The following is a 140,651-nucleotide window of genomic DNA, read 5'->3' on the forward strand; positions in this document are numbered from 1 at the left end:
CTCTATGAAGTGGTGTATAAATGTGCAGCCTGGAAGACAAAAGCACCCCTCAAGAATTTCATCCAGACCACATCCCTCCAAAACCACCAACCGGGCACAGGCTGGGCCATGAGCAATCACAGCACAAGGGTATAATTTAATGGCAGGAAAAACCAAGCCAGTGGCCCAACAACAGGGAGCTGGCCTGGCCCTCATAGTTGGGCCTTGGTGGGCTCCAACCTCACAGCTCACTGTGACCACCTCTGGGCCCGCTGCAAAAATGACCAGCACCCCATCCTCCGAGCACTACTGCTTCCCTACCAAGCACAGCTGTAGGGCCACACCCTCGATATAAAAAAAAGCTTCTCAATCATAGCATTACCCCTGCTTCCGGAGAGCACACACTCAGAGCAAACCCCCACTTCCTTAACTCCTCTCCCAATTCCTCAGCACCTGCCCAAGTCCTGTGAGTCCCTCCTAACCAGGCTGTGTGCCGCAGCAAGCACAATGAACCCCACTTTATTGCCTGGGGCATGTCTCTGATGGATGGGCCTCAACAGGGTCATTGAGGAATGCTGATACAAGGAGTAATGACCAAGTACTACTGGCCAGCGCCCCAGAGGGAGCAGGTGACTCGGTTAACTAGTCAGCAACCCGCCAGCCCAACATTCTGTCCATCACAGCAACCTTATATGATGGATAGTAAAGTTGTTCCCATCTTACAGATGAGAAGATCAAGGCTCAGAGGATTCAGAACTAGTCCACGTTGCTGAGTGTCAACACCAGGTCTGAGATCCGAGTTGCTTGCTGGGCATGAGTCCCCCGATCTGCTGTGCTGAGCACCTTTGCAGGGAAGGATGCACTTACACTCGTGCCACTGTGAGCAGACGCCCAATGAGCATCGTCCCAGGGCTACTCCAAAGGTTCGTGTCTAGCTAGGCGAGATCTTAGACGGAACACAGATGGACTTCTAACAGTTACGCATTTATTTCCATGTATAATAGGAAAAAAAACAGAACTAGCACATCAACAGTGACTGCATGGATATACTGTTTAGCACAAGACTAAAGCTGGGAGCAAAAAAAAAAAAAAAGTATGTTGATGTTTAAAGAGAATATTCAGGAAACGAGAGGATGTGAGGTCTTTGATGATCCCCGTTGTGGCCCTGGAGTCTGGGACCCCCTCCTCCCAGCTTCAGGCAAGAAGCTGTGCTCTGCTCTGAAGCCCTCAGGGGCTCTCCAGACAAGCTCTCGGAGCTGGGGGCCCGGGGCAGCCTCCTAGGAGCCTGTGGTGCATCAAGACCCCAGGGAGCAAAGCACGTCTTCATCTGTTCATGTTCTACAAAATGCCTCAGGTTACAAAGCAACAGAAGTGATTTTCCTCAAAAGGGAAGATGGATCTTCTAGGTGTGGCCTTGAAGAGGCAGTGGTCACAGGGCAGCCTGTGGGAGGGTCCAAGTGGGACCTGGGGAGATAACCAAGGGGCTGAAGGGGCACCCCCCCTGCCCAGCACTGTCCTGAAGGAGGGTAGGTTTGTGTGTGTGTGTGTGGGGGGGTGCACAGCCTCCATCAAGGCTGCAGGAGGAACACCCAGAGCACCTGCACCCTGTTCCCCTGCAAACAACAGGCACCCGGTCAATGTCAGCTGACTGGCACACAGGAGCACCAGGCGGCAGGGTGGAGCATGGCCAACGTCCTTGGGTGTGGGCACATGTCACCCTTTCCTCCTGCCCCCATCCTAGGTTCACAGCCGGCCCTGGGCCCCATGTCCCCCGGGTGAGAAGGCCACGGCCATGCACTACCATTCTTGTCCATTTATGAACAAATGGGAGACATTTTCTATTAAGATACAAGCACCCCCAACAAAAACAAAATCCAAAGAATGTTTCCCATCATTTAAATTTTTTAAAAAGCGGTTTTTAAGGAACCTTGGAGTTTTACTCAAATGGCTCAGTCCTGCAAGCCAGGGCTGATCTCAGCACCTTATGGGACAGCTAAAGTGTCATTGCTAGGGACCCAGGGTGCCACCCGAAACTCGCCCCAACTCACTCCTGGAAATGGGGGGTCAAGGCCAGCACACAAGAGCGACCAGAGGCTCAGACATGAGCACCCAGGTGTGATGCTCATGGTATAGCAATGCCCCGTGCCCAGAGGATGGAAGGAAGAGGCGACAGTCTGAGGGGCACCGTCTACAGCCACCCATCGCTGAGCTGGGAGGAGGCTGGGGCTGGGGTGGCTCAGCCCTGCACCCCAGACGGGATGGGCTGGTCCCTGTAGTGGCTCGGAAGGGAACTGTGCAAGAGCAGGCCAGGATGGGAAACTGAGTCAGGGAAGGGGCCCCGACCGGGGCGAGCGGTGGGTGCTCTCAGCAGCACCCCGCAGCGCTCCGCTTCACGTGGCACGGCTTACAGAAGAGACGGTCGTTCAGCGGGTAGCAGCCTTGGTCCGTGGGCTCCACGGACAGGAGGATCCTGCAGTCCTGTGGGGACAAGAGGCATGCGGGTGGACCCAGGCCCGAGGCAGCACGGAGCCTCCCCAGGGAGGGGCTCAGCCAGCATCTGCCGAGGAGATGAACTGAGTGAACAGACTCCCTGAGGGTGAGGAAGGCGGCGGCTCCTCCTTCCTGTGCCCCCAGCACACCTGGGCCAGGTCCCCATCAGGGAAGACAAGGCAGGCGGCGCTTCCCCCCACGCAGGGCTGTGAGTGATGAGCAGCATCAGTTGAGGGGACAGCTGAGGACACTGGGAGACGTCCCTTGAGGGGCTACGGAAAGAGCTAGAAGAGGCTTAGCCACCACCCAGCAGCCCCTAGGATGTAACCTCTGCGAGGCAGTAACCCTACTTCCTGCTGGATCCCGCCCAGCCCAGAGCCTGGTGCCCCGCGGGCTCACAGTAAGTAGCTGCTGAGTGAATAACGAAACCAGCCCCGGCCTTCACCGCACGGGTGGGGAAACTGAGGCCCAGGGAGGGGTGGGGCTGGCCCCAGGTCCCAGACTCAGGGTCCAGAGGCTTTCCATCGCTCCACCTCCTGCACAGCTTCAGCACTGGCACACACTTTAAAACCCCAATTTTTCAAATCACCGAAGGATGTCAGACCAGGAAGATGGGGGTTGGAGCCCCGCCTGCTCAGTCCACCCGGCTCGTAAGCCCCGGCCCCATCTGAGCTGCACCAGGGCACATGCTGGGGAGGAATGGGGACGATGAATGCCCGCGGCCTCGGTTCGGGGCGTGGCTGGCATCCCCTGGAAGCTGCATTCATCAGTCGGTCCCCACAGAGACAACTTTGGGCACATGGGTGCCCTTCGGACCCAGCAAGGCCAGCAGAGGGCGCCCTCGTGCGTCTCTTTTCTGCAACTGCACCTGGAGTCTCTCAAGGACTATTCAATGCCGGGCGGGAGCCCTGTTACTCCCGTCTGCCGCTTGTCTGGCACTCTGAGAGCATCCGCGCCAAACACGCAGTCCCCAAGGGGCACATGTGACCTCTTCTAAATTAGAATCAAGTGAGGAAACATCTCCACTATGACCGAGTCACACGGCCTGGGAAGGAGCTTTGGGTGGCAGACAGCTGGCTAGACCTGGTCCGGGCGAACAAGGATTGGAACCCCTTTTCTCAGCCTCAGTTTCCCCATCTTAAATGGAGACAACTCCCATCTCGCAACATCGTCATAGTTGATTAAATGAGGCGACGTCCACGAAAACATTTTATAAAGTAAAAAAACACGATCCAGGTACAAAAGTATCGTCCCCTCCCAGCAGTGGAAGTAAGTAACGGGGACCATATTGAACAGGGCTGACGAGAGGAGCGTGGACGGCACCTCGAAACCCGTTTCCCTTCCTGGAGAAGCAGCACCCCGATCAGCTCCAGGCCGCCGTGGTCTGAGCCTTCCCACCTGGAGCGTAGCTGCTGGAGTCCCAACTGACGTTCTGCAGCAGCAGCCCGGGACGCCGGCAGCCCTGGCCACGCTGACCAAGGGCATGCAGGGAGGGGTGTTTGCTCACTGACCGGGCCCAGGGAGATGCGAATCAGCCCTGGACCTTAGGAGGGCTGTGGGGGTGATAACAGCGCTCGACTTTCCTCATCCTTCTTTCAAGATGCGTTATCAGTCGGACTTTGGACTCTAAGCAGCAAAGACAACATGATTATGCAGCGATCTGTCAACTTCCGGACCAAGCTCCCTTGTCACACTCCGTGAACAAAGCCTCTTGGTCCCATTATCTGCATGAACGAGAATTACTCACTAGCTGATTAAGAGGTTTGCCCTGGGAGCTCCCACTTAGGTGACACCCATAAAAGCTGCTACCATTTCGCCATCACCGGAGAAGACAGACACCTCAGTGGCATGGAGGTGACCGTGGAAGGAAGGGGGGACTTTTAGAGCCTCCCCAACAGGACTGACTATTATAATTTGCAGGGCCCGGGGGGGGGGGGGGGATGAAAACTCACACTCCTGCTCAAACATGAAGCCTGTCATGGATGGTAACAGCAGAGCTTCAACGTGTCTGAGTGTGGGGGCCCATGCGACTCCCTGGGCATGTCTCGCTGGGGCGACGGCACTAGCTTCCAGCCAGCCTTCCGTCTCAGCCTCATCCCTGCCTGCAGCCCGAGGCCCAGGCTCCTTAGCCTGGAACATGGGGTCCTTTCCTTCTCCCTGACCACACCCTCCCACACGCAGCACTCCAGACACAGCCCGGAACTTCCACTTGCTCCGACCCTTCAGGCTTGCTCACGCCAAAGTGGGTTTTTACAGGCCTTGCCTCTTTCTGGAGGTCCTTTCCCCTCTCTGAATACCTGACAAACTCTTATCCCGCAAGACCCGCAGTCAGCATCACTTCCTCTACCACCACCCTGGTTAGACGCCACCGCTGCCTTTTTAGTCCCCATGCTTATTGATTTGTTTATTTATGTGTTTTTAATTAATTTTTTAAAAATACATTTTTATTGATTTCAGAGAGGAAGGGAGAGGGAGAGAGAGAAACATCAATGATGAGAATCATTGATTGGCTGTCACCTGCACACCCCCTACTGGGGATCAAGCCTGCAACCCAGGCATGTGCCCTGACCAGAATCAAACCTGGGACCCTTCAGTCCGCAGGCCGAAGCTCTATCCACTGAGCCAAACCAGCTAGGGAAGTCTCAACGCTGATTTAAACGTGCTCTTTCCCAGCACCCCGAAGGGACATCTGTGGCGTGAGTCTGCCCTGCATCCCTTTCTCCTTCCTTCCTACAGTTGCATCAACTCCTGTTTTATATGGTTCTGCCTCTGGCCCCACAGCCCCTGGCCAGTGATTGTGTCAGGGGCAGAACTAGAATATTAGGGACTCGCTATAATTGTAAGAAATATACACCATGCTCTGGTATCCATGATTATTCTGATTAGAGGAAGCACGTTCTCACTTGGCTGAGAGTTGTGCGCCCTGGGACATGGGGGCTCACATCAGAATGCAGTCCATCCTCCTTTCCCGAGAACCGCCTCTCATTATGGAAAGATTTACAACCTCGTGGCTGAGACAATCTAGTCCCGGAGGCGCCCGCCCTTTGCAGCCCCTATTGCCTGTATTCCTGTTTCTGAGGTGCCCGGAGGCACCCGCCCTCTGTGACCCGCCAGCCCACGTTGCCTGACACCTGTAACCATTACACCTTGCCTACTTCCCATGCCTGTAATTCTTACTCTCCCACGTAATCCTTGTCCTGCCCTGTATCAGCAGCTGGCTCACGGGGGGTTGCAGAGCAGATGTTTGTGGATGACCCTCTGCTCCCCCGAGCTGCCGGCAGTATTGGAATAAACGCTCATATATGCTTCAACCCTGTCTCTGCTTAATTGGCTCAAGTAGTGGCAGGCAGCCTGGAACCCCTGAATGTCCAGTTACAATTGGTCCAGAATAGGCATGTGACCCACACTGAGCCAATCAGAGGCCTTCTTGGGACTGAATGGGATCCCGGATGTGGTTTCTAAGTTAGAAGGACATAAACCTGGCCCATGCACTGCATCTGCGTCCTTACAGAGGATGCCAGCCCACAGGAAGAGAAGATGAAGCAAACACATAAAAAAGGGCAGAGAAATGGAGGGAGAGAGAGCGCGCCCTAACGATATCATTAATGATGTCACCATGAGCCTCCCCATGGTTCCCTTTCTTTCTTTCTAAAGTTTTTCGCTGATTTTTAGGGAGAGAAGTAGGGAGGAGAGAAACATCAATCATGAGAGAGAATCATCAATTGATCAGCTGCCTCCTGTACAACCCCTAGTGGGGATCAAGCCCACAACCCGGGCACGTGCCCTGACCAGGAATTGAACCTATGATCTCTCGGTTCACGGGTCAAAGCTCAACCACTGAGCCAAACCAGCTAGGGCTTATTTCCATTCTTATTTATTTTTGCTATTGGGCAGGGGGCCGAGCCCGACCCTGACCTGCCCCAGCCCAGGGGCCGGGCGGTGGCGAACAGAACCCACAGCGTCATTAAATCACCGCTCTACTCACCTCGCACCTGTAGCAATTTTCATGGAAGTTTCTTCCCATGCACTCGATTTTAAAGGCATCCTTCCCGTCTCGGGGGATGATGGGATTCTCACAGATGCTGCACACAGGGGCGAATTTCCTAGAGGGAAAGGAACCCACGCTGGGGAGGCGCTCCCGCCAACCACAGAAATTAGCTGTCAGAACGAGGGCTGGCTCTCAGTCAGCTCCCAGTGCTATTTCAGACCTGTTGCTATGTGACTGCACCTGGAGTACAACCGCAAAGGCCTATTTCTTCCTGGCAGGAGCGGCGGAGAGACGTGTGTAATTAGACCCGGCTTCCCAGGGTATAATTAGCTGGAGGCAAGGAAGTGACTAGGGAATGTCAGCGTTTGAGAAAGCAGAGACTTCTCACGTGAGTTGGGGGGGTGGGCCAGGGCCCATTTCATTGGTCTTGTATTATAGGACACTACTTTTTCTTCTCTTCTTTCTTTTTTTTTAAAAAATGTCATTATTGATTTCAGAGAGAAGAAGGGAGAGGGAGAGATAGAAACATCAATGATGAGAATCACTGATCGGCTGCCTCCTGCACGCCCTCTACTGGGATGGAGCCCGCAGGCCCGGCATGTGCCCTGACCGGGGATCGAGCCCTGACCTCCTGGTTTATAGGTCGACACTCAACCGCTGAGCCAGCCCCTGGGGCTCGCTGCTGCTTCTTAAGGCTCCAGCTCCGAGGGAGGCACTGTGATCTGGAGGTTGAGGGCAAGGCCCCAGATTCAGGCTGACAGGCGTTTGTTGCAGCTTCCATACCCACCGGCTGGGAGGCCCTGGGCACTTACCTGCTGCGTGCCTCAGTTTCCACATTTGGTAACATGGAAACCTGAATAGTACCTGCCCTATAGGAAGTGATGTATCTGTGCTTCGTGGCCTGATTCAAACGGAGCTTTCTGTTCTTAATTTATACTATATTAGTTTTGAGGATGAAATAGCCTAACCCGAGGGCAGTGCCCGGCACAGTGTAGGCGCTCACAAAGCCAGCTGCAGCCCTGGCTGGTGTGGCACAGTGGATAGAGTGTCGGCCTGCGGACTGAAGGGTCCCGGGTTCGATTCTGGTCAGGGGCATGTGCCCGGGTTGTGGGCTCGATCCCTAGTGGGGGGCGTGCAGGAGGCAGCTGATCGATGATTCTCTCTCATCAATGATGTTTCTCTCTTTCCCTCTCCCTTCATCTCTGAAATCAATAAAAGTATATTTAAAAACAAAGGTAGCTGCAATCAGGCACCTGGCCAGGTAGAGGGTGTGGACCAGGCAGACCCGGTTCCTGCAGGAAAGCTTGGACCCAGGACTCAGGCTCAGTTCTGCGCTTCTGCCCGAGTCCCACCTGTCCTCCCTGCCCCACCCAGAGCCCAGAGCCCAGAGCCCCCTCGTACCGATAGAAGTCGTCCAGGCAGTACACCTCGCTCTGGCTGTCCAGGGCGAAGTTCTCATCCCCGATGCACCGGGCACACATCACACACGTGAAGCAGGTTGGGTGGAAGGCCCGGCCCAGAGCCCTGATGATGTGTTCTCGGACCACCTCGCCGCACTTGCCACACTTCTCCAGGGTGTCCTGGGACAGAGGGCCCATGCCTCAGAGCCATCCCACACATGTGCCCACGCCTTGCCACAAGGGGCTTCACACCAACTCCGAGGCTGACCCAGGCCAGGGGTACAGGAGAGGAGCTCGAATCCATGCAAGTGACCTATAACTACGGCCCACTATTCCCTAAATGGATCTACAAACCTCCACTATTCCCTAAAATGGATCATGCCTGGGCTTACAGTAAGGAATCCTGCTACGAAGCGATGGCTGCAAGTTTTGTTACTAGGAAATGCTGAGGCCAGGGTCCACGAGGGCCCGCAGAAGAAACTTCTCTTCAATCTCAGAGTCAGGAAAAGGAAGGCCGAGAGAAACTGGTGTGCTTTTTTTCCCTTATGGACGATAAACCTTGAAACTCTTCCCCTTTTCCCTTTGGCCACTCGGAAGCTCAGGGTCAAATGCCATGCTCCACTTTTAGGACCAACGAACTGCAGGGGTCTTTTATGCATATATGCAGATTACCAGGTGCTGCCAATTCAGGAGGACAAGGTGAGGCCTCCGCACATCCAGGTGATGCGTCTGTGAGTGGGGTGCACACCACACTGTAACCACCACACCCCCTCGCAGGGTCAGCAATTCCAATACCTTGGCACCCAAACTAGCGCTCCCAGACTGTATTCGGTGCCCGGAGGTGACACCGACTCCCCTTTAAGTCATGCAGCAGCACCTCATGGCTCTCGGTAAGAGCGGCCAGACCACAGGCGGGCCCCAGAACTGGATGGGCCTGGGTAGGACCCCAGCTCCACCGCCGTCTGGAGCGTGACCTGGTGTGAGAGGTGAGTGACAGCCCCCAAGACACCCAGGTCCTCGCCCCGGAACCTGTGACTACCTCAAACGGCAATGTGACTGAGTTCAGGCCCCTGCGAGGGGGAGAGCACCCAGCGTTATCCAGGTGGACCCCAAATGCCATCGTAAGTGTCCCCTGAGAGGGAGCCAGAGGGAGGCTTGACACAGGAAGTATGATATTGAAGCAAGACGCTACCCTGCTGACTTTGAAAGTGGACCAAGGAACCCAGGAATGCGAGGAATGCCGAGTTAGACGCTGCAAAGGGCCAGGAAACGGATTCTCCCCTAGAGACTGGGGCATGGGGGTAGAGCTCAACACTGATTTTTGACTCAGTAAAACTGATTTTGGACTTCTGATCTCCGGAACTGTAAGAGGGTAAGGGTGTGCTGTTTGCCACCAAGTTTGTGGTGATGTTATATTAGTCACAGGAAACTAATATACCTTGGCTGAGCTCCTCCCCCCTCTCTGAGCCTCAGCTTCCTCATCTGTGAAATGGGTCAGTAGTGCCTACCTCCCAGGGTTGTTGTGAAGGAAATAATATAACGTCTCCCAAGCGCCCAGCTCAGTGCCTGGCACCCAGGGAGCTGCTGCGGGGCGGGGGGTGGGGGGGCGGTACCTGGTAGCAGGGTTCGCAGAGGGGCCTCCCGTCCTTCTGGTAGAAGCTCTGCCCGGCCAGCTGGCGGCGGCAGGTGCGGCACGTGAAGCACTGGGCGTGGTACTGCCTCTTCATGGCTTCCACGGCCAGCTCTCGGGGGGACACAGTCTTGTGGCAGAAGGCACAGACGTCTGGGGTGGAAGGGACACAGGCCATGACCTGCCCAGCCTGGGAGCGCTGTACCCGTCACCACCCACACGTGCCCAGAGTGCCAGGTCTCTGCCTCGAACCCCGGGGGTCCTGGTGTGACCTTGTTCCTGGGGAGGGTCATGAGGATCAATAGAGAGCAAGGCGAATGGCCTTTGGAAAGAGACGCAGTGTCAGGGCACCTGGGTTCTCATCGGCAAAAACGTGAAAGTGGGGGGAGGCCTCCCTCAGGACACCTCACACCCGGATCATCCCAAATGTGTGGAAGATGTGGAAAGTGAAACCCGGGGACACTAGGAGAAACCAGAGGAGATTTAGTTCAGAACCCTGGAGTGGCGAAGGCCTTCTGGTGCGTGGTAAGCACCTGAATGCTGTTTATACAGTGGGGCCTTGACTTACGAGAGTCCCGACTAACGAGTTTTTCAAGATACGAGCCGTCTCTCGGCCAATTTTTTGCTTTGAGTTGCGAGCTAAAATTCGGGTTACGAGCCAGCGTCAGATACCCCACCGCTAGTTGGCGCAGCGAACGTCACAGTGGATGCCACAACATCAGCCCAGCATCACCTGTCTCACTCGTTCACTTTTGATTTGACATCCGAGTAATCTGAGTTACGAGCTCCGTCACGGAACGCATTAAACTCGTAAGTCAAGGCCCCACCGTAAAGTGAGTAACACCCGGCGTTGGAGAGGCTGCGGGCAAGCAGTCACGCAGACCTGCCGGCAGGAGTGTAGATCGGGCCGATCGTGAAAGGCAATTTGGCAAAAATATCGGAGTTACAAATGCACCCCCCTCTGGCCACCGCACTTTCTCTCCCAGGAATTTATTTCACAAACTTGCACACAGGCCAAACGACCCACGTGCAAGATAATTCATCTCGGCCTCATTTTTTACAGCAAGAAGCCACCTCGGCGCCTGTTCACAGGCGACTGGTTCAGTGCACACGGCAGGGCCACGCTGAGGAATATTATGCAGCCGAGAAAAAGGACAAGGAGCCACTTTACGTTCTGATGTGGAATGAGCTCAAAGATGCCCGAAGGAAAGAAAGTGCAGAACAGCGTGGAGTTTGCTCCTATTTGTGGAAAAATGAAGGGGGCGGGGGGTGGATACATATTTGTGTTTGCTTACATACACATAAAACATCTGGAAGAATATACAGATGTTAACAACAGAGGCTGTCGGGAAGGAAACGGTGATGCGGGGATGGGGCAGCGGGAAGAGCACGCTGTGAACCCTATGTTGTACGAGGTGAGGGTCTTCTGGACTCAAAAAAATTAAATAGTGAGAAAAATTCAAGGTATTTTTGCTATCAGAGCAAATCTGGTGGCCAATTGTAAGTGGGTTTTAGTGCTACAGGAGAAACAGTTCAGGCAATAAAAAGAAAAGTTGACGTACAACTATCAGGCCCGCACTGAACCGTGAGCTGGAGAAGACACCGGTGGTCCCTGCTGTCCTAGTTCCCACATGGAAGCCCAGGCCAGCCCCCCGAGGGCTCCCCCTACCCCCCCCAGCCCTGTGCCCTTACCTGTGGACGCCTCTCTCTCCGGGAAGCCAACAGGCTCCTCTGGGGGAGGCGGCAGCTCCTCCTCTGCAGGCCTGAGTCGACTGGGCCCAGGCTGGGATGGAGGCCCCTCTGCCAGGGACTGTGGGGACACAGGGGTGGGGGGTAGGAGAGAAGTCATCAGGGGGGGACCCCACGCACCCGCCCTCGCAGTTCCGCTCCTGATCTGGTGGCTCCAGGCACCACGAGCCCAGGGACAGAGGAGGAAGCCGAGGCCCAGAGGAGCGAGTGGCCCAGCTCAGGTCACGCAGCAGGAAGGCCACAGGGGCGGCTGGAGCCCAGGGCCCCCAGCTCCTTGTCTGGGTTCCCCGGACCCGTAAAGCCACTTCCTTCTCCTTCTAAGGAAGCTCCTGGAATCAGGATTTTCCTTGGCCCGGAGCCCCTCCCATTTTGACAGTGGCCTCTGTTAAAGGCAGAGGATGAAAAATGGTTTCACATGGAACAGAGTGCGGAACCTCAAGGGAAGGCGGGGAGGGTGGGTGGGAGGGAGGCAGTCAACCAAAGGCCTTGTGTGCATTTATGCATAACCCATGACACAGACAGTAGGGTGCTGAAGGCCTGGGATGGGTTCTGGGTGGTCCCCAGAGGGATGGGGGCGGGTTGGAGGGGGCCAATGGGCGGGGGGGAGGGACGTATGTAATACTGTCAACAATAAAGAATTATAAAAAAATAAAAATGGGCTTCAGCCCAGCCAAGTGGGCCTCAGCAGTGAGCATCCACCCAGGAACCAGGAGGTCACCGGTTCGATTCCCGGTTGGGGCATATGCCTAGGTTATAGGCTGTCCCCAGTGGGGGGTGTGCAGGAGGCAGCCGATCAATGATTATCACTCATCATTGATGTTTCTCTCTCTCTCTAAAAATCCCACTAGATGATACAGCTCAAAAGAAAGGCAAGACCCCATGTAACACATTCATTCTCCCTTCCTCTCTGAAATTAAAAAAATACACACACACACACACACACATATTTTTAAAATGGGCTTCATATGTAGCATAAGGGATGTGGGTTAGACCCAGGGGAACGTCTTCTCAGAGCTGAAGGGGCCTGATGGGGAAAAGGGGGGCACAATCACTTTTACAGCCTCAAAGAGCTTCAAAGAGGGGCTGTCCTCTAACAGGAGAACGGACCGAACAATCTCCAGGCTTAAAATCCCTAAAGGCCCAGGAAACTCAGACCCTCCCTCCCCTGGCCCATGGGGCTCCGCCAGGGTCAGGGGTCGCATACCTGTGCTGGTGGTGGCGGTGGGGGCAGGTGTAGCTGCTCTAAGTCAGAAATGAGCGCGGCCCCCACGGGGGCTGGGAGCTCGTCCTCAGGAGGCAGGTATGCTGGTGGGGGCGGCGGAGGAGGGAGGAGGTCCAGGTCCGGGAGTGCGTCCTCGCCATCCCGGGAAGGAGGCGCAAGAGAACGGCCTGCAAGCGGAAGCAGGGGTTATGCAGCGTGGTGGCCGAGGGCTCAGGCCCAGGGGCACCCAGACCTGGGGTCCATCTGACTCTGCCACTGGCCTGATGCGATGTGTCCTCAGGCAGAAGCCTTGGTCTCTCCGGGTCTCAGCTTTCTCGGCAGGAAAATGGGTATCGGTTGCCGAGGGTTGTTATGAACACGATGAGATGATGCAGGCAAGGGCCTGGCATGTGGCACAGGCTCAGAGAACAGCAGCTGTCAAAGCAGCCTCCCCCACAACCTGGGTGCTAGTGTGCCCCGAATCCCTGCTAGAAGGCCTTGTGGGGATACAAGCAACACCAACCCCGAAGGCTGTGGTTCTCAAAGACTAGCTCCCGGACCAGCAGCACCTGAGACAGCGAGACTCGCACCCACACCACAGCTCCCACCACAGCTTAGAGGAAAAGGGCCACAGAGAGTGTTTACACTTGTCCTGTCCTATGACGTTGCCTCCAGCCCACACCGAGATGGGCTGGGACACCCAGGACAGAGAAAGGAATGTGAACTGCCTCATAATCACCTTTATGATCACACGCTGAAATGACAGTCTTTATATACTGGGTTGCATAATGTATTATGAAAAGTAATATCACTTAATTCTTTTACTTTTTTTCAATGTGGATCCTAGAAAAATTTAAATTACATACGATGCTTACGTTTGTGGTTCACTATAGATAGATAGATAGATAGATAGATAGATAGATAGATATAGATAGATATTTTATTGATTTCACAGAGGAAGGGAGAGGGAGAGATGGAAACATGATGAGAATTATTGATCAGCTGCCTCCTGCACGCCCCACACTGGGGATTGAACCCACAACTGGGGCATGTGCCCTGACCGGGAATCAAACCGTGACCTCTAGATTCACAGGTTGAAGCTCATCTCCTGAGCCACACCGGCCGGGCACATGTTGTATTTATTGGGCAGCTTTTTTTTAAAATATATTTTATTGATTTTTTACAGAGAAGAAGGGAGAGGGACAGAGTTAGAAACATCGATGAGAGAGATCGATCAGCTGCCTCCTGCACACCCCCCACTGGGGATGTGCCCTCAACCAGGGTATATGCCCTTGACCGGAATCGAACCCGGGACCCTTGAGTCCGCAGGCCGACGCTCTATCCACTGAGCCAAACCAGTTCGGCTATTGGACAGCTTTTGTACAGACCTTGTTGGATCCTGATTCAAAGCATGAATCATCTCATTTTATTCTCATTTCGCAGATGAGGAAAAGCTAAAAATCCCGCTAGATGATACAGCTCAAGAGAAAGGCAAGACCCCGTGTAACGCATTCATTCCACTACAACCCAACAGCTAAAGGGCATTTTTATGACAATTCAGGGCAAATTAGTTATGGATTGTGTACTAGATAATCACAAGGCATTCCTGCTGATTTTGTTTGGCCTCGTGGTTATGTTAAAAAAAAAAGCCCAAATTTAGAGATGTATCCTGAAGAACGGGGGCTGAAATGACCTGATAACTGGAGTTTCCTTTAAAATACTTCAGAAAAGGAAAGAAAGGGATAGATATGACAAAAGTGGCGAAGTCTTAGCAATTGTTGCAACAGGATGTGGAGTACACGGGGTTCCTTGTGTTGCTCTCTCTACTTCTGTGTGTCTGAAAGTCTCATTAAGCACACACACACACCCCTATCCAACAGCAAACACGCAGACACACGGGACAGGCGTGACATCGAGGGTGTGGTCCTCAGTCCATGCGCACAGTCCTCCGGGCTCCTGGCAGGGAGGGGGGAGGGGGCTGGCCAGTCACAGAGCGCCTGTCTCAGCCCCAGGCCCTCCCTGTCCAGCCATCCCTGAAGAGGGGACGGGGCCAGAAGCTGTGGTGGGGGGCTGCCGGACATGCCCATGAAAATCCTGTCACTGCCCCACAGTGTCCCAGCCCTGACCCGTGTGGCTCAGTCGGCTGGAGCATCATCTCATACACCAAAAAGTGGCGGGTTCAATTCCCGGTCAGGGCACATGCCCAGGTTGCTGTTTAATCCCCAGTCAGGGTGCAAACGCAACCGATCCATCTCTCTCTCTCTCTCTCTCACTCTGTCTGTCTTTAAAAAAAAAAAAAAAGTGGCCCTGACCAGTTTGGCTCAGTAGCTAGAGCAGCCGTGGGCAAACTACGGCCCGCGGGCCGGGAAATGAATAAAACTAAAAAAAAAAAAAGACCGTACCCTTTTATGTAATGATGTTTACTTTGAATTTATATTAGTTCACACAAACACTCCATCCATGCTTTTGTCCGGCCCTCCGGTCCAGTTGAAGAACCCATTATGGCCCTCGAGTCAAAAAGTTTGCCCACCCCTGAGCTAGAGCGTCGGCCTGTGGACTGAAGAGTCCCAGGTTCGATTCCGGTCAAGGGCATGTACCTTGGTTGTGGGCACATCCCCAGTAGGGAGTGTGGAGGCAGCTGATCGATGTTTCTCTCTCATGGATGTTTCTAACTCTCTATCCCTTTCCCTTCCTCTCTGTAAAAAATCAATAAAATATATTTATAAAAAAAAAAAAGTGGTCCTAGCTGGTTTGGTCCCGGGTTCGATTCTGGTCAAGGGCACATGCCTGGGTTGTGGCTTGATCCCCAATGGGGGATGTGCAGGAAGCAGCCGATCAATGATTCTCTCATCATTGATGTTTTTTTCTTTCTCTCTCTCCTCCTTCCTCTCTGAAATAAAATTATATATATATATATATATATATATATATATATATATATATATATATACATATTAAAAAGTGTCCTGGGAGAAGGGACACAGAGGCACTCTGCCCACCTCCTGTCTCGGAGGCACAAGGAAAGCCAGCCACAGCAAGGCAGGGCCTCCCTGTGCCCAGCCCAAGACACTCATGGAAAAGAGGGAACGTGCCCAGGGCCCTGCCCATAAAGACCTGGGCTTGGTCCAGGCTCTGCTAATTCACAGGCTCCTCCCCGGGCTTCAGGATTCCCGTCCATTGGATGCAGATCATGAAGCCCTCTCCTTTGTCCCAAGGGCTGAGGGGACTGTACAGATGGGAAGCTTGTTCCAGCCCTGTGAGCACCCCACTACAGACTCAGGGGGGCCTGTTCAACTGCAGGGGGCTGGGCGTCCCCCCGGAGCTCCTGACCCAGCAGGTGAGGGGTCCGTTCCCCGAATTTACATCCTCTGCAAAGCTCCCCAGGCTGCGGGTTCAAAGGTCACACACTGAGAACTGCTCTGCTGGCCCCGCATCTCACCTGCTCCATGCCTTCGGACCAGACCATAGTTCTCAAAGTGTGGTCCCTGACCGGAGTGCCAGCATTGCCAGGAAACGCGGAAGAAATGTGAATTCTTGGGCCCCACCGCAGACCTGCTGAATCAGACACCCAGGTGGGGCCCAGGCCCGGGCCGGGCGGCTGTTGTTTGAACAGGCCCCCAGGGATGCTGAGGTGGCTGAAGTGTGAGAACCTCCAGGGGACCTGACGTGAGTCAGGAGACCCAGCAGGAATGCTGCAGCCCCTCCCAGGACCTGCCTTAGGTTCTAATCTAGACAATAGGCCGAAAGGTGGACAGGTCCTGGCCGGGGCAGGAATGAGGAGAAGGCCCCAGGCCCAGGGCAGGCGTGCAGGAAGGGGGCCAGAGAGCGGGAGGGGCAGCAGCCTTTTAAAGAGAAGCCAAGAGAGAAACCGACTTAGGAATAAGACACTGGTGGGGCCGACCTAGAGCGGAGAGGGGAGGAGGGGGAAAGGGTGGGGCTTCTGTCAGGATGAAAGGGTTCCAGAAATGCGGGCGGATTCCTGCGGGGACACCAGATGACAGCCTGCGGTGGAGGTGGCTTAGAGCAGCGGGCAGGGCCCCAGGGCCGCTTTGGTGTCCGGTAGTCAGACCCGACTCATGACCACGCTGCTCACTTAGAACTTACCTCACGTCTGCCAGGCTGAACCCCAAGGTCGCCCAACCAGCAAACAAGGTGGCTGAGCAGTCCCTGGGAATCCCCTTCCCCGCTAGCCACCCCCCCCACCCCCCCCCACCCCGCTTCCTGAGGAAGGTCTGGTTTTGTTGTCACACTCCCGGGATCTTCTGCCTACAATTCCCATAACCCATGGGAATGTCCAGGAAAATTTGGCATCTACTAGTAAGTGGTATTTCTGTCTTTCTTTTTCTTAATTCTCACCCCAGGATATTTTTCCACTGGTTTTTAGAGAGAGTGGAAGGGAGGGGAAGAGACAGAGAGAAACACTGATGTGAGAGAGACACATCGAGCGGTTGTTTCCCACACGTGCCCTGACCAGGGCTGGGGATCGAGCCTGCAACCGAGGTTGGTGCCCTTGACTGGAATCAAACCCAGGACCCTTCAGTCTGCAGGCCAATGCTCTATAAATGATATTTCCTGAGCTCCCTCTCCTACCCATAAGGGATATATTTTTTTCCCATTGGATCACGTGTCCTGATGTGTGAATCTGGGTCACCAAGGTCCTGGCTCTGCTATTTGGAGAAGCAGCTGAACAAGGCTGTGTGGTTAGGATGTGTGGTTGGGATGGAAAGATCAAGGCAGGAGGTTGCATCCTAATGAAGACGCATGCTACATGAATGTCCACGTTCTCCCATGTGTGTGCTCGTGTGGCCCCTTCTCTGGCCCCTTTCTGGCCTCCTGTACCAGTAATCGGCATTTCCTATTGGTCTCTGCGTGGTTTCCATGGTGATGGCTGCCCAGGGCTGCCCTAGGCTAGCAGGATGCCTGACTAGGCACCGGGGGATCCTGAGGGGTTCAGCTGCCACCCTGGAACATGAAAATGACATCTTGTTCCAGCTGGTGCCCTGACAGCGAAGGAGCCGCCCCCCTGCCTTGGGTCCCTGGCTTATCATCCTTCATCGCCGCTACCAGGGCCACCTCAGGTTTGGGCAAAAAAACAGTCATTTACCAAGTATCCGTTCTGCAATGGACGCGTCACATACATGACCACATTTTCATTTTCCAGAGGACACAAGCGAGGAGACAGCTTGTCTAGATCACGCAGCGAGAGAACAGCAGAGCCCCAGAGAGAACATTGCCACCTTTCAGGTCTTCTGCCTGCCAAACCCATCCCTACCCCAGGGCCTTTGCACTTGCTGTTCCCACTGTCCTTCAAGCTCTCCTGTCCCCCTCCCCCTTCCCCCCAGCTCCACCCTGTCATTCAGGCCTTAGCTAAATACCACCTCCTTGGAGACTCCATTCTGACCACCCCATAGAAAGTTACACTTCCTTACCTCTTCACCGTGTTTTATTCCTTTATAGCACTTGCGTTTTTATTATCTGTTTTCCCCACTAGGACAGAAAAAGTCTCATGCAACCTGACAACTTTGTCTCTTTATTCATGTCCCCAAGTGTCTGGCCCAGAAAAGTAACAACAGCTAACACTTTTTTAATATTTGACACTTTCTATGTGACAGGTGCTGGGCTAAACATATGAATCAACTTATCTAATCCTCACAACAAACCTTTGAGGAAGGTACCGTCACATCCCCATTTTAAGCGGAGGGGCCAGGATTCAAACCCAGGCAGATGGGCTTCAGAGTCTGCCTGGCACATAGTAGGTGTTCGATGAATGAATAAATGAATGATCCATCTCAGAGCCCGCCCTCTCCCCCACCCCGGTGCACCTCTGACCAGGTCTCCCGCCCAGGCCTCACCTCCAGCCCAGGCCTCACTGTCTTACCTCCGTTGGGCAGCTGAGAGGGGGCAGCTGGCCCCGTGGCTGCAGCCCTGCCAGGCGGTGTCCAGGGGCTGGGCCTCCCCGCCGAGCCAGCTCCAGGTGCCTTCGTGGGGACAGCAGATTCCCAGGGGCGGCCAGGCCGGGCCTCGCAAGCTGCCCGCCTCACTTCCTCAGCCACAGCCTCATCCCGACGCGGGGGTGCCAGGGTGATAAAGACGGACGAGGCGACCCGCTTCTCAGGCTGTGAGGCCATTGCCTCGCTCCGGGGGGCTGGGGGGCGGAGTGGAACGCGGGCTCAGGGCACAGGGTACACTCCTCCTGGACACAGACCCCTCCCGGGGCATGGAGCCTTCCTCCTCCTACAAGATGGCGCGGCCACCCCACCGGCCACCGCACCAGAGAGCCCAGCCCAGCTAAGGAAGGGGCTGGGATGTCCTTGGGGGCGGGCAGGTGTTCACCAGGTGACTTGGCTACAGGGTGGGACCCAATAGTCCTGACTGCCCCTCCCCCAACCTACACACCTGGGAGGGCAAAGGGCAACCCTGCCCTGCTCACCTCCCGGTGATTAATTTTCCTCCGGAAAAGTGAGGAAGGAGCAGCTCCTCCAGCTCCCACCCAGCAAGCTGACTGCCCTCCCAGCCCAGGCCACACCCCCAGTTCCCTCCCTCACCCGGGTCCGATTCCTGGAAGCGCTGAAGTCCCCAAGGGTCAGGCCAGCTCCTCGGTGGGAGGGAGACAGCCTGACCCGCTCAGGGCATCGGGGCAGCGGGGACAGAACCATCAGGCCGAGACCGACTCTGTGCCGTAAGCGCTTGCTGCCCATTAACTCATCAATCCCCCAACGCTGCTGGGGGAGAGGCACTGCTGCGACCCCCACCTTCCACCAAGAGGTGAAGAAAGTCACTTGTTCAGGGACATGCAGCAGCAGCAGAACCTGGATTTGAACCCAGAGCCCAAGTTCTTGGCCACTTGGCTCTGCTGCCCTCTCTGGCCCAACCCACAGGCCAGCATCCTCTTCCCCACCATCAGCCTCCATATTCAATCAACGCTGATTCTATTGCTGGAATCATAGCACCCTGTCCCATTTCCAAAGCTGCGGGTGCCCCGGTGGGCTCCAATGCTGCCTCCTACCCGCTCCCTGGAGTAACCTTTCTAGAGTGTGAGGTTGTTTCTCCTCGACTCAAAAGCCTTCCACGGCTCCCGACCACCTTGAAGATCAAGTCCCCAATTCCCCTGGCCTCAACCTCTTTTTGACCACCTGGACCTCTCACCCTTCCTCGACTCTTTCTCCCTCACCTGCCTGCGAGTGTTTCCCGCCACAAGGTCAATTTCAGTTTTCCTTAGAGGCTCAGCTCTAACATTACCTCCTCCCTGGGCAGCTGTCTGCTTCCATGGGGCGAGGACAGCCCATCCCCGGGCACGCTGGCTCACCGCCACCATGCCTGTCTCCCCCTTCCCTAAGTGACTGCATGTGCCATCAGCCGTGTCCGGGATTTCTGTGGGAGCCGAGTCCAGCGCACGGTACAGGCATCAAAGCATGAACCTGGGGGGAGAGCCCACCTTTCATTTCTCGGGTGGTTTTTGCAGACAGCAGCCTCCACGGCCAAGGCTGAGCTGAGGCCCTAGGGTGGCAAACCAACCACACTCAGCTCAGGAGCTGCACTTGGCACCCTGTGGAGAACGTGCCCTTTCTCTCTCTCCAGCTGGGTCACCCTGACAAGGCCTCAGAGCCCAGCCCACAGGTTCGTGGGGAGGAGAGAAAATAGGGACCCAGAGAGCAAACCTGGAGAAGTGGGGCTGGGCGGGCAGGGCATGAGCACCAAGGGACCCTAACGGTGGCCTGGGAGCCCACGGGGCCACTCAGAGGCCTCCCTCCATACACAGTCCAGCTGGCCACCGCGGGCAAGCTTGGCGACTGACGTAGAATAATAACGAAAACAACACCATATGCTTGGAAATTCCTCTTAAACTGGTTTATGTGTTTGGTTAAAATGTATCGATCAGTCTGATAATAAAATATCCGTTCCAAAAAAGACACCAGTATATGAAGAAATCTTCAAAGGTTCTTTAAAGCACTTCCCTTTTGTTTCCTGCTTTGTATGCGCTGTTGGGAAGTAGACTGAGTGGCCAGATTATTATGACCACCCCATCAGTACAATGAAGTGAATTAGTTATGCAAATAATAATAATAATAATAATAATAAAACCTTGAGAGTATTTGCTTAGGAAGTTTTCAATATTCAGTATTCTTGGAAGTGTCAATGAAGTACTGATGGGGTGGTCATAATAATCTGGCCGCTCAGTGTACATATGCTTATATAGGCTGTCATCGTCTTTGGTTTTACACCTTCCTACAAATTCATTACCTATTTTTATAAACAAGTTTCAGAGGGCATCTGAGATTTAAATCCAAGAAACAACAACAAGGGCACTGGCGGATAAAGTGCCCGCTGTGTGCCAGCCGCTGGCTGAGCTTTCTGTGCCTCAGCTCACCCAATTCTCACACAGCCCGTCCTGCCCCCACTTGACAGATGGGCCAGTGAGGCCCCACGAGGGTAAGTGACTTTTCCAAGCATCCGTGGCAGCCTCGGGATTCTAACAGAGAGAGCACCATCCGACGCGAGTCCACGGGGCATCCTTGGCCCCGACACACACGTTTCTTTCCTGGACGTCATGGGGGCCCCCAAATTCTCAGGCCCGTTCTCACCCCAGAATGGCCCAATCCGGGCCAATTATCTCGAGGCCGGGGCACTCTGGGCCGTCCCCAGAGCCCGCTGTGGATGCCCTCGGGCTCCTTCCCACCCTGCTCTGACCCCCATTCCACCCCAGGAAGTTGGATCTGCTGGTTTCTCAGAAAACATCCCAGGCGCACGTCCCAGTGCTGAGGCCAGATGTTCACAGCTGGGCACTCCCCCCCTACACACACACACACACACACACACACTGCGGTTTCTGTAGGGACTTCAGGCCCCAGGGGAAGGGGCCCAGCTGGGGAATTGCAAAGCCTGGGCAGCAGGGCCAGCCAGGCCCCAGGAGAAGGCTCGCTCTCCTCCAGTCCCTCTGCCCCTGGACGGGGGTACCTGGGAGACAGCTCCCTGTGGGCAGCGTCCCGGCCAGCTGACCCCAGACCCTCCACCCCATCCTCCCTCCCGGCAGGATCCAGTTGGGTAAGCGGAGAAAGTGGGAACAAAGGGAAGGAAAGCCATTTCCTGTCAAGAGGAAGGAAGGAGGCTGAGATCCAGCCAGCCAGCCAGCCACCCAGCCCTGCCGAGGCTGCAGCCCAGGGCAAGGCCTCCAGGGGATGAGGGCCTCCAGGCAGCACCCCCTCCTGGGTCCTACTGCTGCCCCCCTCCCAAAACTCTGGACCCCCCTCTAAGCTTTGTTCTGTGCTTGGTTCAGAAGTAAACTTCCTTAGCTGGAGGTGGGGGAGGCACTGCAGCCTTCCATAGGGGTTCCCCCTCCCTCTCTCCCACCCCAAGAAAGGGGAGCACACACACAGGCTGGGTTCACAAGGGCCCCACCTCTTTCCTGCTGGGTGACCCTGAGCAGGTCACTGAACCTCTCTGGGCCTCGGGTTTTTTCCTAGTGAGAGCAGTGAGGTCTGTCCTACAGGGTGGCTGGCGGATCGGGTAGGGAGAGGGCGCCCAAGATCCTGGGTCCTGCGGGCAACAAGGACAGCTGGTTACTCAGCCCTGGAAGCGGAGGGGGGCCTGGGGGCTGGGCTCCTGGGGGGGAGGGGGGACCAGGACTTCGCTTCCCAGCTGACGAAGAGCCGGAATCTAGGCGCTGCCCAGCCTCTGCCCGGGTCCTCGGGCCTGGGCTGGGGGAGGACCCAGGCCAACGGGCACACACCTTGGGGACCGCGCAGGCTCGCCCCTTCCCAGCCCCGGACGGGGACCGAGGCCCACAGAGGGGCAGCCCTGCGCCCTGCCCTCCCTCTCCGACCCGGCGGAGTCCAGGCGCCCGGAGGCCCCGGCTGCGGAACCCGACGCCCTCCCGCAGGCAGCCGGGCGGGAGCGGGTCGCCGCGGGCGCCGGGGCTTTAATCCGATCCATGTGCGGGACGCGGTCCTTTGTGCGGGAGCTTCCGCGGCCCACCCGCCTCCGGCGCCGGCGCCGGCAGGGACCCCAGCCCTTCCCCCGCCCGCGACAGTGACCGAGGGGCCGAGACGGAAGGACCCCCGCCCCCCCCCCCCCCCGCTCGCAGGCCCCCAGGAGCGGGGGCTGGGGTCCCGGCTGGGGGCGGGGTGCGCCCGGCCCGGGGCTGCCCGCTGTCACCTGTGTGTAGCGGGGCCCGGGCGGCAGGGCGGCAGGACGGCAGGGCGGAGGACGGCAGGACGGGACCCCCACCCCGCGCAGCTTACCTGGGCCGCCGCGTCCCGCCGGCTCCGATCCGACGCCGGAGCCGCAGAGCCCGGAGCAGCGCGGGCCGCCCGCCCCTCCGCCCTCCCCGCCCCCTGGCTCCCTCCGCCCCGCGCCCGGCCGCCTTACCATAAAAGGTGAGGCTTGGGGGAGGGGGCCCGGGCTCCCGCAGGGCGGAAGCCGCCCCCTACCTGCCCCCCCACCTGGCTGGCCTCGCCCCGGGCCGCCCTCTCCCCTTCTCTTTGTTCCCGCGACCCCTCCTCCCTTCCCCGGGCCCAGGCCTGGAGTGGGGGGCCTCCCCCGCTGCCCACCCCCGCGTCCCGTGTGCACCCCGAGTGGTCTCTACCCTCCCCCTCCCTACATCCCTTGGGCTGGTGACCCTACCTGCCCAGCACGGGGGAGGGGGTGCTTACCCCTCAGTGTGGCCTGGAATTTCCCAGGTTCCCAAGAGTCAGGTGATGGGGTCCCAGGGCCATTCGCTCACCCCAGTGGCCCTGGGCCTCAGTGTCTCGGTCTGTAAAACGGGGGTATGGCTGCCTTTCAGGGTCAGGCTGAGGACAGAAGATGCCAGTGGCGGCGAGGAGAACGCAGAGAGTGGGCACCACATGCGGGGCGTGGGCCCCCGAGGCAGGCCGCCTGGACGTGTGTCCTGAGCGGGCACTGCCGGTCGGGACCCTTACGCAGGTGGGCCCCAAGGTCCTGGGGACAGGCCCCCCCAGAAGGCCCAGTAGGCAGGGCGCAGTTGGCAACGCATCACCTCCCTCCTCGCGCTCACCTTCCCCCAAACTGGAGCGGGTAGATAGATAATGGCCTGGGGAGGGGAAGCTGAGCCGGGGCCCTGGGGCCGGAGATGGAGCCGGGATGGGCTGCCCGGGTCCCTGGAGGCCTCGGGAGCATTGCTGGGAAAAGGAATCTGGGTCTGATTCAGAGGCAAACAGATTGTTCTTTTGATTAAAGCCACAGTGGCTGGGGCCAGAGGAGCACTGGACCCAGCGCCATCTGGGGGGAGGCCAGGCAGGGCTGGCTCTCCTATGGGGGGGGGGGGGGAGCTACAGTCCACCTGCCGGGATGGCTCTTGGGCTGCTCAGGAGGGGCTCACACTCCAAGGGGGTGGGAAGGGGGTGCCCATGACACTGTCCCATGCTCCTCCACCCCCACTACCACCGCCCTAATCCCTCACCCACTCTTTGTCATCCTTTTTCACTTGATCCTCACAGCTGACACTGAAGGTCCCTGTGACTTCGATTACACTTCGTTTTAAACCCTAGAAATCACACACAGCTCAGAGACCTCGCCCCCCTTCCTCACCCCTCACCATCCGCCACCTCCAGGCAGCAGAAGACAGTAGCCAGGACTGACTAATGCCACACAGCCAGGACACAGGCGGAAGTTACGTTTCATCTTGACCTAAGTTACGTTTCAGCTCCTGAGCCCTCAGGTGGACCGACCCCTCTAGCCTCTTTCCCAGGAGACAGAGAAACACAGCGAACGATCTCAGAACTGTCCTCCAGACCTGAAGAGATGATTTATTGCCCTGCCCTCACTCCCCACCCGCCAGCTCCCAGCACACCCCATCCCACAACCCACAGGGTGCTGTGATGGTGCCCCAATGGTCTGGAACCGACACACCATTGAGGAGTCAGGTTTTTCAAGCATAAGCTCCCGTCTCCGCATTGGCCAATTCAGTATTAACTATTTTTCTTTCTATGCAAACTCCTGCTCACGTGTGTGTCTGGGCCAGTGCGGGCAGGCAGGCTGACAAGGAGAAAACACTGGGCTTCCGGTAACAGGGCCACGCTGCGATCCCAAAGCAGACACAGCCGCTGCCGTTTGTGGGGCTCCCATCAGCCGGTGCCTGGCCTCCAGGCCTCCTTGCCGTTTGATCCCCAGGAAATCTCTGTGAGGTCAGACTGCTTTATTCATGCTTCACAGACGAGGAAACTGAGGCTCAGAGAGGCTCCAGGCTACACAAGGGGCAAGTGGCAGAGCTGGATTCCAACCCAGACCAGTCGCCCCGGGGTGCACTGCTCTGCGGGTGCCAGGGCTGTGTGGCTGCCACCCTTCAGACTGGGGAGCGGAGGCTTGGAGAGGCGACCAGGGAGGGAGGGTCAGACCTCAGGAGCCTGAGCCTCTGGCCTGCTCCTTCCTGGCTGAGCAGCAATGCTTCCCGCTTTGGAGTAAGATCCCCTGGCCTGGCTGGTGTTTCCAATGGTTAGAGTCTTCAGGACTCTCGAGTGCCGGCCCGCACACCGAAGGCTCGTGGTTTTGGGTCCAGTCAAGGGCACATACCTGGATTGCAGGCCCAGTCCCTGGCCCTAATCAGGGAGCATGTGGGAGGCAACCAATCGATGTATCTCTCTCACATGGATGCTTCTCTCTCTGTCTCTCCCCCTCCCTCCCAATCTAAAAATCAAAGGAAAAATATCCTCCCGTGAGAATTAACCAAACAAACAAGAAAACAGCTTCCCTCTGGGGCACCGGAGATGGGAATGACTGTGGGAGGAAGGTGAGACCCAGGGGTGTTCAGACACTTTTGGCTGTAGAACCCCCTTTTCAAGTGCTCTGGGGCCCAAAAGCTTTTATTTATTTATTTTAAAAATATACTTTATTGATTTTTTACAGAGAGGAAGGGAGAGGGATAGAGAGTTAGAAACATCGATCAGCTGCCTCCTGCACACCTCCTACTGGGGATATGCCTGAAACCAAGGTACATGCCCTTGACCAGAATCGAACCTGAGACCTTTCAGTCCGCAGGCTGACGCTCTATCCACTGAGCCAAACCGGTTAGGGTCCAAAAGCTTTTAAAAGAGAAAATGCAGCTGCCCTCCTTCATCTCCATGATACCCCCCAAGCCACCTCACTGCACCCCATGGGGGGACCACAAGGCAGCAAAGGGTTGATTTGGGGCCTTGTCCAAGGTCACGCAGACTCTGGGACCCAGGCGCCCTCACATGTGCTCTGGGCTGAGACTGGCTCAGGATGAGGGAAGGTCAGAGGGGAAAGTGGGGGTCCAGCTGCCACCACTTACCTGCCGCCCAGCACCCCTGGCCACCTGTCTCACCTCTGCCGCTGCTCCCAGGTGGAGGAGCGTCCTGGCCCAGGGTCCCCCGCCCCACCCCAGGTGTCAGTGTCACCTCGGCAGGTGCCAAGCTTCCTGCAATGGAAACCCAGGAAGTGCGCTGAGTGAGAACACACGCCCTTTGTCCGCCGGCTCAGAGGCCCCGCTCCCCTCCTCCTTGCCTGCCAGCCTCGGACCAGCTTTCTTCCAAGCAATTCATGAAGGGGCTCCATCTTCTATTAGGGCTCAGGCAGCTGAGACGCTGGGTGGCAGGGAAGGGTAGGAGAGAGGTGTGGGGGCAAGACCCAAAGCAGGGGGGGCACTGGCTGCTGTCCAGTCTGCGGGCAGCACGGCACCTGCTGCCGCCAGCAGGAGGAGGGCTTTGATCCAACAAGCGTTGATGGGCACCGACTAGGAGGTCGAGGGAATCAGGTCAGACACAATCCATCCTTGTCCCCATGGAGCTTACAGAGAGGTGGGGGCGACCAACACATAATACCAATTAATGTAATTACCAGTGGTGACATGTGCTCTGAGGGGATGAACAAGGTGCAGGTGAGGGTAGGGGAGGCCTCTGGGGGGGGGGAGGACGAGGCTGACATTTAAACGGAGATGAGGAGGGGTCATGAGAAGGTCAGGGAAGGGGAGGCAAAAGGGAAAACATGGGCTTTGAGGTCAGATTTAGGCTTAGCTCCCAGCTCTGGTGCTGGCTGTGGCCTTGACCAAGTCCTTCCCACTGCAAGGCTCCCTCTCCTCACCTGTCACATACGGGAGCTGGGCCGGACGCCCTGCAGCGGGAACATGAATGTTTCCCTTAGCAGAACCGCCGGGCACAGAGGCCTCACGCATGGTGGGAGTCCCACTCCATGAATGTAGCACTGGCTTTCTCCCCTCACCCTCGCCTGGTTCCGGAGCTCTCCGCCCACGTGGTCCACAGGCTCTGCAGCTAGATCCCAGCACAGGGACAGGGTTCCTGCGCTTAAGTCCTCGGGGCCCAGAGGCGGAGGAAGGGAAGCATCTGTTCAGCAGCCCTTCCCCTTGACAGGCTCTGCTGGGGCCAGGTCAGAGCAGACGTCAAGCCCAGCCTGGCGTGCCCAGGTGTGCAGCTGCAGGAAGCATACATCCAGGTCAGGTGGGGGTTACCCACAAGTTAGCAAACACACGCCCCCCCGCGTCTCCCCAACCAGTTAAAAGCGTGTTTCTTTTGCGTACAGTGGAATCGTGATGAAGACGGGTGAGACTCTATGGGTCTGGATCACCTTCTCCTGGCAAACTCTGCACCTTTATCACCGCCTCTGAGAAGCCTGCCCTGATTCCTCCAGGTAGGCTTAGGAGTCGTCTCCATCCCATGGCTATGTCCCCAGGCTGCGGGGTTGTACTAACATGCTTTCCCCACAGAAGGGGGACAGGGCTGTGTCTGATGACTCTCCAGCTCCCAGCTCAGTGCTTGGCATATGGGAGGGGCTCAGTAATTCCTACAAAATGCACAAGTAGGTCTTAAGCAGCTGATATGCAGATCACGTGAGAAGTCTGTAAAATGTAGTGAGCTGGGCTTTGGGGTCAGACCCACTTGAATTTGGATCTTGGCTCCCTCACTTATTAGCACTGTGACCTTGAGCAAATCACTTCATCTCTCTGAACTTGAGCTTTCTCCTGGGGAGAAAACAGTAATCAACTCCTGACAAGGTTGTTCTGAAGGCTGGGGGGTGTGGGGCGGGGAGATAATGCAAGAAAAATGCGCAGCATGGGGTTGTAGCTCCTCAAGGAGGGTTGCCTATTGACAGCTCTCTGCAAGTGAAATGCAAATATGCTCATCTTTCTCTGCCTGGGTGGGGACATACCACCCCCACCCCCCACATCCTTTCCTGCTCCATCACCTGCCTGAGCCAGTGCCTCCTTCCCTGTCTCCTTACTCACATCAGAAAAGTGTGGTTGAGGCGGAGTTCCAGTTCCTTCTGGGGTGAGGGGCACTAGAGGCCACGGACAGGCTCTGGGTTAAGTGCCCTACCTCCATCAGAGAGCAACTTGCTCAAGGTCACGTCCATTAGTAAGCTTCATTCAAGCCCAGGTGGTCCACCTCCAAACCCCCTCACTGAACAGGTCAAGTTTATAAGAAAAGTTCAGAAACCCAGGGGGATCTAACTGGGCCACGGTGAGAGCCTCAGCGATAGCCTTTCCGTGGCTGACTCCCTCGGTCCATCCAGGGAAGTCATCTTCCCATCAGTGAAGTCATCCAGGGAAGTCATCTTCCCATCAGTGAAGCCCTCTGTAGAAGGCAGCTTCTAGGGTGGCTCCCGGGGATCCCCACTTTCTGCCAAACCCTTGTATAACCCCCTCCTCTCAAGGATGACTTGCTTCTAACCAACAGAACACAGCAAAAACAGTGGGAGGTTGCAAAAAGATGGTGACTTTTGTCCTGCTGTTCTCCTCTCTCTCCCTCACTTGCTTGGTTGCTGGAGGGAAGCCAGCCATCAGGTTGTGAGCTGCCCTATAGAGAGGCTCATGTGGGAAGAATGGAGGGAGCGCCCTGCCCAACAGCCACAGGGGAAACCGGCCCGAGGCCCAGTAGCCCAGGAGAAAGTGAATCCTGTCAACAACCATGGGAGTGAGGTTGGGATTGGATCCTTCCCCAATCGAGCCTTAGGATGACATCACAGCCTCTGCCAACATCTTGACCGTGGCCTGTGAGAGACCCTAAGCCAGAGGACCCAGTCAAGCTGCACCCAGATGCCCAACACACACAAAAAGTGAGACAATAAATGTCTGTTATTTTAAGCTGCTTGGTTTTGAGGTCATTTGTTATGCAGCTGTAAATAACAAAATACCCTCCCTAGCCCTGTAGCCCCATCACTCTATCCCCTTACCAGATGTTCAGTAATTATTTGTGAATGAATAAATAGAGAAAGGAATGCGGGACACCCTGAGGGACAATGCTATAGCTCAGAAAAGCCAGAAGTGTGTGTGTGTGTGTGTGTGTGTGTGTGTGTATGTGTGTGTGTGTGAAGGGGCTCAGGAGGGAAGTGGCTGGCTTGCCCCAATCCCAGCTGCCCCAGAGGTTGCCATCATGCCCAGGTAGCAGGGAGTCGACACTCTGGTCTCCCACCTCCTTAGGACGCTGGTCAGGGCCCAGGCGTGGGCTCTCGTGGGCTCTGCGGGATCAAGTCCCAGAGTCATGCCCCTGCTCCAGGCCACCCCTTTGCATCTCCACTGCCCTCTGGACCTCAGCCCTATTTCTCTTTGTTTGGAATGTAGATTTGCTAAATGCCTCTCTTGAGTGATCTAATGTTTATACCCTTGTTGGACTTTTCACAAAAATAATTGAGTAGATAAGAAAAGAATCCCATTCCAGCCCACTGGCCCAGGTTTTGTTTGGAAAATGGTCCCTGTGCCCATAAAAAGGAAAGGACCTCGAGTCCAGTCCCTCCCAGCCCGTCCCCACTGGGTGCTAGGCTATACGGGGCCAGAAGGTCAGGGAACCTTCCAGCAAAAACATCAGAACAGTTGGAACCTGGTGCCCAGTCTGGGTCCAGCAAGGAGCTGGCCCTGTGCCCACCTAACTGAGCCATTTCCTCCTAGACGGGGGCAAGTTTCCTGCCCAGAGGGAGCTGAGCGCACTCCCAGGCAGAAGGGGGCTGGGTCCTATATTGGCGGTGGAGGGGCCCATAGCCTTGTCCCCACCTCAGCTACTCTGGGGCCGAGAGGCCCCTTCTGGGGGCAGGACAAAGCAAGGGGTCAGAGGTGGGGCTCCAGCTGTGAGTTGGGTGGCCACTCCTGGCAGAGGCAGCATTCAGCCTGGGCCAGCCTGCCCTGTATCCCAGGGGTGCCCCAAGGTGGAGGGTGGAAAATCCTAGGCCGGACTGTCTGCTCCAGTGCAGCCTTTGGGTGACCGTGGCGGCCTTTGCTGAGAAGCCAGACCTGTCGGAGCCAGGCACCCTCCAAGAACCTTCTCCAGCCTTCAATCCCCAGAGCTGCCTCACGACCCCTTGGAAGCCCTGGCTGGCCGTCTCCTTTGCCCCATGGGGCCCCTGCTGGAAAAGAGCCCCAGCTCAGTCCCCAGGGAGCCAAGCTGCCCTGTGGGGCTGGGAGTCTGGGCCAGGAGAACATGACTGTGATGGAGCCTCAGGCTACCCCGGGCAAAAGGTGGCCAGAGCCACATTCCAGAACCTGCCAAGAATGGACCTGCCATATTTTTCATGCCTACCTGTTAGTTTTTCTGGCTCCAATTCTTCACCAAGAAGAGGGTAGCAGGAAGCATGCAAAGCACTTGAGCTCTGGGGGTAGGCCACCTGGATTCAAACCCAGACTTCGCCACTAACGAGCTGTGTGCCCTTGAGAAAGTTATTTAACCTCTCTGAGCCTCAGTTTCTGAATCTGTAAAAAGGGATAACTTGGGGCTGATGTCAGAATGAAATGAGATGATTAAAAAGGTACACAACCCATGGTAGCTGTTCTGATAGGCTCAGAGGGGGACAGCAGCCTACCCAAGGGTGCACAGCAGGCCAGCAGAGGGGTCGGTATTCAGCCTTCTGTACTCGCTGGAAAAGCAGGGACACGAGGCTGAACGGAGCTGAGACAGGAAGCATCCTCATGGGCTTAGACAGGCCAGGGTGTGGTGGGGCCCGAGAGGCCCTTCCAGCATTCCGTTCCCTTCAGCTGTGCCTCAGCCTCGGATGGGACAGGACAGCACCGTCCCCCCCAGATGCAAGTGGGTGCTCGTGCATGTGTCCATCCGCCGCACCCGACCGCCTCCTCAGCCACCTCAGTAGCCGACTCCTGACACATATCCCAGGAGCCCGCCTGGCCAGGAAGCTGTGTGGTGGGAAAAGCCTTGCCCCTCTGCATGCTCATGATTCCAGCCACAGGGTGAGAAAAACACCTTTATTGTCTGAGGAGAGGACGGAAGGCGTAGGGGGAGGCCCTGGGGCAGGTCTCAGGGCTGTGTGCCCCTGTCCACCCCAGTAAAGGATGAACCCAGTGGCCCCAGGTGCCCCCTCCTAACCCCAAATCCTCCCCTCCCTCTCAGGGGCTCCAGTGCGAGTTCCAGGTGGGGCCAACCCTGCCCTCTGCCTCCGGGCACCGTGCTGGTGTCAGGCCTCCAGGTGAGCCTGGGTGGGTCCGGGAGTCTGTTCTGGGGGGCAGGTCAAGAAGGGGCCGTCCCCTGGGTCTGGGCACGTGCCGAGGGCTGGGGCTGGCTTGGAGCTGACACGGTAGGCCTCTGGGGTGGAAAATCCTGAGGGAAGGCGGGGAGGAAAGGATGGAGGGTACCCCACCAATGCCCGTCCCCTGGGGGGGCTTCAGGCCTCTATTTATTCAAGGCCTTCCTCCTATTCAGGGCCTCTGGGGCACAGGTCAAAGGTTAACGCCAGGTGAGAGAGGGGACCCGAGCTCCTGCCCCCACCCCAAGAGAGGTTTCCCCAGCTCACCCGAGGATATTTTTTCCATTGATTTTTAGAGAGAGTAGAAGGGAGTGGGGGGGAGACAGACAGAGAGAAACATCCATGTGAGAGAGACACATCGATTGGTTGCCTCCCGCACGTGCCTCGACCGGGACAGGGGATCAAGCCTGCAACCCAGGTTCGTGCCCCTGACTGGAATCGAACCCAAGACCCTTCAGTCCACGGGCCGACACGCTAAGCACTGAGCAAACCAGCGAGGGCCCGGCTCTTCTTACACTCGGGCCCGTGGAGGCTCCCCGGCTGTCGGGAGCAGGCGTCAGTGTGTAGGGGACGCGCGGGGTGGGGTGCCCACCTGTTTCTGGCAGAGGTCAAGCAGGGTGCGGACGCCCACCAGGCACCAGAGCTCGCCCAGCAGGGAGATGAGGACGCCCAGCAGGTCCAGCCAGCGGCCCACGGTCAGCAGCAGCACGAAGAGGCCGCCCATGCGCACCAGCACCGTCTGGACCTGGCTCTGCAGGCCAGGGTGCTGCCGCTGCTCCTCTGTGGGGCACACCGCCTGTCACCGCCCACCTGCCGCAACCGGCACCCCAAACTGAGGTCCAGCTGGATCAGGCCTGGGCCTCCCTGCAGCCCCTCTCCCTTGCTTCTGGCCCCACCTTCACTCTTGGAGCCCCACAAGGCACCAGGCCCTCTGCCTCCCAGGCCTCCCTGCTCACCTGCGCCTCCTGCTGGTGTGCCCCTCCTGCGCTCCGGACAGAGCACGCCAGCCTGCAGCCCGACTCCTCTCCTGCACGGCTACGTCTCACCCCTCAGTAAGCCTGTCCACTCTGCCAAGCAGCTCCCCACCCAAGTCGCCTCGCCACTGCACTGCCCACCCCAGTCCCGGCCACCTTCATCTCTCCAAGCAGCCTCCTCACTGGGCTCCTGGCTTCTGTTCTTGACCCTACAATTCAAGTGTCTACTCAACAGCTCATGACCTTCCAAACGCACCAGTGAGAGGACGTCATTCCTGTGCGTGTCACCCGCCAGCACTTCCCACCGCATTCGGAATGAGCTGCACACGCCTCACCTTGTCTGTGAGGCCCTGCTGATGTCCGGTGCCCACGCCCAACTCATCTCATCCCTGACTCGCTCCCCTTTACTCAAACCCACAGCCACTCGGGTTTCTTTGCTGTTCCGCGAGCACCCCAAGCTCACTCCCACCCCAGTGCCTTTGCACCTGCTGCTCTCGGCCTGACTGCCCTTCCTTTTCTGGCCACCCTCACTCTGTCCGGCCCATCCCCACTCTGCAGCCAGGAGCCTCTTCCTAGAGCCCAGATCTGATCAGAACCACACACCGCGCCCCCCGCAGCCCTGCCCACGAGGACTCTCCATCAGGCCCCAGTGAACCGCGTCAGCTTCAGCCCCTCTTGGGGTGACAGCTACACTCAGCTTCTTCCAGTTGTTTGAGGCTGCCGTGCTCTCTCACCTCTGAGCCGTGGCGTACAAGGTCATGTCCCCCTCACCTCTCTCAGGGGCTCCTGCTTACCCTTCAAGGTCCAATTCCAGCACCATCTCCTCAGGGCACGCTGCACCCCTCTCTGAGTTGCCCCACCACCACGTGGCCTCTGCCACAGGCTAGGCAACCTGGGGTGGCAGGGGTGGGGGCTTGTCAGCCTCCCGGGATCTAGAACAGTGCTGGGCCGCCAGACAGCAAATGCCCAGCGGGTGCCCGGCCCCCCTGCGGCCCTCACCTTGCATGTAGATGACCAGCAGGGTGTAGCAGATGGTGAGCGGCGTCCAGAAGCGCACAGCCTCCGAGGTGGTCATGAAGTCCCGGTTGATGAGGGCCACGGCCGCCAGGTCGCCCACAGCAAAAGCCACGACCAGGGCGCGGCCCAGCAGGCGGGGCAGGTCATGCGCCCCGGCCAGCAGACCCAGGCAGACCCCACAGTAGTGCTGGCTGCTGTGCAGCTCATAGAGGCGGCAGACGTGGCGGAGGAGGCGCTGGGCCAGCGAGCTCAGCAGCGCGGCCAGCCCGAGGCCCAGCAGCAGGTTGAGCGTGCGGTGAGAGGCGCCCTCCTGCAGGAAGCTCAGGCCGCAGCTCAGCCCACAGCCCAGCGAGTACTGGCCCAGCAGGTACAGCTGCAGCCTCTCGGCGCTCCCGGAGCCCTGGGGGGGAGGTGGCAGAAGAGGGGCCGCGATGGTGGTCCCCTCACCACCGGGGCACCGAGGGCTGGCAGGGTACAAACGCTTCAGTCTACAGGAGGCTGGGCCCAAAGGAACCCCTCGGATCATTCCCCAAGAGGGAAGCCTGCCTCCCGTCAAGCCCTAATGGGGTCATTTCTTCCCGCTTAATTTCCATCCTGGTTGTTACTGGCACCCATGTGCTTGCGGAAGCACCGGTGATGGCTCAGAGCCTTGGAGGCCTGGGTTCAAAGCCTGACTCCACTCCCTGTGGGTCACCCTCTCTGAGCCTCAGTTTCCCTATCTGTGAATGGGGCTCACACAGACTTTCCCCCGTGCTTGTGAGGACCATGGGATGATGCACTCCAACGATCTGGCCTGCGGGGCCAGCAGTGCGCCCCCACCACCTCCCGGGCCTCACCTTGCCCAGGGACAGCAGCGTGGAGACAGCCCTGAGGGAGAACTCCAGCACCACCAGGGAGGCCACCCGGGGCCCCACGAGGGTCAGGATCAGGGCCAGGCCGGGCAGGTATGCGGACTCCAGCAAGGCCCACCGGGCCTGCAGCCGCTCCTTTTCCAGCCGCCATTCCGGGTTGCTGTGGGGGCAGAGGGGGTGTCGGCAGAGTGGCAGAACCAGCAGCCTGGGCCCTGGAGGGGCTCCCGGGTCCCCGGCCACACTCCCTGGCTGGACCGGACGGGTGGTCTCTTGCCCCCAGTCCTCCCTCAGAGACCAGAGTCACAGCTGGGGGTCAGGGGCCTGAAAGGGGCTGGGAGTGGGCCGGGAAGGTGGACACTCACTTGGCACAGCCCACGAAGAAGTAAACCTTCAGGAGGCTGTTCGGGACGGAGACTCCGCAGGCCCCGATGAGGCCTGAGGGGAGGGAGGGAGAGTGGGCGTGCTCGTAGGGTTAGAGGAGGGGCAGCCTAGGGCTGGGAGACCTATGGGTGGGGTGCACCCTGCACCACCGGAGCAGGCCCTGGAGGGGGCGGGAGGAGGCGCTCACCTGTCAGAACAGAGTCGAGGAGGAGGCCGGAGCCCCACTCGAGGGAGGAGAGGCCCGGGAGCCAGGAGGGGAGGGACAGCAGGGAGAACATGGCAGCCAGATCCAGCCCAGCCTTGGCCTGGACTGCTCCGGAGAGCTGACGTCACAGGGCAAAGGTGCCGGTGCAGGCGAGGGAGGTGGGAGGGGTCAAAGGCCCAGGGCGGGAGGGCAGGGAGGGGAGCGGGAGGGTTCAGGGGCGATGGGACCAACTGCGGCCCAGGTGTTCCCCATCCGGCAGCACCAGGTGAAGGGGCATCTCAGGGCTTGGTCTCTGTCCCTGCTCAAGCCTGGTGCCCGCTTTTCTGACCCTCCCTAGGGCTCGCCTCACAGTGGCTTCCTGAAGCCCAGGCCTCTGTCCTGCCATCCGTTGTCCCAGCCTTCGGTCTGGGCTCTGTCCCCTCAGCCCAGGATCTGGAGGGCGGCATCTACTCCCCTACATTCCCGAGGTCAGGCTCTACTCTCAGCCCCAAGTCTGGAGGGGGCGTACATCCGCCCCAGGCCTGAGGTTGGGATCTAGCTCTGGGCCCCACCACCTCAGCCACTGGCAGCGCCTTGACTATCCCCTCTGTGTCCACTAGGTGGCAGGCTTTCCCGGGGCCAGATGGGGTGCGGCTGTTCCGCCCGAAGCTTTTGGACCCTCCTTCCCCAGACTGAAGTAGCCAAGGAAAGGGGTTCAGGGGAGGGGGAGACTAAGGTAGAGGGCCAAAGGGGTGGGGGGCTCAGGGGCGGGGGAGACTGAGGCTGCCGGCAGAGGAGACTCATTGAAGTAAAGAAAATAGAAAACTTTATTGGTTTGGAGTGTTGGTAGGCGTGCCCCCGGGAGCAGCTTTTCCAAGACGCGGGTGTTGGCAGGGAAGGCAGTTCAGGCTGCTGGGCCCGGGCCAGACCTCCCCTTTCAGGGGCCTGGGCGTCCGCCTCCGTGGCACAGAGGTCAGCGCGGCCTGAGGGACACCCACGCGGGGAGTGTGGCTGCAGCTTGGGGGAGCGCCGGAGGAGGATGCCTGGCTCTGCTACTCCACTTGGGCCAGCCACTCCCCCAGCCTGGCCGCAGTCTCCTCATCTGAACCACAGGCTTCCCGAGGGCTCCTTTCCAGGGTCGCCATGCGGATCTGTGCAAATGCCCGCAGTGCTGGGCACGGGAGGGCCTCAGTAGAGCCATCGTTGACGTGACAGGCTGAATTGTGTCCCCCCCGCACCCCAATTCATTATAACGAAGTCGTAACCCCAGGACCTCAGAGGGTGGCTGTAGTTGGAGAAGGGTCTTTACAGAGGTGATTAAGTTAACATGCAGTCACTAGGGTGGCCCTAGTCCCAAATGACTGGTCCTTATGAGATTGGGGCACAGACACGCACAGAAGGAAGGACACAGAGAAGTCAGCCATCTCAAGCCAAGGAGCGAGGCCTGAGAAGAAACCAACCCTGCTGACCCCTTGATCTTGGACTTCTGGCTTCCAGAGCTGGAAGAAATCACCGTCGATGGTTATAGTCGCCTGGTCTGAGGCACTTTGTTCCGGCAGCCCTGGCGGACCGCCACGGGAGAGGACACGCCTCCGGGGCACCCAGGGTCTCCTGTGTGCAGTGATCCCTTGGGGACACTCCGCCCCTCGTCCTGGTCCTTGCCAAGGGCACAGTTCTGGGCTGGGCAGGGTTGCTCCAGTCCTGGCTCTCCCATCTCAACGCTGTGTGGCTTTGATCAAAGCTCTTCACCCTCCTGAGCCTCGGCTGGCTCCTTGGTGAGAGGGTTTGTCACCTCCCACTGTTGTTTCAGGTTGAAGCAGCTGATGCAGGTAAGCGACCCAGCTCACGGCTGGGCTCGGGGCCGTCATTATAACGATGAGTACGGTCCTGGGACAAGGCAACCCCAAGCAGAGAAGGAAGGGAAGAGGACTTTCCAGAGAACAGAGGTGGTGATTCCCAGCAGGCTGGTGGGTCACGGGGCTGGTGGGTTGACCAGCTGTCCACACTCTCCCCAGACCCGGGGCAGAGCCTGGGCCTGTGGCTGGTGAGAGATGGCCATTCCCAGCTGGAGCGGGGTGACGGGCTGTGTCAGGCTGTGGGGTGAGGGACGCCCTAGATGCCCTGGCCCCGCCCTATCGGGCCAGTTTCCGGAGCTCATCCCAGAAGAGCATGCTGAGGATGGTGTGGGGGCCCAGGCGCAGGTAGGCGGGGCCCAGACCCTTATAGAGCGCCGGGGGTCCCTCCTGCCGCCAGATCTTCACCAGGCAGTCAGCCAGGCCCCGGTACAGCCGGCCCTGGGAACAGACACAGGGTGGGTGTCACTACAGGGGCCATGGGGCCCTGGCTGGCACACCGGAGTATGTCTGTGTGTAAGGGCTTCTGTGGCACCTCAGAAAAGGCACCCCCCCCCCAAGCTAGGGAAATTACAGAAGGAAGGACCTTTACGTGGCAACATTTTAAAAGGAGTCTCTTCCTTCAGGCAGCCCCAGCCCCAGCCAGGGGCTCAGTTTGGCTAGTGGCACACAGGTGGGTTTCATCCCTAACTCAGCCTGTGGAGGGCACCTGCGTGTTGGGCACAGCTGCACCAGCATACACGATGGCGGGCACCTCTCTGTGAGGCCGTGGGGTCAGGCCTGGATTCCAGTGCAGGGTCCTCCACACATAACAGCTGGGTGACCTCAGGCAAGTCACGTGATATCTCTGAGCCTCAGTTTCCTCATCAGGAAAATGAAGGTGGGTGTGAGGATGGAATAAATTCCAGATGTGAGACTGCTTAGCATGTGCCTGGGTCATAGGTGCTCTGCACACAAGCCGAATGAATGCATTTGCATGTATGTCACATGCCTGTGTGTCTCGGCTGTGTGTGTGTGTGTGTGTGTGTGTGTGTGTGTGTGTGTTGGGACGAGCGCTCTCCAGCTCCCACATCCTCGCCACCTGGTCCCCTGCTCACCCTGCCAGCTCCATCCACGGGCTGATTGTACAGCCGAGTGCTGACCACGTCGAAGGGGGTCATGACCACCACCACCGCTACACTGCTGATCATGCCTCCGGCCAGGGCCACCAGCCAGCTGTCCTCCGGGAGCCACTGTGGGGATGGCACAGGCCGCTGACACCTGCCGCTGCTCCCACCAGCCTCCCTCCACCTGGGAGAAGGGAGAAGACAGGGCCCCTCCAGCCACCCCCCACCCACATCTCCCCCACAAGGTTCTTCACACCTTCAGGGTTCACTGCTGGCCCCCCATTCCTGCTGGGCTCAGGGGTCCTATGGGGCCTTGTCTGTCACCGCCCCCTGGGGTTCCCTGTGTGAGTCCAGCTGGAGATGTTGAGGTGTGACCCAGGCCCAGGAGAGAGGGAGAAAGGAGACAGGTGGCCCTCCTCACTCCTGTGTGTGTGTCCCTGGCCCCTCACCTGTCGCTCCTGCACCCAGGCCTTGGCAGAGGCGAAGGTGGCCAGCTGGGCAGCTGAGCCAACCATGACTCGGGGCACAGCCCCGCCCACACCCCGCCACAGACCTGCCAGGCCCTGCTGCCGCCAGATGGTCTCCATGGCGCCCAGGACGCTCTGTGGGGAGAGGGCACAGGGTCACTGGGCAGCCCCTTGCCCGCCCAGGAGCCCACCCAGCCCAGGGAGCTCTGGGGAGTGACAGTCCCACCTGGTGGTGGTGCTGGTGCCCCACAGCCATCTCGGCCACCGTCTGGGCCTGCAGCTGCGTTTTGACCTGTGAGAGCAGAGGTGATGGAGGGCTTAGGGCCCAGCCTGGGGAGTCTGGCTGAGCTGTGTGGGTGGAGGGCACCCTTTCCTTGTCGCCTGGGGCAGAGTGCAGGCCCGGGCAGCGATGTTCCAGGGAGCTGTCCCACCGGGCACCTGGACCTCCAGGAGCCCACACCTGCAGCTTAGGGGGCGTGTGAGACAGGGTTGGGGCGAGTCTCCAGAGTTGGCCGGTCTGCACACACCTCCTGTGTCTGCTTACCTTCGAAAAGCTGTTCTGAGGGCCGGGGGAGAGGGCAGGGGTACCGCACCCAGCCTAGTGCCAGCCTGGCTCCAGGAAGTGTCATTCTTTTTTATAGAGAGAGTACTTATTCATTTTTTATTTATTTTAACTGTTTTTTATTGATTTTTAGAGAGAGAGAAAGGGAGAGGGATAGAGAGATAGAAACATGGATGAGAGAGAAACATCACTGATCAGCTGCTCCCTTTCCGCCCCTGACTGGGGATGGAGCCCACAACCTGAGCCTGTGCCCTGTCCAGGAATAGAACAGGTGACCTCTTAGTTCCTGGTTGATGCTCAACCACTGAGCTACACCAGACAGGCAGGGGAGCTTTATTCTTTTTTATTTCTTAATATGTTTTTATTGACTTTTTTTAAGAGAGAGAGAGGGAGGGAGAAGGATAGAGAGATGAGAGAGAAACATCGAAAGGCTGCCTCCCGCATGTCCCCCAATGGGGATCGACCTGCAACCTGGGCATGTGCCCTGACTGGGAATTGAACCAAGGACCTCTTGGTTCAGGGATGGATGCTCAACCACTGAGCCACACTGGCTGGGCTGGAAGCTTTACTCTTGACTTGTACAAGCCACACAAGTGCACACCTCCAGCACACCTGCTACCCTCTGCCCGGCCCTGGCTCAGGACCTGCAGGATGGGGGCTCCAGGGGACAGAGGATGGGGCAAGGTCCTGGGGCAGATTTCAGTCCTGGGATGTTCCAGGGGGCAGCCCCACCTAGCCTGCCCCCACCCCCTTCACTGTCTACCCTCCCCTGTGCCCCCCCCCGCCGCTCCTCCCCCTGCCCTGGCCACAGAGGCCAGCCCTGGAAGCTTCGGAGCCCTGGCGGGAGTTGGGTCACGGGATGGTGGAGGATGGAGACGAGGCACTCACCAGGTAAGCAGGGCTCCCCACGAAGGCTCCCAGTGCCCCAGCCACCGCACCTGCGACCACGGTGCCACCTGGCTGCTGGGTGAGGCCGGCCTGGCAGGCCAGGCTGTAGCAATAGAAGCGGACGCTGTTCATGAGGCCCTGGTAGAGCAGGCTGGCGGCCAGCCCCTTCTGCAGGCCACTCAGCCCATCTGCTCTGGCCACGGCGGCTATGGAGGCCACAAAGCCCCGGTAGTGCTGAGGGTAGGTGCCCGGGGCCTGCAGCTCTCCCTGCAGCTGCAGCCGAGTCTTCACCACCTCCAGGGGGTTGGTGAAGACGCAGGCCAGGCAACAGGCCGAGGCACCCAGCACCAGGTCCACTGCCGGGGCCACCGCTCCCGTGTCCTCTGTGCCAGCAGCCGGCTGTGCCCGGGTCAGGGGCATGGCACAGACCCTGGGGTGGTGGCGCTCAGGTTGCCTGTACCCCTGGAGGGTCACAGGGCTAGGGATCGAGGGGCCCGGGGGCCATGTCTGGAGGGCAGGGTCCGGTGGGACAGGCCTGCAGCTGCCAGGCCGTTGCTGATCTATCCCGGGAGTCCACCTGCCCCGCGCTCACGCCTGGGCTGTGGGTGCCTGGGACACACCCCTGCTGGGCTCTGACCAATCCCAGCTGCCTTTGTTCTCCACACCTCCCGGCTGGGCGGACCTAGACACTGGGATCTGGGGCAAAGGTCACCTGGACCAGCAAGAGATTGGGGGCGGGGAGAAGGTGCCAATCAGCTGTGCCTCCTTCTCCTGCCCCTTGTCCTCCAGCCCTCCCTGTGGTCCCTGGGGCAAAGGGCTGGTGCTTCTGCCCCACCTTAGGCTTAGCCAGTCCCGCTGCAGCTCAGAGCCCTGGGCATGGGGAACTGCCCCGGGGGCTCCTGGCCACAGTCTGCCGGGCAACTCAGCCACAGCCCCACTCCTACCCCTGCTGCGTGTGAGGGCCCCTCCCCGGCCTCGGCCTTCCAGTCTGGCTCCCACAGTCTGCGGTCCCACCGTCAGGGAGGGCAGAGGAGGGACTGACCTGGACTCCCAGCTGTGCTAGAATGGTCACTTCCCCTGAGCGTCAGCTCTCCGTTTGTAAAAGGGGGGCGTCCATACCCACGGCAGAGCTTCTCTGGAGGGTCAGCGATGTGTGAAAAGCACCCAATAAAAGGTGGTCCGCATCCCCCCTGCCGGGGTCCCTGGCGGGTAGGAGACCTCCAGGAGTGACCAGTGGCTTCGGCCGTTTACCTGGTAGGGACTTGTCCCTCAGCCCTACCCTCCTCCCAGTGGGAGCCCCTCCTGGGTTGTGGCTTCTGGAGGAGCCCCTGCAGGAAATGGCCCTTTGTGCCTGGTGAGAAGGAACCCGCCCGCCCCCCCCCCCCCCCAATGCTGCCAGGCGCCAGGCTGCTCACCTTGACCTCTGCCCTCAGAGCAGTTCTCTCCTGCCAGGACCACCCTGCATCACCCTAGGCGCTGGTGTCAGTGTCAAAACCGGAGGCAGAGCCGCCCTGCCTGGAACCCTGCCTCGGGGGCGGCCACACCCACCCCCTCCGGAGTCTACCCCTTTCCTCCGGTGTGTGAGGCCCTGGAGGTGGCAGTGGCGAACGGCTCCCCAGCCTGGTAGGCTTGGCATCCTCTAGCCAGCCCCTGGGGCAGCAGCTCGACAAGAGGCCTCAGGAACAGCGGGAACTCTCCCGGGTTTACCCGAGTGGCTGGCATCTACCCCCATGGCTGGGAGGCCAGGAGGCAGGAGTGTCTTTCTGGTAGTGGAGACCTGCCTGGGACTGGGGCCACCCCACCCCTGGCCCCTGCAGGAAACGGGAGGGAGGGCAAAGGTCAGGCCGTGGAACTCCCAGGCCTGGGCTCCTCCAGACTCGAGTGCCCCAGGGCGCAGGGACTCTGGTTCCAGTGTTGGCACCGGCGGCTGATGGAACATTGTGGAATGAAGAGCGAGGGTTGAGGGGCCTGAGGAGAGGGATTGGAGGTCCCCCACCCCATCCTGGTCAAAAAGGGCCAGTGACACGTCTTGGCAATATAACATCTATTTTATTTTAAAAAACAAAACCCAGACCCGACTCCTTCCCCGAGAGGGCCCTTGACAAGCTCTGGGGAAGGGCCTGGCTCTAGCCAAGCAGGACAGTCAGGAGGCTCCAACGTGGACCCCAGGCTGGTGGGCTCTGCCCCGCTCCATGCCCGCCTCCCTCCCCTCTGCTCCCGGTGCAAGGACACAGCCTGATTCCTGGGTCCATGGCACTGCCAGGTTCAGGGAGAGGCAAGGGCAGGGGCCCACGGACATGCAGGGCCTCCTGGCAGCCAGGGAGGCCAGTCCTCCCCGGCCCCGCCCTGGAAGGCAGGCAGCAGTGCGCGTGGGACGGGTTAGTGAGGAGATGGCATGCACAGACCTCAGTGCCCCGCTTCCCTGCACGGCCGGGTATACGTTCAAAAATGAACAGGATGGCCAGACACTCCGGGCCCCAGGGCGGCCGGAGAGGAAGAGGGGACCCCCCCCATCCTTCTGCTCCTTCAGGGTTGGTATTATTCCCATCGCCATCCTAAAGAGATGGCGTGGCTGAGGCGTGGCCCTGGGAGGAGGCTGTGCAACTACAGAGCCCATAGGGCTCAGACCTCTGCCACTGGCATTCCCAGTGCCCACCTGCTGGGCAGGGTGCCCAGGGTGTTCCGCACCCGCTCTGGGTCACAGGGAGGGACAGACCCTGTCTCAGCCCCGCCCGCTGGTTCTGCCGCCCGGGGTGGAAGTGGGCTGTGGAACGGGGGGAGGCCCGGCCCCGAGCAGCGTGCCGCCCGCGCGCCTCCCCGTCCTGCCCACCAGGACACCGGCCAGCTCTGCCTCAGCACCAGGGGTCCCGGGAGGCTCTGCCACGGCAGAGGCTGTCGCTGCGCTGCCACGCGCTGTGGATGAGGCTCAGGGCATCCTCGAACTTCTTGTGGGAGGCCTCCTGGATGGCCTTGTGGGGGAGGTCCACCTGTGTCGGGCGGCAGGGAGCGTGAGGGCCACGGAGCCCCCTCACCAGGGTGGCCTCGTCCGCCCCCTGAGTTCTGCCCTTCAAGGTGGGGCTGAAGCTGAGACCAGGTGACAGCCCCGAGCCTCCTTCCAGGGCAGGCCCGGCTCTGGGTGGGTGCCCGCCTGGCAGGCCCTGCGCTCGAGCTGGCTGCGCACCTGAGTGTCCTGCTTACCTGGAACAGCTCGGCCTCAGCCCCACTTCAGCACTCAATTCGCGCTATTCTATTGGAACCAACAAGGCCCTAGGTGGCCCCAAGTCTCAGACTCCTTGGGAGTCAGGGTTGCCCTTTCGTCCTAATGTTCATGTCTGTCCCAGAGCTACAGGTCCGGTGCTGTCCCCAGGCCCCCAAACCCTGCCTTGGTCTGTGCCAGGCAAGGCTCCTCTCTGTAGGGAACGGCTCGCTTCGCAGGGCCCCGGGCAGCTGGGTACCTGGTAGATGGTTCTCCACCCAGAGTTCAGTGCAGACAGGAATCGGTCCAGTTCAGATGTGCAGCTCAGGTAGATGACCCAGGGGGGGAGGGGCTGCTGGCCGTCCCGGGAGAACTCCTGGGGAGAGCGGGCCCGGTCAGCCGACACAGGGCTCCTGCTGTAGGGCCTGCCTCCAGCACCCCGCACCGGACTCACCAAGACACAGTACTCCCTGCCCGGTTCCGTGGAGACGGCGCTGATGTCGGCCAGCGCGGCTGTGCCCAGGGAGCGGAAGAAGCTGGTCTGGCAATCCTCGTGGCAGGTGAAAAGGCGGTCATCGGTGATCACCAGGCAGCAGGGGATGCAGGGGCTGGGAGGCACCCCCTGGGGGATGACCTGAGGGCATTGGCAGAGGGGCAGGAAGCAAGCTGGAGCTCCTGCAGCGGGTCTCCCCATCCAGGGGCCCAGCCAGCCCTTAGCCCCGCCTCCGGAAGTCAGGCAGGCTCGCCCACTCAGGGCTATAGGTGGGGGTGGGGTGACCATGAGAGTTCCAGGGCCTGCTCCTGGGCTGTCCCTGGAGGAACCTGTCTTGGTCCCCACAGGTTGCTCCATGACTGGTGTGGGTTTAGGGAAGGGACACGGGGCGGGGTCGGGAGGCCAGGTGAACGGTGGAGGCAGGAGCAGCTCACCCCTTTGGACACGGCCTGGCAGAGGTGTTGCATCCAGTCGGCCATCTCAGCCTCGCTCTCGGCGCTCAGCTCCAGGCAGGGCCGGTCAGCAAGGATGACCTGGAAGGCGTGGGGCCGATCCGTGGTGTTGGACCTCCGACAGCCACCGCACTGCTCCCCCCTGGGCCAGAGGAGGAGGGGTGAAACGGGAGCGAGGAGGCAGGGGTGGCTCGGGGTGGGAGCCCCTGGGTGTGGCTCAAGGCCTGTGGGTACAGAGCCGGCCCAGTCCCAGGGTGGAGGACACCGGAAGAAGTCCAGACCCCTCTGGCTCTCAGGAGAGGCTGAGAGCTGCTGGGCAGCCCCACTCCATCCTGTGTAACGCCGTTTATGTCCATAATCAAAGACCCTTCTAGATTCTAGAACCTAAACATGGCCAGGTGAGGGGTGAGAATCAGCTCTTAGCTCCGGCCTCTCAGAGTCAGTGCACATCCTCATATTCTCTGTTAGGGCTGACGTTTCCTCCACGTATGTGTGCGTCCATCTTCCCCAGCAGGGCAGGCACTTCCCAGGAAAGGGACTGCCCCCTGAGCCTAGGGACTGCCCCCGATCAGACCAGACCCTTTCCTGGCAAGAAGCTCTTGCTTCCCTGAGAGGAGCTTTCCCTTCCCCTCCCTGGGTCCCAGCAGTCCTCAGAGCTCAGCAGGACCCAGGGCACAGGGTCAGGGCGCTGGATGCAGTGCGGTGAGGGGCAGGCGAAGCTGACAAGAGGGAGAGCCAGGAGCTGTCTCAGGGAGAACAGGAGTGCGGGCCCCAAGCTCAGCCAGAGCCTTGACCTTCAGGCCGCGATGCCAGACCCCACCTCCCCAGCCCCGTCGCCAGGACACTCACCCCATGTTCACCGAGAGCAGGGGGATGACGTCGGTGCGGTCGGGGTACTGGTAGAGGATCCCGTTGCTGCAGGGACACACATGGCAGGGCTGAGGCCTGTCCCAGCTTGGGACCAGGTGGAGCCCAGATCCCGGGGACTCCCACAGGCTGGAGCCTTGAACCCGAGGCCAAGGAGCAGGGGGCTGTCTTCTGTGGCGGGGAGGGTGAAGAAAGGACTGCAGAGGGACAGCAACCTGGGAGCTCGGGGCAGCCCTGCCCAGGTCTTTGCCTGCAGCCCTCCAGGCGGGCTGCTTTGGGGTGGCCGGGGTGGGAGCCCGGGGTGGCCCCCAGGAGGCTGGCTTTACAGAGAAGCTCTAATATCCTGGGTATGTCTCCTCCTAAGCCCTGTGGGAAGGGAGTTTCCCCCTCGGTCCCCTTCAGTGACTTGCTGCGAAGGCTCCCACCTGAGCACCACGAAGCAGGTCTTCCAGAGCTCCTTGCCCAGGTAGGAGGTGCCCGCCTTGTAATGCAGCATGCCCTCCTTGGTGATGGTGCCCTCGGGGGGTGAGCAGTGGCAGGGGACGGGGCCCAGGGACTCGTCAGTGGGGTCCTCCCAGTGCACCAGCCCATAGAAGCGCACGGTCACAGCGGCTGCCTGGGGCGGGGGGTGGGGGGGCAGTAGACAGCGGTGAGGTCCCGGCCAGCACCAGGGGGGCCACTGAGAGCAAGGACACGCCCCAGGCCCAGGCCCTCGGCCCCTGCCCCCGCCTCCCCAGCTTCTTACCTCACACTTAGATTCCTGGGCCACGAACTTGGCCAGTGCCAGCTTCTCCATGGTGGCATCGGTCAGGATGCTGGGGTACGGGGGTTCCCGACAGCCTTTGATCATGGCCGACTTCAAAGAAGCCAAGAAGAACCTGCACGGGGAGTGGGCTTTGCCGTCAGAGGCACGTGCCCCCTGCCCTGCTGGGCTCACAGACACTTGGGGGAGGGACCTGGCTGGAACCAGAGCTCAGGGCAGCTGGTGGGGCAGTGATGGGACCGCAGGCCACGGTCACCCAGTGGCGACTTAGAAAAGGTCCTACCCATTCCCAATGGCCAAGGGGCCTTGGGTTCTGACAGCGAGGGGAGACTGGCAGGGGCTGCAGGGACTGGAACACCAGTGCCATCTGGCTGCATGCAGGCTCCGTGTGGAGGCCTGGGGTGCTGCGGCCCAGCAGCCAGGCTATGCTTTCTTCCTGCTGAAACTCATGCCACCCCTTCCTCTCTGCAGTCACCTGGGTTGACCACGAATCAACCAGTCGGCATGTCTATTTCCTTGCCTCTCTGACCAGACCGCAGGGTCCAGAGGGAATATACCTCTGTCCCCACTTCTTCCTATGCCACTTCCCACCCTCTGCCTGAGGGCGGGAGTCCAGGGCAGGGCCACCCCAGTGGCCGAGGCCGATCCTCCAGCTCCGCGGAGGGCGGGTGTCACTCACTCAGCCAGAGCCGCGTCGGCCGTGTCCAGCAGAAACTGCTTCCTGCGGTTGGTGCACACCAGCCTCACCGCCTGCTGGTCCAGGCCCACCTGCCAGAGACCACACTCCCATGCACACGGGCCTGGCCGCTGCCAGAAGAGCAGCCACAGCCAGACTGAGGGCCAGGCAGGGGGCGGGGAGGACGCGCACCCTGGGGTCGCCACGAGGTAAAGCTCCGGAGGCCTGGGACCCTGGCCCGAGTTAGGGAGGGACGGACGGAGAGGCACCCTCAAGCTCGGCTCCTACCCCCAGCACCATGGACAGAAGCTGCTCGGAGAGAGGAGCTGGCGCCCAACCCCGGGGCTGAGGCAGGGGCGTGCTCTGCTCTGTGTATGGCTGGGCCTACAGCAAACAGCAGCTGCAGAGCCTGGACTCACCGACACGTAGTCAAGCTCGTTGTACGAAACGGCCTCTTCCACCAGGTATGGCTTCTCTGTGGCCCCTGAGAGAGGAAATGCCAATGCTTATTACCCACAGCGGCCTCTCTTCCCTCCCCTGCCCGTCTTCTAAGACCTGGCCCCTCTCTCCAGGAGACCCGCCTGGCCCCGGGATCTGAGATGATGACAACATGGGTGCGGATGGCGAGAAGGCCCGGGCTCATGTCTTGGGGCTGCTGGGCCTGCTGGCAACACCTTCTGTGGAGTGTATTTTCATCGCCACACGCCAGGCTGCTGAGGGACACCTGGGGCGTGGGGGGCTTGGGGAAGGGGGCGCAGGCACCTTTCCGGAGCAGGTAGACATAGCAGTCTGTGAGCAGCACGTACAGCAGCTGCAGGGTGCCCTCCATGTGCCCCGTGCTCATGCGGATCATCTGCGGGGGAGGCAGAAACCGGTCGGGCACGGTGGCTCCTGCCCGCCAGCCCCGGGCAGCGCGTCTCCCCTTCTGACTGCTCGGTGGCCCACCCCGCCCTGCCCGGGCTGTGCTGGGACTTACTTTGAAGAGCTGCTCTTCGTTTTCTCGAAACACATGGATCATCAGCAGGAGTAAGTGATTGTTGTCTACTCTGTGAGAGGAGCAAGTGTGGGGAGGGCGCGGTGTCAGGCTGGGGCAGGGGCAAGAGAGGTGAAACGGGCACAGAGAGGAGATACATGTACAGAGAGTTGGCACAGGCACCCAGAGGCAGTGCGGGCACCCAGAGGGCACATAGGCACCCAGAGACGGTGCAGATACCAACAGGGCGTAGAGGCACCCACAGGTGGTGTAGGTACCAAAAGGGCTTATAGGCACCCAGAGGGCATATAGGCACCCAGAGGTGGTGTAGGTATCAGAGGTCGTAGAGGCACCCAGAGGCGGTGCCCCCAGAGGCGGTGCCCCCAGAGGCGGTGCAGCTGTCGTGGCTCTGTCCCCAACCAGGAGCCAAATGAAGGAGGGGAGGACCATACCCCTCCTACCTCCCAGCCCAGGCTGGGTCTCCCGGGAGTTATGCTTATTAGTTTATTGGAAGGACAGACCCCAGGGCCCCTGCTTCAAGGACTGGGAGTGTCTCTCACCAGCACACACAGCCTTGCTCACCTGAACTCAGCAGAGTGGGACATCTCAGAAGGGCTCCCCTGCCCCTCCTCCACCCCAGAGTCCTCGGCGCTGCTCAGACATGGGCTGGGCTGGTCTCGCTTGAGCTGACAAAGAGCCTCCTGGGTCCCAGACTCTGGCTCAGGCCCAGGCCCCTCCTTGACGGGGGGCACCTGGGTCTCCGGTGCCTGGGCCTCTGGCTCCTGAGCCTCCCCCAGGGTGGCCCCTAGAGGCGGAGGCGCCTCTCCCTCTCCTCCTCCTCCTCCCTCTTCTTCTTGGCCAGCAGCCGCAGGGCCACCAGGAACATGCAGCGGTTGGCTAGGCCCTGCAGGGTCATGGTGGCCGCCACCTGATGTAACAGTGCTTGGACTCTCGACGGTAAAGCGGTAGAAGTCCATTGGGGCCGGAAGCCCCTCACTAAAGTCACAAAACGGCGGTCTCTCCGGGGTGTCCCCCGGAGAGCCGGTCCGAAAGGGCTGGTCTGGGGGCTCGACGTGGGAGCACCAGGTGCGCGGGTCCAGCTGCCCGTTGAGCTGGTCGATGACTTTACTCAGGGGCTGCCCCACGCGCTCCATAGAGGTGTCCTTCATTTCAGGGATGAGCAGGCCCATCTGGCTGGGCTCTGAGCGCTCGCTGCTCTCAGCGGCGCTGCTGGGCCCCTCTCCCTTCTCCTGGGGGGAAGCCAAGGTGGTGTCTGGTGAGCCCCGCCCAAGGCCTGGGCTGCTGACCCGGCTGTCGCCATCCCCCCTCCTGGCACCCGTGTGCTGGGCGGAGGCTGGGCGAAGGGGACTGGCTTCCTCATCTGATCTGGTCTTCTTCTTTTTGCCAGTTTTCTTTTTCTTAGTGACCCTGGGAGAGAGGCGAGGGGAGAAATTAGCCTCTGAGCACCAGGCACGCAGGGACATGGATGGGTGGGGCCAAAAGAGGTGATCCTGGGTGTGTGACCTCTGAGGGCATGGCCAGAGCTTCAGTGGTCCCGGGCAGTGCTGGGTGCAGGGTCCTGGCTGGGGGCAGCAGCGGCTGGGCCCCTGAGGTCTCCCCCATGGCTGGCAGGGGCAGGGACCAGCCCGAGGAGGCACAGATGGCAGCAGCCAGAGGCCCCTGAGCAGGTCCTGCAGTGCAGCTAGCTGCGTTCTAGGGAACAACAGGCCATGGTTGGTCAGGCCAATGGTCCCTCTACTCAGCCCTTCCCTTAGGACATGGGCCATGGCCCCTGCGCTGGCCTCACTTCCCATCACGGACATTCAACCAGAAATGGACTCAAAGTCTTTGGGTTCAAACTCCTGGCACCCACTTTTCGGTCCCACGTTGGCTGCGTGGGCCTGGCTAAGGGACCCTGGGTCTGAGCGGCTCAAGCTGCTCTGGACTCGGACCAGCCAGTGCCTCTGCCTTCCGGGCCTGCTATTCCTCTTGCTCAAGGCACCAGCAAGGGAAGAGGGGGTACTTCGCCTCCAGGAAGACACCCAGCTGCCTGCCTGGACTGAAGAGGGATGCTCACCCCCTCCCCGCTGACCTGATGACCTCGAGCTCCGTGCCGGCGTCCAGCAGCTCCGAGGGGTGCGGCTCCCTCCCCTGAGAGGCCGTGTGCACAGGGGTGGTGTCGGAGGAGGAGACGGCCTCTGCCTGCTCCTCATTGAAGGGGTTGTGGCGCTGGGTGGGACTCTTGGTGGAAGCCTTGCTGCTGGTCAGGTCGGAGGCAGTGGAGCGGGGCCCACTGACGGTGTCTGTGAGGTCCCCATCTGCGAGGAGGAAGAGCAGCAAGCAGGACACCGCCCGTCAGACACCCTCTGGGGCCCCCAAAGCAGCCTTTCCTCATGCGGAGGGCGGGCGAGTTCCTCCCAGGGAAATCTGATGGGGTGGCCCCGTTTCAAGCGTAGAAACCCAGACCCAACAGGACACGGGATCTGTGCTTTCAGGGCAACTTAGAAGGACCACCATCACCACCACCACCACCATCACCAGAAGCAGGAGCCCTTGAGAGCCACGGCAACGTGGCCAAATTGGAGGTAAGAGCTCCAAGCTGAAGCCCCCGGGTGGTGACCTCGGTGCCCACAGAGGAGCGGGCCGCACGCCTCTCAGTCTAACCCTCCCTCAGCGGAGGCTAGAGGGGTGCCCGCAGCCTCTTCAGCGCCACAAGGCACTGGGAGGACTGAGATACCCCAAGTCCTCTGAGGGCCCCCCACAGAGGCAGATAAGAAGGAACAAGAGAGGACAGAGATCAGAGACCATGAGGGTGCAGAGTGAAGGGCAAAGGCTGAGGGGTGAGGAGCAGGGGGAAGGGCAGAGAGAAGGAGCCAGAGCACAGGAGGGAGGAGATGTGAAGGGGACAGAAACGTGGGCTGCGTGGCTGCCCCCACAGATGCCTCGTGGGCCCTTCAGTGGCTGCCTCTCTCCCTGACGACCCACATGCTCCAGGGGCAGGACCGGGGGCCCCTGTAAGGGGGGTGCTGAGAACTCCCTTTCATTCCAGCCTCAGCTGGCATACGGGTCCACTGTCACCCACCTCCACCCCGGGGAGAAGACGGGTGGGGACGCTGCTGCCCCTCCAGAGCGGACCTGGTTACCCCTCCCCCCCGCCCCAATCCATCCGGGTCACCAGAACAGGACCGAGAGGAAAAGCACACGGGACATTTATCTGGTGGCAGATGGGAGCTGCCCAAGCAGAGGCCGAGGCCTGGCTGGGGGAACAGCCTGGGTGAAGGTTAATGGCAGGGACACAGGCCGTTCACGCTCCATTAGCCACCTTGTACAGCTTGTACACCTCTTACTGGCCATTATCTGCCCCGGAGACGGGCAAGCATGCTGCCCACCCTCAGCCTCACCCGAAGGGCCTGGCGGCCGTCAGCTTCCTAGTGGTTCTCGGGACCGCTGGCAGCTGCCTGCTGACACAGCACGCCATCCGTATTTTTCAAAAAGTACATTGTCTTTTAATATAAGGGCAAAGGAGGCAGCTAAAAGCAATTGCCAGCCCTGCCAGAAAAAAACACCAGCAATAGCCTGGCAGGTGTGGCTCACTGGTTGAGCATTGACCCATGAACCAGGAGGTCACGGTTGGATTCACGGTCAGGGCACATGCCTGGGTTGTGGCTTGATCCCCAGTAGGGGGTGTGCAGGAGGAAGCTGATCAGTGATTCTCTCTCATCATTGATGTTTCTCTCCCCATCCATGAAATCAGTAAAAATATATTAAAAACCCCAAAACCACCAGCAATAGATGAGAGTTTCTCCTGACGTCCTGGGACCACAGCGCCCTAGTTCTCAATGCAGAAAACCTTGCCCTTCGGTCTCAGAGAAGGTTCCTGCAAAGCCCCGCGTCTTGTCCCAGGCCTGGGGACCTGCAGCTGCTCCTGGGAGGAGCCCGAGAGGTGAGTGAGCAGACCACCGGACGTGGTGGGTGTCAAGGCTGGGGTACCTCCAATCCTGTAAATGAGCCAAGGACCATGGGACAGCCGCCCAGTCCCCACCCCGGGGCCCACAGGGCGCTCTGCAGGGCCCTGCTCGTCAAGCATTGCAACAGGCAACAAGTAGCAGGTCAGGAGGGTTAGCGGTTAGAACCAGAGGGGAAATGTCGGTGCCCAGCGCGCCTGCTGCAGGGAGAGAGGCTGAGAGGACAGGTGCTGTCAGGATGGAATTCTGGACTTCACGCTACTCTTAGCTGCGAGGTGGGACTCTGATGCTACGCTCCTGGCCAGGTGACAGGATTTACTGTTCCCAGTGCCACCTTATTTCCCTCGGACTTCAGCGGTTTCATCCGCACGTGACTGGGGCAAAGGTCATCTGTCATCCATTACTCAGGGATCACGGCTCTCATAATGAGGGGCCAGCTCGGGAGCAGTGGGAGGGCGCCTGTCCCTCCCCTTCAGAGGCTGCCCCCACCCCACCCTGGATGGAAGTGACCCACAGGGCAAGGGGTCTCTCACACGGGGCCTGGTTATGGCCTCAGATTTAAAGAGGACGCGTTAACGTCAGGAACATGCCCTGTGCTCTGAGCAATCACGGAACTGAACGTAAAGAATAGCTTCACAAATTCTCACAAGCCCAGAAGTGGGGCCCCGTCCCCGCCCAGCCGGAAAACGCCTGAGTATTACTGCCACCTAGTGGACACGGTGGGAGGGTGGGCTGAGTGAGTGTATTTTAATCTGCCTTGAAATTTCAGAGAATCTCTCCATCGGAAGGTTCATCTGTATGGTATGTGGGCAATTTCCCTCAATCTCCTTCAAAAATGTCCGAGAGGAAGCCATTAAGAACGGACTGAAGGAATCAAGCCTCTGCCTTTGCTTCTTGATGCTTCTGACACAGGAATGCATCTGACCTACAGGAATTTACAACCTACACGCTCCACGGCATCTCCTTCTAGAACGAATCTGCACTCACGGGGTCAGGCCCCAGTGCGTGCCCAAGGCCGGCAGTTCCCCAGGCACATCCGGTGCATGGAGTGGCACCATCTGTGTGTCCCTGAAGCAGTCACGTGACCCCACAAGGCCACGGCCCAGCCCGCAGGCAGGAGTCCTGCCTTGGGAGGAGGCGTTGGCCTGGGGCTAGAGGTGGAGCTCTCCTCCTGCAGAATTCCATCTATCAGGACACCAGGCTGGGCTTTAGTACGATCACTGACATGATTATTGTAAGTATCGAGCTGATTTTGAGTCATGCAGCAAGCTTGGCATGGAAACGAGGGTAAGAGCGGACTCTGCCCACCTTCCCAGTCTGTGCTGGGTACAGACGGCACTGCTGGAAACACATCTCCAAAATCATAATCTACAAAAACGGGGACAAAACTGACCATTAGAAACAGGAAGTGGAAGGACAGGGCGGGTGGGGGCAACAGGGCGGGGACATGGGAGACAACAAGAGGAAAAGTTAGACTTTCTACATTTTATCTCACAGCCAACCTCAGGGGACTTACTCGGACCCCAGTGGCCTCTGACCAGCGGGGAAGACTTCGGGGGCCGGGGACCTGGTTCCAGCAGAGAAGGGGGGCCCACGTGCTCCTGACCGTCTTTTCTATCCTGAGCCTGCCTTCCCTCCGCACCAGCCGCTGAGACAAGGGGGGCTGCTCCTTTGGGCGCCCCTCTGCCTTCTCTGAGGCAGCCCGTGAGCCCTACCCTCCGTCCACTTGTACAAGGAGCAATGCAAGTCTTGCTAACAGCAAGTCAGCCAGTAGCTGCCCTCTCCCTGGCACGCATGGCTCATGGCACAATTAGAAATAAAGAAAAGGGTCAAGGCCTCAATGCTAATGCAATTCTAGGGAGTCCAGGGGCTGGATGTGGGCTTGGATCCCCCTCCCTGGGGGTGAGGAAACGGCCAGTTTTATAAATGAGCACAGTCCAGCCAGCGGGGCTCAGTGGTTGAGCATCGACCTATGAACCAGGAGGTCACGGTTCAATCCATGGTCAGGGCACATGCCCGGGTTGCGGGCTCGATCCCCAGTGAGAGGCAATGCGTCTCTCTCATCATTGTTGTTTTTATCTCTCTCTCCCTTCCTCTCTGAAATCAGTAAAAATATACTTTTTTAAAATAAATAAATAGCCGAAACCGGTTTGGCTCAGTGGATAGAGCGTCGGCCTGCGGACTGAGAGGTCCTGGGTTCGACTCCGGTCAGGGGCATGTACCTGGGTTGCGGGCACATCCCCAGTGGGAGATGTGCAGGAGGCGCCTGATGGATGTTTCTCTCTCATCGATGTTTCTGACTCTCTATCTCTCTCCCCTCCTCTCTGTAAAAAAATCAATAAAATATATTAAAAAAAATATATATATATATTAAAAATAAAATAAAATATGCATGAACACAGGCCCAAGGCCTGGAAGGAGCCGGGCTGTTTCGGTAAAGCTTTTGGATCAAGACAACACCATGACCCCCAGACGCAATGACCTTCCTTTTCAGCCTCTGATGCGATGGGTGCGGTCCTCGCGGACACGCTAACAAGTGCGGGAGGGACTCCTGAGAAATGCTGGCAGGTTTCCCCTAAGCTTTGCATCCACCTGCTTTCTTCTCTTTCCAGTGGTTCCTTAGCCTCTTTCTGCCTAAAATCTGGGGTGGGCGCCCTCACCCCTGCGATGAGAGGAAGTCTCCTGGTCACAAGCTAATCCCTCCTCACTCGGAAAGCTGCCCGGGCCTGGGGCTACAGCCTTCTAGAAAAGGGTCTCACACCCCCAAGATCCGTCCCAAGACTGTTTCACTTTTTGTCTCCAGAGTCACTTTCTTAGCCTCCACAGGGGCTCGGAAGAAACGAGGATCTGAGAGATGCTGACCCTGTGTAACTTTCACTTCAGCCACTGGATCAGGACTAGGGACCAGGAGGAGCCGAGAGAGACGCCGCCCTGCCGGGCGCAAGGGGCTCTCGAATCGGTTTTAGCGCGGAGGCCTGGCTCCTGTCTGCCCGGCCACCTACCCTCACTGGACGGGGCGATCGCACTGTCATCCCACTCCAGGTTGGTGGAGGTGACGGAGTTGAAGGAGTTGAGGGACAGGCTGTCGGAGCCGTGGGCCGAGCTGGGAAGGCGGTCCTCGAAGTCCAGCAGGTGCTGAGGCTTGTAGTAGTCGGGCATGTAGGGGGCCAGGTCTAAGTAGGGGGCGTCCTGAGGCAAGAGGAGAAAGACAGGTCTGGGGCCGGGTTCGAGAGCCACGGGCCTGCCTGTCACACCCTCCCCCGTGCTAACTACAGAAACGAGCTGCTAAGGAGTGATGCGATGGGTGTGGCGCTGAGAGCCGGACCCGAGGCCCACAGAGAGGACAGGACCAGCGAGGCCTTCTAGCCCGTCTCTGACCTCTCACTGTTCGAATTGCTCGTTTCCCCTAATTCCTCCTCCTCTTCAGTCTGTGCCGCCCGGGCAGGGACCCAGGAAGGGGATTGGATTCGGACGGGGCAGCTGCGTCCGAGGTGCCATGGGCCCCTTCAGCTCGATCTGGGCCGGCACCGAACGTCTCTAGTGTGTGAATGTAGGAGAGAGGCTGAGAGCCAGAGCCGGTGGCAATTCCAGGACCCCAGGAGGCATAGGGGTGCGTTGGCCTTGTCCCCCTCAAACACTCATGTCCTAACCATCCAGGCAGCGTGGCTCTTCTCCCAGGAGGAACAGAGATGGAAGGAGTCAGCCAAACCAGGATATCTGGCCTCAGGCCAAGAGAGAATCACACCCTTCCTCTCACTCCCAAGTGCCGACCCTGACCGCCCTCACCTGCATAAACACGGCGTGGCTCAGGCCCGGTCACACCTGGAGACTCCCCAGAATGGATACCACGTGCCCACCCACCCACTCCTCTGCCCCGAGAGCGGGGAGAGCCACGGGGTCTCACCAGGTCCAGGTCGAAGCGGATGAACTCCAGCCCAGACACCAAGGTCAGGAAGAGAGTCAGGTGGTCGTGGCTGCAGACCAGGGCATTCCTGTGAGGCACGGAGGGGACGGTGGTGGTGCTGGGCTGGGGTCCAGCTCGCCCTCCCTCGCCAACAAGCCCGCTGTGTTGAAATGCGACATGTGACACCCCTCTCCCTGAGGGCACCTGGCTGGAGGCAGCTTCACCCACCCCTTCCCAGCCTCTCCTGCTGGGTTTGGGCCACACGGCAAGTTCCCGCCAGTGTCTTCAGATCCGGGGCCTGTGGCGTAAGGCCCAGCTGGCTCGCAGCAGCTGCTATAAATACTCGGATCCTGCAGCGACCCCAGCAAAGGTTGCACACTCTAGTCTGGTCTGAGGCCCGGGGAGAGGATCAGGCGGGGGCAGAGCACCAAACACAGGAGCCCAGCCGGAGCCCTGAGCTCCTGGCACCAGCCGCACAGGCCGGGCTCGGAGGGCCCTGTGGCCGGCACTGACGTGTCCTCAGCAGGCAGTGCCAGGCCGGGCCTCTGAGGGGGCATACCACGGTGTCTGCATGTGGCAAGAGCCTGTGGGACGAGGTGCCAGGGCAGCTCGGGGGCTGCGGGGACAGACCGCGCACTCACTTGACGTAGTACTTGTGCAGCAGGCCCAGGTTCTCCTGGAACAGCCGCAGGTAGCTCTCCAGAGAGTTCTCGTTGAGGGCCAGGTACAGCCAGGCCCGGCCTGCAAACAAGGGCAGGAGTCACTGGGAGGAAGGTCTGCCAGGGCGCAGGGCGTGTGCCGGGCCTGGGCAGGGAGGAGAGACCGTACGGGGGAGGGGACCACGCATGCCAACAGCCTCGCTTCCTCCTGGAGGGCCACGGCCCTGAAATCTTTATTTTCCCTGTGAGCCCATAGCTTGTGGCTGCCCAGGAAGCTGGACAAAGAGGGCAGATTTTAAACTCCAGGGGGTTGATAAAGGCAAGGATTCTGCACGACCCTGCAGGCTAACACTGATCCTCATCAAGGAGGGAAGCGAGACCCATTATGTGCTCGGCTGGGGTTCTCTTCAGTATCCCACTCTCCTTCACCCTGTCCTCAACGCTCCCACAGACTGCCGTTCGCAGGGAGGAGGGGCCTCTGGAGGGCACTGGCATTGGGGGTCCCACTGCCTCTGGACATCACACGGGAACTGGCTCCCGGGGCGGACCAGGAGGCCGCACCTAAGCCCCGAGCCCCCCACAGGGAGAGCGGAGCTGGCCCTTCCCAGCATCCACCTGCACTACTCACTGCGCCCCAGGTTGGTGGTCACGTGCTGCAGCACCTCGATCTGCTTGATGGCCTCTCTGCGGGTGAAGTGCAGCACGAGCACCCAGTAGCCAGAGGAGAGGTCCTGCAGCCTGAGGAGAGGACAGGAGCTGCTGTCCCTGGGCAGGGCTCCCGGGGAAGGTGCCGGCAGCGGGCCCACCAGCTGCGTCCGTCGTGAGCTCAAGGCCAAGAGCCATGGTTTCCCGGCAGGACCCACAGGCGCCGTGCCTCCCCATTTCACCTCCTCCTTCTCCCCCCTTCGTGTGCCTGCTCAGAGACAATTTACCCGGATAACCACGGACCGCCTGCGGCCCACTGAGCGAGACACATTTCTCCCCGCCAAGGGAAGGGAGCAACAGAAGGCGGACAAGGCCGGGACTTCTCTCCGGAGGCCGCGCATGGCCCGGCCGTGCCCTGTGCCGCCCGCTTACCCGTACAGCAGGGCGTGGTCCAAGTGCTCACACAGGCGCTGCAGCACCTTGTCGTGGTTCCGGATGGCAGGCGTCTCATCTTCACACGCCGCGAAGTAGCTCTGCAACTGAAGGGGAACAGCCACCTTAGATCGGAGATGGAGACAGAGGAGGCCACAGGAGCCCGGGAACCGGGAAGGTGGCTGAGAAAACCAGTCGAATGGCGTCCTCGTGGGGACGGAGCGGGGGTCCGCCTCCCTCTGCCTGCACTGCTGCCCGCCCTGCACTGCAGGGTCCAGAGACCAAGGCTGTGTCCTTGCAGCTCAGGCCCTCAGGCTCTGCCAGGTGCTTTGCATGCGGAGGTCTCAGGTGGTACCAGGGTCCGAGCCTGGGTCACCGAGCTACACAGCCCCAGGGTTGCTAGTTAGAATGTTATTACCCACTTAAACGAACCCCCGTGCCCAGTGTAAATGCCCACCCCCCTGGATTGTGCCACACAAAGGCCTTGCTCCAAGCTGCTCCTCTGGAAAAGCTAAGGGCTGATGGGCTGGGGCACTGGCTGCCACGGTCTCCATGCCAGTCTCTGGCAAGGATCTGCCTGAGGAGCCTGACGAGGCTGGACACGGACCCGGGAACATGCCAGGCTCATGGCAAGCCCTACACCAAGGAGGACACTGTCCTCAGGTGGACTGATACAAGATGTGGACAGCGGGCGGGACGAAGTGCAGCTCCAAGCAAACGCCACCCGGCTGGCGAAGGTGAGGGCAGCTCGACCCGCTTAGTGAAGGCGAAGAAAGCCCAGATATTTGTGGGGGCTTATTTATTTATTTATTTTTAATTTGTGGGTTTTAAAAAAAGTCTTTATTGACTTTTAGAGAGAAAGCAAGGGAGAGGGAGAGAGAGAAACATCGATGAAAGAGAAACAGCATTGATCAGATGCCTCCTGCCTGCCCCCTACTGGGGATTGAGCCTGTAACCTGGGCATGTGCCCTGACCGGGAATCGAACCAGCGACCTCTTGGTTCACGGGCTGACGCTCAACCACTGAGCCACGCCGGCCGGGCGAAAGCCCAGATGTTTGGACTGAGTTCTCTGCAACCAGTTAGGAGGCAGGAGCCCCTTTCAAAGAAAGCCCCAGGCGCCGTCTTTGCACCTTCATTTCAGCCGTTCCCTCGTCTGCTGTTGCCCTTGCCATGGCCTGAGGGGGAAGGACACGATGGAAGAGCACGTCCCTGTTCGCTCGGCTCAGGTTTAAGCTCTTGGCACTGGACAGACCTGCTCTCAAGTGTTTCTGAAGCCGCAGCGGAGGCGGCAGCAGGCGAGACGCATCAGCCACACCAGCAAGCACGCGCCCCTGGGGAGAGGCCCCATCCGGCCGCACCACAGAGACAGTCTCCCCAGCGGCCAAGTGGGCCGCAGGCCTGCGGGCCGGGGCAGGCTCGGTCCTTCGGGTCTGCCCTGCGTCCCGAGAGGCAGGCAAACTAAGCCCAGGAGGAGAGGTTTCCAGAACGGACAGGAAGAGCAGTGAGCCCGTGAAAACCACACGCCTCCCTGGCAGCAGCGGCCGAAAGTCTTCTGTGCACTTGACTACCGAGAACCACACCGCCAAGGTCCGCGGTTGTGTTTTTTGTTTTATTTTTTTTATTTCAAAATCCAAGGAGATCTGAGGTCAGGGGCTTAATGTTAGAGCCAGAAGCACCCTCAGAGATGAAGTGTGACTCCCTAAGTAAAAGAGCAAAACAGGCCTATCCATCTTCTTCGCTGTGAAAGTAGCCATGCCCACTCTCCCACTTGAAAACATGGACAAGTTTTAAATTTTTACTCATTTATGTTTAAACAGAGAAGGTGACTGAAGCCACCTTCACTATGATGTTTAGCTAAATGAGGGAGCCACGGCTAGAGCGCAGACTCCTTTCTCAGGTCAAGATACCTTAAAAAAATTATTCCTCCCCGGCCGGCATGGCTCAGTGGTTGGGTGCTGACCTATGAACCAGGCCACGGTTTGATTCCCAGTCAGGGCACGTGCCCGGGTGGCGGGCTCGATCCCCAGGGTGGGGCGTGCAGGAGGCAGCAGATCAGTGACTCTCTCTCAACATTGATGTTTCTGTCTCCTTCTCCCTTTCTCTCTGAAATAAATTAAAATATCTTCTTAAACAAAATTATTTCTGAGCCAGCTGCTGTCAGGCTGGGCTCAGGGGTGGGGGTGGTGCCAGAGGGGCCTGTCTGCTCCCCTGGCTCCTGGAAGTGCGCGGCCCAGGGACCCATGGAGGGAACCGCGGTGGGAACCGTGCCTTTGCTTGAGGGAAGGCGCTAGGACGCAGCCCAGCCCGTGCTGAGTGCTATTTTGGGAGCAGCAAAGGCCTTCCACTGACGAGTGTGGGTAAGCTATAAGCGCAACGATTTCCTTTTAATGCACATTTTAAATCAAGCCAACCACAGATGCTGGTGAAGTGCAGATTATTGTCTTTTCTACTAAAGCAAGAACAGACTCCTTGGCTCCTGCATTAGCATGGGCTGTGTCCTGGCGAAGCTCGGCATGTTTGATTCCACTAAAGTAGTCTCCTCACAGTAAAAAAAAAATTATTCTGGAAACAATATTTGCTCACCCTAAGAATGCGAGTGACATGGAAGTGGATATAAATATGAAAGCCGCCTGCTCCCTGTTCCTCACTGTCAACAGCTTGTGTGTGTGTGTGTCCTCCCAGCCCTTTCCCTGCATACACAGATTTTATTTAAAAAAAATATATTTTATTGATTTCAGAGAGGAAGGGAGAGGGAGAGAGAGATTAGAAACATCAATGATGAGAATCATTGATCAGCTGCCTCCTGCAAGCCCCCTACTGGGGATCGAGCCTGCAACCCGGGCATGTGCCATTGGCCGAAATTGAAGCCAGGGCCCCTTCAGTCTGCAGGCCGATGCTCTATCCACTGAGACAAACCAGCCAGGGCCATGCACAGATTTTAAAAAGTGAAATAGGATCATACTGTACTCACTGTTCTGAAAGCTGCTTTTTCTTAACAATACATCAGGTGTATATTTCCATATCACTACATCCACATCCACTGTGTTCTTGCTCATAGCCACACTGTATTCTATCTTGGGCGGCACCATGCTTTAACCATGGTTAGACATGGCTACTGGCTCCAATTCTCTGATATTGCACAAAATATTGCGACGAGCATGGGTGGATCCCTGTGTGGGTGATATGCCCGGTGAGTGCTCAGCGTGGAACTGCGCAGCTAAAGAACACGCACATTCACCATGTGGCTGGAGCCGGCCACTCGCCTGTCTAAAAGGTGGGTCAGTTTCCACACCGACCAAGCTGGCCAACACAGGATGGAATTAGTCTAATTTCTGCTGCTCCAATCGGTGAAAAACAGTGCTTAACTGCTTTAAATTGTGTCTCTCTGATAACTAATGCGGTTGGGCAGCTTTATTAGCCATTTGTATCTCACCTTTCTGTGAAGCGCCTATTTATAACCTCCCCAATCTCCTGGCTGCTGGGCTTTGCTTATCTGCTGCGGCTCTTTTTTTTTTTTTAAATATATTTTATTGATTTTTTTTACAGAGAGGAAGGGAGAGGGATAGAGAGTTAGAAACATTGATGAGAGAGAAACATCGATCAGCTGCCTCTTGCGGATCCCCTATTGGGGATGTGCCCGCAACCAAGGTACCAGAATCGAACCTGGGACCCTTGAGTCTGCAGGCTAAAGCTCTATCCACGGAGCCAAACCGGTTAGGGCGCGGCTCTTTTTTTTTTTTTTTTTAAATCATTATTGTTGAAAGTATTATATACGCCCCCTCTCCCCCCCATCTGCTGCAGCTCTTTATTCGTTAAGAATTTAACCCTGTTTGTTGCACTGTTTTCTGTTTTGGGGTGTGTTTTTGTTTGTTTGTTTTTTCCCAGTCTCAACAGACATTTAAACTTTGCTTTTGGTGTGTTTTTTCCTATTGAGAAATTTTAATTTTTTTATGTAGTCAAATCTGTCAATATTTTCCTCTATAGTTTCCCATTTCCCCCAGTTCTTCAGTTGCACTATTCACATTTCAAATGCTCAGAGACCACGTGTGGCTGGAGGGTACCCTGCTGGACGGAGCAGACACAGGCGTCCCATCACTGCAGAAAGCGCTGAACAGCATTGGTGTGGAGGAGCGAACGGTATAAAGTATGGAAAAGGCTCAGCACAGGTCCCGGTAAACAGCCAGTGCTCAACAGACATGAACCCAGATCATGAGGAATAATGAACTCATGGTCTTCGTCAAACTGATAAGACAGCACTTGGCTAAACGTAAGCTCAGGTAAGAAGACAGAAGGGGGCTCTGCTCTCAGGACTGATCTGCTCTCCGTTCACGAGCAGGTGGCTTCAAGGCCTGTCCTTCACCCGCTCTCACAGCAGGTTGATAAAGATTTCCCATGATCTCAGGGGACGAGGAGAGTCTGAATCAATGCTGCCACTCAGCAGAGTCCTAGAGAGGAGCAGGAAGAAGGGGGGGAACCCCTATGGACCAAGGTCAACAGCCCGAGCTCCTGCGTGGGGAGCTGGTCAGTGATGCATGACATCAAGGCAAACGGCAGAGTATTCAGCAGACGGCCACTCACTGCACCGGTCAGACCAGAGGCTCTGGAAAAGCAAGGAGGGGGAGGAGAGCAAGACGGAATGCATGAGGGCTCCTGAGCAACAGGAGGAATGGAATGAGCAGAATGAACACAACTCCGCCTGGAAGCACAATGACCACCTCTCTTCCAAATTACTCTGCGGCCACACACACCGCCTCCTGGCAGAGCTGACACCGGCTGGAATTACAACCATCACTTACTGAGCGCTTATTAGATGCACTAAGAAGGAGGCAGATGGTTAAGAGCGTGGATTCCGGGGTCGGACAACTTGGATTTGAATGTGGGCTCTGCTACTCACTCACTGTGACCGTGGGCAAGTTAGCTAACCTCTCCAAACTCGGTTCCCTCACCTGTAACATGGGCTTAGGAACAGGACCCTCCCCTAGGTTGCTGTGAGGGTTCAGATACTCCCTATGTCATAGCAAGTGCATGACACCTTGCAAACCCTTCCTAAATGTAGCAGCAATGATGACTCACGTTACAAAGACTATTTACTGTAGTCATCGCAGCACCCCCATAAAACAGGTCACAGAGCTAGTAAGTGGCAGAGCCTGATTTTAAATTGTTTTCACCTGTGCTGGGTTCAAGACCCCCCTAAATGAATAATATATATAAAATGTTAGAGTCTGCTCTAATATGCGGTAGGAGAAGCCAAGAGAGGCAGTCCCCTCTCGTACAGTCGCAGGAACTAAAAAGCGCCACGGCGGACGAGCTCTGTGTCCTCAGCTCTGCTTCTTGGAAGATGGAACAAGGGGAACAGCCAGCGCGGCATCTTTAAGAAGACACTTGGCCCCGCCGGTGTGGCTCAGCGGTTGAGCATCGACCTATGAACCAGGAGGTCGAAGTTCGATTCCCGGTCGGGGCGCATGCCCAGGTTGCGGGCTCGATCCCCAGTGTGGGGTGTGCAGGAGGCAGCCGATCGATTATTCTCTCTCATCATTGATGTTTCTGTCTCTCTCTCCCCCTCTCCCTTCCCCTCTGAAACCCATTCAAAATACATATGTATTTTTTAAAAGACAGCTTTCCCATTGCCCCTTCCCTCCTCTTGCCACACGAGGGCCTCTCACCAGGGTCCCAGGGCGGGTGTGTGTGGTTTGGCTAACGCAAGCCGCAGTGGCCCGGGGAGCAGCTCCCCCCTTCTGGGAAGAAGCCCATCCCGCCGCTCAGACTGCCAAGGAGTTCTGAGTGTTTCCTTCCGTCCAGAGAATTTCAGAGCAGGGGTCGGCGAACTGTGGCCAGTGGGTCCACTCCTATGCTTGTAAATAAAGTTTTATTGGCACACAGCCACGCCCACTGGTTCTGTATTTTCTTCAGCTGCTCTCGTGCCATGTGCCATGCGGGGAGGGGAGCAGAGGCAGCGGGTGCTGTATGGCCTGAGGAACTCACCTGTTTACTGCCGGCCTTTACACGTGAAGGAGGTTCCCAAAGGGGGGGACGAGCAGTCCGTCGGGACACACTCCCACAGAAAGGGAGGTCACAGAGGGAAGTGACAAAGGGGGGCCTGGGAACCTCTGCGAGAGCAACGTGAGCGCAGGGGGAGGGGCGAGAGCCTGGGGGGCTGCCGAGAAGGGACGGGGCTTACTCGGATCCTGCTTCCAGCACAGGAGGCATTTTTAAAGTGAGATCCATGAGGCCATTGGAACTTGAAAACTTCGCAGATATTTGATGGCACCGAGGAAGGATTAGCATTAAAATTCTAAAGGTGTGACTGTGGCGCTGGCTTAGGTGAGGAAAGCCCCTCATCTTTGAGCAGCGTTTACTGACGATGTGATGGGTGCCTCTGCTTCAAAACAGCGAAGGGAGGGGTTTCCGCAGACACAAGACAGTCGTGAGATGAGAAGAGCTGCCCGTGGACTTCTGTGAATTATGAAGTGTTGCCTTTTTGGTTAGGAGAGCGGGGCAGAGAGGAAGAATGGGGGAAGGAAGGAGAGGACCCTCTGAGCAGTTTGGCCGAAAAGATGGCAAGAAAATGGGGGTGGAGTGAAAGTGAAAAAGTCAAGTCCTTGGGAGGGAAAGACAGGATGGCCCCAATGCGAGCCCAGATTGGGGGGGGGGGAGGGCCCTGCTCTGAGTGGTGGTGGGAGCATGAAAAAGCTCTCAGCGGAGGAGTATCTAAAAATACGGAGGAGTATCTAAAAATACGCAAGGTCAGCCCTAGCTGGTTTGGCTCAGTGGATAGAGCATTAGCCTGCGGACTAAAGGGTCCCAGGTTCCATTCCAGTCAAGGGCACATGCCCGGGTTGCAGGCTCGATCCCCAGTAGGGAGCGTGCAGGAGGCAGCCGATCAATGATTCTCATCATTGATGGTTCTCTCTCCCTTCCTCTCTGAAATCATTAGAAATATACTTAAAAAATAAATAAAAATAAGCAAGGTCAGCTGAGGATGAAAAGGATTAAGACAAAGTAATAACAAGAAAAGAGCTGTGGTTCCCCTAACTCAGGCCTGTTCTCAGACCACACCCTGGGCTGGCCCAGCTGCTCCTCTCTCCCCGCTCTGATGCTCTGGGTGCGCTGGGGCACCAGGCGGGGAGCTGGCCCAGCCCACCCGACTCTCGGAGCCAGGAGGATGGTGCTCCCTGCCCGGCATGACTGTGCCAGACGCCGTGGCTGCGGGGAAATGTGGGTGACAGCTCCAGCCAGCCAGAAATGCCTGACTCAGAGCATGTTAATCAGGGCGAGTCCCACTCTGTGCTCTGAGCTGCCACCGCCTGGCCCTCTAGGTCCTCCTGTCTCTTACAGACACACAACCACAAATCAATTCCTAGTCCTAGGCTGGTACTAAGAAATCCTTCCAGAGTTCGTCCCTAATAGATAACCCAAGGCAGCGGTGACGGAGTGGAAGTGGCCACATGAAAATAAGACACTACAGGTGCCCTACTTTCTTCCTCCCTCTCGGCTGAGACTGCAGAGGCTGTGGGGCTTCCCAGTAAGATTCCAGATGGGAGGCCTGGAATCTAACTCTGCTACCTACTCAGCTGCACTGTGGGGCGCCCACGCACATTCGCGGAACAGGAGGGAAAGCCCCGCCCCAGCGCCGGGAGCGTCTGCACACAGGGCTGGAGAGACGAGACACGGGGCTGCAAAGGCGCCTGTCCGGACGGCCGACCACCGTGCGGCCAGTGCTGGGCCTCCTCCACCGCAGCTCAGTACCCAGAGGGCTCGGACCGCTGGGTGCTGCCGGGAGGCATCGCCAGGGAACAGAGCCTCCCTAGCGGCTCCATGCCATCGGATGTATTTAAACAACAGGCAGTTTAGAACAGCTGCAGCAGGCCAAGCCTAGGAGGTGGAAATCCAAAAGCAGAAAAGACCCCAAATGAAGGAAGGGTGAGCTGCCACCTGACCGGAAATCAGCTCTTTAAAAAAAAAAGAAACACACACATTTAATTGATTTCAGAGAGGAAGGAGGAGGAAGAGATAGAAACATAAATGGCCCAGCCGGCGTGGCTCAGTGGTTGAGCATCGACCTATGAACCAGGAGGTCACGGTTCGATTCCCAATCAGGGCACATGCCTGTTTGTGGGCTCCATCCCCAGCGCGGAGCATGCAGGAGGCAGCCGATCAATGATTCTCTCTTATCACTGATGTTTCTATCTCTCTCTCTCCCTCTCCCTTCCTCTCTGAAATCAATAAAAATATTTTTTAAAAAAAGAAAGAAGCCCAGCCGATGTGGCTCAGTGGTTGAGCGTTGACCTATGACCCAGGAGGCAGCCAATCAATGATTCTCTCTCATCTCTCATCGTTGATATTTCTATCTCTCTCTCTCCCTCTCCCTTCTTCTCTGAGATCAATAAAAAATATTAAAAAAAAGAAAGAAAAGAAAGAAACATAAGTGATGAGAGAGAATTATTGATCAGCTGCCTCCTGCATGGCCCCTACCTGGATGGAGCCCATGCTTCCTTCATTTTTTTTTTTGCTGTTGGATTTCCACCGCAGCTGGGCATGTGCCCTGATTGGGAATCGAACTATGATCTCTTGGTCCATAGGTCGATGCTCAACCACTGAGCCATACCGGCCGGGATGGAAGTCAGCGCTATTAAAAATTAAATCCATGATGGCCCTGTTACATGAGCTCAGCTCAAACGCAGAGCCACCCTGAGCTGCAGGACCCTCTAGGCCAGTGATGGCGAACCTTTTGAGCTCGGCGTGTCAGCATTTTGAAAAACCCTAACTTAACTCTGGTGCCATGTCACATATAGAAATTTTTGGTATTTGCAACCATAGTAAAACAAAGACTTATATTTTTGATATTTATTTTATATATTTAAATGCCATTTAACAAAGAAAAATCAACCAAAAAAATGAGTTCGCATGTCACCTCTGACACGCGTGTCATAGGTTCGCCATCACTGCTCTAGGCCAAGCATGTCAAACTCAAAGGCTAACATGGGCCAAATAAACAAGACATGCGGCTGTGAGTTTGACATGCTTGCTCTAGGCCACCCAATCCCCGAGGCTGCCTCCACGGGATGCTGCTGCGGGTGCACGGCCAGCCAGGGACGGGCCTGTGGGAAAGGCACCGCCTGCCTTGCCTTTGGGATTCTATTCAGACTGTGGCGACTGCGTGTGATACTACTGAGTACCTTTCCAGTTGGCATGTCCCCAAACCTTGATGCCTGGACTCCCTCAGGGAGCAGGACCCTAAGAGGGCCCACCCACGTCAGTGGCAGCGGCCGGAGGGTTGGTGTGGCTGGAGCTCCCCAATGTCCCCTTCAGGTGGCCACCACATCAACGGACACAAGTGAACAAATACATAAACAAATAAGGCGGGCAGGCTGGCGTCTCCCAGCAAAGCTTCTAAGAGCAATAGCACCTCTTTTCCACGATCTGAGGGCTAGAAGGCCAATGCCAACAGCGTTTCTGTGAAGATTCTCCACTGGAACCTAAGACAAGGCCGGGTGCTGGCCGGGCTGAAGAATTTCAGCATCTAAGAGCAGAAGAGCCCGTAGAAACCACTGAGTTGCTAAGCGGAGTTTCCGGGAGGAAACTCATTCAGTGAGAATGCCCTGAGCCACAGGGGTGTGAGCAGAGACAGGCTATCAGTGAATGGAACTCTGACTTCTCAAAGTGCTGAAAACCGGAGAATCGCTTAGCCCAGTGATGGCGAACCTTTTGAGCTCAGCATGTCAGCATTTTGAAAAACCCTAACTTAACTCTGGTGCCGTGTCACATATAGAAATTTTTGGTATTTGCAACCATAGTAAAACAAAGACTTATATTTTTGATATTTATTTTATATATTTAAATGCCATTTAATAAAGAAAAATCAACCAAAAAAATGAGTTTGCGTGTCATAGGTTCGCCATCATGGGCTTAGCCAGACCCGCATTTTGCAGGCAGGGAGACTGGGGCCCAGGGAGGTGAAAAGGCTTCTCACAGCTCCTGGCTTGGCCCCTGGGTCCTTCTGTTTCACTGCAGTCTTGGCCAGGTGTGCGCAGACGCCACAGAGGGAGCTCCCCTGCTTCCAGCCCACCTGGGGATGAAGCGAAGGCCAGGGCACCTGCTGGAACCATGTGCAGAGTGCTCATCCCACACCTTCCTGAGGCGGGCAGAGCAGTGGGCCCGTGGGCCATTCCCAGGGATCTGTAAAATGCCAGTGTCCTAATCGCTTTCTTCCTAGACAACGTGAGAGTGTCAGAGGCTTTGCCTGCTGGGTGCCCACTGCCCCACCAACCCAGGCAACCACAGCGCTCCTGACTTACTGTCCTAATTTTAAGATCCCTGAGATCCCACCCCATATTAGCCTGGAAGATATTTCACGCCCAGAGACAATCAATGACAGTAGATTATAGAACTAGAAATCTCAGAAACCACCCCTGCACGAGAGCCAATCAGAGGTCCTGGTCATGAAAAACACTGCCCTTCGGCCAATGCCCCTGCCCAGGATGGACTCATGCCCAGGCTGGGCGACATCCTGGGGCTGGCTGGCACCCCACACGTGGGGTCGTCACGAAGCATGTGCTGTTGTTTACCAGGGGCCCGCTTTGTTCTTTAAGCAAGTCGGGTGAAATCAATGCTTCGTAACCATTCCTTCGCCACTCATACCCCCGTGTCCAGCTTTCTTTCCCGCCTCCCCGGTCACTGCGCATAAGCCTTTGGCTGGCAGCTGGCGGGCCCTCTTTTATTGGCAGCTCTGCTGAAAGACATGCAGGGGAAAGGCCGAGAAAAGCAGGTACTTGGATTTCGTTCTTCTAAGCTTCCTCTGGGCGCCGGAACAGCGACAGCAGAAGGGGGCTGGCTGGCTGGGCACAGATCTCTTGGGTCCTGTGACAGAACGTGGAGTCCAAAAGCAGACAAGTGCTTCTCCTTCCCAGAAGGGGCATGCCCAGCCGCAGGTTCTAGGATTGCTCTGCCTCTGAACTCCGCAAGGGCCTTGACCTCTTGTGGAGGAAGCAGGACTCCCTTCAGAGTGGGGAGGGAACGGCAGGGGCTCTGCCCAGAGGCAAACACCAGGGGCCAGAGGCCAACCCAAGGCCTGAAAGAACACGCATGCACGGCTCTATTCCGGTCCCACCCGTGCTTCTGCCGCTGGGGTGGAAGCAGGGGCTGGCAGAAACCCTGCGCGCGCTTTCTGAGCGCTCCACGTTGTGCACTCTTGGCATTTTTTTTTGGGGGGGGGTTCCCAAAGCCTCATTTTAATCAGTCTTTCGAAGCCTGGATCCTTCACTGGTTCTGTGTTCATCTCTCACTTCCCCCTTCCCCTGCTGCATCTACTGCATGATCGTATGCGTGCTTCCCCACCCAGCAACCACTCTGCTGCTCAGGAAAATGGCCACCCAGTCTCTGTCTAAATCACAAGATTAGATGGGAGTGGTCAGAGCTGCCCCGTGGACACGGGGACCCTGGCCTGTGCAATGCAGTCCGAGACTTCAGAGGTTGAAAATGTAAACACAGAGTTAGGAGGCACAAGGAAAACCCCACGGGTTACCAGGCCATCATGGTGGTTACAGGACACGAGGAGGGCCCGGGGTTTACGCCCAAGACATTGTGATCTGTTTAAGGTCGGTATCTCCTTCCAGAGAGTAAGTGCCAAGGGGGCAGGGACGTGGTGGGTTCTGTTCGCTGATGATTCCAGGGACTAGAAGAGAGCTCAGCACAGCGCAATCACTCAACAAAATATCTGTTCAATGAGTATGGAGGACTACCTATAAGACTGGCCTACGGTTATAATTTCAAGACAAACGTTATGGAGATGGAAAAGGGTCAGAGAAACGGAAAGGGATGAGCCAGAACCATGGTTCGAGCCCAGCTCTGCCCCTCATGAAGCCATGGTCTTGGGCAGGTTATTGCTCCGAAGCTCCTCTCCCTCAGTATCAAACAGGGATCATGACTCCTCGGGACGTGTGCTGTGAGCCTGATGGAGGACATGGGTATGAGCAGCAGGTGCGCAAGCAGCAAGTTAAAGTGAAGGATGCTCTGGCATTATTACCGCCCCCTCCCCGGCCCCCTCAGTGTGTTTGGACATTTCATGCCTCCGTAGTTTAAGACCAAAAATAAAGAACGTAGGGTGAAAGTGTAAATGGAGGTTGACAACTTACAAAAATTAAGATTTGAGGTTTTTGTGGATTTCAACTCTACAATAGTCTCTTCCTTGTTCTCAAACATTACTGGGTTTCTCAGAATCTCTTAGTTCCAACTACAATGACCCAGGGAGGAAGGGAGATTATAGGAAACGAACACTTTCTTCCTTGTGTATTTCTACAATGTTGTCAACACTTCAAAGCAACAGGGAAAAAAGATAAATTACAAAGACATCACACGGGGAGAACGTCCGTGTGGCCGGGCCAGCCACTTGGCCAGGGAGAGAGAGCAGGCTCCAGGACCCCAGGCGGTTATAACAACTGAGAGATCGATGACCTGACCTTCCGGCTCCAGCCAAATGGACTCACCCAGAACCTGTCCTTACTCGCCACTCACACAGTTCTAGGACGTTCTAGGACGTTCTAGGTCACTCGCACCAGGAGTGTGCAGCCGCTGGAGGAGAATGGGGCTGGGAAGGAAAGTCCACCCAAACCAAGGAGGAGAGCCCTGGGCCCAGCGGTGGTCACTCCACCTTGCACTTGGGGCTCCAGGTCCCAAAGCGAGACACCGGCTTTGGCAGCAGTGAGGCCACCAGGAGAGCTTTTTATCCAAAGGGAGCAGAGACCCACTGCCTTCCTCAGACGTAAGGGCACCGCCAGCTTCAATGGCACCATTCTACTGCCAAGCTGGAACATCCTCAGGCCTGGGATGAGCAACAAAGACTCGAGGGGGAGGAATGACCCACCCAGGAGCCCACAGTGAGTACAAATGCCAACCTCCTTCTTCCCACAGTGCTCACTCCCATACCAGCTCCTTTCTTTCCACATAAAAACATGACTTCGCCACTCCACCCCTTACTCAACATTAGTTTCCAGGCCTAACATTTTTTCCACCAGCAACAGATTTTCAATTTTGCTGGGAATTTATTTTCATAACTAGAGGCCCGGGGCACGAATTTGTGCACCAGTGGGGTCCCTTAGCCTGGCCTGTGGGATGGGGCCGAAACCAGCTCTCCAACATCCCCCGAGGGGGTCTCAGATTGTGAGAGGGCACTGGCCAGGCCAAGGGACCACACCGGTGCACAATCGGGACTGGGGAGGGACATGGGAGGTTGGCCAGCTAGGGAAGGATCCCAGGAGGAGCTCCAGGGCGTTGCTCAGTCCCAATTGGCCAGACCCCAGCAGCAAGCTAACCTACTGGTTGGAGCATCTGCCCCCTGGTGGTCAGTGCAAGTCATAGCGAGCAGTTGAGCGGCCTTAGCATATCATTAGCATATTACACTTTGATTGGTTGAACAGCCGACAGGTCAATCAGACACTTAGCATATTAGGCTTTTATTATATAGGATGGGCTCCACCTGGATGAGTTTGGGCTTTTTTGGGGTGGAGGTGGGGGGGTGGGGGAGGCTGTGGGACTCGCCACTGCTCCACCTGAAACTCCGAGTGGTAACTGTGACTACAGAGAGACAGCTGTAGCCCACCCCGACTGACAGGGGCCACCTGTCTATGTCCAACCCCAAGTGCAGGTGAGTTTCTGCCAAGCCTCCAATCATCTGGATGGGCCTCACGCTAGAGCCAGGCAACAGAGAAAGAGGGAGGACTGCCCTAGCCTATTTGGCTCAGTGGGTAGAGCGTCGGCCTGCAGACTAAAGGGTCCTGGGTTCGATTCTGGTCAAGGGTACATGCTCATGTTGTGGGCTCAATCCCCAGTAGAGGCATGCAGGAGGCAGCCGATCAGATTCTCTCTCACCATTGATGTTTCTATCTCTCCCTCTCCTTTCCTCTTTGAAATCAATAAAAATATATGAAAGAGAAAGAAAGAAAGAAAGAAAGAAAGAAAGAAAGAAAGAAAGAAAGAAAGAGAGAAAGAAAGAAAGGAAGAAAGAAAGGAAGAAAGAAAGAAAGAGGGAGGACCACAGTCACAGGCTTCAAACAGAAACCTAATGTTAGAGAAGCATTTTGTAAAAGGAGAACCATCTTAAAATGGAATGGGCAGGGCCGTTCACACTTCTCCCCTGGCATCTAACACCAGGCCTGGGTGGGGTCACCATGGGGTCAGGTGCACAAGCCTGGGCCGCCTGGTTGGGGGTCTCTGGCCCCTCACATCCCTCACTAGACAGCCTCTGTTCAGCGAGAGGAGAGGCGCAGAGAAGTAGCTGCTGCCAATGTCAGGACGCAGGCAGGGAAAGAGGAAGCGAGGAGAAGCAGCCCGACCCTTCGCCTTCAGTTTATAAAAAGCGTGTGTAGATATTCTTTTCTTTAGAGCTTTGCCCAAGTGACTTTTTTAAGATTCTTAAAACTCTAAATAGAGTTTTTCCATGAAACCAGAGAGCACAAAACTATTGATTGAAACCAAATGGTCAATATAATTCCCACATTTATCTGACTACCAGGCCTGGTCTAGGAATGAGCTGCCCTAACGGTTCATTTCTGGCAGTTCTAAGCATCTGAAGGAGTGGAAAAATGGGAATGGGAAAAGCCCACCGCCCACACGGCACTGACAGGCTAGATGGGAGAGCTGCTGCTCATTCACCAGCTGACCGACGGGGAGAACCCCGGCCCAGGAAGGCTGTGCCTGGTCAGACAACCTCGCTCTGGGCGGGACACTGGTTGCCCCGGGCGAGGGAAGGTTGCCACAGCCCAGCAACATTCCCTGAAGGGCGTGACTTTATCAAAATTCATTTCTGCACCCTGCCCAAGGGAGCAGACTTGGGGCTGAGGAGACGGAGGACAGGGGTTGCTTACTTTTCCTTTCTTACACTTCCGAGCTCTCTGGGTGCTTTATAAAACAGCTACTCGTTCTCTAGTCCTAGGCAGTGCCCCTTGCTGGATGCAATGTCACCTCCTTAGGCAGGCCTAACTGACAACTCATCCACAGCACACTCCCTGGCCAATTACTGATCACATTCTCCTGCTAAAGACTTGTCGCCATCTGAAACTATCATTTTTTTAAAATATTTTTTTTGATTGATTTCAGAGAGGATGGGGGGAGAGAGAGAAAAAAAAATCAATGATGAGAGAGAATCATTGATCGGCTGCCTCCCACATGCCCCGCATGGAGCCTGCAACCTGACGTGTGCCCTGACGGGAATAGAACGGTGACCTCCTGGTTCATAGGTTGATGCTCAACCACCGAACCACGCCGGCCAGGCTGAAACCATCTTTGTAGAAGTTTGTCTACTCATTTCTCCTCCTCCTGCAATATCCACTCCATCAGGCCAGGGATCTTACCTGCCTCGCTCGCTACTACCCTCCCTCCTAGGGCCCAGGACAGTGGGGACAGATGGAAGTGATCATGTTTGAATGTATGTATGTATGTATATATGTTTGAAAACCTGAATACACGGACATATGATGGGACTGACAAGTGTCCACATTCACTCCACAAACCTCACAAAAGGTGCTCACACACAGGTACAGCAGAGGTTTGGTTAACTGGACCGGTCGCACCAATGTCTCTGAACGGGACCCCTAACCTACCCCCGCGAGGACTTCTCCATGTGAACACACATGTGCACATACAAAGGACGGCCTGCCCACTCCAGCCTGCTGCCTGGAGCTGTAGCGAAGGTTTACTGGAACGCAGACATGATTGGGCTCTCTGAGGCTGCTTTTTTTTTTTTTTTCTTTCTACCAGGGGAGACCTGAGTAGTTGCGCCAACGACTGTATATGCTGAAAATATTTACCATCTGGGCTTTTAGGAAGTTTGACAGACCCTGAGCTTGCAAAAAATAGGAAAGTGTAGTGTTACAACTCTGCCTGCCCAGCTGGTGTGGCTCAGTTGGTTGAGCGTTGTCCTGTGCCCTGAAAAGTCACCAGTTCAATTCCCGGTCAGGGCATGTGCCCGGGTTGTGGGTTTGGTCTCCAGTCAGGGTGCAGAGGGAAGGAAACCGATCAATGTTTCACTCTCACATTGATGTTTCTCTCACTCCTCCCTACCCCCCTCCCCCACTTCCTCTCTCTCTAAATTCATTAAAAACATTTTTTTTAAAAAGAGTTTTCCTGGCCCTGGCCGGTTTGGCTCAGTGGATAGAGTGTCGGCCTTCGGACTGAAGGGTCCTGGGTTCGATTCCGGTAAAGGGCATGTACCTTGGTTGAGGGCACATCCTCAGTAGGGAGTGTGCAGGAGGCAGCTGATCGATGTTTCTCTCTCGTCGATGTTTCTAACTCTCTATCCCTCTCCCTTCCTCTCTGTAAAAATATCAATAAAATATATATTAAAAAAAAAAAAGCCGAAACCGGTTTGGCTCAGTGGATAGAGCGTCGGCCTGCGGACTGAAGGGTCCCGGGTTCGATTCCGGTCAAGGGCATGTACCTGGGTTGCGGGCACATCCCCAGTGGGAGATGTGCAGGAGACAGCTGATCGATGTTTCTCTCTCATCGATGTTTCTAACTTTCTATCTCTCTCCCTTCCTCTCTGTGAAAAATCAATAAAATATATTAAAAAAAAAAAAAAAGTTTTCCTGAAAACTGCATGAGAGTACGTGCAGAGCTGACACAGACACTCACAGGTAAAGATGGCAGCTGTGTTTTATTTAGGCCCCGTTATGTGCTGGGCTTTTGCTGAATGCGCTCAGTGTGTTGTCCCAGTAATTTCGTTCTCATTACAATACCACGAGCAAGCTGTGACTGCTGAGGCTGACTGAGGTCCATTTGCCGGGGTCAGCATGGCCCGTGACAAACCCAGAATTCAAACCCAGAACCAGGTCTGTGCCCTCTGACACCTGGTTTGTATCCACTGTGCTGGGCAGCTTCCAGGGAGAGCACTTTCCAGCCCCCGCAAGCCGCGCCCTCGGACACCGGTCCGTCTCCTCGCTGTCCTCAGAAGTCCCCCGGACACCCCCACTTCCTTGGGGGGACTTAGGCCGCTCCTTCTATCATGAATGCCAGTTTCCTCTCCTTCTCTGAATTCCACCCATTTGTCAGACTCAGTTAAGCGCTCCTCCTCTGAGGCTTCTCCTTGCCGTAATGATTTTTGAAATTCTCCCTCCAACCAATGTACAAGCTGTCGGGGCGAGGAGATTGGGTGGGGGGACAGAGGCTGCCTCTCACAGCCAAAGCCTTCGCTCACATGGCACCTGCATCAGCAGATAACGGTCCTCAACACCACAGCTTCCCCCCTGGAGGGGATGCTATTCTGTTAGCACCACAGGCCGATGCAAAAGGCCTTTGATTCGGAGGTTTCTCTTGAGCTATGAACAAATCAGCAACCACAAGCTCTATTATCCGCGCCTGGGATGTTTCTGCTACTCTTTCCCTTTTGAGAACACGTGGAACTTACTTTCACTGTGACCATTTTCATTGATCTGCGCTCCCTATTAAACTCTTCTCTCTCTTTAATCCCCCGGGAACCCACAGGTTCCCTCGGATCCCGGTGGCTAACAGCTGCCTCACCTCTCTGGTGTCACAGTGTGTGTTCATCAGCACAGAATCCAGGTGGCAAGACAGCTGAACTTACCAACAGGCTTGGGGAGAGGGGTGGTATACACCTGGGGGGGAAGCGGCTGGGAGGGGAACCTGGAACCGGAGGGGGGCTTCTGGGATGACGGCTATGTTCTGATTCTGGATCTAGGTGCTGCGTGTGTGAATGTTTCCACTCTGTGAGAACTCACCCAGGTATATAGGAGTGTAGGTATATTCTACTTCCATAAAAAGTTCTAAACTACTCTCTCCCAACACAGTTATACACAATGGATCCTTAAAATTTTTTTGCAGAAATACACATCTCATTTTCTTTTCTTTTTTAAAATTTTTAACAACTATATATTTTTATTGATTTCAGAGGAAGAGAGAGGGAGAGAGAGATAGAAACATCAATGATGAAAGAGAATCATTGATCAGCTGCCTCCTGCATGCCCTGCACTGGGGATGGAGCCTGTAACCTGGGCATGTGCCCCGACCAGGAATCTAACTGTGGCCTCCTGATCACAGATTGACAACCACTTACGCTGCAGAATGAGCCACAGCAGCGGGGCCACATCTCATTTTCTTTATGCAACAAGGATCCGGAGACCATTTCACTAGCGGTGGATGGAAGGAAAAGGTGGAGCCACTCTCACGGGCTGGATAACAAGTGTAAGTGACACTGGTACTCCTGGGCAGATCTGCCCCCAAGACCGCAGCCCGCACCGCCTCTTGCTGCGACCGAACCAACCGATTCCTATGAGAAGCAGATCCTCAGGAAACCAAAGGCACCTCATGGTGCAAGAATCATAAAACAGTCCTCTGAGACACAGCACACGAAGGAAGCAGGCGGCAAGTCCAGAGGGTTGTTGTACAACAACCTTTAGGTGGCGAGGCACTAAGCCGTCTTCAGATCTTATAAAAGTAAGGAATTATTAACTCCATGACAAACACACAGAAAGGACCCCTTAGCTACAGACTGAACGTGTGTCCCCCAGGTTCAGAGGCTGAAGTCCTGACCCCCAAGGGGGTGGGATGAGGAGTTGGGCCTTTGGGAGGTGCTAGGTCGAGGGTGGCAGCCTTACCAAAGAAACCCTGGAGAGCCCCCACACCCCTTTCCCCCGTGAGGACACGGAGAGAGCAGTGGTCTTCCCCCGGAGGAGGGGAACTGTGACCAAACTGTGCATGTTGTTTTACAGCCACCCAAACAGACGAAGACAACTTACTCACTGAGACCGGGTCAAGCATCGTGCCGAACACTCTACATACATCCTCTCCTTAACTCTCCAAAACGACCCTGATTTTATCCCTGCTTTACAGGTGGACGAACCGAGGTGTGGTGAGGCGGAGGAACCTACCCAAGATTACAGGGTTATTAACGGGCAGGGCAGGGGTTCAACCCAGGCAGCTAGACTCCAGAATCCATGCCCGATCCCAGGATGCCAGTCAGTCAGGCCCTCCCTGGCGACGCACCCAGGGATGGGTTTCCGGGTTTCTCGTGTGCGACTTGCATCGTCTGGCGCTCATTACGGCTCAGTAAAACGTGCCTGTCCCAGCCCATACAATGATAAGAACTTTGACAACTCCTTCACAATTCACTGATTTACCGAGCGTGTCTCTGCCTTCAAAAATATCCATGTTTACACTGATGACAACGTGTCCCTGTCCGCCGCCTGGATACCTGGAAACCCAAAGACGCAAGGCCTGGCCTACCTGAGGCCGTAACCAGCCCAGATCAGATCAGTAAAGTCAGCAATCTTTCCCTTCCATTGCGAAAGACGTATTGCCTTTTAACAGAGTCTTGGCTCATTCTGCATTCCTTGGGTAGGCAAAACCTACACCCCAATCGCCTTAGCAAAGCTGTGGGGGGGGGGGGAGCGGGGGGGGGGGGGGGGGGAGAGAAATAAAACTTTGGTTGGATGCCTGCAATGTAACTTTTAGTTGTGCTTTTTAGAGGGATATGTTAGTAAGAGCATTTCCAATCTTCTTTTTAAGCCACGCGGACCTTTACGAAAGGTAAAATTGCTTGCCTATGGTCCTACTTTCGAGGCATTTAAATGGGGAAAAGCTATTTAAATATAACGGTTGACTCAATTAACTTCCTTCATTTGGTGTGTTGGAGTGGTAAAATCCTCGGACGAGCCCTCCACCCCAAGTCACCCCACCCGCACCCCCCAGTTTCTGAGACTGAGAGGGGTGATGGAGGAATTCAAGTCGAAGAACAAAATCCGGCGACATCCTGAAATGCTCGTCGCGTCTAGCCTGGTTTTACCGACTCGCACTCTACCTTCTGGACGGGACCCTTTCCCAGGAGCGGACCCCGCTGACAGCCGCGCCCCGCGATCGGGAGTGTGTTCTTTCCACCTGGAAATGGGCCCACGGTCTCCGGGGCTGGGAGCCTCACGCAGCGCGTGTCCGCGGTGTCGCTGGGTCCTGGGGGTCCGCCAACAAATGCACCCCAGGGCGCAGGCTCCGAGAAGCGCCTCCAAACTGCCGGTGATGGGGAGGCTTCCCGGGACCGGAGCCGATGCCCCGGCGCCGGGAGCCCGGGCCGCCCTTGGCCGTGCGAGGCGGGGGGAGGCCGGGGGCAGGGACGCGGCGATGCTGCGCGGGGTCCCCCAGGGCTTCGCCGCGGCTCGAGGGGGGTAGGGGGGGCCCGGGGCGGCGGGGGCAGCGCGGAGGATGCTGAGCTCGACTCCGTCCTTTAAAAATAGCCCGAGGCCGCGCTCACGTGAGCGCCCCGCGCCCCGCGGCGGCCGGGCGGGCGGCGGGCAGGGCGGCGGGCAGGGCGGGGGCCCGACCGGGCGAGTGGGGGCCCGGCCCGGAGCGGCCCGGGGCGGGCGGGCGGACGGGTCGGCCGGGCGCCGGGCCGCGCTCACCTTCTTCACCGACAGCGAGATGTTCTCCAGGATCCGGTCCTTCACCTCCCGCGGCTCCATGGCGCCGCCGCCCCGCCGCCGCCGCTTCCCGCGCCGCGGGCCCGGGGCCGCCGCCAACCGCTGCGGCCGGCCGTGCGGGGGCTCCGTCGTGCCGGCCGCGGGCCCGGCGCCCGCCCGGCCTCGCCTCCCGGCCCCTCGCTCCGCGGCCCGGGCTCCGAGCGCCGGCGGGAAGGAGGCCGCGGGCGGCGGCGGAACTGATGTCAGCGGGGCGGCGCCTGGGGGCGGGCGCGTCCGGGCCGGGGACCCGGGGACCCGGAGGCTCCCGTCAGCGCGCAGACCGGGGACCTGACACCCCACTCAATCCTCTGACCCCGGAGACTCCCATCGGCGCCCAGACCCGGGGACCCCGACACCCCATTCAGTCCTCTGACCCCGGAGACTCCCATCAGCGCCCAGACCCGGGGACCCGACACCCCGACACCCCGACACCCCACTCAGTCCACTGACCTCGGAGGCTCCCATCAGCGCCCAGACCCGGGCACCCCGACACCCCGACACCCCGACACCCCACTCAGTCCGCTGAACCCGGAGACTCCCATCAGCGCCCAGACCCGGGGACCCCGACACCCCACTCAGTCCGCTGACCCCGGAGACTCCCATCGGCGCCCAGACCCGGGGACCCCGACACCCCACTCAGTCCGCTGACCCCGGAGACTCCCATCAGCGCCCAGACCCGGGGACCCGACACCCCGACACCGCGACACCCCACTCAGTCCACTGACCTCGGAGGCTCCCATCAGCGCCCAGACCCGGGCACCCCGACACCCCGACACCCCACTCCTTCGCTGACCCCGGGGACCCGACACCGCGACACCCCACTCAGTCCACTGACCCCGGAGACTCCCATCAGCGCCCGGACCCGGGGACCCCGACACCGCGACACCCCACTCAGTCCGCTGACCCCGGAGACTCCCATCAGCGCCCAGACCCGGGGACCCCGACACCCCACTCAGTCCACTGACCCCAGAGACTCCCATCAGCGCCCAGACCTGGGGACCCCGACCCCCCACTCAGTCCGCTGACCCCGGGGACCCAACACCCCGACACCCCACTCAGTCCTCTGACCCGGGGACCCGGAGACTCCCATCAGCTCAGAGACCCTGGGGACCCCGGAGACACTCACATTATCCGTCCCGCCAGCTGAAGACTCAGCCCGCAGACTCCCCCCAACGCTCTCCCCTTCCTTTTCTTATAATTCATTTTTTTTACATTTTTATTTATTGATTAATTGATTTTAAAGAAAGAGAAACATCTATTTGTTGTTCCACTTATTTATGCATTTATTGGTTGATTGTTTTTTTTAATCCTCAGCCAAGGATATTTTTCCCACTGATTTTTAGGAAGAGTGGAAGGGAGGGAGGGAGACATCAGTCCCACAGGGAGAGACACATCAAGGTGGCCTCCTGCAGGTGCCCCCAACTGGGGGACTGGGGCAGGGATCCACCTGCAGCCCAGGTACCTGCCCTTGACTGGGAATTGAACCCTTCGGAGCCCAGGCTGGTGCTCTAACCACTGAACTCGCTGCCATGCTGGGACCCCAGACCCCCCCCAGTGCACAGGCCTAGGCCCCAGGCACTGAGGAGCCTAGAGACCCCAGCACCCCACCTTGACCTGCCCACAGCCCCCAGCCCCTGGCCCTCACTGGCCACCCTGGCCCTCCAGTCCTCAGTTCCTTACCCTCACGCTCAGTCCTACACTTTCAGGCCGTGTCAGGTCCTTGGTGCCCCTCCTCACCCCCAAACACCCTCTACTCCACCTGCAGCCCCAGCGCCCTTCCTCCTCTCACCATCCCACTGCTTCAGGGTCACACTCCCTGTGGGCGCCAACTCCCTCAGCCTGAAACCCACAGCACTGCTACCCCTCCCCCACCGCTCCCCTCCCCCTCACACACCGCTCCCCTCCCCCTCCCCCACCGCTCTCCTACCTGGCTCACTTCACTCCTTTGGTCCCAAATATATATATTCCTTTAGTCTCTCCTTTTTATTCTTTTTTTAAAAAAATATATTTTATTGATTTTTTACAGCAAGGAAGGGAGAGGGATAGAGAGTCAGAAACATCGATGAGAGAGGAACATTGATATGCTGCCTCCCACACACTCCCCAATGGGGATATGCCCCTGACCGGAGTCGAACCCGGGACCCTTCGGTACACAGGCCGATGCTCTATCCACTGAGCCAAACCAGTCAGGGCTCCTTTTTATTCTTTTTTCAAATGTCAATATATACTTATTTTTCACTTCCAAAAAAATTTAGATTATAGCTGACATTAGTTTCAGGTATGCAACACGATTCAAGACATGTATATATTGCAAAATGATCACTCCCCTTTTTATGCTTAAGACACCCCATTTCTCAACTTCAGCTCCCCAGTTTTTCCTCTTCTCTGCTGAGGTTACCCCTCCCGCCTTCTCCCACACTTAGTCACCCTAGCACCTACCTGAAACACTGATCCTACAGCTTGTTCTAGTCATGGGTGGGGAGCCTTTTTCCTGCCAAGGCCCATTTGGATATTAATAACATAATGATTTCTCTGGCCTTATACAGCCCCGGTCCTTGCTGCCCCTCCCCACCTCCAAAACACCCTCCTCCCCTCAGACATTCCCCATCCCTGTCCTAGATGGGCCTCAGCCCATACACACCCAAGGCCCCCCACCCCTCAGTTTCTCCGGGGGACACCCAAGATGGTAGTAGTTGTTTTGTTTTGTTTTGTTTTGATGTGACTGAATAGGGGACGAGTGTGTGTCAGGAAAAGGAAAGAGAACTAACTACTTGAGAAACGGGGTTCGCCGCATTCTGTCACCACCTCACGACCCAGGGCGAGAGCTGCTCATGGGAACGATGATGGCGATGATGACGTGTTGGATGCTGACTTGTACCACACACTGAACCCAGTGCCTACATTTGTCTCATGGATCCTCCCAGCATTCCTGTACAGATGACATGGGGGGGGGATGGGCTAATTTGCCGAAAACCAGACAGCAAATGGTGGAGCCCAGAAACCATTTGTATCCTTTTCTGAGCTAAAGATCCCTTTTCATTTCTTCATGTTATTCTAGGAGGTGACCCCTTTGGCCTAACCAGTGGTCGGCAAACTCATTAGTCAACAGAGCCAAATACCAACAGTACAACGACTGAAATTTCTTTTGAGAGCCAAATTTTTTAAACAAACTATATAGGTAGGTACATTGTTATTAATTTAATTAGGGTACTCCTAAGGCTTAGGAAGAGCCACACTCAAGGGGCCAAAGAGCCGCAGTTTGCCGACCACGGGCCTAACCCTTTAGGGAAGGAAGTAAGATCTCTAAACCCAGGGCATTTTCTCATTAGTTTAAAAAAATAAAGAGATCGCCTCCGTGGAGGTGGGCAGGGGCAGAATGACAGGTGGGGATGGAGGCTGCAGCTACTGAACAGGTGGAGCAGAGGCGGAGAGCAGAGGACACATCACTTTGAATGAGGAAAGAAACAGTCGGGTGTCTGAAGTGTTTGTGGCGAGGAGGAGGAAAGCCGGCTCGAATGGCCTGTCTCATAGCTGTGGTGCACTCCCTTCCTACTCCACCCGCGTTAGGGTGCGTACAGGCCCCAACCTGCTGGGTGCAACCCCAGCTCATGAGAAGCCATTTAACCCAGAGTGGAACCAACTGGCTTTGTCATTCCACTGTGAAGCAGCAAGCCCTCTTTGGGCAGCACCTTCTGCCGGGCGCCACCTTCCTGCCATGTTGCGTGGGCACTTGACAGCTTCCACAGGTGCGTGTTTTCATCACTTGGCTGTTCCCCTGTGCTGTGAGGTGATGGCATTTCTGCCCTATTGCTTTCGTCGTCGCACACTGGGTAAGGTCACAATCAACTTTTTACAACCTGCAGGAGCAGCATCCGGTCTCACCGCCTATCAAATCCCTAAGGTTTGCGTGGGTATGAGAGTGGGTGGGAGAAGAAAGTCTTAATCTCACAAGGCTTTTTGCAGGAAAGGGGAGAGGGGGGCCCCGTGTGGGTGTTCATGTGCAGGTAAAGGTCCCATGCCTGGAACTTAAATGTGGAATCCATCCTTGCCTGTCAAACACAAGGCAATTCAAACACAAACAAACACCCACAACCAGGACGCCTATCAATCCTGTTATGGGGAGTCATTTACACTCAAAATTGAAGCCCAGTCATTTATTGCACAACCCTTGGCTGATCACATGTGAAGGGCACGAGACTCTGAGGCATCGGAATCAAAAGCTTCGACTGACTCATGCGAGGGCCTCGAGCAAATCACTGTCTTCGTTTCCAAATCAGTGACACAGGAACAATGATTTCATTGTTGTTCCTCTTCTCCTCTTCCTCCTCCTCCTTCTTCATTTAATTTTGTCCTCACCTAAGTCTCCGACGCTGAACTCCATCCGACGAAGGAAGAAGTTGGGAAGAAAGGCAAGATCCTAGAGAGACCATAGCCCTGGCCCACGTCTTCCTGAAGCTGTGCTATGCCTCAGAGAGGAAACAGAAAGTAATTCTGGCACCTTCATCCTCACATCCTGAAAAGGTCATTGGGCAGGACTGTCAAAAAAGGTGCAGGATGGTTTAAAGGACTAATTCCTCTCTTTCCTCCCCCAACTCAAGGCAAATATATTTGTTCCCAAAGGAGGGAATAAATATAGGGTGTCCCCCAAAAATGTATACACACTGTAAGAGCTGAAAGCTCAGTTTTGAAAATGAAATGTATTTTTTAAAAATATTTTTTATTGATTTCAGAGAGGAAGGGAGACAGATTAGAAACATCAATGACAGCGTCATTGATTGGCTGCCTCCTGCAGGCCCCCCCACTGGGGATTAAGCCTGCAACCCAGGCATGTGCCCTTGACCAGAATCGAACCCGGGACCCTTCAGTGCACAGGCTGATGTTCTATCCACTGAGCCAAACCAGCTAGGGCTGAAATGTATTTTCATACACACTGCCTTTATAATTATTCAAATGTGTGTATACATTTTTGCGGAACACCCTGTATTTACTGTCCAACAGGCTTGTGAAGCTGATTCCCATCTGAGAGAGGGAGGTAGGAGGGGCTGGTTGTACGTACAGCAGTGGTTCTGCAAGTGCAATCTACAGCTCTAGGACTGAGTAAACCAAAACAAGGCAGCTTTAATCTAGGTGATTTTATTTAAAAAATATTCTTTATTGGTTTCAGAGAGGAAGGGAGAGGGAAAGGAGAGGGAAAAAGAGATAGAAACATCAATGATGAGAGAGAATCATTGATCAGCTGCTTCCTACCGGTCTCACACTGGGGATTGAGCCTGCAACCTGAGCATGTGCCCTGACCTGGAATCAAACCCGGACCTCCTGGTTCATAGGTCGACGCTCAACCACTGAGCCTAGTGGGCCTGACTCTAGGTGATTTTATTTTAAAATGTTGAACAGCCGAAACCGGTTTGGCTCAGTGGATAGAGCGTCAGCCTGCGGAGGTTCTATTCTGGTCAAGGGCATGTACCTCGGTTGCAGGCACATCCCCAGTAGGAGATGTGCAGAAGGCAGCTGATCGATGTTTCTCTCCCATCGATGTTTCTAACTCTCTCCCTCCCTTCCTCTCTATAAAAAATCAATAAAATATATAAAAAAAATAAAATGTTGAACATCAGTCCCTTCCTCAGTACTGTCCAGTCAGCAAGATAGGGTTGGTGAAAATTGGGATATCACCCAACCTCCTGGCTTAAAAGCCTCCAACAGCTTCCTGTCATAGCATCTGGACTGACATCCACATGCTCTTTTCTCTGGCCTCCAAGGCCATAGCTGATTTGATCCAGCCTTCCTCCCTGACTCATGTCCTAATTTCTGCTGGTGTGTGCCAGTCCCCACCAACCTTCTGTTTCTCAAACATGCCAGTGTGTACACATCTGAGGGCCTTTGCTGGCATAGTCTTCACAGCATGGCAGAGGGCCTCTAGCTGTTCACCCAAATCTGCTCTCTTCACAATGATGGCATTGTAGTCAGGCAGTGCTGGACTACATTTCCCAGCCTCCTTAGCAGTAGGCAAGACTCTACTACCAAGTTCTCCCCAGCACAGCATGAACAGAAATCATGTGATCCACTTCTACACTGGGATTCTCCATGCTGTTTCTTCTTCTAGCTACCAGGTAGGATGAAGCAAAGAGGATGTCGGACTTACAAGATGTAAGAGCCTGGTTCCCTGAATCACTACGTGGAGGAGAGCTGCCCATCAATCAGGAACACTTGCCTTGGACTGTCACATAGGCAAGATAAGAACTTTTGTGGTTATAAATTATGGAAATTTTAGGCCTCTTTGTGCCCCTCAGCCTAATATAAAACACCTCAAATCCTCACTTGGCACTCAAATGTTAAAGGTTAGCTTCTCAGAAGACCTTCTCATTGATTACTCAACATTAAATAGTCTCTAGTTCCTTCTATCATACCAATCTAGTCAATTTTCATCATAGAACTTAGTATTACCTAGCATTTTGTTTGTCATCATTCTTCAAAGAGACCGCTGTAATGTCTCTTTGGGACCGCTGTAATGGGAATAGGCATCTTAGCTCGGCTCATGCAATCTGGCACATAACTCAATGTTTATTGAATTAATATCTTCTGATGAATTTTTTAAAAAAAAATATTTTATTGATTTTTTCACAGAGAGGAAGGGAGAGGGATAGAGAGTCAAAAACATCAATGAGAGAGAAACATCGATCAGCTGCCTCTTGCACACTCCCCACTGGGTATGTGCCCGCAACTAAGGTACACGCCCTTGACCGGAATCGAACTCGGGACCCTTGAGTCCGCAGGCCGATGCTCTATCCATTGAGCCAAACCGGTCAGGGCTCTGATGAATTTTTTAACTCAAAGGGATGCAGAAATATTTTTAGCCATCTAAAGAATTAAAAGACCAGAAAAAACAACAACCAGGGACCGATAGAAGGTTGTTTCTCGTTGTACCTGATTTGGGCCTATTTTAGGAAGATAGTGGATGAAGAACTATGGCCAGTCTGTACAACCATTTGCAGAGAAGTACAGTTTGTCGATATTTCAAATTAGTCTTACATTTGGATATAATAAAAAGTACTACTTCACATGGATACCTGCAAGCTTACTAACCTCAGAATGTCATCTGTCTTTTAAAACCTACATTAGCCCAGTGGGGTGCAGCTCAGCGATTGAGCATTGACCCAGGAACCAAGAGGTCACTGGTTCGATTCCTGGTCAGGGCATATGTCTGGGTTGTGGGCTGGATCCCCAGCAGGGAGTGTTCCAATCAATGATTCTCTCACATCATTGATGTTTCTATTTCTCCCTCTTCCTTCTCTGATATCAATTAAAATATATATTTAAAAGAAGAAAAATAAAACCTACATTATTCAAACTCAACAGCCATCCTGGTCTAGAATCCCTAAAACCTGCAAACTGACCTCAACAACCCAGTTCTGCTATGTCACCCTTAGGGCCTTTGAGCTGAGAAACTGAGGCAGTGCAATGGTGTTCATGGATTTATTCATTCAAAACCCTACTAGGCATCAGGCACTGGGGATACAGCCGTGAAAAGGACAGACGTAAATCCCTACCCTCATAGACCTTATGTTTTAATGGGGGAGGAAGACAATAAACTAGGTCAGAAATGACATGCAGAGTGTTGGGCAGTGGGGTCACTGCTGAGGAAAATGAATAAGGGCAGTGAGTGACACAGGAAGAGGAGTCGGTGGCTATAATTTTAGAAAAAGTAGCCAGAGAAGACGTTACTGAGGTGATATCTGCGTAAAGACCTTTAGGAAGCGAGAGAAAAAGCATGAAGGTGCCTGGGGAAAGAGCATTCCAGACGAGGGGACAAATACACAAAGGGCCTGAGGTGGAGAGCGAGGTGAGGTCAAGCAGGGTCAGGGGGAGGGAAGCAGGAGGTTAGGGCAGAAGTAATAGCGGCCTGGGGGGCACTGTAAGGACTGTGGCTTTCACTCTGGGATGGGACTCACGGAAGGGTCCCAGCTCACACTGGCAGCTGTTCTAAGGGAAAGTAGGCAGACAAGGGCAGGAGCAGGGAGGCCGCCTGCAATAACCCAGCTGAGAGGTGCCCCTGCCTGGGACCAGGGCTCTAGAAAGGATCAGATTTCAAATAGACTTTGAAGTGGAGCCAACAGGACTTAGGGTAGATTGGATGCAGGGCATGTAAGTTGTCAAGGTTTGAGAGTGAGCAACCGGAAGGATGAAGCTGCCATTTACTTTTCTGGGGAAGACGGTGAGAGCAGCAGTTGGGGGTGGAGGATCTGGGGCTCAGGGCACTTCAGATTCCTGAGGCAGAACAGGAAAAATGATGTTGGCCTTAGGAACTTTCTAGGAGGAACCAACCCACCCTAGCTCTAAGTTTTTAAAGGACAAAAGCCATAGATAAGGATTGATGAATTTGCTTAATCCCATTCCCATACCAACAGCTGCGAGCAGGGACGCAGTATAAGCTGATAAGTTAGTACTTCCATGAATTTCTACTGCAGCTGTCTGTCCCTGCGCCAACACTTGTATACGGGTAGGAGCAGTTAAGGTACCTCCAGTTGCTTGTCAGACCTTAAAAAGCCACAAGCGAGAACAGGGCATCGCAGAAGATTCTACTAGTCGGAGGTCTGTGGCATGCTCGGCTGGGGGGTGGGGCGCTCTCCATGCCTGAGGTGAAGGTAGGGGACTGCTGGCTGACCACCATACTGTACTCCTCATCTCGGGCACGCAAGTTGATCAGACCTCACAGCCTCCCTGGCAGTGTTGCATGGCCATGCGACAAAGTTCCAGCCTGTGAAATGCAGGAGAGAAGAGATGAACACCCCTTCCAGGCCTGGTATAAAAGATTCCACGAACCCTCATTCTCTTTTCCTGGTATGTCAGCTACATGCTGACGTCCAAAGTAATCTTGGAAGCCACATTGTTGAAAAGGGCAGAACCCTGGTAGCCGAGGGCCCTTAGTGATTGAGCCCTCCCTTCCCACACATCACTGCTGGAGTTGCCCGACTTCTGAAAATTTCCCTTAGCATCCTCAAATCTCGCGTGATGCAATGGATGCTAGTTAATATCTAATGAGCACTTACAACGTGCCAGTAATTTTCTAAGGACTTTATATATGTATTGTTTAATCCCTGTGACCTCCAATTGTCCCCATTTTACAGAAGAGGAAACTGAGGCACTGAAAGGTTAGGTAATTTACCCAGTCACATGGCTAGTAAGTAGCAAAGCTGAAATTCACACCCAAGCAGCCTGGCTCTGGAGACTAGCCTGAACCACAGTACCCCATCGCCAGTGCTGTTCTATTACTTTGCATCAACTGCCTATGTGGAGCCACAACGCACACCTTATGAACAGCAACAGCCACCCTCCTGCAGTGGTTATCTGCAAGTTACTTTAATGGCATGGAGATGCCCATTTCTTCTGGGTTTCAGGCACATGGCAAGTCACAGAGCCTGGGAAGAAGTTATTTAAAGGGACAGGGAGATAGAGACAGGGATACAAATTAATTAACCATCTCCACTGAAAAGAAACTGATCAAACAAGAGTCTTATGATAAAAACTTTATTGTTTAAATATCAAATGTTTTACACATCACTTTTCTTCAGAAAGTTCCTATTAAAAAAAAGAAAAAGTGTTTTGATTATTTAGGGCTGACTTACATTTCATTACGTGACACACTCAAACCCAAATGCATCTAATTCACTCAGCTACAGACTGGTCCTATGTCCAGCCCCTAGACCAATGGCACAATGCAACCAACTTCGGGATTCCTGAGTGTGGTTCCCTTAAGTTCTCAGAGTTTCCCAACTCTCAAAACCAAAGCATTCTGGGAGAGACTGAGCTATTGGCAAGCCTATTTTGCCAATCAGCCCAGTTCTTCTAAGATGCAGTAGTCTCAAAGTGTAAAGAAAAGCCAGGAAAGCATGAGCAATAGCAAGAACAAATAAAGGGAAAAGAGCCATGTCTACTTGCTCAGATTGGCCAAATATGGCTACACAACTGGTAAACAAACCTTGAGTGCAAAGGCCATTGGCCCAACTTGCCATGAAGATGAGATTTAGAATTAAAATGAGGAAATTAACTTCCACCAGAGGTGCACAGTGAAAAAAGCAAATGCAATTACTATGCTGAACTGCTCTGAGTTCATCACCAGAACCAGCTCAAAAGAATGACAAAAGAACAGAGAATGGAAATATAATCACGCAGAGGGCAAGGTCCCAGATGGGTGGCATTAACTCAGCTGTGGAGCCTTCAGGGAAGGAAAAAGTCTGGTCAGCATCAGGTAACCTCAGACCAGAGGGATTTAGAAATAAACCCAACTGCTGCCTCCGGTAGGAAACTAGTAAGGGTCTGCCTTTCGTTAAGCCACAGATGCATTCATTCAAGGTTGTGAGTAAAACAAACTCCTGGTAAACAGCATCATTTCCCATCAGACATGTATTTCCCAGGGAGAAAAATCCCAGCATGCCCCTTCCTCAAGTCAGCTAATGAAAACCATATGGTACATATTTAAAGGGATATAGTTCTGTAAGCATTATCCTAATTTTGTATTCCACGCCTCCATTCCAGGTCTTTTGTAGTTTGCTTAGTTTTAGGCAAAAAATATTTTCTAACTTCTACACTCTTGAACCATTCTCTGCAGATTTCATTTTATAAGATTGTGTCCTAAAACGTATCAGCTATAGCCTCTCACCTTGGAGCCGCCAGAGGGTTTAGGTTACCAATCACCAATACATAATTCACTGAAACCCAAATCACTAGTAGTTAAAAAGTCCAGAAATCCTCCCAGTATGCCGCAGGATCACAACATATGTGATGACACTTAAAGGTTTGCTAGAGCCTTGAATCCTCTTATAAATGCTGCCCACCACTGGTCCAACACCCTTGCTTGCTACATGTCCTGCCCCAGGTCCCCATTTTCACATACTGCACTCAGCTGCTGTAGAACAGCAAGACTGGCAGCACCCTCCAAGTCCTGTTATTCCTGATGGTCAGTGTTCTGAGCAGCCATGCTTGGGGGAACCGGGGAGGATGCTACAGCACACCCGTATCTCCATCATGTCTCTACCATGCATGCAAGGGTCATCTTCCATTTACTTGTACTTCTACCCTCCCCCACCCCCCAGCATAAACTGATTCCTGAAGACCTTCTCTTTTCCATTAGTTCTACCAAATGACTTGGTGCAGGACCATTCTGGATGAACACTAAAGGGGAGCCTCAAGGCCTCCCCATGTGTGCCCCCTATCTTCAGGAGGGCCACTTTCAATGGAGGCCTCATACTTTTCATTTCCCACCAAAAGTAGATGCCTCTGCTATTTGGAAAAACCAAGGCAGAAGAGAAGGTTCACCTGAAGTCTTTAGTTTATGCAATGAACTCCTAGTGACACCTACTGAGGGCCCACTGAGGAACAGAACCTGAGCCACGGTTTTACATTTCCCGTTCTCAAGGACATGTTCTGAATCTATTTTGTTAAGAGGAACTGGCACTTTAAATTCTTTCAGAGGAAAAGCTTTTTACTTTATGGAACTGCTAACATGAAAGGGAACAGTCATCTTCTAGGATGGGAATGGGAAACTTTTCTAGCAAAGCCACAGAGTACACGAAGTCACCAAATTCAAAGGAGAAACGTGGCTTTCTGGAATCTGTGCTGGAGAATGGCAGAAGGCATCATCCAATCAGCTTCTCTTACTATGTTACCAGTGATAACAACTTTGGAATATTTAACAGTTCAAGTATCCTGTTTACCCTCAGGGCAGGTGTCAAACAGGTAAGACAGGGAAATCAGAAAGCACTGCAATTCCTAGCCACTCAGTTGTAAGGCTGTTTTTATATACAGAGGGGGGTAAAAGCCACAAGTGAAGAATAGATCTGTAGATATGAAAACTGTTTGCGTTTTAATCTATGTAAAGTTAACTGTAGGATATTTGTCAAGCACACATGTATATATATACACTAGAGCTGGTGGTTTAACCAACATTTTTATGGCTTTTACTAGAGACAGAAGTGCTAAGAACAGGCAGATTCCACTACAAATGGTTATAATAAAATCAGTGACATGAAGCCTCATGTATCTTTCCATTTTTATGCAACCCTCTTGCTGGGTAAGTATTTTAAGGAGAAACACGTGGGGTAGGCTGCAAGGCAAAATAGTCTTAACACACACTCACCATCTATCCAGTTCCCTTCGCCAAGCAATTGGTAATCTTTATGCTTATGGCTAAAGCCCAAACTCTGGGATGAGGGCTACTGGCTGACGTCTGGGGGCCTAACCAGGTACAAGTGGAAATAATTCCTATCACCTTCAATGGGCAAAATCTGTAACGAAGATATAGGTGTCTGGTTACCAAACACATTTTTACACACAGGAACCAGCTTCAGGAGAAATGCGGAAGTTATACATAAAAATCTCCTCCTCTCTGGTGAACAGACAGACCAGCCCTGGAGGTGGGCACTAATCAGAACATTGTCCACGACTGGTAATGGTGAAGGAGCCGCCTAGTAAAGGGGCCCATTACTGGTCGGGCTGGCACTTACCAGTCCTGCTGGCAACCAAAGGAGTTTCACAATGATTTTATTTGATTCCTAGAGAAGTTAATCTCTAATTTCTGCACTTGGAATAAAAACTGACAGTGAAGGTTCACTAGTGTCACACTCTAGAACTTCTGAACTTACAAATGACTCAAAACCCTCACAATATCACCAACCTAACTTGCATAAAAAATGATGGACAGGAAATAAGATCTTAAAAATAAAAAGCAATTATACATTGGAAAATAAATGATGGAAAAGGACAAGGATATTTGGGTTAAATTCATTCAAAGTATTCCTAACAAGAATACATGGACACCTACAGGCCTAATCATAAATACACATGCACTTAAAGGCTATTGCAATGAAACCTGTTCTGGACGGATCTTCCATATTCCATCTCTGGGACTGATTCCCCACACTGTGAAAAGACAGTGGCCAGCCCTCTGAGCGGTGCATGCCACCTGCTCACAGAACAGCGTGAGGTCCATCTTCACACAGGCCTTATTGTCATTGCTAAGTTCCACCCCACCCACCACTCTGTGGCCCTAAAGATTTATAAACCCACAAAACAAATATAAGGACCCCTTTGCACTGCCACCGATTTTGCCCCAATCACAGCACTACTTCATTACAGTCACAGCTCCCGGAGGTGGCGGACAGAAACCCTACAAGCAGTTTCCTAGTCCATCGTACATCTTTGGTGTAGGGCGGGCGCGAGGGTCTGCAGCACATGATTGTCTGAAAGGACATTTTGAAGACAATCTGGCTAGCCTGTTGTTTTGAGCGCCCTCTTGCAAACAGTTAACTACAACTTGTCACAATCCTGACTTCAGAGGATCGTGACGGACCTAGGTGATGTTCCATCACGTAACTAAAGTCTCCTAACACGCACACGAACAGCACAGCCGAGAGAAGATGGAACAGGGTACAAGAGAAATGCATGAAGTAGCCACAAATTAAAATTTCAAAAACTCCTGAGATATGAGCCTCCATTTTGATTGTGCTAAAATGACTTGAATTTTGATGTCAAGAATAAGCTTTTAAAGAGAGTCAGACTTTAGACAAAATCACTGAACACTAAGTTCACAAATCACCATTTCAAAGGTTGTTTCAAACACGTTGCAAAGTGTGACCGGAATTGGGAATTATCATGCTCAAAATTCTTTTCAATAAAACAAGATTTCAGATTCCTTCTAGGTACAGAAAAGAGCAGATGTCTTTCCAGTAGCATTATTGCACAGTGGGGCCCACAGGACAGTGATTTCCAAGGGCTAGTCCTCATCTAGTAAAAGGCCACAATAAATACCGCTATACACTACGCCCCACTCCGACTTGACATGGTAAACACAAATGTGATGAATCTTGTTTAATAAAAGAAACTCCTGAGAAAAGACGGGGATGGAATACACTACCAACCATCTAGTAAAAGGCCACGGAGTCAGAAACTGCCATTACTGTTTATTTCTATTGCCACGAAGCACACTCGCCAGACGGACATTCCAAGCACCATGACAAACCAGTGGCACGGTTCACACTTCACTAGTTCACTCAGATCACAGCTCAAACTGAACGTTAGTAGAACTTCCCAGAAGATGGATTTCGAAAGGAAATACACTGGTGACAATCAGCCCATTAACTGAACTCGAGATCATCATTTGTCATTGAGGGTTGAAGTGTGATCAGTGAGATGCTAGCAAACCCACACGAGTAAATTCCAGTGTTTAGGTCACTATTTTTTCACTCACAGTTCTTGAAACATCACCAAGACATTTGCAAATGGAATTCCAGGTTTGTTTGTTTGTTTAATCTGGGTAGCACCATGTTTCACTCTAATGTCAATTCCCCTACAATACCCCATCCAAGGTGGCAATCCATGCAGCAGCCTATGATGTACAAAGTAACTCAAGTTTTAAACCCTCCTGATTCATCCTTCTAAAATGTCAAATCCTAACCACAAACCACGCCAGGCAATATTATTCAATTATTCTTCAATTTTCTTGTTATAACTGATGAGTCATAATACACAGAGCACTGGGTAGAATTCCGAACATCCAAACTATGTGATCAGAAGTTTGTAAATTGACAATGGAACCAACAAGCCATACCACCTTGCCTGTGGTACAGACACAGCCAAAGTGTGAACTTGAGCTGCTCTTAGCTGCATGGGTGGTGGGATTTCTCAGGGCTTCTGCTTCTCCAAGACTCACTCTCATTCTAAAATGGTATGCTAAACACAAAGCCATCAATTTTATTCCAGAATACATCATCTTAATGAGAATAAAAAGCTTTTGTATACATATACTGCCATTACATTTAAAAAGGCCCAAATTTTAACTAATAGACAAATTCATCAGACAAGAGATCATAAATTACTTTGGCTGAAAAAAAATCTTTAAAAAAAATCTGGCTCAACATTCTGCTTGCAGGTTTCTACTAGTACAGGTGAGTGTGTGTATGTGTGTATAATAGCTTTTTTCCCCAAGGGAATGGAGTATGGTCTAGCCCACTTTTCCATGGTTATGTAGGAACTACAATGTTCTTTGCTAGCAAAATAAGAAGTGCAAGGTCTGCATTTCCACCACCTTGTTGCAAAGCCCCAAGAGCTTCCTGCAAAGTAAAGCCGGCATGGAGAATCCGGTCAATGTCTGCAGCAGGAAAAAGTAATGGTGGGAGAATGGAGGGACTTGATGATGGATAGCTGATAGGTGGGTCAAATTCAACAAGTGGTCCTGCAGCTTCAGGACAGATATCTTCTCTGGTCTCAGGCCCATCTGTCACTGGATTCTGTGTGTCCTGACCCAAATCTTTAACCAATATGAAATCTGATGACAAGGACTTAGTTTGCTCCGAAGTCTGATTGAGTGCATCCTCCTCATCTGCGAGAAGTTTTGGTGAAATTTCTACACCTAAGGTGCAGTGTAATTGATTAGACGTTTTGGCTGAGGCTAGAATGACAGAACTCTCATTTACTGATTCCGTAGACCGGGGGACACCTTCCGAGTCAGTTACTAGGCCGTCAGCGGGACCCCTAAAGTTCACATCTGCTGTATCTTCCATTCCAGTGCCAGCGGAAGTGTCTACTAATTTTTCTGTCTTTACTGAAACAGATGTGGCCTGATGAAAGGAGACGTGTGAACACTGTTCACTCTGGATCCATCGTTCAGAAAGGACCCCCAGACTTGTTTGGCCCTCAGTTACTGTTTCTGATTGACAGATAACTTCTTCAGATGGAATTTCTGAAGCTGGTTTACTACTAGTGACCAGAAGTCCTTGAAGTTCCTTCAAGGCTGCTGTGATGGAGGAGCAAGATTCCTCTGCTGACTCCACAGAGGGCTGACAACTGCCACAGAGACTTACAGCGGGGGAGCAATTCCCAGTGTCTGCATTTGTTCCAGACATTTCCACATTACTTTCTGGGAGCTGTAAATCCTGAGAGGAAATGGAACTACTCAAGGTTTCAGATGAAGGGTTGCATTTTGATGTTTCCACTTCCATCAAGGGATTATCTAAGGTGAGATCAGATGCACTGCCACTCTCGACATTGGCATTCTGGCCGCCTGCCAGTAGGGGCTGTTCAACTACATCTACTTCCATAAGTGTTTCTGAACTGGAGCAGTCAGAGCACCCTGAGGGTAGACTGCTCTGTGCACCTGGGAGGTCCATATTCTGCTGCAGCCTGTCTCTTTTCATTGCAGCTTCCACATCCACACTTTTTGGTTGATTCTGTTGCCTTTCTCCAAGAAGCTCAAGGTCCCCCTTGTTACAAAGATGTTCTCGGTCATGTGGCACATTCTGTTGTTCAATCTCATGCTGGCCATTCTCTGGTTCCTCCTGCTGCTGAAGGCCATTCACCTGACTCAGAGTCTGACATTCTGGATGCCAACCCTTTTCACCTAGAAACCTCTGTGGTTCTTGCATCCTAGTCGCTGTGACTGACACTTCCTGTGTTGGGTGGAGGGGAGAGTCGAGGCTCTGGGTGCTTCTTTCAGCAGGAGATGGCTCCAGATTATCTGCAACAGTGGCTTCCTCGGGTGAATTCTGCCAGGGCACAGCCAAACTCCAGTCTGCTGGAGAAGCAGGACCAGGGAGAGCCTGTAGAGGAAGAGGCTCTTTCTTTTCAGAGGGAATCTGGAATTCAGTGGTAGCCTTTGAGGCCTTCACAGCGTTCGGTGCGATGCTGTCTGGGTCACTGGGCTTGAGGGGGCAGACTGAAGCAGAGACAGAGTGAGCGAGACCCGCAGGATTACCAATCTCAGGACTCTGTCCTGAAGGACGGGCCGGATGGTTAAATCCATCTGAAGTTGGTAACGATGACAATCCCAGTGAGGTAGTTTCTTCACCACTTTTCTCTACATGGAACAAAAGGGAGAGGAAAAGAGATCAGCAGGTTATGAAGGCCACTGAATTACCAGAGGATACAAATCTAAACATGATAGGACAGGTCTTAAACTTGGGTTTGCTTATATTACACAAGAACCATTCCCACTGTGGTAGACAATTTAACATCACAGCATGAAAATAAGAGGTGGGAATGTTAATAAGAGATGCATACTGCACTATTTAAATATCATTAATAAACATACACATGATGGCTAGTTTGTGCTCAAGACTGAAGGCCATTTCAGTACCTTTATTCTTTGTGAGTTCAGAACCCTGGGATACTTTCCCCAGTGTGTTCTCTCCACCACTTGTCCTAAAATCACTGGGATGTTTGCTAAGCACGCATATTTTGGGACACTTTCTTGGGAGTAAACCTAGGAACTTGCATTTCCAATAAGCTCCTCCAGTAATTCTTAAGCACATTACAAATTCTGAAGCTCTCTGACTAGAATGATTCTCATGCCAAGATACTTCCAGTGTTTCAGATGTGAACACTGAGATTGTAAATGACAAGTCTAAACCAGGCCTATCATCTGGGTCAGAGCAGGACTTATAAAGAGGAAGAAGAATGTAATGCTTGGGGATCTCCACAAGACAGAGAGGTGAACATTCTATTTATTTCTATCCAAACCTCCCCCAAATAACAATAAAACTATGTGAGCGTTGACGGTGAGTACAAAAGTAAAGCTAAAGACCAAACAGATTAAATCCCAGTCATCATCTTACCAATAAAAAGACTGCCAGTTACTTTTATCACATGAACACAGTATAACTAAGTAAGAACACTTAAGTATGTTAAGGGCAAGGGAGTGGGGGTGGAGGTAGATCGGGCAGTGGAGGGAGATAGTTTTCAATAGGCAATGACAATGGACCCATTGTAGCTTTCTGACCAGTCACACAAGATGGCAGGGTCAAACATTACCTCAGTGTAAACATGCTGTCATTAAACATAGGTTCCAACTCTCCTTTTGCCACTGATCCAGTTAAAAACTGTTTTCTATGCAATTATTATACAATCTTCAAAAGTCAAAGGCTGGTAACAACATTGACTTCACAATACAATCTATTAGGGCAGACACAACTCAGTTGCTTCATGCTCAACATTAGTGTCCAACATGGGGGCTTGATCTTGACTTAAGAAGTCATGAAGCAATGCAGTTACAGTTCAGATGGCTCTAGATCATTCTGACACAACACTGGTTAACAGCACGAGACAATGAAGCACTATGCCAGGGAGTGACAGGCTTCTATGAAACAGTCTTACTTATAGTTTAGGGGTAAACAAGAAAACAGCATTTATCTCAGTGCAAACCATATCCCTTAGAGTCTAAAAACAGTTATTAGTTTTTCTTGTCAATCTCTAAGGCTGACCCTGAAAAAGATTCAATGTTGAGTTACTGTGAACAGGAAAGACGCATTGTAGTGAAATATCCATGTTAACAGCATGGGCTGGGGGCAGAATGACAATGGCCTTCTGGCAACTGATATGACAGCTGTAACAACTGGGTGAGGTCAAGGTGACAGGGTCTGAGTGTATTTTGTACTCACTACGAAAGCAGCATACATCCTCCTGTAGCTGAGAGGGTCAGTTTCACTGGCCTAAGTCCTAAATGCAGGGGAGGACTGGGTCAGTACCATCAGATAAGAGAAGACGATGAGGGCAATGGATATTAAGAATAATTAAACTATGCCTGCTTTTAACCCAGCCTTTCAAGAAAAAGAAAGAAGAAATTAAGTCCCATGTATCTCATTACAACCAGCCTGCAAATCCCTATAAAGTCCAAGGTTGATAGTTTAAAAGACCGATTTTCCTCCTCTTGATGTATTAGCCAATATACTCAGGCTGACAATGGCCACCTTTACACTGCAGGAAAATAGAGGGAGGGTGGGGATGGGGAAATCGGTCTGGCCAAGGAGAGGCAAAAGCAGGGTCTCAGCTCTCATTGCTGGGAGTATAAAATGCCAGTTCCACCTTTATTATTGACTTGGTGACCCTGCACAAGTCACCTGGCCTGTTTCCATTTCTTCTTCAACAGAATGAAAATTTCTACCGCTCTATAGCTCTAGGTAGGTGTGTGCAGTAATGTGCAAAAAGAACTTGCAGTTTTCAGGTCTTATGAAAGCCCTAAATGACGAGTTATCCAACAAAGGGCTGTGAGGCTGACATGCTTGATTTGAAATTCACAATGGTCAGTTAGATGGACATTGCTTTTCTGGGATTTTCCCCTTGGACTGTTCTAATAATGGATAAAATTTTAAATAAGAAATTATGTTTAGATGTGTATGTATGCTAACATACAAACATATATACAGGCTAGTTGTAACCAGATTAAACAAGGTGAAATGGTGAATGACGGACGCCAAGTTCCAAAACTGCTGCAGATATAGACCACGGACGACTGATGGAAGGCTTAGGGAGTGTCTATAAATACCTGGTCTGGGGCCCACTCCAGCTGCAGTACACACACACTACATGCATCATGGCTTCTGACGCTCTGTTTGAATTAGGAAACAGACAAGCAAACTTGGGTTAACAATGCAAACCACACAGCATGCGGGTTATAGCCTCCATTCCTTTGCCATCTTTAACCTCAGGAACCGGCAGTCAAGGCTGGGGAATGTTTCTGTAGTTTGGACATCAAAAGAATTCTCTCACAATACAAAAAATAATGTGTCAACTTCAACAGATTTTTAATAGAACTTGGAAAGAAATTAATTTTACACACAGAAAATTCATGGACAAACACGTCAGACAGGTGAAAAGAGGTAGGCCCATATGCAGAATTACATGACATGGACATCCTCTTATGGAGTACACGGTAAGTGAACACACGTAACAGACACTTTCCAAATTCCTTTCTCAGTTGAGACTTATTTATAGAAGAAATACAAACCAAACATGATTATCTAGCCTGGCTTAACTTCTTTATTTTTTAATTAGTTTTTAGAAAACAGATCAGATACAGTTCTTATTCTGAATTATTTTTTCAACTACTAGAAAAGACAGATACTTTGGTAATGAGTAGCCACCAAAGAAGCAGTTTTTAGCAAAAATAATTTCACCTTTACGACCAGAATTTCGACTTTGATGATACTGGGAAGTCAATGTCCCAAACAAATAGAACCTCATGTTATACAATTACCTCATTACTTAAACATTACAAACACAGCACAAGCCAATACACATCAGCAACACAAGGTCACCTGGGTAAAGAGCCATTTCCCTTTAATCATTTGAAGTGGATACATCTTCACTTTGCCTGAAAACATCTGTGGTTTCTATTTTAATCTCCCAAGCTTTCTAATAAAAGGTAATTACCCAAAGAGGATAACTGTTATTAGTTTAGATAGCACTGCTACCATCAGCTAGTGTTTCTTAAATAAAAGCACCAAAACCGTGGGGGGAAAGTAGAGATTTCACAAAATGATAATACATTCTATTTTACTAATACAGAGTATTATGACTAAGCTGACAAGTTACTAAGAAAATGTGAAACATTCTAAGTAGGTATGTCAATCTCATTCAATCTTGCCTTGTGGGCAAGACTGAAATTGAATTTGCCCTGGCTGGGTGGCCTAGTGGCCTAGCTGGTTACTGTCATCCTGTACACCAAAAGGTTGGTTGTGTGGGTTCAATTCTGGGTCAGGGCACATACTCAGGTCTCAGGTTTAATCCCCAGTAGGGGTGCATAGGGACACAACTGATCAATGTTTCACTTTCACATTGATTTCTCTCACTCTCTCTCTAATTAATAAAAACATTTCCTTGTGTGAGGATAAAAACAAAACAAAGCAAAACAAAACGGAATTTTTTCTTCTTTGTTTGGCTGCTCAAAATTCTCCCTTTCCTATAAAATACTTAAGTCACATTTAAAACTGTAGCCTGTAGTAAATCTGAACTATAAGATAGTGGAGTAGACTGCAAACAGACCACCTCAGAAGTCTCCATCTGCTACCCATGTCCATTCGAGGGGGGTTCAAGGCTGACGCATTGGGTGTTCTCCAGTAATAGACACTGGCAAAATCTGGCTGCTTACTTTTAAAGCTCTTATCTTTTTTGTCTTTAGAAGAAAGCTAGTCCCTGAACTTGTAGATCCAATCCACTTTACCATATCGAAAAATGCAACATGTGATACTAGTCACTGATGAATAATGACAACTCAAGACTTTAAAATAACCCAAAGTTGCCCTAACTGGTTTGGCTCAGTGGATAGAGCGTCAGCCTGTGGACTGAACGGTCCCAGGTTCCATTCCGGTCAAGGGCATGTACCTTGGTTGCGGGCACATCCCCAGGAGGGGGTGTGCAGGGGGTGACTGATCGATGTTTCTCTCTCATCGATGTTTCTAACTCTCTGTCCCTCTCCCTTCCTCTCTGTGAAAAATCAATAAAATATATTAAAAAAAAAATAACCCGCCCTAACCGGTTTGGCTCAGTGGATAGAGCATAGGCCTGCGGACTCAAGGGTCCCGGGTTCGATTCCGGTCAAAGGCATGTACCTTGGTTGCGGGCACATCCCCAGTGGGGAGTTTGCAGGAGGCAGCTGATCGATGTTCTCTCTCATCGATGCTTCTAACTCTCTATCCCTCTCCCTTCCTGTCTGTAAAAAATCCATAAAATATATATATATATATATATATATATATTTTTTTTTTTAAATATATTTTATTGATTTTTTTACAGAGAGGGAAAGAGATAGAGAGTTAGAAACATCGATGAGAGAGAAACAACGATCAGCTGCCTCCTGCACATCCCCCACTGGGGATGTGCCCGCAACCCAGGTACATGCCCTTGACCGGAATCGAACCTGGGACCTTTCAGTCCGCAGGCTGACGCTCTTATCCACCGAGCCAAACCGGTTTCGGCCATAAAATATATTTTAGAAAAAAAAAATAAAAAAATAACCCAAAGTTAAAAGTTAATTCTCTTCAGCTTCTAGAAAATGCACCCGAGTCACTGTTCTGTAACAGATAGGGAACAATTACCCATGGGATTCAGCAAAACCATGCCCCTCCATTTTACCCAGAAACTTGGCTTGGACTTTAGACTGAAATGGGCTACAATTCAGACTTAGGAAAAAACACACGTACAGGTGGCTTCACTTCAATAGCTCACATCCTGCTCTAACTGGCTCACTACTGTGACCTCATTAACAGCATAATCCTGTATGTTGACTAACGTTCAATGATGCTTCTTACTGTTGGTTCCTTTGGTGGCAGCACTTTCAGTCGATAAAAAAAGGTTTGGACTGCTTAGTCACTATTCAAAATAAATGGGCCTACGAAAAGGAAAAGAAATTTTCAGGGAAATATTGTTGGACTCAAAAGGAAGTGTCTGCTTACTCTTACAATTTTCTTTAGGAAAAAAGACAAGACTTTTCAGGAAGCCTACCAAAATGTGCCTGAGCAAACAGCTCCCACTGTCTTGCACACAGCAGTGGACTGCTGTTTCTTGGCCCTGGAAACACCAAGTTTTCTCTGTTGTGCTGAGGGGCAGGAGAAGGGGGTAAGAGGACAGAAACACATCTGACAGGACGATGAGACCGATCACGACCTGGAAAGGTTCCTACCCTCTAAAGCTCAACTTCCTTGCTCACCCACCAATAAAAAGTTAGGTATTCAAGAGCCCAGCACTGCAAATACCTGCATCCTGTACAGATTTCTGAAGGGCTTCTGCTAATTCTCGGTCTGCAATCTCCTCCGGCCGGAGCACCTCCTCCCGCCCGGCCCCATATGCCAACCGGGCACACTCTGGCAGCTCTGCCTCGGGGAGGAAGGTGGTCTGTGAGCCTGTGGTGCCGATCACGAGTACATTTTTCTTGAGGTCAATGGAACACTTAGAAGGAAGAAAGCAAAGACTGATGACGGCAGATGAAACACATGCAGGAAAATTATGATCCCGAATTTAAAACTCATTCACAAAGAGCGACATGGACAGAGACAGAGATGGTTCCAAACAACTTTGCCTGAAAGCATTTAAACTTTAACCTAGATGACACTGTTAATTTAGAATTTGTTTAATGAAGTTTACAGCAGAATAATCTCTACAGAATACAGTTCACAATTTGTTGAACACAATGTATACTAGTACTCATGTCTAAGTTTAAATATAATACATATTCATTGTGCAAAATTTGGGAAATTGCCAGGCATAATCAATGGCTCCACCTTTTACAAACATGACTCTTAAAAATAAAACTGAGACATATCATTTATACAGTTTAACATTTTGTTTTTTGTATACATACAGCTTATATTTAAACTCTGTACTAATGGTACAGAGTGGTACAAAGGCAAGGCAATCTATATAAAACTATATTTCATTCTTTGTGTATTTTTATAATTAATTAATATAGGACAATTGCATACATATGTGCTTTATATTTGTAATTGGAGATACCATGGTCTATACCAGTGGTCGGCAAACTGCGGCTCGCGAGCCACATGCGGCTCTTCCACAAAATACCGGCTCTTCCACAAAATACGACTTCTGCGCATGGGTCACGAAGTTTCAATCGCACTGTACGTGCGCAGCCGCACGTGGTATTTTGTGGAAGAGCCACACTGAAGGGGCCAAAGAGCCGCATGTGGCTCACAAGCCGCGGTTTGCCGACCACGGGTCTATACCATAACTAAAAAATAAGGAAAGGCAGCGACAATAAAATAGGTTTTATTTATACATGCATTCACTCATTCCTTCTACTTAAAAGTCTGCACACTGAAATTCAGTATTAAAAGAAGTTTAAGGAGCCCTGACCGGTTTGGCTCAGTGGATAGAGCATCGGTCTGTGGACTGAAGGGTCCCAGGTTCGATTCCAGTCAAGGGCATGTGCCTTGGTTGCGGGCACATCCCCAGTAGGAGGTGTGCAGGAGGCAGCTGATAGATGTTTCTCTCCCACTGATGTTTCTAACTCTCTATCCCTCTCCCTTCCTCTCTGTAAAAAAATCAATAAAATTAAAAAAAAAATTTTAAGGAGTATTAGTGACATAAAAATATTGGCTAGATATAAAATCTTGTGAACAATTTTACTAGCCAGTGGACACTAATTGCTTCTTCACTGAGAGTTGTTTATCTTTAAACAAATTATTAGGTTTTGGAGTAGAAATATAAATATCACTGTGAATGAATATAGTGATAAATCATTCTCTCTGTACTAAATAAACATTTCTATTCCCAACAGCTATGGGCTTCTCCCTTAATCCTGAAGCTCTTCTTCCCAAGTATAGTTTGACCAGATACTAAGGAACTTGCTAAACTCGCACTTGCATAAAACCACCACTGTGCATTACTCACACTTCCCTACAAACCCATCAAAAAATTACTTGAGTTCTAATCAGAAACGAAACATTACACAAGGGAACCAATGCCCATTTAATCTCAAAACAGATGGATTTAACACACTGCGGACGGATCACGAGAATTCTTGCTTCATATTACACAGTGTTTTATAAAGTATGACACTTTAAAAAAAGATTCTATTTCTACTTACACATCATTTCAAACTTGTATGACATCGTCATCAATTAAAGATCTTTCCAGGCTCAAAGAGGACACGGCCAAGAGGAATGATGCAGGAATAACCACATAACACACAAAAGGCGAATGCAAAAGCAAGTGAAGCTCTGAGTACCTGATGTCGTTTCAGCATGTCCAGGCCCAGAAGCATGTCCATGGGCTGCTCCTCAAGTATGGAGAAGGAGCACGCCAGGAAATCTCCCTCGATCTGCACCTGAGCTAAAGCACAGGAAGGAAAGAAGATGGTACCGATTTTTACTCAGAAGCCCGACACAAACTTTGGAAATGTATCTTTCATTCTGTGCCTTGCTTCTCCCAGTCAAAATCAAAGCAAAGCATGCAAAGAGGGAGAGTATAAAAAGAAAATCCTGTAAGACTAATAATCAGTTTAAAAGCTAATGAAGGCACCAGATGGTAAAGTGGATTAAAAAAAAAAAAAAAGGACCAATCCCTCCAATAAACCACCCACTTCCTATACCAGTGATGGCGAACCTTTTGAGCTCGGTGTGTCAGCATTTTGAAAAACCCTAACTTAACTCTGGTGCCGTGTCACATATAGAAATTTTTTGATATTTGCAACCATAATAAAACAAAGACTTATATTTTTGGTATTTATTTTATATATTTAAATGCCATTTAACAAAGAAAAATCAATCAAAAAAATTAGTTCGCGTGTCACCTGACACGCGTCATAGGTTCGCCATCTGTGACCTATACACTTACAAAAGGTTTTCTAAAGGGAAATAAAATGTGCACACTTTAAATTAGCCTCCGAAGAGTAAACTGTTTATTACTGCCTGTGATAATCAAGTTTCTATTTGCCAAACCAGAGATAACTCCAAGGCCTGTTTGCCTTGACTCTCTCATCAATCTCTCCCCTTACTTAATATGTAAGATTCAAATATGTACTTTGCTATGTTTTTAAAAATATATTTTATTGGTTTTTTACAGAGGAAGGGATAGGCATAGAGTTAGAAACATTGATGAGCCCTAGCTGGTTTGGCTCGGTGGATAGAGCGTCGGCCTGTGGACTAAAGGGTCCCAGGTTTGATTCCGGTCAAGGGCATGTACCTTGGTTGCAGGCACATCCCCAGTGGGGAGTGTGCAGGAGGCAGCTGATCAATGTTTCTCTCTCATGGATGTTTCTAACTCGCTATTCCTCTCCCTTCCTCTCTGTAAAAAATCAATAAAAAATAAAAAAAACAAACATCGGTGAGAGAGAAACATCAATCAGCTAGCTGCCTCCTGCACACTCCCCACTGGGTAGGTGCCCGCAACCAAGGTACATGCCCTTCACTAGAATCGAACCTGGGACCATGAGTCCGCAGGCCAACGCTCTATCCACTGAGCCAAACCGGCTAGGGCAACTTTACTATTCTTAAGTGTATAAATAGGAGTGTATGAAACATATGCACAGCATAAAGTCTGAGAAAACTAATACCCACAAATCTCTTCCCCAAGTTAAGAAATAGAAAACTACGCAGTCTCCATGTGTCCTACTGATACAGCTTTTTCTCTGCTTCCTCCCACTCTCCCAACTATCCCAGGTTTTGTGTTAATCACTCCCCGCATTTCTTATAGTTCTTACCAGCTTTGTATGATTTCAAAGCAACATATTGTTTAGTTTTGTGTTTTTAAACTATGACCTGCTCTTTTACTCAAAAAATATTTTGAGATACTTGGTCCCTGTAGGTGCACATGTCTAACACACCAGAAGTGAGGTACCCACTCCACTCCTATGGGCCTTTCTGGGGTGCTTCGGTTCTGCTCACTTGAACACTTCTGTACTTATCTACTGCTGTGCCACAAGTTCTTCTAAGGTACAGTCTAAGAAGTGGAATTACAGGGTTCTACTAGGCTCAACTTTGCTTGGTGATACTGAATTGTTTCGAAAATGTTTCCAGCAGTGCATGAAAGTTCTCACTGCTCCACATTCTCACCAACACTCAATATGATTAGATTTAAAATTTTGCTAATGTGGCAGTAATTTTGAATTTCCCTGGTTAAAAATGAGGTTAAGCAACTTTTCATATATAGTACTTATTAACCATATCGGTTTCCTCTGAAAGTATATATGTAATTTTTAATATTGTCTTTCTTATGGAGTTGGATATGCAATCACACAGAATACGTGTATTCTGAATACGAATTCTTTATTAGTTACATGCATTACTAAAATCTTTTCCTAGTTTGTGTTTGTTCACTTTTTTGTCTTTTGATGAAAGGTTCTTAATCTTAATGTGGCTGAATTTATCAAATAATTTCCTTCCTATCTTTGAAAGAACCTGTTCCCTATGCAAGATATCCTCCTACATTTTCTTTTAAAAGCTTTTTCTTGAAAAATTTTTTTATTGCCTCAAGTTTTACATATGTCTCCTTTTCCCTCAATTCCCCCCCTTCCCCCCACCATTCCCACCCAGGGTCTTCTAAAAGCTTTGGCTTTGACCTACAGAGGCCAGGGCTACCCAAGGCTTTTATCTGTGCAACATTGTTCCTATCTAGCAGTTTCCTCCCATGCTTAGTTCAACTTTCAGTTCAACTTTCCATTCCACAGTGGAATCTGAAACAGTGTAGGTCTTTTTGTTTTTACTCCTCACTAGAGGATATGCTTAGAGAGAAGGGAAAGAGAAACATCAATTGGTTGCCTTTTGTGTGTGCCCTGAGCGGGGATCTAACCCGAAACCCAGGCATGTGCCCTAACCAGGAATTAAACCAGTTGAGCCACTCTGGTTGGGCGCATCGAAGTTAGCACATCATGTCTGTCTGTCTGTCTCTCTCTCTCTCTCTCACACACACACCCTCCTGGGATTTGGATATACTAACAAAGATTCTGTTGGTAAATCTCTCCTTATTGTAAAAAGGTTTTCTTCATGCCAGTCAGACTCAAAGTTGCAAAACAGTACAACTTGTCCACCCACAAGGAAGGACACAAGGGGCTGATATTACTTTATCTCCTATTATCTTCTCACTTAAAACCATGAAAAATCTGAGACCTCAGACTCTGAAGCAACCAATTTGTGGTATTCCTACTCAATTTAAGTTCTACTCTGTGTAAGAAAGTATATGAGAGCAAGGTATTTAGATAATCCAATGCTACGCAAATCAATAAAAGAAAATAAGACTCTAATAAATAGACATATATTTAAAAAGAAATATGGCCCTAACTGGTTTGGCTCAGTGGATAGAGTGTCGGCCTGCGGACTCAAGGGTCCCAGGTTCAATTCCAGTCAAGGGCATGTATCTTGGTTGCGGGCACATCCCCAGTAAGGGGTGTGAGGGAGGCAGCTGATCGATGTTTCTCCCTCATTGATGTTTCTAACTATCCCTCCCCCTTCCTCTCTGTAAAAAAATCAATAAAATATATTAAATAAATAAAAATAAATATGAAGAAAATAGGAAGAAACTTTACTTGCAATGGAAGAAAAGTAACTTATAGTAAGAAAACACTTTATCTGCAAATTAAAGGTGTTAAAACTAATAATACTTGATTGTACAAGGGCACTAAGATGAATATTCATTTATTCATTCAATTAGCAATAACCACGCCTCGGATAAACCTCATTGGCTATGATACTGCCACTTGTGCAAAGCTGAGATGAATATTCATTCAGGGCTGGGGAAACCAGATTGGTACCAGTTAACAAGAGTCTTAAAGTATCCATAACCTTTGATTCAGTACTTACAGGAATCTTGACTAAGGAAAAACATCAGCATACACAAAACTACACAAAAATCCAATGCCATGTTACGACAAAATATTGGATAAAAATATATCCCAAAAGTTGACCACTAAACCACAACAGACCGTTACTCATTTACTTAATGATGCTTATGAAATTTTTAGTAACATTTGAAAAATGCTACGACTGTTAATTTTTCTTAAAGCAGAGAATAAAATTCTATCTGCGGTATGACTACCCTTTACAAGAAAAAAAACAAATGGAAACAGATCAAAAAGAGGCATGTCCAAGTGCTATTAATGGCTGATTCTCACTTAAAAGGATTTAAGGTATTCTGACTTCTTTGCTTATTTCTATACTTTTGAACTTCTCTACCAGCATAAAATCACTAAGGTCAAAAATGAAAGAGACAAGTGAAACACAATTTTGGAAGTAGAAAGCAGATGACAGAAAGGAAAACAGAGAAGCAACCCCATTAACACCCCAGGCCGCCCCAGAGGCTGATGAACTGGTGGAAACAAGTACTTCTGAAAACAGGGGTCAAGGCAGGCCCAAGGCAGAGAGACCCGCTGAAGGTCTATGCGGGCACAGCCAGCACTCCGCACTCTGCTCAGCCAGGTGGCCAAGTACCTCCCGCTACCTCAACAGTAGCCTGGAGGGTTTTTTTTCTCAAGAGGGTGAAACAGAGGCTCTCATAATAGATGGGCATGGAGGAAGACAGGGACACAACAACCAAGGGGATTAAGTGAAAGCTTACTGAGACTCAACTTCTAGATCCCCCACAACCGCCACGGCTGCAGAGGGCCCAGCCCTCTTAGCATAATTAGGCTTGATCTTATGACCTCCCTAGATCTTATTTGGGTAGCTAATGGGCTGAGGGAGATGCAGCAAGTGCTGCCAAAACAAGTGAAACTCACAAGAACACTGTAACTATGGTGACTGCTACCTTGTTTACCTCTGGCTATAAAACCAAGGTTCAGCTTGCTGTCTGGATCTCTCTCTGTGGCCTCAGCCAGCCACAGGAAGATCCACCTAGACCTAGCTTATTCTCTCCGTCTGTCTTTTCTACATCCTTCACCGCCCCGCCTCAGGCTCACCCAACCCCTGACTGAGCTGGCCCGGCACAGCTGCCCACCCGAGTAATCTTCCGAATAGCCTTTCGGTGTTCCACTCTTCAATAGGAGCAGATGCCAAGGATCACCAGACATCTGAGAAAACCATCTAACACGAGAGACAAAACAAAACAGAAAGGTTGTAAGGCAAAGTTGAGGAAATCTCACCCAAGCCCCCCCAGGGCACAATGAATGAAAACAGAAAACTACAGAACAAGTCCAGGACAGGAGACCATCCTCCCTGAATAACAGACACCCTAAGGAGGGAAGTCGTTCTCAGACTGAAAGGCACTCAGCACACTAGATGAAGAGAGCTAGACCCAAGTACATCACCGCGTAATTTCAAAACACTAAGGTCAAAAAAAAGATTCTACAACCTTCAGAAAAGCAAATATTTCACATAAAGGATAAAGGATCAGAACAGCATCCAGCTTCTCCACAGCAATACTGTCAAAAACTGTGAAAGAAAATGATTTCCAACTTAGCCGGACTGGTGAAATGTAGGGGGAAAGTCGTCCTGATTTTCAAGAACTCCATTTACTACCATGTACTTTTTGTCGGGAAGTTCCTGGAAGAGGTGCTCTAATAAACTGGGGAGCAAAATAGAAGACATGGGGTTCATGTAGCCCAACATTAGACCAAGGACAAAGGAACCTGGGGACTCAGTCAAGGGCGACTCCAAAACAGCAGCATGAAGCAGCCCAGGTTCTGAAGAAGCATCTTCAATGGGATGGACTGCAGCAAGGACATTTACACAAGCAGGGCAGTGTTTGGGATGAGTGACACACCAAAAACCCAATGACAGAGAGAGAGAGAGAGAGAGAGAGAGAGAGAGAGAGAGAGAGAGAGAGAGAGAATATGAATTATTAATTCCAAAAAAACGGAAAAGCAATTATATTCAATTTGATGGCTATGCTCTCAATAGTATTTATATAATCATATGAGTAATAAGCACTATAAACATGTTATTTAGAAATGTGGAGGCAAGCACCAATAGAAGTCTGATAAAATAGTTGGAAGGAATTATCTGTCAGGAGTAGAAAACTGAAGTACATAGGGGACTGATAATCTTTCTGCCACCAGCTAATATGCACATATATATGACTTCGATATAGAGTTTAAATTTCTCTAAGGCTTGCTGGATCAGATGTACCTGTCCAAGAGAAAAGTTTTTAAATCCACTATTCTACCAAGCCTCCCAGTGCCTCCACTCACCTAGGTGCACCCTTCCAATAATCTTCTGGGTGCCCACTCCTTTGGCGATCCCTGCCCACCGACGATCCACCAGCCTCATTATGTTACACCTTTCCGCACAAGCTTGACTCATAATAGTCATCTGGGCACCTGGAGGTGGAGGGAAATATCAGATAATAAAGACAACACCCACATTTGTGTTAAGATTAAAAATGCAGCACTAAGAACACAGCAAAGCAAGTATACCCCAGGCTTTTTCTTTTTAACTATTTCTTTAGTTGATTTAGAGAGAGGAAGAGAGAAACATCAATGAGAGAGAACCGTCAATCATCTGCCTTCTGCACACCCCATTCTGGGGATCAAGCCTGCCACAGGGACATGTGCCTGATGGGCAACTGAATCAGCCCCTTCAGAGCTACCCAAGGCTTTTATCTGTGCAACATTGTTCCTACCGAGCGGTTTCCTGCCAGGCTTAGTTCAACTTTCAGTGCCACAGTGGAATCTGAAACAGTGTAGAAACTTGACATTGAGAGAAAGAATATTTTGTTTAAATGTAATTATTAAATGATACTTAAAAACTTTACCAACAGGAAGCAAAACAACCTGAAAGGACTTCCAAAAAGTCAAAATGACTACACCCAGAAATGCTCACCAAGTATTACTTTACCTTCAGATGCGTTGCACAAAGCACCTCTAAACATCGCGCCAAGTTACTGTCACTCCAAATTTTGGGGCACTCTAATTTACCAGTTAAAAAATACATCATAGTCTCTCAAAAAGCCGGATGTGAACTCCTTATTGTCTGCTCCAACAGTCAGACCCTCTTCCCTCTCAGGAAGCGGGCAGCGAGGGACTTTTCTCCTGCAGTGACATGTACTCAGCCACAGCTGGAGTTGGCCTGGGGGAAGACACTCCTCTAATCTTTATCTAGAGTGCTAACTTCTCCCAGGACTCTAGCTCCCACTCCTGTGTCAGACACTTCTATTTCAAAGCCAACAGGTATAAAACTGTTTCTCCCCAAATAATTCTCACTTTGGATTTCTCTTCCTGCCAACTGAATTGTTTTCTTGCAATAATAAAACTTAGGCACTGTTCACTTTTGACGCCTTTTAGCCTTTCCCCACTTTCAAACTCTGGTCCAATCCTGCTAATAAGTTCTGTGCTATTTCTGACGCTCCTTCTTCCAACCACAGCAGTGTGAGCGTAGCTCACACTATATCCCCCTTGCTAGTGGATGAAATCTCTGCTTTCCAAACCACTGTGGATATATAACTTAAAGCAAGGAGCTAGTTGACCCTGAGTGGCACAGAATTCTCCAGATCTGTCACACTGCCTGTCTTCCTGTCTTCCTATCTATCACCTTCTTCCACTCACTTAATGTATCTGCTCAAAGATCCTCAATGGCTCCTATTCCTTCTAAGACCAACTTCAAACCACAACCAGCCTCAGAACCCACCCCCACCTCCCATCCGGGCCAAACCTTTTCCAGCTGCTGTAGATTGAACGTTTCATGTTGAAACCTAATCCCCGACGCAATGATAAAAAGAGGCAGGGCCTTTGGGGGTGATTAGATCATTAGAGGAGAGGCCTCTTAAATAGGATTCGTGACCCTCACCACTTCCAGCACGTGAGGACCCAGGGAGAAGACTGCCATCTATGGACTAGGAACCAGACACCAACCCTCCAGCACCTTGATCTTGGACTTCCCAGCCTCCAGAACGATGAGAAATAAATCTGTGTTGTTTGTAAGCCACCCAGTTTATGGTATTCGGTTCTGGCAGCCCAAGCAGACTCAGACGACAGACTTATATTCCAAATGCCCTACACCTTGTACTTGACCAGGGGGAATGTGTTCCCTTCGCCTGTTACTCACTTTGACCCGCCGGGAGAGTGTCCCTCCCCTGCTTCCACTTTCTAATTGTGCTTATGCTTTACGTCCAGTTCACGGCCCACCTCCTCCCCACTGACTGTCCTTTCCCTCAGGATGTCTCCTCAAACCCAATCCCAACATTTTCTGTTCATGTTGCTCATTAAGGCTTCTTACACTACATGGGCACTGGAAGGTCTTGGCATCTGAAGGTTAGATTTAAGAAGGCCCAGAAATAATGAAAAAAAAAGGGAGTTTGGGAAGACGATTTTCATTTACCTTCCTCCTTCCCTCCCCATTTTACTCCCCAAAAGCTAGTTACTGATGTACAGGAAGCAATCCCAGGATGGGAAGGGTCCCTTTTACCGTGCTCCTGCCTCTTTTCAAGCCTCATCTCCAAGCCCCACTCCTCTGCCCATGGAGATAGCTCAGTTCAAATGGTCTCTCTTTTGAAGCCACACCTGAGGTGAAGCATCCGTCAGTGAGAATGTGGTTTCTATATTCATCCAACATGCACCTGATTTTTGCACAGTGCTTGAGTCCTGGCACCAAGCAGACCAGGGGCTGGATCCAAGATCTACTGCTCGTGAACTCTGGACACCTGGAAGAATGACTTCCCCTCTCTATGTCTAAGTTTCCTCTCCTAGAAAACAGGGGTAACAGAACGCAGTTCTTGGGGGACATGCTGAGGATTAAGTAAAAGTGATAAGCTAATCTATATTAAGCACCTTAGGTAATTTAGCATGAATGAGCATGGTGCTTACCAAACAGAAAGGGCTCAATGAATACTGGTGTCAGATTAGGGTCTCCTATAGGTATCCGTTACTGTGAAGCACCAGTTAGTAAGTCTTGCCCCTCGAGCACTCAGCACAAGGCCCTGTACATAGCATTCAACAGACATTTTAAAACTTGAATAATCAGCAGTTTACTTCTCCCAGGAATGTATGCATCTCAGTATAAGCTCTTTCCAATAGTTGAAACCTAGCATGTTCTTAAGTACTTGTGGATGAACAAATGGAGGAAAAATGCCTGGCCGGCGTGGCTCAGTGTTGGAGCGTCGACCTGTGAACCAGGGGGTCACGGTTTAATTCCCGGTCAGGGCACATGCCCAGGTTACGGGCTCAATCCCCAGTGTGGGGTGTGCAGAAGGCAGCCGATTGGTGGTTCTCTCTCATCACTGATGTTTCTCTCTTTTTTCTCCCTTCCTCTCTGAAATCAGTAAAAAAATATATATATTAAAAAACTGAAAAACAAAACAAATGGAGGAAAAGTTAACTTGAGCAGGAGCTTTTAGTACTCTAGGAAGTCATACCGGGAAGACCGTTGTCACACCCACATGATGCTGCCTGTATGTGGTCTCACTAAAAAAGCAAAGAGCTGTTACTAAGAGATAAGGTGATAGTTAGTACAGGGATTATCTGAATCTTCAAGTGCAAAACTCCCTGCCTCCTTTCCTGGCCGTTCTTTCTTCTTTCAGGGCAAGAACCATGCCCTGTCTCCTACACTCCTCATTGCTCCTGGCACACAGACCAGGCAGAAATACTGGTTTGACCTACACTACATAGCTCCTTTAAAAAAAAAAATTCTTTATTGATTTCAGAGAGGAAGGGAGAGGAAGAGAAAGAAAGATCAATGATGAGAATCACTGATCATCCTCCTGCACACCCCCTACTGGGGATCGAGCCTGCAACCCGGGCATGTGCCCTTGGCCAGAATCAAACCCGGGATCCTTCAGTCCGCAGGCCGATGCTCTATCCACTGAGCCAAATTGGCTAGGGCTACACAGCTCCTTCTTTATTAGACTCTTATCCTAAACCAAATGAGTCCCCAATTCCTTAGAGGCACCCTAGAATTCAGGATGCCAAATAAGGGGCACAGGAAGATAAAGGAGACACCGAAAAGACAAAACTGGTGAAGAAATGATTAAAAAAACAAGCCTATCACAAACAAGAAAAGATGGGGAGTGAAACAAGCCCCAGGTTTGCTGGCGAGCCGTCCACAGGACAAATGCCATCTGTAAGGACACCGGGGTCTCTCCTTCCTCCTGTGTCAGGCCAGAATGTTCGCTGGAGAGACAAAGATACAAAGGATGGAGACGTCACCTGAGTCAACAAAGGCTTTCACAGGATGTCCATTCACTTTGCAGTTAATATAAAGCATCACTACTTGGCCAAAACTTTCCGGAGCCTCCTCCATAGCTATGGTCATGTTTTCCTCAATGTTCTGTTGCCTGTAACAAACCAAAACCAGGGACACTAAGAGCATTACTTCCATGAAGAGAGATCTGTCTCAAAGTCACGATATTAAAACAGATCTGTGCGTATCTTTTGTCCCAGCAATAGCAGCTGAGTCATTAAAATGGAAATTGGTACTCTACCCTGCAGTCTGTGATTTAGCAGGAGGCAGTGAGATACACAGCAGAAAATTAAAGGCAAAGAAATTACCCTCATGTAAAATGACTATGTTTGTTCTCTTTACAAGCTTAGAAACAGGAAAAGAAACTTGTGGAGAATAAGGGTCACAACCCTTTTTATCCTACAGAACGTTAAAATTTCATGAGTGCTCCAATTTTAACTGAGGACTTATTGGGTATCTGGGTACATTTCCTATGTCCAGGGCATTAAAAAACTGTTTGCAAATACAATACCGATGTCTTAACTGCTTGTTGTTGCATCTGCTGCTTAATCTCTAAGACTGGGTTTTCTAATCTACAAAATGAGGACAATTCATTCCTATTACAGGATTGCTGAGAGGTGGAAAGCATCATTATATGATGCCAACATAAGAGATGTTAAAAAAAACTCAAAAAATAACCTTCTACCCACCTATCGCTTAGAAAACTATACACACATATAAATCACTGTTCACCTGGTCATCAAATAATTTCTTCTAAAATTGAACATTTTAATTCTTACATGAGAAAAGCACATAAAAGGGAGTTCCAGCTTACTCTAGCATCTCATGTCTCCTCCATTCCCAACCTCCTTTAAAAAAAAAATAACCAAATAGGCCCAACATTAATGGAAACTAGGGCAGGGGCTAGGTCACTTACTTGAAGACAGTAACAAAACAAGGTCCAATGTTTGGACAAGTCACACTGTAAACCAGGCACTAGAAAACTACAGCCCAGTTCATTTACATCCTGGCATTATCTCTGGCTGTACCTTACCGCCCTGGCAGAACTGAGCACCCGCCATACAGATAGTGTGGCCTGCAATGCCTCAACTATTTACTATTTGGCCCTTAATCAGTAAAGTGTACTGACCCCTGCTCTAAACTGTCCTTTCTGTAATAACACTTTAGCTCAACTGAACTGATGGTTTTATCAGCCATTCTCTATTGGAATATTAAACTTTTCAGAAAACCAAAGGCACACTCCTTTAACTTAGGCCAGTGGTTCTCAACCTTGGCTGCACATTAGAATCACCTGGGAATCTTTTTAAAATTCTGATTTCTGGGCCTCATCCTCAGGAAACTCTGTTTTTTTGTTATGGGGTGAGGCCATAACATTAGTAACAAAGAAACAGAATTCCTGGAGGATGAGGCCCAGAAATCAGGATTTTAAAAAGATTCCCAGGTGATTCTAATGTGCAGCCAAGGTTGAGAACCACTGACTTAGGCAAACATGCAAGCTATTATACCTTAGTGTACACATCCCCTGTACAATCACTGATGAAGCATAAAACTTTAATAGGCATTCAATAATTACAACTTTCTCGTGTGCCGTATTATTAAGTTTAGAAATAGCCTAAAATTAGTTGTGCACTATGCACTCCTGACACTGCAATGACTCCAAAAACCCTCTGAGACAATGCCAGTTCCTTTGGCTATTCTGGGCTCTGTATGTAGGTTCGTTACAGGTACTAGGTTTTCTCCTTGGAAAGAATGTGTGCATTCCCCATTTCCTTTACCCCGCTCTGGGAGGAAACACGAGCCACATGGATATGCCTCATTTCACTTCTGCTCTTCCAATAGTTCAGTGCCATGGTTTAGCTATGATGCCTCACCACGCTCCCTCCCACACCTCCTGCTTCCTGGGTTGAACATACTCTTGAGAATTATGTAAGGTTCCCTTATAGTTGTAATGCAGTCTAGTTCCGAGAACACAAACATCTTCCTATTTCTCTGAGTAGATTTAACGAGTGAGATGTTTCTCAAAGATATTCATGAATTCTGATATAATTAATGGGAACACTTAATAAGGATACAAATGGCTTAGGGCTGTCATGTGATTCTTGTGTACAATGTACATTTCTTTGATTTCAAATGCAATCAGAGAAATAAGAAAGAAGAAAACCATTATTTAACTTCCAAGCTGACAGTATAATGACCAACTTAGGCATCATGTAAATGACCAAAGATGATGACAAAGCCCCTAAAAGTAGTACTGGTACAGTTATGGTCTTCATATTTATACTAAAACCATTACAATGAGGCACAAAAACTGAGATGTGGGTGGTGGTGTTGAGGGGGTAGCAGCTGTTGTTTTGACTTCAAAGGGAGTGACTGAACACTATCTGGCTTGTGGCTGGTCATGTGATCGTGGCTGGTCATGTGATCAAGGCTGGCATTAGCATTACTGTATCTGTTTTAGGAGTGGAGCCCAAGCGCATGTGCATTTTTAAAAGATTCCAAAAAGATTTTAATGCAGCCTCAGGTGGGAACCACATCATGGAATCCTGGGGTCATCTACCTGCAGTTGCTTTGATGACACACTGGGCTAGTCAGGGAGTCTTTACTAACATTTTAGAGGAGAAAAGTCATTTGTATGGGTACCTTTGTAATGTTGAATCAAAATGTGAGGAAAATGGGAGTTAGAATGAAGGAAAGGACTGAAGTTACTATCTTGGGTGCAAAATAAGGAATCTACCTCAAAGCAGATGCCCAACCAATACAAGACAGCCTGTAGTTTGGGAAGTCTCCATTCTCTAACTCTTGCTGTTTAGGAGAAGGCATCATTACCTTATATCTTCTTCTATTTTTGCCTGAGCTTCAAGATCAAAAGGGTCAGCAGAAAAGAGACGAATCCTTTCTTGCTCTCTCCGGGCTCGGTCCTGCTGCTGCTCCACCAGGACCCTAGTAAATTTCTCTACAAAAGGAGGAAAATCTTAAGTACCACTAGATTTTCATTCTTTACTAGTACTTTCCCTCATCAGACAATTACTCAAAATATGACTGTAAGAGATGCAGAAAAGATGCCTAAAAAATTATTTTTTGTTTCTGACTCCTTTCCCCCCCCCTTTTAATGAATGTATTGGGATGATACTGGTTAACAAAATTGTACATGTTCAGGTGCAGAATTCTACAAGATGCCTAAAAATAAATGAGCAATTACATTTACTTTCTATTCTCTGAGGCAAGACTATTTCTTCACCTAAATTCAGTGTAAAGAAATAAAATATTTGGGAAAATCATTTAGTCTTGTAAGAAGTTATCCAATCACATCATCTCTACTCAGAGAGAACGACTTCTCAATTTAAATCTGGAAAATGCTATAAAGGACCCTACATGTCCCCTCCCCACTGCCCTTATTATTCTTTTAGGTAGAAATAAAATAGAATGCTACAAACCCCCTTTCCTCTTCTGGTTTCATTTCCTTTATAACAATCTGTCTTAAAGCAGACAAATTAAATGCAAACTACTGTTAGCCTATCTTCATTACCTGATGGGTAACAGACAGGAATATTAGTAAAGAGGAAAGATTGCTTAGTATAAGATACATTATAAAAATCACCTTTATTTTGCTATTTCTTGAATGGGGGTACATTTAAATGTGTAAACTTAAATGTGCCATCATCATCGTCTCTGACAAATATGCTGCATAAGAAATTAAAGGAACCAAGATACTGGTCATATGAACTAATACTCATGATATAGATGAATCTATAATTATTAAGTCGAGTGAAAGAAGCCTGACATGAGAGGACATACTGTATGACTCCATTTACATGAGGATCAAATATAGGCAAAATTTATAATGATTATCAGAATATTGGTAGCCTATAAGGGGAGGAAACTGAATGAAAGAGAACATAATGGAACTTTCTGGAAAGAAATGTTCTAGTTCTTGATTGGGGTGGTGGATATATGAGTCAGCCAAAACTCAAACTGTATACATAAAATCTGCGAATTTCTCTGTAGGTAAATATTACTTCAATTTACAAAATGGTTAAGAAATGAGTTGTTAAGTATCTGTTATGTTTTAAAATTTAATCAGGACAGTTTCATAAAATGGGAGAAATTTACAGAGAAAACTTGACTCATAAAGAGGACTAAAAATAAATGTTCTGTGAAATGAAAGAATGGCTCAAGTACAGCTCCAAATAGACTGCTGGTAACAGCCCCTTCATTAAACTTGGCATGGATGAGAGTAAGGGGGTTCAATTTGCCACACAGGCCGAAGGCCTCAGACCTGTTTCCTGTAACTAACAAGCATCAATAGGCTTATTGGCGCTCTCTTTAATTGAAGGTCTAACTAAACAGGTTAAAATATCAGTACCTGGATTATGTGCTGCTAAAATAATTAGGAAAAAAAGAGTAAATGGAAGGGGCTGGTTTAGCTGGACTTCAGGACTCTATGCAGTCCTAAAATGTTGTCACTACTGTCATTAACTCAGCCTTCAACATTAGCACTAACTTACTCTCATAGACCAACTGCTATGTTCAATAACTCATGTGCCACAGTGGGCTGAACACACTAGTTGCATCCCATTCTCCCCACCTGCTATGATACACTACTTCACTTCAGTCAACTTGACAGCCTTTCAGATTAACTTACCGAGATCTCCACTGAGCAGAGCATCTGCCAGGGGCGGGTTGCGTTCCTTCAGCAAGGACAGCTCATGGGGGTTGGCCAGCAACATGTCTCGGAGCAAGGCTGGATTGTCCAAGCCCTGCGGAGATAAAGCTAGTTCTCCGGGAGATGAGTGGGACTGCTGTGCTCCGGGTGGCTGCCGCTGCCGGGAGCTCGAGGTGCCAGGCACAGATATACTGCGGAAGTCTATTCGGGGTAAGTCTGTTGAGGAAAAGTGATTGTTTACTTTAGATGATCCGTGAAAACAAGCATCTGACAGAAACAGAACATGTGCTCATACACGGTATATAACATAGTAAGCGGTGATCGCAGATATACTAATGGCCCCTCCCTTGCTCCAGTTTCTCATGTTGACTTTGAATATAAAGACTGCAGCCTGAGAGTGAACAGGTAGGAAAAATATGAGGAGAGGGGGGAGACTATGGTAGTGACCCCACATTTTTGGCTTATAAATAGATGTTTTTGTTTTTAAAAAAAGTAAAGCTAGTCTTAAATGTAACTACAAAAATTGATGTCGTTCTTAAGGAGAACCGTGGTCTGCTGTGAAATATGCTCTGAGGACCCTGACACCCTGGTAAAGAATACTATACATATCAAGCGCACAGCACGAATGACTGATGTTCAAGCCTACAAGCCTGTGTTGTATGTACATAGTAGGTCTTTGTCCATCTCTGCCTCACTGCAAACTCTACCGATAGCCCCAGGGAGCTCGCAGGTGTAATCATTTTACAGGAGAGAAAAACAGAAGAAACATAACGTGCACAGGCTCCCAGTGCCGAGTACACTAACAGACACAACAGGCCCTACACTCCAGGCTGAGCTGACTTATTAAACTAAAAGTAAAAAGAAAGGGAGCCTTACACAAAGGACCCAAATATTGTATGATTCTATTTATATGGAATATCCAGAATAGGAAAATACACAGAGACAGTGGACCAATGGTTGCCAGGGCTGGGAGGCTTGAGGGAAGATGAAGAATTACAGGGTTCCTTTTTAAAGTGATGAATGTGCTATAACTGATTGTAGTGATGGTTGCACAACTCTCAATATATTAAAAATCATCGCACTGTATCCTCCAAATGAGAGAACTGTGTGGTATGTGAATGATCTCAATAAAACTATTACTTAAAAACTTTTATTTTTTAAAAGGAAGAAGAACAGAGAAGTAGAGTCAGAATTAGGGGCAAGGACTGAATAAATCCACATTTCTCCAATCACAACATGCAGATGATGGTCACACGTGTCCCAAGCCTGGGGCAATCCTGAAGCCTTTTGGACCTCAAATAGGAGGAAATGCTTAAACTTGGGCATAAGGTTTCTGTCTCTTAGCATGGGTCCAACCAGTCACTTTCTTCAGCTAGACCTCAGCGGGCAGTTAGTAGTGCATGTGTACGAACTTCCAACCAATGAAAAGGTGAAGTGAATGGCATGATCTTTGTGAGGGAAACTATACCAATTAGCAGAACACATATGGGCGGGCCTTCTTTGTGGGTTGAGAAATGTTACCTCCAACCCTGTTACACTTATCTGGAGAATCTGTTCACTTCAGAAAAATTTTGAAAAACTTGTTTACCTTGTAGACCAGATCCCATCCTCTCCCTCACCTAGTGGCTCTCTTGTCCATATAGGGCAGTCCAGAAAAAACCAGCTACATTTCGAGAACTAACAATCTCACCAACTTATTCAAAGGAAGACATGGTTTTCAATGACTGGCATATTGGAGCCACTACTCTTTCTGAAGTTTACCAGCAGCCCCAGGGAGTAATGTGATCCAAATCCGGGAGGAACCCTGCCAGTGATCTCTTCTAGCCCAGTTCCAGGCTGAATGGAAGCACTGTGCTCTAAGCTAGAGACTGGCATCACCTGGACACCTATCATTGTTACCATCAATTTTAAAACCAAGTGACCTGGAGAATAAACAGTTTAAAGAAGCCTATCAGGATATGATAGGGAGTGGAGAAAAACTCATACATCTCATCAAGTAGTTCCACATCAGAACCTTATAATAAACTTTGGTAGATCAAAAACCCCTTTGAGTACCTTAAGCAAGTTATGAGCCCTGTCCCCATCAAATGCCCACACCCTCACAATTCTGCTTCTTATTTCAGGGACACAGAAACCTCTTAAATTCAATGCACAGATTCAAAATTATAAACACCTACCCTGGGTGGAACACCTAAGATAAAGAATCCTTTCTTCTTTTTACATGATTAACGGAGGCGGTGAGAAAGAACCAGAAGTTAGTGGTTTAGCTGCTTACTATTCATAAAGTTCAGTATAATAGAAAAGCACCAAGTCTTAATTGCTATGCCTTCCCTTATTAGCTATGTAACCTGGAAGACGTAATTGAAAATCAGAGTTTCAGCTCTGGCTAGTGTGGCTCAGTTGGTTGGAACATCTTCCCGTGCACCAAAAGGTGGTGGGCTTGATTCCCAGTCAGGACACATACCCAGGTTGCAGGTTTGATCCCTGGTCAGGGCATATCTGGGAGACAACCGATTGATGTTTCTCCCCCTTTCTCCCTCCCTTCCTCTAAATAAATAAATAAAATCAGAGTTTCATCTGTTAATGATAATAAATTGTAAAGAGGAATCTCTCCCCTTACATCCGAGTTAGATCACGTGAGTACCTGGCTGACTGCAAAGACCTGCTACTGAACCCCAGACACAACACAGCATGTCAGTCAGCAATCAGGCATGTGGAGTCTCTCCAAGTCCTTCCCAAGGACAAAATTATCATTGATAACAACAGAAGCTAACATTGAGGGCTTGCTATGTGCTGAAGGTTCTACAAGCATTATTCTCCTGTGGTTCTGGATTTTGTCCGTTCCATCTTTTAGTTGTATTTTTGAAGTGGTTGTTCGAGGCAGCAAACTCCGGCGTTTACCTATGCCACCATCTTGGTTTGGTGGTTTGGGAACTCTTAGACTTTATATTTGACCAGAGGCCCAGTGCACGAATCCATGCACCGGTGGCATCCCTTGGCCTGGCCTGGGGGGATTGGGCCAATACTGGCTCTCCAACATCCCTCGAGGGGTCCCAGATTGCGAGAGGGCACAGGTCAGGCCAAGGGACCCTACTGGTGCATGATTGGTGCTGGGGAGGGACCTACAAGCATTATTCTCACATCAACTCTAGGAGTTGAGTTCAAGGGGCAGAGTCAGGATCTGCACCCTAGTAGTCTGAATCAAAAGCGAATCCAAAACTCTGACCACTACGCTATGCTACCTACTCATGCTTGTGTCGGAGATGCTAACCCATTTTGAGATGTCTTACTTGGAAACTGTGAAGGTCGAGGGTCCACATTCTCCTTCTGTCGTAAAATCACGACATCTCCATCTTTCAAGCCGTAAGAAGCCAGAGACCTGTGGTTGTCTGTGAGAGGTCTTTCAGCATGGACAATCTACAACCAGAAAAGATGTCACAGTACAAAGCACGGAGAAGTACCACGGAGCAAGGGAGACCAGGTTTCCTCTTCATCAGATAGTGTCACTTCCTGCACAGCCCTCCAACGGTTTCCCATCACACCTAGAATAAAGCCAGTCCTTCTCACCACCTCTAGGCTCCCTCTGACCTGATCTCACACCACGATTGCTGTTTCTCAAGTAACGACTTCCTCTCAAGGCCGTTCCACTTGCTTTCTCCCTACCCGAGGAATGTTCTTTCCCGTCATTTTTAGGTCTCTGATCAAACATTACCTTTTCAGAGGCCTTTTCTCATCACCTTCACCTAACACATATTTATTTCTTTTTTGTCCTCCTGTCCCCACTAAAATGTAAACTACTTGAGGACAAGGACCTTGCTTTGCTTGCCATATCCCAAATGCCCAGAACAGGTCCTGTCAGATAAATAATGCCCAAGTATTTGTCGAATTAAAGGACGAATGAGTCTATGGAAGTAGTGGATATAAGTTCAGATTTCACTTTGAGCAGAGAGGGAAATGGGAATGATTTACTCTCGGTATGCAAACTACAATACTATTAAATAATGCGTGCATAACCCCCCTCCCCCAATTTTAGTGAGATAGAACTGACATAAAAACCGGTATTATTTTTAGATATACACCATGGTTTGATATGCGTATTTTGCGAAATGATCACAATAAATTACCCATCCATCACCTCACATAGTTACAATTTTTCCCCCTGTAATAACTTTTAAAATTTACTATCTTAGTAACTTTCAAATATATGACATAGTATTACCTTTAGTTAACACTGAACATTACATCCCAATGTGTCCATTATTTATTTATTTTTTAATCCTTACCCAAGGATGTGTTCATTGATTTGAGAGAGAGGAAGGGAAGGAAAGAGAGAAACATTAATTGGTTGCCTCTCATACACGCCCCGACTGGGGATCGAACCCGCAACCTAGGTAGGTAGGTGCCCTGATTGGGAATTGAACTTGCAACCTTCAGGTTTACAGGATGCTCCAACCAACTGAGCCACATGGCCAGGACCCAATGTGTCCATTTTTAAAATGATCTTGCACGCTAGCAAGTCTAAAAGGTTCCCAAACACCAACCTTCCTGCATTCTTTCTCCCCCCCCACTTTTTAATATCCCCAAGGTTTTATCTCTCATGTTTATGAGTGGAAGATAAAAGTGGAAGACAGTCCAAAGAGAACGATTAAACACAGGTGGAAAAAAGGAACAGGGATGTACTACTAATAAAACTATTCTTATGGGCCTTGGCTGGGTAGCTCAGTTGGTTAAAGCATTGTCCAGATATATCAAGGTTTCGGGTTCAATCCCGTCAGGGCACACACAAGAATCAACCAATGAATAAATAAGCAGAACAACAAATCAATCGTCCTATCTTCCTCCCTCCCTCTAAAAATCAATAAAAAAAATGAAAAAGATATATTTTGACGATGTGCAATCAAACAGTGAAGAAAGCTTGGGAGCATAAAAATAGGTGAAACAATGTGCTCTGGAAAGAACAGGAACACACAGAGGGTGAGCTATAACTTTACCATGAAGGAACATAAAACCTCCCTGCATCATTATACTCCAGAGGGACATTCAAACTTTGAAAGGGTTTCTTCCTAACAATTCGCTTTTCACAGGCCACATGCAAAGTGAGGCTTCAGTCCTGTCCTGGCTCTGACAGGGGCCTGTCACTCAGCTGGTCCAGGCATCCCACTTCTCATTTGTTAGGCAAGCAGTGGGGCTAGATCATCATTACAGCTGGCTCTTCCAGGCCTCTCCCATTTTACAGTGTTTCCTCACATGTCCTCATAACTCGTATAGCTAAGACACAGAACCTGAAACACCCAGGATTTAAACAGAAGAAATATGATCTGTCATATCTGCCCTCAGAATTTACACTGAAATGAGGAACAGAACTAACAGGAAACTGAATGTAGTTCCCTCCAATGTAAAAAAGTTCTGGGGATGAGCAAAACATTGATTTGCAGAGTTTATAGGACCAGTTACCTATACTAATAATAGAGGAATATGCAAATTGTCCAGGATGCCGTCACAGTAACAACCGAATAGAAGGCTGCATGAGGCGACCAGGCTGGCAGGGGGGTTAGTGAGGGACAACCAAACGACTGAACAGCAGGCTGCGTGGGGCGACCAGGTGGGCCGGGGGGGTGAGGGACGACCAAATGACTGAACAGCAGACTGGGTGGGGTGGGGAGTGAGGGGACAGTAAGGGGCGATCAGACAGGCAGGTGAGCAGTTAGGAGCCAATGGTCCCGGAATTGGAGAGGGTGCAGGCTGGGCTGAGGGAAACCCCCCCCCCCCACCTTTGCATGAATTTCGTGCACCCGGCCTCTAGTACATTTTATACATGACTAGAAAGTATTGTTAGTTCCCTCACTTGCAAACTTAAAACATGTTACAACAGGGTGCAACTATCACCATCAACCTATTCACACTCCCTTAAGTATATGTCTCACAATAAAAAGCACACCAGAATCAACACAGGTTGTTTGCAATACAACCCAAGAGTCATTCCATAACTTGTAGGATTGCTTGAAAAAACCACCATAAGTCTGAAATGACCAGTGTCCCAGGTTGAAGTGTACAGAAAGAAAGAAGGGGTGTGCCAAGAGTAATGCCATGCAGAAGCTCACGAGGTGTCAACATTATGAAGCCACCACAATGAAGGTACCAGTGGGTCCAAGGCTTACTTCTTAATTTTCCAGGTTCACAAGCTCAACAATCAGTATATTTAGAGATAAACAATCAGTCGACATATTCTAACTGTACTTGTAAGAGAGCATTTAATTATCTACAAGAAATCAAAACCAGGAGAGTCAGAATGCTCCCATCCACAGGATCACCGAGTTCTCTTCAGGCTGGAAATGACACATGGAAAGCCTATTAAAACCGCAGACAGACAGCTACCACTGAGAACTTCCATGAAGAGCCAGCATCACACCAGGTTCTTAGTCTCCCACTTAATCCTCATATCCTCTCCTTTAAGTCTCATAATCACCTTAAGAAGCAGGCATTATTTGTCCCTTTATTTTTTTCCCTGCAAGTAGCTTTATTGTTTCATTTGGTCCAATGCATGGGAGAGGGCTTCAGGGTGGTTAAAAGAATGACTAGTAGTTTCAGGAAGAGGCTCAGGTAAAAGCCAGAGACACCAGGGGGATGCAGAGGGGCCTCTGAAAGGCCTCTGGGCTCCAAAGGCTCCAGTCGTGCTTGAGGGTGAGCCTTTCGAAGAGACACTCGCCTAGCCCGGCCTGGGGGGTGGCCAGCCTGCGGAGGTGAGTCAGGTGTCGCCCATCTTCTTGATGAGTTTCACCTCCTCATCCAGGAAGCGGTTCTCCAGGAAGTCGCAGAGGTGAGGGTCTGCACGGGTAGAACCCAGGGCATGCAGCTCCACAAGGGCCTGGTTCAGGTTCCTCTCCAAGGCCAGGGCGGCTTCCATGGCGTCCTGAGTTTTGCCCACTCACCTTGGGAGGCTTCAGTACGTCCTGGAAGAGAATGTGGCGGCCACGCTTGTTTTGCAACGTTAAGAGATGCTCAGCACCCTCACGCTTGTTCTCCGCCAACTCGAGGAAGAAGTGGCCCACACCCTCCAGAGCCACATCGTCAAAGTCGAAACAGTAGCCCAGAGGTGGGTGTAGGAGGCCCGCAGATGCAGGTTGGCCAGGCGATTGACCGCAGCCTCCACCTCAGTGGAATAATTCTGACGAATTTAGAGCCCATGGTTGTTCGGCATTAAGGAGTTAAGGTAGAAAAAAACCCGGTGTGTTGGCTGGTCCCGGAGGTGGTTCTGAAGGTGGTGACTGGATGAGACGCAGGAGTGGCCGGAGGCTGGAAGAAGGGGTGTCCCTGGGTCTGTTCCGTCCAAACACTGTTGAAGCAAGAGGCAGATCCAGGACCGCAAGGGCACTGCCTATATGTCCCATTTTATGGACAGGGAAACAGATGAGTGACCTGAAGCTACATAGCTATCAATGAGAACTGGGAGTGGAGCCACAGCAGCCTGACTCTAAAGCCCACACGCGGGGATTCCAAGGTACCACACACACCTTTCCTACACATAAGTCTAAAGTGTTCTGGGTGACCTTAACAGGAGCTACTAAGCCATCTACCATTAAGGGCCTATACTCACCAGGAGGATCAAACCAGTGTCCATTGTTCAATGCATCCCCTGCCCTGAACCCAGGCAAGGAACACTACCAAGTCCTCACTCTGTGGGAACCAATTTTACAGACGCCGTACACCACTCCACCATTGGGTTAGCACAGCCTTTCCTCAGAAGACATATAATTTCTTTTTAAAGGAGGGAAGCCTGATTTAACAATAAAAATGTACCAGGTAAGATCCAGATAATCACTAATGGAATATTGCTACTGGCCCCAACTTCCTAAAAATACTAGACTGGCCCTATCTGGTTTGGCTCAATGGGTAGAGCGTCAGCCTGCAGACTGAAGGGTTCCGGGTTAGATTCCGGTCAAGGTCACATGCCTGGGTTGTGGGCTCGGTCCCCAGTGGGGTGTGTGTGTGTGTGTGTGTGCAGGAGGCAGCCAATCAATGATTCTCTCTCATTGATATTTCTATCTTTCTCTCCTTCTCCTTTCCTCTCTGAAATCAATAAAAACGTATTTTAAAATAAAAATACCAGACTGGAGCCGAAACCGGTTTGGCTCAGTGGATAGAGCGTCAGCCTGCGGACTGAAAGGTCCCGGGTTCGATTCCGGTCAAGGGCATGTACCTGGGTTGCGGGCACTTCCCCAGTGGGGGATGTGCAGGAGGCAGCTGATGGATGTTTCTAACTCTCTATCTCTCTCCCTTCCTCTCTGTAAAAAATCAATAAAATATATTAAAAAAAAAAAATACCAGACTGGAGAATGTGAGTGAGGGGCCAATATTCTTCCCCGTGACAAAGCGCCAGGTATGTTCCATTTTAATCCAAGGACACAAATTAAATAAACAAAAGCTTAGATGAAATTATCATTGCCACAAAGAACTAATATTTTGTTGTTGTTGTTAAAATAGGTGTTAGAGTCTGAAAAAGATAATTATTTTGCAGCTTAGGTCCCAAAATAAATCTGAATGATTTTCTAACTTAATAGAAGTGTCCATCAGACCCTGGTTTCAAATATCCACCAAAGCAAAACGAGTTTTAGTAACGGCACTGGTGAGGCTTTCCACCATTCGTTAACACCCAACTCAAACGTACAAAGCTCAGCCCTAGCCGGTTTGGCTCAGTGGAGAGCTTTGGCCTGAGGACTGAAGGGTCCCAGGTTCGATTCTGGCCAAGGGCACATGCCCAGGTTGCGGGCTTGATCCCCAGTAGAGGGCATGCAGGGGGCAGCTGATGGATGATTCTCATCATTGATGTTTCTACCTCTCTCTCCTTCTCCCTTTCTCTCTGAAATCAATAAAAATATTTTTTTAAAAATGTACAAAGCTCAAAATGGAAGTTTTGACAGTTATAAGGACATACAATTCCTACAGCTATAGGTTTTAATCTGCAGAAGGGGCATGCTGCTGGTGCTCACTCCAGGAGGCACCTGAGATTGGATTCTAATCTTAACCAATATTTAACAATAAACTAATTCACACAACTCCAAGACCTTTAAGGATGATGTAAAATGTTTTCTGATCTCTGAACAGAAATCGTAACACTCTTTCTAGCATTAAGGACCACAAACTGGCCACACACCCTTGGAATCAATCGGAATGGCTTCATGATAGTATCTACCATGAATTGAAAACCCACTATATGCCAAGTGATCTATACACACTATTGCAAGTAATGGCTTGATTGAAAGATAACTTGGCAACAGTTTCCAAAAGCCTTTCAAAAGACCTGACAATTCCATAAGAATTTATCCTGAGAAGATATTTAGAAATGAAGAGAAAGCCTTAAATATATAGATATCCATGGAAATGTTACCCATAACTGCTTCTAATTTCCCCTAATTCCAATACCCAGACATAGAGAACTTGTTAAATAAATTGTAGTACATCTATATGATGGCATATCGTTTAGCCATTACAGTAATGAATTTGAAGAGTTTATAATATATAGGAAAATGCTTAGTGTTGGCTGAAGCTATTGTTTATACAGTTCAGGCCATGTTTAAAAAACACATTTTAACTATATAACGGGAAGAAAAGACTATAAAAAATACATTAAAAAGTAAACTGCAGTTATCTAAAAGTTAAGAGGTAATAAGTAATTGGGTTCTTTATGTTACAAATTTTCTATAATGACTACATAGTATTTACCAAGGGGAAAAAAATACATGAACATTACCTGCAAAACTAAACATGCCAAACCAGCTACAATAGAACATTTCGGTTTCCACTGGTTTAAAATAGTATTTTACAAACCACAACTCATGCTGTGTGCAGAGCTGGGCTTCCAGGATCATACAGTTGTTGCTATTATTTGGCATTTAAATGTCTTTCATTTGAGAGTCCTTACACATTTCGCACCCTCTTTACCACATGCCACCTACAGGGGTAAATTATAACAGTGTTTCAAAAATACAGACATTCAAGTGAAGCTAAGTTCGGTAACTGTTTGAAGTTTGCCCAGCCAGGTCTGCATCAAAGCATCAAACAGCCATGTCTGGCTTCCAAGCCCACACTTGTATTAAGAGATGGAACACACCCAGCTTCAGTCACATGTACAGTAGAGATGGCTTCTATTCTAAATTTGTTATCATCACGTTATAACTACTATAATCAGACCAGAGATGTTAAAAATTAACACCTTTTCCAAGTGTTTGCTTATGCACAGTTGATGTTGTTGTGAAAAACTTAATTCTAAACCAGTAATCCTCAATGCAAGGTAATATTTTAAGGATGCAGAAAGAAAACAGAAAAATATTAGAATTTCCATTTCATTTTTATCCTCCTTTTAATTCTATTCTGTACATTATAAACAGGCACAGAAGATATTATTACTTCATGTATATGTAACTGACATTTACAGTCATCACATATGCAATATACATGCACATAACATTAGTTTGGGTATATAACTTACTTTATATCTTACATGCATCACAAAGATGTTTCAAAACATTTTACTCAGAGGGATACATGACTGAAAAAGTATGGAGATCAGTGGTCTGGACACAGTGACAGGACAGAATAGCCAGGAACATAAATATATATATTCCTTTTAGAAATGGAAGTGAAGGGTGAGAAAGGAGAAGGTAAATAAGAAGAACGAGATAGAGACAATGAGAGGGAGGAAGGGAAGATGAGTAACATGGGAGAATCCTGGGAGGTACAGATGGGGGTACCTCAAGTGAGCCAGGATGAACTGTTTATGGGCAAAACCATAATGATGTTTACTATTATGATTTGGTGAAAGGAAATGACTCAAGTGCCTAGGGTGGATTCCGTTCCTGCCTGATGGGCAAGCAACTGAAAGACAACCGACCACCAGACATCTTAAAATAGATAGTGTTAGGTTACAATAAGGGCGACAGAACAGACTTGAAAAACAGGAGTTGTTTACAGCTATGTAATACAGGCTTAACACTAGCTGGAGCCCAGGCTTCCATATGCTAATATGGCTTAGGAGGGAAGTAAATGCCAAATGTTGACCTAGCGAATAAGAAAGAATTTGGAGTTAGACTTGTTGTTCAACTGGCAAGGTATTCCTAACATTCTAAGCTGGCAGAGAACAATGCCTGTTTTAACCATACAATTGTTTTTCAGCCTGACACCCTCTTCATTTAGATCTTGTTACATCTGCCTTCTCCCAAGCCCTAATAACAAAATCAATTTACACTTTTAATTTTATTTCCCCTACCAGCTGGTGATTATAACCAGGGTAATACAACAGCCCCAGGGAGAACAGTGGGGGTTTAAAACCACCTTCAAAAATATTAAGAGTTAAATTTCCCTCCCTATTTAAACTGTCCTTTCCTACTCTCCACCTGAGGGATTGATTGACAGGAACTGGGTCCTCATAGAAGTTACAAAAAACCCCTTACCAATTTCTTTGTAGCTTTTGCCAGAATGCGTATTTGGGTGACACTGTGCGCCTTGAGATAAATTCTTTTTGATATTCAGCTTTATGCCGAAGTTCTGAAATTCACAGTGTAAAGGAACCAGACTCACTTCTGAAGAAAACATTAACCCCTGTGTTTATGATATCACAGAGCAGAGCAAGCTGCAGTTGGGCAATAGTGTTTTGGAACTATTTCCTAACTGCAGTAGGAAATCAAGATTTTGCCTTCTGGGACCTTGGAGAACTTCTTCAATTTTCTTAATATTTTAGACTCATCAAGTCAGGATTTAACTGGCAGTGTGAAAGCCAGTGTTACTGTCTCCAATTCTGTTTAGTGGCAGCCCCAACGCATTCTGAGGATAAACTGCTTAGCTTATTTAAAACATGGAAGAGCAGCTGAACTCCTACCCAGCAGGGTAGGGAACTGAGACATGCCAATCACAGAGCACACAGGCCATTTTTAAAGCAAAGATCCTCATAAAGCACCGAGCTTTGGACGGGCCCAAACTCTCAATTGTGAACTGAAACAGGGATTTTGGCCTACCAGGGAAGAAACCAGACACGCAAACAGTTTGAATTGCACTAATGACTGTTTTTTTGTTTTTAAAAGTAATTTAACCAGAAACTAATGTGGGGGGCGGGGGGCGGGCGGGGACGCATTTCTAAAGGCCTCAAAACAAGGCAGTGCCAGTTTCAAACTTTTTCCTTCACGGAGGAGTGCAAATTCGTACATTTAAAGGTAAATTGCGTTTCCTTAAGCAGGAACCCTCTCCAAAATGCAGATGGACAGCTACCGGGGATCCAAACTGGTATTTCTGGTTGGGGAAGCAGGATGCACGAACTCGTGCAGACCGAGGGCTTCTTCCTGGATGCACGACGACACCCCAAACCGGGGCTCTTCAAGGAGAACGGGCCGAAGAGCCGGGAGGCAGGGCGGGCCGGACGGCCGGCCACGCGCCCCTCCGGCTGCAGTGGGTGCGCCGGCGGTCAGGTCCCCCACTTCCTCCCCCAGCACCGCACCCCACCCACCCCACCCACCCCGGGAGTGAGTGGGGGCAGCCACCGGCTCCAGCTCCCTCCGGATGCGGGGGCGAGCTGAGAAATGCCCATCCTGCTCCCCACCCCCCCGCCATGCCTTCCCCAGCAGCAGAGGAAGGCGTGAGGCCCCCGGGAGGGAGGGCCAGCTCCGGGGGAGGCCCCGCTCGCTGCCCGGCGTACCTGGCTCTCGGCGGCGGGGATGCCCGACTCGAGCTCGCACAGCGCGCGGAAGTTGTGCAGCTCGAAGTCGGCGTCGACCTGGAGGGAAAAGGTCACCTCGGAGAGGTCCCTCCGCACGCAGTACACGGTGAGCAGCATGGCCCCGGCCTGACCCAGCTCGGTTCTGTTCGGCTCGGCCCGGACTCGGCGCGGGGCTGCGGGCGGCGGCGGGGCCTGGCGGGGGCTGCGGGAAGACAGCGCGGGCTGCGAGCTCCACCGCGAGCTCCGTCCCTCCCTCACACACGCTCAGCGACTCCCTCCCACCCGCCCTGACGAGCGAGCACAGCCGCCGCCGCCGCCTGCGCCTCCGTCTGCCGCCAGCCGGGCTGCCTCCCACCGCTGCCGCCAAGCGCGCCCGCCCCGCCCCGCCCCGCCGCAACGCGGCTGCCGTAAAGCCCGCCCGCCCGCTCCGCCTTCGCGACGCAGCGTAAGGGCGGGGCGGGGAGGGGCGGGGTTGGGCGGGGCGGGGAAGGGTGGCGGGAAGCCAGAAAAATACCGGGCGGGGCTGTGGGAGGGGAGGGAGGGAGAAGAGGAAAGAGAGAGTGAGTATTCACAGGTTGGTTTAATAACTAAGTCTGCGGAGGACTCCGCAGTATCGTTTATTCATCCGACAGGCATTTGTTTAAGCGCCTATCATGTGGTTGCAAAGATGCGTAAGAAATACAGGTCTTTGTCCTTAAGGAACTCGGAAGCAAGTATAGGAGACTAAAATCTGAGCACAGTTCTAAAACATGTTTTCCCAAGTCAAGATTGAGGCTCAGAGGGATTAATTCACTTCCTGTCCCAATGATTTAGGGTTAAAACCAACACCATTGCCCTGCCCGGTCCATGGACCTTTGCGACCTCTGGCCCGTCCTCCCCTCCAGCCCTTCCTACTCTGCTCTCCCAGCCACATGGGGATGCACTTCCAAGGAAGGCTTCATGCCCCCGCCTTGTAAATAGTTTTCTCTCCTTGGGCGGTCTCTTTCCTGGCCCTGGCAGGCCCCAACAACTAGTGCAGGGCCTTTATTGGGCTTAGAATCCACGGGATAAACTATTTGCTATTTCCATGGCCTGTTTAGGCCACATAGCTGATGAGTGACAGAGGCCAGAACATGAGTCAGAAAACCAAAACAGAAAGAGAAAGAGAAAATGGGTGCAAGATTGGCATCTCCCTATTTTCCCCCTACTCACCCATCCATGGAGTAGGGACCCCTCTTCTATTACAATGGAAGGGGAGGAGGAAACGGGATGGCATGCAAGCAGGTGGTAGGTAGGTTTGGTGACAAGTGTGGATGGAAAGGAGCCACATGCTAGCCTGACTAATCAGGGAAGGCCTGTGTAGTGGCCTTGCAAACTAAGACCTAAAGTAACCACAAAGGATGGTCTGAAATTAAAACCTTTTAATTAAAAATCAGTTTACAATGAGTCGTAAAGTCTTAGGCCAGTATCTTCGATCTTTACTGAGCCTATTGGTCTTTTGGCATCTAAGATAACATACCTGTGGAATGTCAGGATAACTTGTAGCATCCCTTTTTTCCAGGCCCCTCAAGGGCGCAAGCTATGCGCCAGGGGGCAGGGGGCAGAGCACAAAAACTCCCTCAGTGTTATTGTTGTCTTGTTAATTGTTGCCTATTATTTATCCTGTACCCACCTGTGTAAAAGAAGTGCCTATCCTTTTACTTTTTACCCAATCCCAGAGGTTTCCCCACTTTGCTTCCTCCCCCCTCCCTAATCTATCACCGATGGAGTTCATGTAACCTACTTACGTTGAGATCATGCTTCCAGGCAACTATGGACAGTTTGGATCACACACACTCGCAAAAATTCTTTACAGGTTTGAATATTTCTTATGTTAACACAAGAAAATGACCAGCTGAAGACTTTTTTTTTTTTTTTCTGTAAAGGAGGAGAGAAGGTCATCTGTGGAAAATAAAGTGGAAGTAGGGGATGGGGGGTGAGGGGCTTTGCTGAGGGTCACAGTATGGCTGGCTGCCTCCACTCCATGCATTAGTTCTTTTTCAAGGCAAGAGCTTTCGCAGAAGTGCCTCAGTTGGCTTCTGTTTACATCTCACTAACCAGAACTATGTCACAAAGATACAACAAAGGCTAGGAAAGTGAGTGTTTAGCTTTTCGCACCTCCTCAAAGGATGGGGACCGAGAAAAAGGGGTGAGAAATGAGTATTAGGTGAGACATACATAGTGCCTATTACAGCAGAGGTTTGAAATAACCATTGCCAAGTTGAAGCAAGTTCAGCAGAAAAATGATGTAGGATTGCCAGCTAGTGTCAAGGATTCAGTTGGAGTTCGAATTATGGATTGATTACTTTTTCTATTCCATTTTTTTTCTAGTAGTGCTCAGGTGTCCAGGTGTGACAGGTTTTATTTTCCAAAGATGGTCATGACAGTATCTCTCATCTTACATGATCTTTCTACAACAATATTGTGATATTCCTCCCATTAAGAGATGGGGTGTATATCCTTCCATTTGAATCATGGCAGATGGATTCTGGCATAAGTATCATTGTGTGACTTCTGAGGCTAGGTTATAAAAGCCAATATAGCTTATGCCTGGTTCTTAGGATAGGTCATAAAAGCCAATATAGCTGCCCTAACCAGTTTGGCTCAGTGGATAGAGCGTTGGCCTGAGGACTCAAGGGTCCCAGGTTCGATTCCGGTCAAGGGCATGTACCTTGGTTGCGGGCATATACCCAGAAGGAGATGTGCAGGAGGCAGCTGATCGATGTTTCTCTCTCATCGATGTTTCTAACTCTCTATCCCTCTCCCTTCCTCTCTGTAAAAAAATCAATAAAATATATTAAAAAAAAAAAAAGCCAATATAGCTTATGTGTATACATGTATGTATACACACATATATGTATATACATATTAGTATGTATGTGTGTGTGTGTGTGTGTGTGTATATATATATATATATATATATAAAACCAGGCATAAGCTAATATCTATGTGTATGTGTGTGTGTATATATGTATGTGTGTGTGTGTGTGTGTCCTGTATAATAATCCTATATAATAAAAGGGTAATATGCAAATTGACCCTAATGGTGGAACAACCGGTCACTATGACGTGCACTGGCCACCAAGGGGTAGACACTCAATGCAGGAGCTGTCTCCTGGTGGTCAGTGCACTCCCGCAGGGAGAGCTCTACTCAGCCACAAGCTGAGCTGACAGCTGCTAGCGCAGTGGCAGTAACAGAAGCCTCTCCTGCCTCTTCAGCAGTGCTAAAGATGTCCGACTGCGGCTTAGGCCAGCACCCCTAAGCCGCAGTCGGACATCCCCCGAGGGCTCCTGGGCTGCCAGAGGGATGTCTGACTGGCAGGTGGACATACCCCGAGGGGTCCTGGACTGCGAGAAGGCACAAGCTGGGCTGAGGGACCACCCTGAGTGCACAAATTTTCATGCACCAGGCCTCTAGTGTGTGTGTGTGTGTGTGTGTGTATATATATATCTACTCTAATAAAAGAGAAAAATGGTAATTGGCGTACGGCGATACCGTTTTCATTGGCTAATCAGGGCTATATGCAAATTAACTGCCAACTAAGATTGGCAGTTAACTGCCAACTAAGATTGGCAGTTAACTGCCAACAAGATGGCTGCTAATTTGCATATGTAGGCACAATGCAGGGAGGCGAAAGGGAAAGCAGGAAGAAGCCCCCTGCCACTGACAGTGATCGGAAACCCAGGGGGGGAGCTAAGAGCTGGGGGGCAGGGCAAAGGCGGCCCTGGGGCCGCCTTTGCCCTGCCCCCCAGCCATGATCGGAGAATCAGGCGCCTTTGCCGCCCTGGCCAGTGATAGCAGGAAGTAGGGGTGGAGCCAGCGATGGGAGCTGGGCACGGTTGAAGCTGGCAGTCCCAGGAGCTAGGGGTCCCTTGCCTGGGCCTAAAGCGAAGCCCACGATCACGGGTCCGCTGCCACTGCGGGTTCCCGCTGCCTGGGCCGGACGCCTAGGCCAGAGGCGTTAGGCCTGGGCAGGGGTGGAGCCTGCAACCGCGGGGAGCTGGGGGTCCCCTGCCCAGGCCTGACACCTCTGCCGGAGGCCTCAGGCCTGGTCAAGGGGCCGATCCGGTGATTGGTGATCGGAGGGTGATGAGGGTCAACTCCTCTGGCTGAGGCATCAGGCCTGGGTGGGGGGCGGAGCCGGGGACTGGGGGGATATGATGGTCCCCTTGCCCAGGCCTGAAGCCTGGGTCAGAGGCGTCAGGCTTGGGTGGGGGGTGGAGCAAGCGATCAGAGGGAGATGGGGGTCCCCTGTCCAAGCCTGACACCTCTGGCGGAGGCGTCAGGCCTGGGCAAGGGGCCGATCAGGCGATCGGAGGGTGATGGGGGTCAACGCCTGAGGGCTCCCAGTATGTGAGAGGGGGCAGGCTGGGCTGAGGGACAGTCCCCCCCCCCACACACACACCCAGTGCACGAATTTCGTGCACCGGGCCCCTAGTATATACATAATTGACTTCAGAGAGGGAGGGAGAGATAGGAGATAGAAACACTGATGAGAGAAAATCATTGATTGACTGCCTCTTGCAAGCCCCCTACTGGGGATTGAGCCCACAGCCTGGGAATGTGACCTGAACAGGAATCGAACCGTGACCTCCTGGTTCACAGGTCAATGCTCAACCACTGAGCCACACCAGCCTGGCTGCCTCATTCATTTGGAACACTTGCTCTTGGAACCCAGCAGCCATACTGTGAGGAAGCCCAAACTACCCCAGGTAGTGAGACAACATGGAGAGAACATGTGTAGATGTTCCAGGCAACAAACCACCTGAGATCAAAGCCAATTATCAGGAAAACCCATGAAACACATAAATGAAGATACTTCCAGTTGATTTCAACACCAGCTGTTGAGTCATCTCTAACCTTTGAGTCTTCCAAGCTGATGCCCAAGACATCATGGAACCATCTTCACTCTACTCTTTTTGAATTCCTGACCCACAGGATCTGTGAGCACAAAAGAATGAGTATCTGGGGTGGCTTTTCACAAAGCAGTGATAACTGGTACACTGAATAAAGGCACAGCCAATAAACTCCTTTAAAAAAGAGAGAACTTTTTTTATATATATTTATTTCAGAGAGGGAGGGAGAAGGAGAAAGAGAGAAACATCAATGATGAGAGAGAATCATTGATTGGCTGCCTCCTGCACGCCCCCTACTGGGGACCAAGCTATAACCCGGGCATGTGCCCTGACTGGAAATCGAACTGTGACCTCCTGGTTCATTGGTTGATGCTCAACCACTGAGCCATGCTGGCCAGGCTAGGAACTGTTAGTATTTATTCCTATTTCATGGATAAGGAAACTGACATGTTGGGGGTTTACACTTGCCCAACTTCAAACATTTAGTCAGTGGCAGATTCTCCAAACTGGAAGAAACTTTAAGTGAAAACATCTATTTCCAACCCTTCACTAGAGCAGACATGCCCTGCTTGCACATTTTTGTGGGAATACCTTTCATCACTGTATGGTCACTACCAGCAAAGTTTTTGCCTACCTCTAGGTTCTTGCCTAATTCTTTTCTACCATAAAGAACAAATCAGTAAACCCTCGTTGATTACAAAAACTCCTACAGAAAGAACCAAATTCCACAAACACTGAGGTACTTGTTTGATATTTGTGAGCTGTTAGTTTTTGAACAGCATGTCTATATTTGGTCTTTAATATTTTCCCTCATGATCCATTGTGGGTTGCTCAAAGAAGCCTGTCTCACCTTATTGTTTCTCCCATGTCAACTGAGAGCAGACAGTGCTCCATTTTACTCATTTCACCTTAGCACAAAAACTCTTTTTCATTCGGTTTCCTATTTCTTAGGCCAAGATCATGTGCAGATGTATAATGCAATGCCTCCTCCCCTTCCTGCTTATCTTTCCAAGCATCTGATAGCCTTTCAGCCCCACTGTATTCTAGGTCAACCCTTCCTCTTCATTTCCAATGTCCCTTGTACCTACTAGGTTACCAAAACATTTCAGGTAATTATAGCTATAATTTTAAGGCCATACTGAGAAATTTGGAGCAAGAGATCATATGTACAGTAAGTTCTCATTTACCATTGTCAATAGGTTCTTGGAAACTGTGACGTCAGTGAAACAAGGTATAATAATGACAACAATTTAACAACCATAGGCTTACTGATATAAACAAGAGTTAGGTTCTGGTCACAACAACATCACCAAACATCATAAATAAAGACCCAAAACCCTTCTAATATTAAACATCAAAATAAGTGTGAGCTATATACATGTTTAAGAAAGATGAACAAAAACAAGGTAATTATTTTTCCAATCCACTTATTTTAGTTCAGGGTTGTGGATGGCTGGATCCTACCTGGCAAGGTCCCCTTTCATTAAATATATTTTTATTGATTTCAGAGAGGAAGGGAGAGGGAGAGAGATAGAAACACCAGTGATGAGAGAGAATCATTGATCAGCTGCCTCCTGCACACCCCACTACTGGGAATTGAGCCCAAACCCAGGCATGTGCCCTGACTAGGAATGGAACTGTGCCCTCCTGGTTCATAAGTCAGTGGTCAGCCACTGAGCTACACTGGCTGGACAAGGTTGCCTTTCCACTGCAGAGCACACTCACACACACACCCACACTCACACAGATGGGAACAATTTAGACACATCAGTGCACCTCATGTGCACATATTTGGGATATGGGAGGAAACCAGAGTATCCAGAGAAAACCCATGCAGCCATGGGGAGAACATGCAAACTCTACAGAGTGGCCCCAACTGTGGTTCAACTGTTGTTGTTTTTTTATCAGCATCATAGCAAAACATTGAGGACCTGCTGTACTTTGATTATCAGAGACAGCCCTGGGCAAAGCTACAAAATAGGCCAAAGTCTGTCCTTGGCAAGCTCAACTTTATGCTCATTCCTTGGCTCCAGAACTTTCTCTCTGCTTAGTTCTCATGTGCTCCTACTTTCTTCCCTTGCCTTTTCAAAACCTACTTGCCAGAAGCCGGTCCACCCTTGCTGCTTGACACAGTCACTGCAGGGAAGAAACATCTGCACAGCTTATGTTTCAAGGGACCTGGCGTATATGGCATATGTTTGCTCCCCCTCTTAGCGCTATGTGTTTTCAACAGGACCACCGCCCCGAGAAAGATTGTTTCCCCAGGTTAGGGAGTAACAGGACTAAGGAGGGGAATAAATCAGTGAAACCCCCTAGTGTTACAGAAATACCATGTACTACTTATGAAGAACTTGGACTAAGACTGTTGGCAATAAATTTGGGACCCACATCCCCAGGGGTCTGCCCACCAGGGAAAGCACCAAAGCCTATACCCCTGGAGACCCACCGACACAGGGCAGTCCCAGGGAAGGCAAGCAGCGAGGCTGGGAGGACATAACCTTTACTGGCTAGGATAATCTCCTTCAGTCACTTCCTTGTAGCTTATCAGTAGAGCAGCGACCTTGGAATAGCCTTGTAATGGAACACAGAGATTAACCTAGACAGGATTAAACTCAACAGAACTAGATAGAGACAGGATTTTTGGCAAAGGTCAGATAAGAAACAAGGAACTGTAGAACGTTACCCAAAACATACCATGATGTGATTATAGAGGCATGCTTATGGGATCAAATGGTGTAAATATAGGTGTAGGAGAAAAAAAAGAGAACCTCGCTATGCTGATCAACTAAACTGCTGCCTCCGTGTCCTTCCTTCTTCGCTGACTCCGTCCACACCTTTGGGAACCCCTGGACCTGCTGGGGCTGGACCCCAACACCTACTCTCAAGAAAAGATCTGGAGCTGAAACTCAGTATTACCTCTCTTAGGGTATTTGTATTTTAGTAAGGGATAAAGGATTAATCATCAGCTATAGAGTTCTAAGTTTAAGGGAACTTGGTGGGAAGGTAAATTTTCCGAGAACCTTCTGGATTGACACAAGCCTATTTCACCTACTCTGCTGACACCTGAGCAGGGCTTTATGGATCTATCCTAGATAAATACCTAGTTCAATACCCACCTTAGTAGTTAAATTTTTATTTTCTATTCTTTTTCTTCAAGAAACTCCTGGTTTTTCATTAAAAAACTGGAATGTCTTTCTTCATGGAATACCACATCACAACATGGAGGAATCTCAGTCCTGGTTAAAAGTACAGCGTCAACTTTTAAGATACAAAGTGGATACAAAGCATTCGGAGAGTGGGCACTGCCAATGTCAACATCATGACCATATTGTGGATTCAGTATCCTATATAATAAAACCCTAATATGCAAATTGACCGAATGGGAGAATGATCAGTCGCTATGATGCACACTGACCACCAGGGGGCAGATGCTAAACGCAGGAGCTGCCCCTGGTGGTCAGTGTGCTCCCACAGGGGGAGCACTGCTCAGCCAGAAGCTGGGCTCATGGATGGTAAGTACAGTGGCAGTGGCAAGAGCCTCTCCAGACTCCGCAGCAGCGCTAAGGAGCAGCAAGCCGAGCGGTAAGGAGCACCGAGCAGGCAGGTGGTAAGTAGCGAGGGGTCCTGGACTGCAAGAGGGCGCCGGCCAGGCTGAGGGGTACCCCCTTCCCCCCTAGTGCATGAACTTCGTGCACCGGGCCTCTAGTGTTCAATATTAGCCACTTGGGAAAACTTCGGTACTCACCATAATGAAGAATAGAACCATAATAGGCATACACCATTTATTCATTTCTTCAACAATTAATGCCTACTGCATACCAGAGATTGTTCCAGGTACTAGTGGTGCGTCAGGGAACAAGAAAAAGTGCCTATCCACGTGGAGCTTATTACATTCTAGTCAGGGTGGTAGACAACGAACATATAAAATGTGTCAGGTGTTGATAAGTGTTAAGAGAGGGTGGGGGCCGAAACTGGTTTGACTCAGTGGATAGAGCGTCGGCCTGCGGACTGAGGGGTCCCGGGTTCGATTCCGGTCAAGGGCATGTACCTTGGTTACGAGCACATCCCCAGTGAGGGTTGTGCAGGAGGCAGCTGATCGATATTCCTCATCTATGTTTCTAACTCTCTTCCCTCTCCCTTCCTTTCTATAAAAAAATCAATAAAAAATATATTTAAAAAAAAAGACCTAAATACGAAGCATACGTACCCTGCTCAAGAAACAGCATGAAGAATAGCACTTCTGGGGATCAGTGAATGAGGAGAGTGGATAGGAGCTCATGGGACTAGATTATGTGTAAGGACATTGGCTTTTACTAAAAAAGGAAGCCCCAGGAGGGTGTTGAGCAGAGAAGGGACATGATGTGACATGCGTGTTAAAAGGTCACTTTGGCTGACTTAAGGCAAGAGTGGACTATTTAGGAGGTGATTGCAATAACCTAGGTGGAAGATCATGGGGGTTGTGACCAGGGTGGCAGTTGTGCAGTAGTGAGGAGGGATCAGATTCTGAACTCATTTTGAAGGCAGAGTCAAGAGGACTTGCTGATGCACTGACTGTGGGGTGTGAAAGAAAGTAATCAAGGATGGCTACCAGGGTATGGGACAGTATTCCAGAGCAGGCATGGTACTTCAACTCCTCTGCTTGCTGGAAGGAAACTGATTAGAATGAAAGGATGGTATCGCCAACCACCCCTTGGCAAGTATGAAAGAAGAAAATGGGGTGGTTGAGGGTGAACCTATGAAGCAGGAGGGCACAGTTCGATTCCCGGTCGGGGCACATGCCGGGGTTAGGGCTCGATCCCTAGTGTGGAGCATGCAGGAGGCAGCCAATCAGTGATTCTCTCTCATCATTGATGTTTCTATATCTTTCCTTCTCCCTTACCCTCTGAAATGAAAAATATATATGAAAAAATAGTCTTAAAAAAAAATCACACTCATACTGGACGTTTTCTTGGCCAGGCCTCGCAGGCCTGTGGTGGGGTAACGCGGGGACCTAGATTTCATGCACTGATATGTGGATGACCAGGCTCTGCCCCTCGCTCATGAGAAGCTGTAGTCCTCTATCCTATATAATATAAGGCTAATATGCAAATCAACCGAACAGCAGAACAACCAGTCGCTATGATGCACACTGACCACCAAGGGGCAGACACTGAATGCAGGAGCTGCCCCCTGGTGGTCAGTGCGCTCCCACAAGGGGAGCACTGCTCAGCCAGAAGCTGGGCTCACAGCTGGTGGACATCCCCCAAGGGGTCCCAGACTGTGAGAGGGCGCAGGCCTGGCTGAGGGACCACCCCCCCCTTAAGTGCACGAATTTTGTGCACCGGGCCTCTCGTATGCTATATTCACAGTGGAAGTTGGACTCAAGTACTTCAGCAGGACAGCCCCCTGCCTCCCCCCGCAAAACTGCTCTTGCCCCACATGCACTCTCTAAGCGAGCCAGCGCTGGATACACTGCCCGACTCAATACCCTGAACACCCCCGTTTCCACCCGTATTTGTCAGGACTCTTCCTGCCGCCATGGGCTGGTGTTGAACCGGGAGGCAGGTTCCTCCCCGGAAACGCCCCTGCACGACCAGACTGGCCTCACGAGCGCCATATACCAGCGTTGTGCCGCTTCACTACAGCCCGCGTCGTCTCTCTCTGGCCGGCCACCCAGCTCGGGACTTCGAGCGACGGAGCAGACCCCGGCGGATTCTCCCGAAAGCTCTCCATAAACCTCCTCCACCGCCCAGAACCTTGTGGAAACGCGCCTGCGCAGCCTCACGTGCCCGCAGCGCAATCTCCCAGAGGGCAGTGGCGCCTGCTCACGTGACGCTGGCTGGCCAATGCCTGGCGTCCGCGCTGTGCTCCTGGTTGCTAGGCGACTTCGGTTGCCGCTGGGGTTCTGCGGCTTGCGTTTATTCACACCCGGCTGGCATCCTCTTTCACGCTAGCGCCTGCGAGGGCTTTTATCCGCTGCGGTTTTCTCTCTGGTGGCGGCCACCTCTGCGCCTCCCAGGCTTGAACCCGGGCGACCCGGCATCCGCGGGCTCTTGATGATCCGGGACCAACTTGGCGGCTAGGATGCCGCAGGGCCGCTTGGTTAGGTCCGGTCCACTCACGGGCTCCCTGCCTTGGTCTGGTAGCTGGAGAACCGGCTCAGACTGTACAGTGGGCCCGAGGTGTGACCGAGGCAGTGCTGGGCCAAGACACTAGTGCCTGGTAGAAGCCCCAGACCTGGCTGCCTGCAGCTTCCCGCGGCTTGCGTCAAGGTTCAGGCTTTGGCCAGAGAAGAGAAATAAATGGTCAATAGAGACTCTGTCTGCTTCTTTCCTGAAACGATTGTCTTGAATAGTTGTAGACTGAAGGATAACAGATTTCTACTTATTAAAAATGCTATTTCCAGAAGTGAAAAGAGTCAAATTTTTATGTATTTGACATTTTTTTTTTTAAATAAAAATGATCTTGTTTTTGGAATATCTAGTAACAGTGGCAGTCTTTTTTTGCTGCTCAGTATTTTCAATTCAGAAATACTTGTGCTTGGGATTTGTATGTAACACAGTTTATTAGAAAGTTTGCTATTTAAGCCAGGCTGGTGTGGCTCAGTGGTTGAGCATCGACCCATGAACCCAGAAGGTCAGGGTTTGATTCCTGGTCAGGGCACATGACCAGGCTGCAGGCTCAATCCCCAGTAGAGAGTATGCAAAAGGAAGCTGATCAATGATTCTATCTCATCATTGATGTTTCTATCACTTTCACTCTTCCTTCCTCTCTCTGAAATCAATTATAAAAAAACCCAACAGTTTGATATTCCATGTGTACCTACCTACCTTATATTTGGATTGGATTTCACATTTCATTCTAATCATAAACTTGTGAAATAAGGTGGACAGGTTTCACTACCCTATTTGTCATGCATAAGGAAACACGGTCAGAGAAATTATTTCCCAGACATCAGTGCTTCTCAATCTCAAATGTGTATAGCAACCACTTGGGGATCTTGTTAAAATGTGTGTTATGAATCTTTAGGTCTGAGGGCCTGAGGGTTTCTGCATGTCTAACAAGCTCCCAGGTGCAGATGATGCTGTTGGCCTCATGCACGCACTGAATAGTAACAGCCCCATATAACTGTTATTCCTCGTTAATGGCACAGCTGCCTCCTTTCGGTCTCTGACTTTATGCGCAAACAGCAATTTCTTAACATCTATAAACTTTTAGTTACATGTGAAGGGGAAGTCATAGGATGGAAATTGTTGTTTTTATCTCTCAAAGTTCAATTATAATCTTTTTTTTAATATCCCCATGACTCTACTTATCATTTGGAACATAAGGAATATAGTTAAAATAACAGTTTTAATATCTTTGCTGCTAATTCTAACATTTGCATCACATCTGGGGCAGCTTTT

The 140,651-nt window shown here is 51.8% G+C and overlaps 5 protein-coding genes and 1 pseudogene across 9 annotated transcripts; all 6 read right to left on the minus strand.

Moving 5' to 3' along the window:
* Positions 1-944: 944 nt before the first annotated feature.
* On the minus strand, positions 945-22,755 carry FBLIM1 (filamin binding LIM protein 1). Its single transcript, XM_081088081.1, has 8 exons — positions 22,676-22,755; positions 18,316-18,582; positions 12,441-12,625; positions 11,180-11,297; positions 9,471-9,640; positions 7,859-8,037; positions 6,455-6,572; positions 945-2,457 (listed from the first exon to the last, which is right to left on the minus strand). The coding sequence occupies exons 2-8, from the start codon at positions 18,563-18,565 to the stop codon at positions 2,344-2,346; spliced, it is 1,134 nt and encodes a 377-aa protein (XP_080944207.1). The 5' UTR covers positions 18,566-18,582; positions 22,676-22,755; the 3' UTR covers positions 945-2,343.
* An 8,116-nt stretch (positions 22,756-30,871) lies between these two features.
* TMEM82 (transmembrane protein 82) lies at positions 30,872-34,388 on the minus strand (the record flags this gene model as incomplete). The annotated part of the gene is made up of 6 exons (XM_081087703.1): positions 30,872-30,961; positions 31,480-31,667; positions 32,861-33,278; positions 33,715-33,889; positions 34,092-34,164; positions 34,298-34,388. The coding sequence occupies 6 exons, from the start codon at positions 34,386-34,388 to the stop codon at positions 30,872-30,874; spliced, it is 1,035 nt and encodes a 344-aa protein (XP_080943829.1).
* Positions 34,389-35,099: 711 nt separating this feature from the next.
* On the minus strand, positions 35,100-39,738 carry SLC25A34 (solute carrier family 25 member 34). Its single transcript, XM_081085932.1, has 5 exons — positions 39,171-39,738; positions 37,947-38,012; positions 37,703-37,855; positions 37,245-37,379; positions 35,100-36,588 (listed from the first exon to the last, which is right to left on the minus strand). The coding sequence occupies exons 1-5, from the start codon at positions 39,588-39,590 to the stop codon at positions 36,427-36,429; spliced, it is 936 nt and encodes a 311-aa protein (XP_080942058.1). The 5' UTR covers positions 39,591-39,738; the 3' UTR covers positions 35,100-36,426.
* Positions 39,739-41,199: 1,461 nt separating this feature from the next.
* PLEKHM2 (pleckstrin homology and RUN domain containing M2) lies at positions 41,200-76,724 on the minus strand. Of its 2 annotated transcripts, XM_081085930.1 has the most exons (20): positions 76,593-76,724; positions 56,196-56,302; positions 55,747-55,856; positions 55,101-55,200; positions 54,460-54,547; positions 53,558-53,744; positions 51,864-51,923; positions 48,683-48,908; positions 47,173-48,018; positions 46,594-46,663; positions 46,380-46,470; positions 46,037-46,101; positions 45,621-45,709; positions 44,924-45,056; positions 44,604-44,794; positions 44,161-44,226; positions 43,294-43,453; positions 42,821-43,000; positions 42,626-42,742; positions 41,200-42,157 (listed from the first exon to the last, which is right to left on the minus strand). In XM_081085930.1, exons 1-20 carry the CDS (start codon positions 76,650-76,652, stop codon positions 42,023-42,025), a joined length of 3,081 nt encoding a protein of 1,026 aa, XP_080942056.1. In that variant the 5' UTR covers positions 76,653-76,724; the 3' UTR covers positions 41,200-42,022. The 2 variants fall into 2 exon arrangements, with proteins under 2 accessions (XP_080942056.1, XP_080942057.1); XM_081085931.1 differs by lacking the exon at positions 51,864-51,923 and having other exon boundaries at positions 76,593-76,723.
* A 12,055-nt stretch (positions 76,725-88,779) lies between these two features.
* LOC308515119 (protein DDI1 homolog 2) lies at positions 88,780-128,756 on the minus strand. 3 transcript variants are annotated; one of them, XM_081085623.1, is made up of 10 exons: positions 128,371-128,737; positions 118,979-119,105; positions 115,668-115,904; positions 113,852-113,978; positions 110,992-111,119; positions 107,044-107,172; positions 101,152-101,255; positions 99,164-99,356; positions 91,726-93,492; positions 88,780-88,927 (listed from the first exon to the last, which is right to left on the minus strand). In XM_081085623.1, exons 1-10 carry the CDS (start codon positions 128,506-128,508, stop codon positions 88,914-88,916), a joined length of 2,964 nt encoding a protein of 987 aa, XP_080941749.1. In that variant the 5' UTR covers positions 128,509-128,737; the 3' UTR covers positions 88,780-88,913. The 3 variants fall into 3 exon arrangements, with proteins under 3 accessions (XP_080941749.1, XP_080941748.1, XP_080941750.1); XM_081085624.1 differs by lacking the exon at positions 88,780-88,927 and adding an exon at positions 95,956-96,018 and having other exon boundaries at positions 91,122-93,492; XM_081085622.1 differs by lacking the exon at positions 88,780-88,927 and having other exon boundaries at positions 90,922-93,492; positions 128,371-128,756.
* LOC308516957 (ferritin light chain-like) lies at positions 122,215-123,306 on the minus strand (annotated as a pseudogene). Its single transcript has 2 exons — positions 123,283-123,306; positions 122,215-122,853 (listed from the first exon to the last, which is right to left on the minus strand). The product of its transcript is annotated as a ferritin light chain-like (transcript).
* Positions 128,757-140,651: the final 11,895 nt, after the last annotated feature.

Source organism: Myotis nattereri, assembly GCF_964212035.1.
Source record: "Myotis nattereri genome assembly, chromosome: 3".
Classification (NCBI taxonomy): Eukaryota; Metazoa; Chordata; class Mammalia; order Chiroptera; family Vespertilionidae; genus Myotis; species Myotis nattereri.

Coding starts and splice junctions, on each gene's coding strand:
- SLC25A34 (XM_081085932.1), bottom strand. CDS start 39,590: ATGCCCCTGACCCGGGCACAGCCGGCTGCTGGCACAGAGGACACGGGA. Junction 38,013..39,170: donor TGGGGAGCCCTGCTTACCTG/GTGAGTGCCTCG, acceptor CTGCTCTCACAG/GTCAAAACGCAGCTGCAGGC. Junction 37,380..37,702: donor CCTGGGTGCAGGAGCGACAG/GTGAGGGGCCAG, acceptor CCATCCCCACAG/TGGCTCCCGGAGGACAGCTG.
- FBLIM1 (XM_081088081.1), bottom strand. CDS start 18,565: ATGGCCTCACAGCCTGAGAAGCGGGTCGCCTCGTCCGTCTTTATCACC. Junction 6,573..7,858: donor TGCCTGGACGACTTCTATCG/GTACGAGGGGGC, acceptor CTTTCCCTCTAG/GAAATTCGCCCCTGTGTGCA. Junction 2,458..6,454: donor AAAATTGCTACAGGTGCGAG/GTGAGTAGAGCG, acceptor TTGTCCCCACAG/GACTGCAGGATCCTCCTGTC.
- PLEKHM2 (XM_081085930.1), bottom strand. CDS start 76,652: ATGGAGCCGCGGGAGGTGAAGGACCGGATCCTGGAGAACATCTCGCTG. Junction 48,019..48,682: donor ACGGAGCTCGAGGTCATCAG/GTCAGCGGGGAG, acceptor CCTCTCTCCCAG/GGTCACTAAGAAAAAGAAAA. Junction 46,102..46,379: donor TGTCTACCTGCTCCGGAAAG/GTGCCTGCGCCC, acceptor TTCCTCTCTCAG/GGGCCACAGAGAAGCCATAC.
- LOC308515119 (XM_081085622.1), bottom strand. CDS start 128,508: ATGCTGCTCACCGTGTACTGCGTGCGGAGGGACCTCTCCGAGGTGACC. Junction 107,173..110,991: donor GAAAGCCTTTGTTGACTCAG/GTGACGTCTCCA, acceptor CTCCACCTCCAG/GTGCCCAGATGACTATTATG. Junction 101,256..107,043: donor TATTGGAAGGGTGCACCTAG/GTGAGTGGAGGC, acceptor CCTGTGCTTTAG/CTCAGGTGCAGATCGAGGGA.